Source organism: Spinacia oleracea, chromosome 3 (genome assembly GCF_020520425.1).
Source record: "Spinacia oleracea cultivar Varoflay chromosome 3, BTI_SOV_V1, whole genome shotgun sequence".
Taxonomy (NCBI): domain Eukaryota; kingdom Viridiplantae; phylum Streptophyta; class Magnoliopsida; order Caryophyllales; family Amaranthaceae; genus Spinacia; species Spinacia oleracea.
The window spans coordinates 35,642,662-35,786,840 of record NC_079489.1 but is presented as its reverse complement, the minus strand read 5'-3'; the positions used below and the strand labels follow the sequence as shown (position 1 = coordinate 35,786,840).

Below are 144,179 nucleotides of genomic sequence, written 5' to 3'. Positions count from 1 at the left end.
ATATGACTCAGAAATTCTGACCACCATTATTGAGGCGGCAGAAAGTGTTAGGTTATGATACATATGACAATTCATAAATCATGCGGAAAAACCATAAACCCAGGAAAACATATTATTTACACATAATCATTTAGCATAGATTAGATGCATACTCTTTGTTGCGTGCCTTCCCTAGCTGCGCCCGAACCGAACAAGAACAAGTCTTTAGGACTCCAAGTGTCGTCCCTCCGTAGATAGTCCACAGCACGTCCGGATCCGCCTTAAGATTGACCAACTAGAATCGCCCTTAAGGTACTATTATTTTCGGCACTTTATAGGCAAATGTGTGACTGAATTTTTCTCTCAAAAACTCACTTTGAATACTTTGAAACTTGTGTTATAAATTGTGAGCCCTAGCCTCATATTTATAGCGGTATGGAAAGGGAATCGAAATCCTATTCAGATACAAATTAATCAAACCTAGAATCCTACAAGAACTCTAATTTAATTAATTTATCAAATAGAATTAGGAATTTAATCATTAACCGAACTCTGCATGTTTTAGGAAACGTGCACGAACACAAACACTTGCACACACACGCACGGCAGCCAGATGGGCCCCATGCGTGCGCGCGAGCAGCAGCCCACTCAGCGCCCGCGCGCGCTGCGCGCTGCGCGTGCTGTGCGCGCTGTGCGCGCTGCGCGCTGCGCGTGCTGTGCGCGCTGTGCGCGCTGCGCGCTGCGCGTGCTGTGCGCGCTGTGCGCGCTGCGCGCTGCGCGCAGCCTGCTGGGCCTGGCCTTGCGCTGGGCCTGGTGTTGCTGTTTGTGCGGCGCGCTTGGCTTGCTGGGCGATGGCCTGGCTTCGTGCTGGGCCTCGTCCGGCAGGCCTCGTCCGATGCTTATTCGTACGATGCGCTTCCGATTAAATTTTCCGATTCCGGAATTCATTTCCGATACGAACAATATTTAATATTTCCGATTCCGGAATTAATTTCCGTTTCGAACAAATATTTAATATTTCCGTTTCCGGAATTATTTTCCGATTCCGGTAATATTTCCGATTCTGACAATATTTCCATTTCCGGCAATATTTCCGATTCTGGCAATATTTCCATTTCCGATAATATTTTCCGACTCGTACCATGTTTCCGTTTCCGGCAACATCTACGACTTGGATAATATTTATATTTCCGATACGATCCATATTTCCGTTTCCGGCAATATCATCGCTTCCGGAGTATTCATTCCTTGCCTGTGACGATCTTAGCTCCCACTGAAACCAAGATCCGTCGGTTCCGAATATTCATAGATGGAGTATTTAATGCTATTAAATACTTGATCCGTTTACGTACTATTTGTGTGACCCTACGGGTTCAGTCAAGAGTAAGCTGTGGATTAATATCATTAATTCCACTTGAACTAAAGCGGCCTCTAGCTAGGCATTCAGCTCACTTGATCTCACTGAATTATTAACTTGTTAATTAATACTGAACCGCATTTATTAGACTTAACATAGAATGCATACTTGGACCAAGGGCATTATTTCCTTCAGTCTCCCACTTGTCCTTAGGGACAAGTGTGCATTTCCTAATTCCTTTGTCGCTCGATGCTTGCTCTTGAACATAAGGTAAGAGTTGTCATCCTTATTATGTCCAGAGGTGTTCCTCGGTTTCAGAGTTCAACTGATCAAATAAACAGATAATCATAGCCTATGATTCATCCGAGCACGGCCATGCATTTCACAGTTTCTAGCTCTCCGAGTGGCCTTGTACAACTTTTAAGCATCTCATCCCGATTTATGGGAGGACAATCCCAATCTTGCGATCTTGAGATTAGACTTCGTTTGATAGGTGATTACCTGAGCGTTGCCTTTATAGCCTCCTTTTACGGTGCGACGGTTGGTCAACGTCAAAGCAACCAGTTCTCAAACAAGTAATCTCAAATCACTCAGGTATTGAGGATTTAGTGTCTAATAATTTAATGAAATTTACTTATGACAGACTTTCATCTCTTACAGTAAAGTTTCATAGGTCTCGTCCGATACTAGTCTTCCCAAAGTAAGTATCTATGCAAATGATTATGACATTGCCATGTCCACATAGTTCAAGAAACAGAACTACTAGTCATCTTGCATTCTAATCGTCTAACGTTTTCTATGCGTCCAATTTTATAGAAAACTCCGATTAGGGACCATTTTCAACCTTTGACATTCAAGTTCACTTGATAGACATTTCTTAGTCACAGGACTGGTCCTAACAGTCTATCTTGAATATATCGTCAAATTGAAGGGACTCATCATTTAATACTAAACCAAGATTAAATGGAATATGAAAATACATTTCATACATGATAAATGTTCAACCCCAATGTTTTATAACCATGGGCCTCAAACCCATCTTCTAAAACAATTCATGGAATTCAAAGCTATGCTTGATTTCCAGTGCTACAATGTGAGTGTTGCTTCTCACTTGTTGCATAGGTTTAGTTATCATGCTTTGCCAATCTTAATATCCTTTTCATCGAATGTGCTTCGAGATATGATGATAAGATCTTTTCGAGTTTGTTTATTATGTGATCTAGTCTTTCTTACTTCGATGGTGGTTTTACTCATTTTGCAATGAAGAACCATCAAGTTAGCAGACGTTTTTCTTGCTTCAAGAGTGGTTCTACGCATTTTTCAATGAAGAATCATCAAGCCAGCAGATAGGTGATCTACCCAAGTTCAGTGAAGAACTTTAAACAACCCTGTTTTATTGCTTCTTAGGCAATAATTACTTTTACTTCAACTTTATAGGTTGCTAGTGATGCTTTGTTTGGAATTACTTATCCAAGCAGTTCACAGATATGTGGAATACTCTCAACTATATCTTAGAACATAGAAATCATTATTTTAATTTCCCACGCAACAACTCATGGTCTCCAACCCATGTTGCCATTTCAAAACACGATGCTCTATAGCTCGTCCTTGCCAATGGTTAACTCCAAAGGGGTCTTGCTTGATCCTTTGCCAGTGTTTCTGCGTGTAGCATCAATATTTAGCATATCTTTATTTCCTTGAATCAAGAACTATTCCTATGTACCTTTTCAAGTACCATAAGTATTCTTGATCTCAATCTAGTTGATCTTCACTTAGATCAATAGAGATTGGTATATGTTCGTCATGGCTAAAGTCATACGATACGTTTTTGGCGATCCTCATATTATATCATACATGATAAATTCTTTTGCAGAATAATTCCCAATTGAATTCTATTCATGTAACTTTAGCTTATTCAATTTCAGCAGATACTGAATCCAGCTAAATTCTTTGACATATAATATAGGTTAAGAATCTCATTTAGACTCTTTGATGTTTAACTTAGTAAATGCTTATACATAGTTCAAACATCCTTTACTTAGATTTATTCACATGGGTCGAATATCTCCAATGGAGACTTTCGTGTTTGATTTAGTAAATGCCATTACTTAATCCAAAACAATATCATAAGATTTCTGTAAATAGATCTTAATACCCAGTATGTACTAAGTTTCGCCATGGTCCATCATTGATGAATTATTTCAAATCTAAGTCATTAGCATTTGAATGTTATTTCACAATAGAGAGATATGTGTGTAATACACATAGGACCAATTAAGTTTTAAGTACTCCCACTAAACTTCTTATATATCTATAAGAATCATGTACATTTTATGAAACTAAAATACTTATTAGCTTCACTAAAATACATTTCTAATTCCCAATTGCTTGCTTAAATCTGTACTTAGATTTCATAAGCTAGCTTTCTTTTTCAAGCATTTATTTGGATCCACAAATCCTATGACATACCATGTACATAGTTTATTCCAACATTTGATTGAGGAATACGTTTTGTCATCCAATTGCTATATGTACCAATATGCAATCATTGCTTGAATTATAGACTTGAGCATTATGATTATGCATGAGGTTTCAACACAATTCACACCATGAATTTGCTTGTAACCTTTAGCAACTAATCTAGCTTTGTGTGTGAACACAATTCCATGTTTGATGGTTTTTATCCTTAAAACAAACTTGCAACCAATAGGTGTGAAACTATTCTTGCAAATCAACAAAATTTCAATTTTGTCATCAAAACATTGAGTATGTTTTATGGCCTCTAACCATTTAAAACATTTGAGTCTATATATGGCCTCTAACCATTTTAGGGAATCTTGGTTTTGTCATAGCTTTCTTACAGGTCACAAACTCATTAATCTACATGATAATAGTTTGACTGCAAGTTGTAGGTTTCTTCACTATCTAATAGAAGAATCTCATAGTTTCATTGACCAGAACTCTATGTTTCTTTACTATCTAATAGAAGAATCTCATAGTTCCAGTGATTTGAACTCTATGCCTACTTGGGTATAGAACATCAAACGATAGAATATCAATAGCCACTTGAAAGTCCTTTGAATATTCTGTTCTCCTTGAAGCACTTGTAAAGTCTTCTAAGAGATGTCTATTCTTTAAAGGCCACTTCTAAAGTCCTTAAAGAATACGTTCGGTTTTCTGAAGCACTTCGAAAAGCCTCCGGAATCTCCGTTTATGTTTGTTATTCGCCTCGAAGACTTTCGAGGTCTATTTTCTCCCACTTGTCATTTTGGAAATGAATCTCCAAAAGGACATTATTTCGAGCAAACAAACATTATGTTCTCAAAAATTCGTGGTAGAAATCATACCCTTGTGTCTCATTTGAATAAATCACAATGAAACATATATCTAGACTTGGGCCTTAGTTTGTTGAATAACAAACACTAAGCTCCCACTGAGTTTAGCAACTCTTTAGATATATATAATTGAAAAGATATCCTGAAATTACTTTTCAATAGCTTTGACGAATTTGGTTTAGTTTGGTGGTAGTTGAGCATTTTGTTTTAGAAATTATAGGAAAAGTCTTTATGATTCATCATTGATCGAATCAAGTACTAATTGACTTCGATCATTCCAACGTAGATATGCCATATCTTATGGAGCTAGATTGTGAAATTACAACACACAATCATTGATGATCATATTTGGTCTCAAGTAATCATCAACATGATCTAACCTAGATCTTTATGATTTCTTGCCGAGTGGATTTTATACTTCTGAATCTTTGAACTAGCCAAACAGATTCAACTTATATCACATTTGAGTAAATAAACCTATATTCACTCAAATCCATGTGAAATAATAAAGTCATAAAACCTTTCTTTAGCTTTGAACTCTATCGTCTAGGCGTTCTAACAATAGTTCATATTCTTTTGTTACTTTCAACAAGTAAGACTAGCTTGTCTTAAGTTGATCTAGAAATCAACCAACTTTCAAAAGCCCATCAAAATAGAGCTTATGAATGTTAACTTGTTGATATGGTCTAAGCAACAATGCCAAAGATTTAATGGAACTCAAATCAAGGGTTTGATTTGAACCTAGTAAAGTTCTTTAAAGAGTTGTTTGTTTTAATCAAACATATTGACTCAACCAGTAATTGACCATTTCATTCAAATAAACAAACAAACAAGCATTGTTTTTGTTCTTCTGAATGTGAGTCTTTCTGTGTTTGAAGCAGAAATTTAGGTATGCTGATTATGGAACAAAATAGCCATTAAGTTCCAGCCTTTGAAAGGACTTAAAACAAACTAGATGATCCTACAACTAATGTAGCATTGCCATGCTTCATTTCCCACTTGTAGGTCATTAGTGTATCCTAGCTTCCATTTATTTGAGTTATTACCGAAGTAAGAACCTCAAGCGGTATATGATACCAAGGAAGTTTGATTGCTAGGTCACTTCTCTTTAAACATAAATTTATAGGTAGAAACGGAATCGTAAATTCCTTTCATTTGTTCCTCGTTTTCCTATTTCTTGTACCCTTTCTTATAGTCTTAAGAATTGAATTCTTTAGTGTTGACTTTTATACTTTGTTAGACATGTCCAATGTCACCAACAAGGTTCTTTACCATTTTAATTTATGTTGAATATTCTGTTTCAACTAGATGATCTTACCAGAAGCTTCTAAAGTTCTCTAAGCATCGATCTATTCGAATGTCTAGGAACTAGACTCATTCGAGAATTAAATGGAAAAAGGATTTTAGGTTGTTAACCATTGGTAAAGCTAAGCGTTTAAACTCAATGCTTTATGATCTCAAAACCACATTGTATTTTGAATTCACAAGCACCAATCGGTTTGCCATTCGACTTTGATACTCGAAAACAACCATAAAAGTCGATATAAGAAACGTACATTTTAAATTGCTCACTTTCTCTCATTTCCGTGAATCGTTCTTGGATTCACTACCAATCGAGGAAATTTACTGTTACCTTTCTAAAAGGATTTATTGCAGTGCAAGATATTTAATTATAAACAATAATTAAAACATACATTGAAGCATGCAAAGTCTAAACATTTATCATGAATAATAACTTGAAATTAAAGCAACCATGCAATTCAAACAAGTTATTAGCATTTTATTCGATTTTATTGTTCCGGCAGGTGTGAATAAAATGATTCCAAGATCCTAAAATCATTGAAGAATTAAGCACAGTTTGTCGACTTAATCCTAGAACATCTTAGGTAAGCAAAAGCCTTTTGCTAATAGTCTAGAAACTATTCTTGGTTGATAGGTACGTCTAAGAACTTATTAGGTAAACCTATCGAATTTGCCACGACATAAAAGGACTCCTTACTTATATCGTTGAGTTTCACCAAAACTAACATGTACTCACAATTATTTGTGTACCTTGCCCCTTTAGGACCAATAAGTAACACCTCGCTGAGCGAAAACTATTACTAGATTGATGTAAAGGATATCCAAGCAAGTGTATATTTTGGCATGGCACCTTTTAACTCAATTTTTAAGTTTGGAACTTAAGGCTCTTACTATGTTGGTTAGATTTTAAGTGAACTAAAATCCTTAATCATGCAACATAATCAAGCTTTTGATCTCATGCATTTTAAGACATATTTAAAACAATAAATAACTTAAAACATGCATAAGATATTTGTGATCTAGTATGGCCCGACTTCATCTTGAAGCTTTGACTTCAAAGTCCGTCTTGAAAATCTCCGTGGGAGGCACCATTTTCTTCAAATAGGATAAGCTATAACTAATTACAACTATTTGATGGTTCGCAGACCATATTTGAATTGAAAAATAACTTTGGTACTTTAGACCAATTACATTCAAATTAATGGTACGCAGACCATATTTTCTATCCTATTTGGGCCATACTAGTCACTTCATAACCTGCAAAACAGTACATATAAAATATATACCATTCACCCATTCATTATCATGAATGGCCCACATAGCTGGTTAGTAAAACACATTATGCATCACGTAAACATTTGCAGCAATTAATCAAGGGCACCAATAATCTACCAATTATTCAGTCCTTATTAATTCTAATCAAGTTGTTTTAACCTTAAGGATTTGTAGACCTAATCAAGAGTTTATGACTAAAAAGCGCTCCCACTTAAACCAATAAATTCATATGCTTTACCAATTTTAAACATAAAAATGTATTTCTAGTCTAACCGGAAACATACAAATTTAATTAAAATTTAAAGCTCATATAAATTTATAATTGAATCCAAAAAGTTTAATTTAATTTCAGTCGTATTTAAATTAATTCATGATTTTAATTTTAGTAAAATAATTAGAATAAATAACATTTATTATAATTACAATATTCAAAATTAAAATCCAAGAAAATAATTTAAATTATTAATTTTAAAATTAATTAAAATTACGTGAACTGAAATTTTTAAATTAAACATTCAAAACGATCTAATCGTAACGCAAACACCCTACGCATTGCACGCCCATGGGCCGCACGCACACAGCCATCGCTGGCCATGCGCGCGCAGCCCATGCGCTCGTCGCATAGCTGCTGCATCCCTATCGCAAGCCTCCGCACGCATTGGTGCTCGCTGCGCGCGCCAGCGCTCATCGCACGCGGGCTATCGCTCGCTGGGCGCGCGCGACATCGCTCGCTGGGCGCGCGACATCGCTCGCTGGGCGCGCGAGCAATGCTAGGCGCAGCGCTCGTGGCACGCGAGCTTGCGCTCGCTGCGCGCGAGGCTGCGCGCTCTTGTGCGAGGCAGCGCGCGTTGTGGCGCAGCTCGCTTGCTGCCCTCACGCGACTGCCTTGGCTCGCCCTACGCCCATGCCCATTCGTCCATTGGTCGTGGCACACGACACAAGGCAGGGCTGCTGCCTTGTGCTCGTGCACTACGCCCTTGCTCATTGCATTCGTGCCGCACGGGCGACGAGCTCCCTTGCTCGTCGTCGCATGCCCGCATTATACAACACCCCTTAAGGGTAACACGAAGCGTCCATTGCTTCGTGCGTGCAAGTTTTATGAACGAATCGCATAAAAATTTAAAATTTATATTTAAAATTAATGACAAATTAATAAATAATATTAATTTCATAATTTTAGGGCGAAAAAATCGAAAATTTATTATCCAATTGATTTCCGATTGTTATGGATTCAAGTCTAGGTCATAAAAATTTAAAATTTATCATAAATTTACAATTTTTATGGTGGTTTTTAATCATAGGTTTCTAATTAAATTACAATTAATTATGAAAATCAAATTAATTCTAAATTATTCTAATTTTCAACAAATTAATCATAATTACAAATTAGATTGCATAATTAACAAGACTAGGCATTCAAACTTGTTAAACATATGCAGTAGGTCAATCAAAAATTCAAGATTTATCAACAAGAATCGCAAATATTTAATTTAACATCTTAAATTTACGAAATTTTGCATTCGAAAAACTAAAACCTTCGAAAAGTCATAGTTAGGCTTCGAATTTGAGAATTCTGGGTTCGGCAGAAAATTACTATTTTTGTCAAAATTTTAGAATGCCTTTTACATGCGGAATTGACACAAAAATCACTCAATTCGGATGAGTAACGAAGAAACTCCCGAAAAACTGCGTACGTATAATTAAATAAACGCAATTTGCAATTAATTAACAATTACGAAAATTAATCACCCCTTTTAATTCTTGCAAATTTGTAATATTTAACCATGTTCATGCAATTTAGATTATGAAAATAATAAGGGGCTCGTGATACCACTGTTAGGTTATGATACATATGACAATTCATAAATCATGCGGAAAAACCATAAACCCAGGAAAACATATTATTTACACATAATCATTTAGCATAGATTAGATGCATACTCTTTGTTGCGTGCCTTCCCTAGCTGCGCCCGAACCGAACAAGAACAAGTCTTTAGGACTCCAAGTGTCGTCCCTCCGTAGATAGTCCACAACACGTCCGGATCCGCCTTAAGATTGACCAACTAGAATCGCCCTTAAGGTACTATTATTTTCGGCACTTTATAGGCAAATGTGTGACTGAATTTTTCTCTCAAAAACTCACTTTGAATACTTTGAAACTTGTGTTATAAATTGTGAGCCCTAGCCTCATATTTATAGCGGTATGGAAAGGGAATCGAAATCCTATTCAGATACAAATTAATCAAACCTAGAATCCTACAAGAACTCTAATTTAATTAATTTATCAAATAGAATTAGGAATTTAATCATTAACCGAACTCTGCATGTTTTAGGAAACGTGCACGAACACAAACACTTGCACACACACGCACGGCAGCCACGATGGGCCCCATGCGTGCGCGCGAGCAGCAGCCCACTCAGCGCCCGCGCGCGCTGCGCGCTGCGCGTGCTGTGCGCGCTGTGCGCGCTGCGCGCTGTGCGCGCTGTGCGCGCTGCGCGCTGTGCGCGCTGTGCGCGCTGTGCGCGCTGCGCGCTGTGCGCGCTGCGCGCTGCGCGTGCTGTGCGCGCTGTGCGCGCTGCGCGCTGCGCGCAGCCTGCTGGGCCTGGCCTTGCGCTGGGCCTGGTGTTGCTGTTTGTGCGGCGCGCTTGGCTTGCTGGGCGATGGCCTGGCTTCGTGCTGGGCCTCGTCCGGCAGGCCTCGTCCGATGCTTATTCGTACGATGCGCTTCCGATTAAATTTTCCGATTCCGGAATTCATTTCCGATACGAACAATATTTAATATTTCCGATTCCGGAATTAATTTCCGTTTCGAACAAATATTTAATATTTCCGTTTCCGGAATTATTTTCCGATTCCGGTAATATTTCCGATTCTGACAATATTTCCATTTCCGGCAATATTTCCGATTCTGGCAATATTTCCATTTCCGATAATATTTTCCGACTCGTACCATGTTTCCGTTTCCGGCAACATCTACGACTTGGATAATATTTATATTTCCGATACGATCCATATTTCCGTTTCCGGCAATATCATCGCTTCCGGAGTATTCATTCCTTGCCTGTGACGATCTTAGCTCCCACTGAAACCAAGATCCGTCGGTTCCGAATATTCATAGATGGAGTATTTAATGCTATTAAATACTTGATCCGTTTACGTACTATTTGTGTGACCCTACGGGTTCAGTCAAGAGTAAGCTGTGGATTAATATCATTAATTCCACTTGAACTAAAGCGGCCTCTAGCTAGGCATTCAGCTCACTTGATCTCACTGAATTATTAACTTGTTAATTAATACTGAACCGCATTTATTAGACTTAACATAGAATGCATACTTGGACCAAGGGCATTATTTCCTTCAGAAAGTGGGTTTAGAGACGGTAAAATCGTAGGGAGTCATGTTGGAGATGTAGTTACAGAAGAACCTATGGGAGTAAGTGTAAATAATGACCTAGAGGAAAATGATGTAGCTGTGGAGAATGAGAATGTAGGTGTTGAGGCAGAGAATCCTAATCCAGCGGCCCATGAGCCAACCATTGAGATTTCTAGTGATTCAGATGCAGAGCTCGAAAGTGAACAGGAGATTGCAAGTGAGCCTAATCAAGATGAAGACATGGGTGAAGATGCAAACCCTGAGGAAGACCCCGATGAAGACCCTGAAGAAGAGTTCGATGATCTTGAGATCTAAATTTCACTCCGCAAGTTTCAGGAGTAATGGATAGGCAAGAGGCCACAGATATTTTGAAGTCATAAATAATTAATTAGCTCTTTTATGTTTTAAAGAATAAGTAGCAAAGCTACAACTGTTTAAGGTTTAAGTTTATTGAAGTTTGAAATATTCTTTATTATTTTCAAGGATGTAATAAACCTCTATGGAGTTAGCAATAAAAGTTAAAGTTTTTAAGGAATTGTTCTTTATTCTATTTTGAGGATTCCATAATACCCCAACCTCTAGGTAGTACATCGTGGATTAATCTTCCTATTGGTTGCATACTCAGTGTGAATTGTGGATCAATTTAATTGCCACAATAATATTAAATGATTTGAGTACATAAAGGAAGTGAGGGCCAATTTAGACCCTCATGACCAATATGATTCAAAATGTTATGCCTTATGTGCAGTGTGTGAATGTCTTTCGTGAATTATTGAGGATGATTATTTTTCATTGATTATTGCATCTTGTAGACGATCGTTGCACCTTCGTAAACGATTGTCGTGCCTTCGTAAATGATGTGTATTAATGTGAACATTGTTGGTTAAGGCGATCTTTATGGTCAATTCAAGTATTAAATTGTATGGGATAACGTATAGGTGATGTTTCAAACCTAAAGTAGAGTATACTAATTGCAGGTCGCGTTCTAGAATGGCCAACAACAATGATCTAGCCATTGCTATTCGCCTCTTGGCGGAAAAGCTGACTCAGGAAAGAACTGAGCGCCCCAATTCTGCAGGGGAAATGTTTGAAAGACTTTCTAGGGTTAAACCACCATACTTCAAGGGGCAATCAGACCCTACCTTCTTAGAAAATTGGATTAGGGAGTTTGAGAAACTGTTTGAGGCTGTGAGTTGCCCTAGGAGTATGAGAGTAGGTCAAGCTGTCCTTTACCTAAAAGATGAAGCCGATCTGTGGTGGAGAGAGAATGAAACTAGGCTAAGTACTGCCGAGGGATTTAATTGGGACTCATTTGTTGTTGCATTGAGGGAAAAGTTTTATCCTCCTTTTATAACAAAACGAAAAGCGCAGGAATTCATAAACTTTGGGATGGGGAGTATGACCATCGCTGAATATTATAGCAAATTTATAGCGCTGTCGAAGTTTGCACCTGAGGTTGTAGCCACAGAAGAGATAAAGGCTCAGAGGTTTGGGCAAGGGTTGACCGATGAGATCCAGTTGGGATTAGGTGGAGAAACTTTTACATCTTTAGATAATGTGTATGAGAGGACCGCTCATATTTATGGTTTGCAGTCCATAAGGGACGAGAAAAATGTTGTTGGGGAGAAAAGAAAAGAGTTTAATGCCCGGGAAAACCAAGGAAGTTTCAAGAGGAATATGAATGAGAATATGAATGGGAATGGAAATGGAAATTTCCGAGGAGGAAACAGTCAGGGGCACAACAATAGGAGTAAATCCGAGAGAGTGTATCACTGCAAGAGGTGCAACAATAACCACCCTGGGAAGGATTGTAAAGGAAAATTGGTGAATTGCCACTATTGTCAGAAAAGGGGGCATAGAGAGTTTGAGTGCTTCACTAAGCACAAAAAGGAACAAAATAGTAATGGAGGTGGGAACCAAGAGAGGCTTAACCAGTCTGGAGGTCAAAATTCAAAGCTTGGAGGGACACAAAACAATCAAGAGAACTATAACAAGCCTGCAAATGATAACAACAACCAGAATAAGGCTCTGGGCAAACTATTCGTGATGAGTAGAAAAGAAGCTGAATATTCTGCAGACGTAGTTCATGGTACTGTTTCTATTAACCCCGTGCTAGTCAAAACATTATTTGATTCAGTAGCAACTTATTCTTTCGTTTTGTCATTTGTTATTAAGAGTCTGAAATTAGTAGATTTTGAATGATTGACTTACCTGTTATTATGCCCACCGGTGTAACCATAAGGTGTATAAAATTATTTAAGAACTTGCCTTTGAAGACAAAAGGTTGCGTTTTCCCTTCTGACTTGACAAAAGTTTAATTTTAGGGACCTAGATGTAATTCCAGGGATGGATTGACTAAGTTTGTACAAGGTTAAGATAGACTGTGAAATCCATAAAGTAAGTTTAAGGAACCCTATTAGAAAGGTTGACTTCATATCGACGTTTTGAGAAGTCCAATAACCCTTATTTATTTCGGTAATGCAAGTGAGGAAATTTATGAATAAGGAGTGTGAGCTATTTCTCTGTAGTGTGCCAGTTGGGAGTAAATAAGTTGGAGTGAAGATCGAGGTTGTTCCCAGTGTGAATGAATTCATTGATGTGTTTCCGAGTGGAATTGCGAGTATGTCACCAGCTAGAGCATTTGAGTGCACTATAGAGTTAAATCTTGAAGCGATTCCTATATCTGAAACACCGTATAGCATGACACCTCCTGAAATGAGCTAATTAGGACACAGTTGCAAGAGTTGTTTGGTCAAGGAATATATTAGGCCTAGTACATCACCGTGGGGAGCTCCTGTACTGTTTGTTAAGGGGAAAGATAAGAGTATGGAATCATGCATCGCTTTTAGGGAGATAAACACCATCAGGAACAAGTATCCTTTGCCTGGGATAGATGACATATTGGACCAATTGAATTGGGCGAGGGTGTTCTCAAAAATTGATTTAGGTTTAAAGTACCACCGATTGAGAGTAGCTGATAAGAATATACTTAAGACCTCATTAGGATTCGTATTGTCATAAAGGGTTTAGAGTAACGTCTTTTGGGTTACCCATTGCACCTGCATTAACTATGGATTTGATGAATAAAATTTTCTACGAATTCCGAATTAAGTTCGTTATTATGTTATTGATGATATCCCAATTTTTTTCAAGGAATGAAAAAGAGCATGACAAACATTTGAGAATTAGTTGGAGACGCTTAGAAAGAATCTAGTTTTATTAAATGAAGTATACAAATCTTGAAGTCATATGTGTATAAGTGACACCGACGGAAAAGTGAAGAGGACTAAATTGATTGAAAACTACGTTACGTAAGGGAATAAATTTAAGAGAAGATTTGAGTGGTCCAGGATCGTTTGAAATCATTTGTTGTCTTGAAAAGATGGGAATGTATGAATTGGTGAAAGTGCTAAGAGTTAAGCCCAAGAGTTATACATCCATTAAAGGCGTAATGAGGTTCACTAGAAAGGGAAAGCTGAGTAGAAGGAGTTTCTGTAGATCCTACTAAGAATCAAGATGTGAGTGAGTGACATACTCCAAAGGAACGTGTCCAATATCTAAAGTTTTCTAGGCCTAGATACCATTATAAGAGGGTTGTGAGAGATTTCAGGAAAATAGCAAGACCAGTGACCAATCTTGATGAAAAAGGAGTCAAATTCGTTGAAGTGGAAATATCCAAAGTTATTCCCTTAGATGAGTTACGAGGGCGTAACTCGTTTTCTTTAAGGGGGTAGAATGCGATAGAAATTCGCGCTTTTTACCTATTTTATGGTATTTTTATGCATTTTATGCTTATTTTTTTAGCAACCTTTACATGTTGATGCATGTAAATAGATTCTCCGCATAAGAAAATGTGTTCTTGAGTATTACAAGTAACGCTTAGTCCGCAAAAGAGTGCACAAGAGTGGCACAAAGTACTTCTACAATAAGAATAAATTGAAAAGTTTGGAAAGATAGGTGAATTTTCGTGTCAAGTTTCGGGACGAAACTTCTTTTAAGAGGGGTAGATTGTAATCCCCCGTAATTCTATACATTGTTTATATATTTTTTTACGCATATTTAATATATTTAAATACAATTTGCGGATTTTAGAAATGAATATCTAATTAAAATATAATTATTTTATTACATTTTGAATATTTTAATGATTTATGAAATCAAAATTTAATTTTGAATTTTACGCTAAAACGGAATTCGGATTTTGAAATCACGTTCGATTGAAATTAGAAAACAATCCCAACCATTTTGGATTCATCAACCTAAATCCTACTCCTAGCCCAATTGGGCAAAGCCCAAACCAATAAACCCAACACAATACTCCCTTCCCCTTTTTCCTAATTCACGTGAAACTAGAAGAAGAAAAAAAAAAAAAAGAGAACCCTTTCCCCTATTCACGTAACTGCTCCTCCTCAACAATCCCCTCCTTGCCGCCGCCGCTCACACCGCCGGACCCTCCTGCACGTCACCGGAATCTTGTCGACGCCGGTAACTCTCATCCTCTTCTCCGTCGTTCCTTTTTCTTCCTCTGTTTTCGTTCTTTCTCTTCCCCTCTGTTTTTCGTGCTTCCCTTAACCCTTCGCGTGTTGCAGCAACCTGATTCGCGCAGCCACCGCCAAGTCGCGCCACCGTGTGCCGCCGTGCCCAGCCCCTGCCGCGAGCCACCTCCGTCCGCCGGCTCTCTCTCTCCTCCTTCTTGAATTGGTTACTTTCTTAAACCCTAAGTAACTAATTATTTTAAATTAAAGTTTGTTAATTTAGATTATGTTCTTGATATTAAATTTATGATTTTTATGGTTTGAACATGATTTTCAGATTTGGGTTGAGATTAAAAACGAATTAATTTTCAGTTTTGATTAATTAAAATTAAGTTAGGGCTTAATCATGATTTATTAATTTGAATTATGTTTTCTTGAATTAAAGTTATGGGTTTTGTGATTTAAATTATAAATTTAAGATTATATGAATTTTATAATAAAGTTATTAATTTTCAGATTATCTAATTACATTGAAATATTGGTTTTGATTGTTTAAAGTATGAAATTCAAGGTTTTTATGATTATTAATCATGATAGGTTGAGTATGAATTATTGAATTGGTTGTTTTGAGATACTAGGAACGTAGATTTACCTTGGTAAAGCTTTTAAATGAATTTATATTGCTGAAAATTTTAAATACGATGTTTGCAAAAAGTTTTCAACGAATTTCAATCACTAGTTCAATAATTATGATGCTAGGAAAGCAAATGTTTAAGTTTGATATTGGGGAAAGTTCTAAATATGTTTAGGATGCATTTAGAATGCTTTATTATGGTTGCCAATGATTAGAAATTGAGATTACTTGTTGGTTGTTTAGGCGGAGAATTCTCTTTAGGCGACTTTTGAAAGTGTTAAAGTGGCCTATCAGTTTGTTTACACGAGGTACGTACATACCTGTGTGCTTGGAATGTGTGCTAATTGTTGAAACCATGTTGAATTGTTGATGAACTTGGTTATGTTGATATCGTTGATGAATTTAGTCAGGTTGAATATTGCATGTTTAATACTGTTGGTTAGACATATTGAACCTATATTGCATTTTGAGGATTATAACATGTTAGTATGGATGATTGATACAAACATGTTTGATTGGGAACACTAGATTACTTTGTATATAATTCAGATCAGTGGATTGTTGTTCCCTTTTAGTTTTTCACTACTTTATGAGGGCCGAGGACCTCATTTGGTAAGTTGAAACCTTATACCCATATACAGGGTTGATCAGTATTAAAGGAAAGATTGGAGTTAATTGGAATGAGTCTTGTTTGATGCCTTTGTGATCACTTACTTAATTCCAAGATAAAAACAGTTGTAAATGTGGATTGTATGCCTTATGTGATTGTTGAGTCATAACAGGGTGTCAATTTGTAAATCATGTAAAGTGAAACTGAGTAGCAATAGCTTTAGACTGTGCACGTCTAAAGTGACGGACAAACATGAGTTGGGGTTCATGGTGGTAGCCCATGGCCTTTAATTCGGACCGGATTGATCACCGTGTCCTATTTTTATTCAAACGTTCCTCGATATGGCAGGTCACTGAGGTTACGGAGTCGCGCCCGTACCTCGTCTTCCTTAGTGAAGCCTCTAGCTAGAAAACTCGGTCCATTGTCTATTTCAACTAAAATAATATTATTGTTATAAGTCTAGCCTAGTCTAGTCAAGTATGGTCGTCAAATTATCATGTTTGTCTGCCCTTATTTATGTTCATTAGTATCATGTTAGGATGGTTCGTTTGATAGTATCATGTTAGGATTATTATTGCTTTTAGTATGTAGTACTCAGCTTTGCTGATTACGTGCTTTGTTTGTGTGTGTTGATCATGGCTATGCCTTATTGATCCTGTGATGACCCATCTTTGGTGAGCAGTCTCTAAGGATCAATAAGCGTTGTCCATCTACAGGTTTGAAGATGATGCATCATTGGGATCGGGATTAGAGAGCTTGTAGTTATATTTATTTTATTAAGTGATTTGGGTTGTTAACTTGGATTTGAAAGTTATCGTACTATTCGTATTTCCTTATTTCCGTTAATTGGTTTTGGACTTAATATGTAATCGATTATTTATGAACCTAAAAGTTAGTTTTATGTTTTCCGCTGCAAAATTCTGAATAAGCCGTTACGTTTTCACACGGGCGATAATACTTTGACAATTCTCTATAATTATATTTATAAAAGGGTTTTTTAGAAAAAGGGAATTGTCGGGGTGTTACATACGTGGTTTGCGCCGTAGACCCCGCCGGCTGAAGATGGCGAGCTTGTTTCATTTTGAATTTTGAAAATTTCATTTTTGGAAAACTGAGGACCCGCGCGGCTAGTGACGCAGACCCCGCCCGCTGAAGGTGGGCGAGCCCTGTCCGCTAAGGGTGGACATCCCTGAATTCGTTTTTTCCTTGATTTGGAACTTGCGTGGTTCGCGGCGCGATCTTGCCTGATTGAGGTGGGCAAGTTTCCTATTTTTCATCGTGATTTCTTTTGTTCCTTCTTACAAGAGCGAATTCTTTCGAGGGATGCTCGAATTTAGTTGTGACCTGAACGTGGGTTGACAACGGGTTTAGACGGACCTTTGTCTCGCGACCATCTGCTTTCGTGGTTTGGAGCTAGTCTTTACGGCTCGATTTTTGCCACTACTTGGTCTTTGATCAGAGGACCATGTACAAATGTCAATGACGACCCTTTTCTGAGGTCGAACCTGTTCTTTTGAGATCATCCAAACATGGGACGGCGTATAGCGTAGCCCGGGAATGTGATTTTGATTGCGCGCTCTCTGTTGGAGTATACTTTTTGCGAGCCCCCAAGCACTCGGGCTTTGGTGGTCATTTTTCGCATACTTCATAACGTCTTTTAATCATGTTTGGGGTCGAGCTCGTATGTGCGGGCAACCTTTCATAGTGGTGTGCTACTTTGGCGAAGTCATGGGGTGCGACTTCAGTCTTCGAGCGACAAGGTTTAATATCATTCGGTTTAGCTTGACCCGATTTAATCTTTTGACAGACAAACATTTTTATTTGAGAAACCAACGACTTAACAACATTTTTTGGTGTTTCGAAAAATGACCTTGATATTTCATATTTGTTTTAAAAAGTGTACATGTATGTTTCTTGAGATAAGTCTAAGTTTCGACCAAGTTTTACCATTCATTTTTGCTATTTGGGAGCTTAAAGGTGCTTTTGGGCTTGATCTTAATTGCAACAGGGCCTCGTGTCTAGCAACGCGGTTTTAAGTCTTTTCCTGTTCCGCGTTTTGTGAAATCTGGGCCTTGGGCTGCATTTTCGGCGCCCAAGGCTGGGCGTTAATTATTTCGGCGCCCAGATTCGGGCGCTGAAAGTCCTTTCCTGGCGAATTTTGACTTTCGAATTTCTTAACGCGTTTCCGAATGGGATCGGGATGTCACTTGATGCGTTCAGCTATATATAGGGGATAGATACGTCCCTATTTTCCATCACTCTCAATCTCCTTCTTTCTTTGCTGTGTTTTAGTTACCCTTGCTTTCGTCATGTCGATTCCTACTTTCTCACTCCAGCGGGCTGTTAGGCGTTGGCTACGGGCCCTTAATCCTACAGAAAAGGCTTTGTTGAAAGAATACCACTTAGAGGCACTTTTAGGCTTACAACAAATTAACATTGACTATAATTTTCTGCACGCAGCCCTAAGCTTTTGGGATTCCGATCATCATGTTTTTGTCTTTCGGGGCAACGAAATATGTCCTTTGCCAGATGAATTTGCTGCGATCCTTGGTTATCCTACTAATGCTATTCCTGGCACTATTGAAGAGAGTAAAACAACCATAGGGGCTTTCCTAGGACTAGATGCTAACATGCTTGTTGAAGTTGTTGTAGGTGATGAGGTTAATTTGGCAAAACTTGTAAAATATCACTTTAGGCCTAGTAAGAATATGACCGAACAGAAATTGAATATTCGAGCCTTTGTATTTTGCTTGTTGAATCATTATTTGCTGTCGAATAACAATGGTGAGTTCGGTGACATAAGGTTGATCCCCTTGATTAGCCAGATGGAAAGTTTCTATTCTATTATGTCGTTGGTGGTTGCCGAGACTTTGCTGAGTGCGGATGAGTTGAAGAAGGACGCCAAATCTGAATATTTTAAGGGAAGCCCCTTATTACTGCAGGTAATCGATTTTTTTTCTTTGCGCATGTATACGTTTTTTTTCGGATATATATTTTTTATTCGTCTTGCCTTGGGGCTGAGTTTCAGCGCCCAGGGCTGGGCGCTGGTATTTTCGGCGCCTGGTCCTGGGCGTTGAAACTGCGACCCAGGAACCGTTTTCTTTTTATTATTATTTTTTGATCGTACCCGTTTTTTGCAGATTTGGCTCGTGGAACGGCTTAGGCTCTTGGAAACTCCTGCCGATCCTAAACATTATCGCCCTATAGCCTTGGGTAACCGAAAATATTTGCACCGAGGCCAGGACGAGGCCGAGTGGGCCTCCTTTTTTTACTCACGGTATCTGTTCTATTAAGTGGGTGGTACCATGGTGGGGTTTGACTACTATGACGGGGGGTTCTGATGTATCGGTTTATGTTTCTTTGTTGGGGCTATCTCGGCCCACTTATATTTTCCCTTACCGAGTCATGCGTCAATACGGTTTAAGGCAGACTATCCCCTTTTCTGATACGGTACCACCTAAAGTAGCGGCCTTTTCACAAGCACGGGTTCTAGCGTGGGCTAAGTATTATGATGGTCTCCCGCGTTGGGCCGTAGCTACAAATGGCTTTGTGGGTCTTTCTGAAAACTACAAGTTGTGGATGAGCTCCGATTATAAAGCTGTGAGGACCGAGGCTCGAAATGGGGAGCCGGCTGAGCTTTTGATACCTCGTATTCGTGTTAAGTATGAGGGTCCTGATTCTGCCAAACCTCGTACCCATGGTATTAAGACTGTGAAAGCTCGTCATGATCGAAAGCGAAAGGAAGTTCCTCCACGTTCCAGTTTCAGGCCTAAAAAGATGCCTAACATGAAGGGGCCTGCTGTTGTTAAAAGAAATGCAAGCTCTCGCGGAGATCGTCGCCGGAACAATGTATGGGTTAGGAAGGCTCAGCCGCCTGTAGAAACAGTGACTAGTCTAGTTGATGATAATAATCCTTCTCCCACCATTGTCTGTGCCCTTGAGGCTGAGCGGGCTATAACTGAGAATGTTTCTGAAGCCTTGGCATCTTTGGAAGTTAGTGTCCCGGAGCCGGTTCTTATGGAGATTGATATAGGGGCAGCGCAGAAGACTGTGGGGGTGGATCCTGCGAACATTGCCCTCTACAAGACTTTATTTGATGATCCGGAAGAACTAGAGTAGTGTAGTTCTTGCTAGGGTGTAGGTGCCCTTTATCTATTTCAGTTGTGTTTGTTTTTTCATTTCTTAGCACTTTGTTTTCCTTCTTATTATTTTTCTGTAATACCCCGAATTCTTAAACTTGATTAATTATGCTTAATTATTTTTATTTAGCTTAAAATCGTTTTAAATCTAAAATTCGAACTTTATTTTTAATTAACGAAGTTTTATTTCGCTTGAATTTTTAAATATTGTTACACTATTTATTAATTTTCAGATTCTATGATTTAATTTCAAATTAACGAGTTTAAGCTACTTTTTAAATATTAGTTATTTCGTAATTGATTTCGGATTTTTAATAATTTCAAAACGTTCTTATTTATTCGGAAACTAAATTCATTTTTCGTTAACGATATTTTTATAAAGGATTATTTTAAAACTTAATTTTAATTAAATATTTCTATTCAAATTAATTTTCTAAAAATAGAAACCAATTTTCAGAAATCTTGCCTAACTAAGTGAAATGACCAAAATGCCCCTAAGGAACAAATTGGCATCTTTCTCTTCCTTGCTCTCCACGTACAAAGTAAGGAGGAAATTTCATTCCTTCCTTCTTCCCTCATTTCAGTCTCCATTCATAGCAAATTACAAATTTGCTTCCTCCACTTCTTCAGCTACATATTCAACATCCCACAATTTTAATTTCAAAGATCAAAAACCACAAAACCAATTTCAATTCACCCTTCCCTTGTTCCTCTGATTCGGACCATCACCCATCACGACCACAACAACCACCGTGGCCACCACTGATTACCACCACTGCCCCCACTGTCTACCTCCGTCCCACACCTCTCGACCACCGTCCACCACCTATCACCCCACCGTCTCCCTTGCTCCCTCCCCGCTTCGCACTCCCCTGCCTCTCCCTCTTTTCTCTTCGTTGTACCACACCCGCAGCCACCAGCGTCGCACCACCGCTCCCAGCCACCCTCTCCACTATGTGAACCCACCTCCGTCCCCAATAACCGGCGAGACGCCGCCCTGAACCGCCCAGAAACACCCCCAACCTCCCCTGCTTTTCCGTTCGACCTCCCTCACTTTCCTCGTGGCTCTTCCGCCGCGAACCCCACCCCACTACCGTCGACCTAGCCGGCGAAATTCGGCAGCTCTGGTCCACCCAGTCGCCGCCGTCCTTTCCTCCTCCTCCGTGCCCTGCTTTCCCCTGTTTCGTGCTTCCCCTGTTTCTCACCCTCCTCTCTCTCTTTTGGTCGACCTCCAAAAACCAAAAACCAAATACAGACTTTGTTTTATTGCTTTAACCAAACCCATATTTTAATTGGGCCACTCTAATTTGGGCTTTGGTAAGAAACTAGTTTGCTATTTCAGATTTTGTAACTTATTAATCTCCATGTTTTAAACATTTTTTTAATAATATAATTATTATTATTTACTAATAAATTTTTTATTATTTTCAGGTTTAATTATTGATTTTCCTAAAATAAGTTACTAGCTTTATTTATCGAATATGAAATTTAAATAATATTTTCATGAAAATCGATTTATGAAATATATAAATATATTTCGATTAAAATTTCGTTTAATAATATTTTCATTAAATTATGAAATTATATTTTTATTAAAATACGTTATTTATAAATTCATTATTTATAAACTAATATTTATAAAATATCGATTTTATAATTATTTGTCGATTTAATACTAACTCGATAATTTAATATTTTGAAAGAAATTGAACTCGGGGCTCAGGAAGGACGATCCATCGGACAGGGAATATAAAAACTACGGTTGAGGTAACGGTTATTGCTAGTACCCGCATTCCCTTCGAAATGTATTTATGAATGATGTTATGAATGATTGATGTTTTATAATGATGTTTTATGAATTGCGGGATTACAAGTATGATTTGATTGAATTGTTTTACGATAATGCAGCTTTATGCAAAGTATTGATTTAATGAATTATTATTATTCCTGAAAGAAATGATTTTATGAAATAACAAGATTTAATGGTTTATCGAACCACCCTGAATGATTGAGATTTTCCTGATTAATGTTCGATTAAAAGAAATGTAAACATGATAAATGAAAGTGTAAGAACTGGTCAAGTTCCCCTGATATGGAGCCCAGGCTCCCCCTGATAAGAAGCACTGGCTTCCCCTGATATGGAACCAAGGTTCCCCCTGATAAGAAGCACTGGCTTCCCCTGATATGGAACCAAGGTTCCCCCTGATAAGAAGCACTGGCTTCCCCTGATATGGAACCAAGGTTCCCCCTGAAATGAAGCACTGGCTTCCCCTATTATGGAGCATTGACTCCCCCTGTTATGAAGCACTGGCTTCCCCTGTTCGTAGGAGACGTCCTACCATGTTTTCCTATAAAATCATGACGACCAGAATAATACTGTTAAAAGGAAAAAGATTAATGAAATGACGTTCCTGAAATTAATGTTCCTGAAATGATGTTTTTTTTGAAATGATGCTTCTGAAATATTGATTTATTAAATGTTTTACTCTATTCTATTCTCCCTGTTTATTAAATAAAATGAATTGAAATGATGTTACGATGCTAGGGTAACTTGTTACTGAGTGTAGACACCTACTTTTGTCCCCGTTCCCGCAAGGGAAAGGTTCGATGATGAAAGCATAAAAACTCCACTTGACAACGCATCTCCTATAAAATAAACTAATCTCGATTCCCCATTCATTTCACCCGAAACCTGCTATTTATGGAAACATGCTAAAAATAGTAACTGCCGTAAAAGGTAGCTTCTAAAAGTGGCAAATCATAAAGGATAGAAACCTGTCAGAATTAGGTGTTGCATTCCAACATAAATCCTAAATGAGATAGAAAACTGCGAGAATCCTATTCCTAATATGATTCGGAAATAAGAGTTACGTATTAATTAAAATCCTAACGAGCCTAGAGTTCGTAACGGGCCCAGACGCATTCCGTCATAAAATTGATACGCGCTAAAAGACTCGATTAAGTCTCAAACTCTACGGATTTCAGGAATCCGAATCTGACCAAAGAATTCTGCCAGACCCTATTTTCAACGCCCAGCCCTGGGCGCCGAAAATTCCAGCGCCCAGAGCTGGGCGCCGAAAGTACCTGGGAAGGATTCTTTTCCTAATCCGTTTCGTATTCAAATTCCTGAAAAACTATCTTTCTACGCCACTTTTTCCTATAAATAGACCCCTAGTTTCGACGTGAAAGAACAGACAACAACACATAATATATTCTGAGTATTGACTCTAAACCCCTTAGCCTAAGCCTCTCGCTGCGAAACTGTTCACGCGTTCTGTCGCAATCGATCCATAAATCGAACAGAACGTATCCTGTCCCATAATTGAGATTCGTTAAATAAAAAGGAGAAATAGCAAAGTCAAAGTGGTTAGTTTTCTGAGAACCATGACGCACCTCTCAAGGGTGCGTCGTAATGTGTCCCTTTTCGATGATTTAACTGCTTTCCTCGCCCTTTTTATGAACTGTTAAACTAACCTAATATGATTGTTCTATCACGCCTAAAAAATATAATATTTTTGGGAAATCGGATTATCATGCTAGGTCCCTTAATGCTATTTAAATCAAATAATCACGATCAAATTAGTATTATATGTTGCATATTGCTAAAATCAATTCAGATTAGTTTAATAGTTAACGCATGTCCATTCAATTATTTATGCTGAGCTAGTAAGGATATCCTGCCTCTGGAGTTATCGACGAGCGAATTACTCCTCTCGGTAGTTACAGTCCCCCGAACCCTCAATATTTACCTTGCGGGTGTATATTGAGAGATCCCCACACCAGGGATCACAAGGGAACCTACGACCGTCATGGTCAAACATAATTGCACTCCCTTTATGTCACGATAACCGGGTTTTGTCAATTTTTCTCATTGTCGTTAAAAACTGAATGGCGACTCCTATATTACTAGTCAATTGGGTGTATACTCACAGGAAATCCAATTACACTTGATTGAATAAAAAGAATCGTCACACCCACGAGGGACAAGGTCACGCATTAGCCTCGCGCTTTTTCGACCCCCTCACACTGAGTCTTCGGCTCACCGTTTTGTTTTCCGTTTTAGGTACTGCTGGGGACCACAGAAACGAGTAGTGGCGAGGATTTCACTATTACCAAGTTCACCTAAGTTAATGTTAAGTTGTAACAAGTTTAAGTAAAGATTCCTGATTAAGTTTCGTACTTTTATTAAGGAATTGAGAAGGATGATTATGTTAATTTTGGAGTTTCATAGCATATGATGGATAGTTGCCTTGTAATTCCCAAGAGGGAGTTACGGCGGGTAATGTCCCGACCAAATTAGGTTAATTCCGCTGCTAATTATGCTTTAAAAAGTGATCTAGAGGTCGGGGCGTTACATTTTCAATAAAGGCGTATTTTATTTTTCATTTTTTGTTTCTCCTTTTTTTTTATATTTTTATATGTCTAACACTTTTTGCACATTTTATATATGTTTTTTTTTATTGGACCGAATCCTTGGTAAGGATTGCCTACGTATCTTGCCAGAATCAGGTCGCGCGTAGTTCTAGATAGAATAAGTTCTAGGATGCGAATTTTAATGGATATGCCCTGGGGTGGTAGCATATTACTTAATCGGTCAAATGAGTGAAGTATTATCATTATTTTCGCCTCGTCTACCGTTTTTTGCCGTAAGTATTATGTAAAAATGAAATTCGACTTTTTTGTATGGCTATATTTTTTGGTAAGCCTGTTTGGATACGTGCTGTATCCCCCAAGTGTTCGTTGTTTTCCGTTATGTGCGGATAAAATGACGAGCACTTCTAAAAATTAGGCAGGCAGAGAGTTTCAACGCCCAGGCTGGGGCGTCAAAGATTTCGGCGCCCAGCCCTAGGCGCTGAAAATGATTTGGGCGGTCAATTTTGACGCTTTGCTTCACGTGTTCTTGCATTTCTTTTTTCTCTCTTTTTTTTGTTTTAGTGCTTTGATTTTTGCTCGTATTTAAAATAAATTTTGAGGCTACTTCGGAGACTTTTTTTGACTGTTAGCGTGAGATGCATTTTTGTCCGGATTATTTTTTTCTATCCGTGACTCGAAACGGCTTTGAAAATGGAGTTAGGGTGTGGAAGATATGAAGATCTTTGTGTAGGCTTTTGAGGTGGGTTGAGGTGCGTGCCGTTTTTGAAGGATATGGCGGGGTTACATTTTATTAATTCCCTTTTTAAGCAACATTTGCTTTTGTTTCGGATTTTGATTTCTTCGATTTCTTTGGGTTGCATGGATTGACTTTTATGATGACACTGGTTGACCTTTATGTTTTGGGGATATGAAGGGGATGGTGCGGTTTATTTTGTGGGTTTCGGGAGTTGGTTCCCATGGCACTATTTCAAGACCGAGTGGGCCTCGTTTGTTGGGCCTAGAGTGGGCCGCCTCTTTATTTTCGTATTTTGCAAGTACATTTGGTGCTTACTTAGTGTTAGAATAAAATTTTAGGAGGAATATTACGCCTTTATTAATTTGGAAAGTAAGGAAAACACACTGAAATAAACTTGACCTATATTCTAAGGGGTCTTAGGGCCATCTAAAGTCTTTATTATTTTTCTACCAATCTAAAGAACTACTAGGCGCTTTTTATCAAGGTGCTCTATGTGGCTCAAGCCTTGGGTTTAGTCTCGTAAAACTTTGGTCCTTCACCGGTACTCATCTTGAATTCTATTCCTTTTGCATTGACCCACTGATATGTCTTCACCCATCCGTTCTCGATCTCTTCTAGTGTTGATGCAGGAGCGATTAACCGGGTTGGATCGAAACCTTCATCTTGTAAAGCTAGGGTAGTCATCACAGTCTCGTCCTCCATAGGCCTCGATTCGTTAAACAATGTCCATAGAGACTGGTTGTCCAATATTTTAGCTGTTTTAGTCTTGGTGGGGTGGGGTGCCTCATCCAAGGTGTGGCAGTCATGGAAGATTTCAAATCCTGGTTTTAGCAAGCCATCCTGAACGAAGGGTTCAGGGAAATCACAGCATGGGTGGCCTTCTCCTTCCCGAACGAACATCCCGTTAAGGGTTCTTTGATATGGGGGAAGGAGGGTGGTTTGTTTGGCCTTGTTAAGGCGTAGCCCAGACAGGCGGTCAGCAATATCTTCCTCCGTTGGTTCATAGCCTAAGCCAAAGGGAGTAGATTTGTTGGGTAAAGGATGGAATGTGCATTCCTTCTTCCTTATGCCCAATGGGGTTCCAGGGAAATAACCTTGAGCTAACAGCATTCTAGGGATGAATCGGGATGCGTGCGGGTCTAGGAATGCTGGATCATAATCTTCGATGAACTGGATTGTTTCTTCCATTTGAAACCCGTAAAGGTCGTCTGCAGTTTCGGCCGTTCCAACCATAGTACAACTGACGTCGAGAGGAGGGGCGCGGATTTCTAGTATTACCCCGTTATGGTTAAGTTTAACCATTTGGTGCAAGGTAGAAGCCACACCTCCTAAGTCATGGAGCCAAGGTCGCCCCAAGAGGAGGTTGAAAGTGGGCTTGATGTCGATTATTTGAAACTCCGTGGTGCGTGCCACAGGCCCGGTTTGTATGGTAAGGTTGATTTTTCCCAATACAGGCCTTCGGGAGTTATCATAAGCTCGTACCCCTTGCGTGGAGGCTTGGAAGTCATCGTTTCCTAGCCCCAAGCAATGGGCGGTTCGCAATGGGCAAACATTAACCGCCGAACCGTTATCTACGAGCACTAGGGGGATGTTTTGTCCTTTGCATCCAACCACTAGATAAAGGGCTTTATTGTTAACCGTTATCTACCGGTCGGGGTAGTGCTTTCAACAGACGAATTTCGTCCCAGAAGGCCAACCCGCAAGTGCAAGCCAAGGGGGCATGCAGGCGAGAGGGACCTAGTGGGCGAGCGATTGGGTTTGGGACGTGTGTACTACTAGCGAAAGTGCCGAGTGGACAACATTCGAAGCGTATGCACCCCCCGGTTGGCAATGGGTATCCTTAGTCCCAACTCCCGAGATGAAACACCAAGGGAGCCAAGATTCTTTATGCGGTTCTGCCCGTTCACATTAATATGCTGATTTTCTGGTCGTCCCAACTTGATGGGGAAATAAACGCGGGGTAGGATCGTTTCACCCTTCGGCTATTTTGATTACCTACAAGCACGAGTATTTCCTTCACTATCCCCAGTGGAGTCGCCACTGTGAGGGGGTCGAAAAAGCACGAGGCTAATGCGTGACCTCGTCCCTCGTGGGTGTGACGCTTCTTTTTGTCAAATCAAGTGTAATTGGATTTCCTGTGAGTTTACACCCAATTGACTAGTAATATAGGAGTCGCCATTCAGTTTTTAACGACAATGAGAAAAACTGACAAAACCTGGTTATCGTGACATAAAGGGAGTGCAATTATGTTTGACCATGACGGCCATAGGTTCCCTTGTGATCCCTGGTGGTGGGGATCGCTCAACGTACACCCGCAGGGTAGAGATTGAGGGTTCGGGGGACTGTAACTACCGAGAGGAGAACTCGCTCTTCGATAACTCCAGAGGCAGGATATCCTTACTAGCTCAGCATAAATAATTGAAGGGACATGCGTTAACTATTAAACTAATCTGAGTTGATTTTAACAATATGCAACATATAGTACTAGATCGAGCGCGATTATCTGATTTAGATTGTTTTAAGGGACCTAGCATGATAATCCAATTTCCCAAAAATATCATATTTATTAAGCGTGATCGAACAATCAGATTTAGTTAGTTTAACAGTTCATAAAAGGGCGAGGAAAGCAATTAAACCATGGAAAAGGGACACATTACGACGCACCCTTGAGAGGTGCGTCACGGTTCTCAGAAAACTAACCACTTTGACTTTGCTATTTCTCCTTTTATTTAACGAATCTCAAATTATGGGACAGGATACGTTCTGTTCGATTTATGGATCGATTGCGACAGAACGCGTGATCGGTTTTGCAGCGTGAGGCTTAGGCTTAGGGGTTCAGAGTCAATACTCAGAAATATAATTGTGTGTTGTTCCTTTTTTCACGTCGAACTTAAGGCCCTATTTATAGAAAAGAGTTCGTGGAAAGATAGAATTGTAGAACTCTAATCCACGAGGAATTAGGAAAAAACACGTACCAGGTATTTTCAGCGCCCAGGCTTGGGCGCCGAAGATTTCGGCGCCCAGAGCCAGGCGTTGAAAATAGGATCTGGGCTGTTCTTCTTAGTCAGATTCGGATTCCTAGAATCCGGAGTATTTGAGATTTAATTGAGTGTTTTAGTGCGTATTAACCTTGTGACGGGATGTGTCTGGGCCCGTTACGAACTCTAGGCTTGTTAGGATTTTAATTAATACGTGACTCTTATTTTCGAATCATATTAGGAATTGGATTCTCTCGCAATTTCTATCTCATTTAGGATTTATGTTGGGGTGCAACACCTAATTCGGACAGGTTTCTATCTTTTATGACTTGCCACTTTTAACAACTACCCATTACGGCAGTTACTATTTTTAGCAGGTTTCCATAAATAGCAGGTTTCTATAAATAGCAGGTTTCGGGTGAAATAAAAAGGGGAATTGAGATTCGTTATTTTATAGGAGATGCGTTGTCAAGTGGAGATTTACGCTTTCATCATCGAACCTTCCCTTTAGGGAATGGGGACAAAAGTAGGTGTCTACACACATGTCCCTTACTGATGCAATTTTTTCCTGCCAAAAATGTTTTCCTAAAATATATCTACTTTATTTTTTTCCTATTATTTTTATAAATGGTTTATGTATGGAAAAGAAATATTGGATTACAAAATATGACAATTATAGATATCACATAATAATAATTTGCTCATGCCAACCAAACAACCTATTTTCTATTTACTTCCTAGGAAATGAAACTTCTCATACATTAGAATATCAACCAAACTAACCCCTAGTTTTTAATATTTGCAAGTTAGTCCCTATTTCCAACCATTGAGCTTTTTTCCCTATAATTTTTTTTCCCTGTTTTTTCATGAAATGCCCCTGGGGTTTAACGAAATCCACCACATACACCTGCGTGTTTCAAATCACATAATATACCCCTATTTAAACTTATTTTGCACCAAACTCTAATTTTGACCTTCCGTTAGTCCTCCGTTAAGTCATGTTTATAATTCACCAAATACACCTAATTATGAACCTATTGCACAATATACACCTATTATTAAATTATTTGCACCAAATACCCAAACTGCTTTGAATTTTGGCATCTTAGCCGTTATTTCTTCCTCAAGCTCAGCAAAGCTCTTGCAAATTCACAATGTAGTCAGTGAGTAAGCCAATAATAATACCCTTGCAATGAACATTTACAATCACTCTTATACTACAAGGCATTGCCCTACTTACATAAGATATAACCTTCGTGGGATTTGTCACAATAAAAATAATCATTCTTACAAATTTAGTGTTCACGTTGAACCAACTGCGTATGCTATCTGTAATTTTAGTTTTACATCAAAATCTAAAAATGCATGAAAAATGTCAGTTACTTGGCTTGCCTTAGGCCCAAGAGACATAGAGCAACAAATTGAACTGGTGTAACATGAGCTTGTGGAGAAGTTGGTTGGCACCAAGAAGTTCAATAGCAACACCAAGATCAGATGCCCCTAATAAAACGACAAAACCAGAGATCATCAGATTGGGTGCTGCTCTATACCAATTGTTTCATCATCCTTGGAACACATATACAAATGGCAAACGAGTGTGTAACACCCCGTATTTTAAGCCTCTTTTATTAATCGGTAATTACGATTATTCACGTAATTACGTCCTAATTTTTTTTTCCGAGCTATTTTAATTCTCTTATTATGTCTACCATTTTATTGTGACATAATATCATTATTGAAGCCTAATTTTATTTTCCACCTAAAGCAAGACTATCATTTTGTTTGTTTTTCCAGTCAAGCTAAAGTCAAATTCTTATTCATCATTCATTATTTCTACACGTGTACTTGGAGCTTGGAAAAATATAAGCTAATTTGTTGACTTTTCTTCTTCCCTAAAAGCATGTCAAAATTCATGGAAAAAAAAAAAAAAAACTCAAACTCATTTTCCACCTTTTTCTTTTATACATGTAAGCAAGAAGTATTCACAGCCATTATAACTTTCCAAATGTTGATATTTCTCTATTTTCTTTGACTTTCAAGTTCATAGCAAAGATGATTCTTCCTTCTCCTCTGCGTGTCAAGCATGTTAAGAGCCAGATGTCTGAAACTTTTATGTAATTTCATGACTCATCATGTCACATAAACTCTATAAATAGCCATTAAAATCCAGTCATCTTCAAGCTCAAAAATCCATCTCCATTTATGAATTTGTTGGGTAAATTAACATTGTTTCTTCTTTCCTTATTTCGTGGGTTATGGCTGCCATAGCCAAACAATTCAAGCTCCATATCTCACCAATAATAACCACAAGAACACCAATTCAAGCCCAGAAATTTGTAAACCCAAAACATATTACCATTTTTCGGACATTTTCTCTCTCCTCTGTTTCACCACCGTGGCACCACCTTCTGACCACCGGCGCCACTTCCATCCCCGACCCTGCGCCACCTCTCTCTGTCGCCGAGTCTAGCACGCCGTCGTGGCCCCCGCTGCTATGGTGCGTTGTTTTGTGAAGTTGCTGCAATTGCCCCTGCTTCTTTGGTTTCCCAAATGGTTCAAAGAACCAAATTTTACTCCGTATGTTACTGCTCCTTTCTTTAATTGAGGTTGGTAGACAAAGTAAACTTGCATTTAAGTGGGCCTTGATGGAACATCTATTATTATGGGCTGATAAAAGACAGTAAGTATTAACATACTTTTAGCTTTATAAACATTATTTTGGTAATAACTTATTTCTAATTTTTGAAGATCTTATGTTATAATATTGGACAATAAGGTATAAACGCAACTAATGAGGAATATACGGTGAATTTGAGATCTATAGGGTGATGATAAATAAGGATTAAGCAGATTGGATTTTCGAACGAGGTAATTATTATGTCTAGCATTTTATCTTATATGCCCGTATATGTTATGTAATTTTTATGTTCAGCATTTAAGCTTTATATGCCCGTATATAACATGTGTGACTATTATGTGATTATATGTTTATTATGTGTTTTATGTGATAAATGATGATATATGTTTATGATTATGATCATGACGATATGTTAAAGTATTTTATTATTTTATGATGTTAAAGACGTTGTTCGGAAATAATTATGATATTTATAAAGTTATTTTAAAGAAAGACGATGTTGCTTTTGTCGGCATGGAAAAGTGAACTGAACTAGTAAATGGGCAAGTTACAGGTAGAGGCAAGTTAAAGTTTGGGAAACAGTTCCCCCCTGAAAAGATGTAAGAAAAGTCCCGCCAAAGCCTGTACTTGCCAATGAGCTGTAAAGGAAATGATTCCTTGCCGGCACAGTTTTCAAGATAACGAGATTAAATTAGTTATTTCCGAACAATAAATGCTAATGATTGATATGTGCCAAATGATTTTCAAAATAAAACCGTTTTGACGGGCTGGAGTAATATTACTGAGTTTTCCACTCATTTTTGTATTTTCTGTGTTTTTCCTGTTTTCTATTTTTATGATGATGCACATGTTCGATTAAGGAGCTCAAGTTGCGCAAACGATAGTTATTACTGGAGTTGGTTATTTATTATGGAGATATCGAGATGGGAAGTATTTATAATGGGAATCCTGTTATTGAGATTTAATTATGAGAATACTGTTTATATTTATTTTTGGGAAAATTTGTATTATTTAAGAAATGTTATTTGAGGATTATTTTATTTGTGGGCCCATACCCACAGGTCCCAGGGTTAATTAAGCCTAATTGCGCTGGCAATGATCAGTTAAGTACGGTTTATTACCGATAATTAAGGAGCCGAAAAGTCGGGGCGTTACAGTATGGTATCAGAGCGGAGCCCAGCCGGAAGTGCTCTGCACTGCCTGGGTATGATCTTTGGGATATGAGAAAGTTTTGAGGTTTTAACGGCTATTTGGGTTACTAGATGATAAGTTATGAGAATAAGAGTTTTAAGAGAAGTGAAAAACTATTTGGGTTGTTAAAAGAGTATGTCAAAGTATGAGTTTAGACTACCCTTAAGTTTTGAGATATCAAGTTTCGAGGACGAAACTTTTTCTAAGGGGGTAAGGATGTAACACCCCGTATTTTAAGCCTCTTTTATTAATCGGTAATTACGATTATTCACGTAATTACGTCCTAATTTTTTTTTTCCGAGCTATTTTAATTCTCTTATAATATCATTATTGAAGCCTAATTTTATTTTCCACCTAAAGCAAGACTATCATTTTGTTTGTTTTTCCAGTCAAGCTAAAGTCAAATTCTTATTCATCATTCATTATTTCTACACGTGTACTTGGAGCTTGGAAAAATATAAGCTAATTTGTTGACTTTTCTTCTTCCCTAAAAGCATGTCAAAATTCATGGAAAAAAAAAAAAAAAACTCAAACTCATTTTCCACCTTTTTCTTTTATACATGTAAGCAAGAAGTATTCACAGCCATTATAACTTTCCAAATGTTGATATTTCTCTATTTTCTTTGACTTTCAAGTTCATAGCAAAGATGATTCTTCCTTCTCCTCTGCGTGTCAAGCATGTTAAGAGCCAGATGTCTGAAACTTTTATGTAATTTCATGACTCATCATGTCACATAAACTCTATAAATAGCCATTAAAATCCAGTCATCTTCAAGCTCAAAAATCCATCTCCATTTATGAATTTGTTGTGTAAATTAACATTGTTTCTTCTTTCCTTATTTCGTGGGTTATGGCTGCCATAGCCAAACAATTCAAGCTCCATATCTCACCAATAATAACCACAAGAACACCAATTCAAGCCCAGAAATTTGTAAACCCAAAACATATTACCATTTTTCGGACATTTTCTCTCTCCTCTGTTTCACCACCGTGGCACCACCTTCTGACCACCGGCGCCACTTCCATCCCCGACCCTGCGCCACCTCTCTCTGTCGCCGAGTCTAGCACGCCGTCGTGGCCCCCGCTGCTATGGTGCGTTGTTTTGTGAAGTTGCTGCAATTGCCCCTGCTTCTTTGGTTTCCCAAATGGTTCAAAGAACCAAATTTTACTCCGTATGTTACTGCTCCTTTCTTTAATTGAGGTTGGTAGACAAAGTAAACTTGCATTTAAGTGGGCCTTGATGGAACATCTATTATTATGGGCTGATAAAAGACAGTAAGTATTAACATACTTTTAGCTTTATAAACATTATTTTGGTAATAACTTATTTCTAATTTTTGAAGATCTTATGTTATAATATTGGACAATAAGGTATAAACGCAACTAATGAGGAATATACGGTGAATTTGAGATCTATAGGGTGATGATAAATAAGGATTAAGCAGATTGGATTTTCGAACGAGGTAATTATTATGTCTAGCATTTTATCTTATATGCCCGTATATGTTATGTAATTTTTATGTTCAGCATTTAAGCTTTATATGCCCGTATATAACATGTGTGACTATTATGTGATTATATGTTTATTATGTGTTTTATGTGATAAATGATGATATATGTTTATGATTATGATCATGACGATATGTTAAAGTATTTTATTATTTTATGATGTTAAAGACGTTGTTCGGAAATAATTATGATATTTATAAAGTTATTTTAAAGAAAGACGATGTTGCTTTTGTCGGCATGGAAAAGTGAACTGAACTAGTAAATGGGCAAGTTACAGGTAGAGGCAAGTTAAAGTTTGGGAAACAGTTCCCCCCTGAAAAGATGTAAGGAAAGTCCCGCCAAAGCCTGTACTTGCCAATGAGCTGTAAAGGAAATGATTCCTTGCCGGCACAGTTTTCAAGATAACGAGATTAAATTAGTTATTTCCGAACAATAAATGCTAATGATTGATATGTGCCAAATGATTTTCAAAATAAAACCGTTTTGACGGGCTGGAGTAATATTACTGAGTTTTCCACTCATTTTTGTATTTTCTGTGTTTTTCCTGTTTTCTATTTTTATGATGATGCACAGGTTCGATTAAGGAGCTCAAGTTGCGCAAACGATAGTTATTACTGGAGTTGGTTATTTATTATGGAGATATCGAGATGGGAAGTATTTATAATGGGAATCCTGTTATTGAGATTTAATTATGAGAATACTGTTTATATTTATTTTTGGGAAAATTTGTATTATTTAAGAAATGTTATTTGAGGATTATTTTATTTGTGGGCCCATACCCACAGGTCCCAGGGTTAATTAAGCCTAATTGCGCTGGCAATGATCAGTTAAGTACGGTTTATTACCGATAATTAAGGAGCCGAAAAGTCGGGGCGTTACAGTATGGTATCAGAGCGGAGCCCAGCCGGAAGTGCTCTGCACTGCCTGGGTATGATCTTTGGGATATGAGAAAGTTTTGAGGTTTTAACGGCTATTTGGGTTACTAGATGATAAGTTATGAGAATAAGAGTTTTAAGAGAAGTGAAAAACTATTTGGGTTGTTAAAAGAGTATGTCAAAGTATGAGTTTAGACTACCCTTAAGTTTTGAGATATCAAGTTTCGAGGACGAAACTTTTTCTAAGGGGGTAAGGATGTAACACCCCGTATTTTAAGCCTCTTTTATTAATCGGTAATTACGATTATTCACGTAATTACGTCCTAATTTTTTTTTTCCGAGCTATTTTAATTCTCTTATAATATCATTATTGAAGCCTAATTTTATTTTCCACCTAAAGCAAGACTATCATTTTGTTTGTTTTTCCAGTCAAGCTAAAGTCAAATTCTTATTCATCATTCATTATTTCTACACGTGTACTTGGAGCTTGGAAAAATATAAGCTAATTTGTTGACTTTTCTTCTTCCCTAAAAGCATGTCAAAATTCATGGAAAAAAAAAAAAAAAAACTCAAACTCATTTTCCACCTTTTTCTTTTATACATGTAAGCAAGAAGTATTCACAGCCATTATAACTTTCCAAATGTTGATATTTCTCTATTTTCTTTGACTTTCAAGTTCATAGCAAAGATGATTCTTCCTTCTCCTCTGCGTGTCAAGCATGTTAAGAGCCAGATGTCTGAAACTTTTATGTAATTTCATGACTCATCATGTCACATAAACTCTATAAATAGCCATTAAAATCCAGTCATCTTCAAGCTCAAAAATCCATCTCCATTTATGAATTTGTTGTGTAAATTAACATTGTTTCTTCTTTCCTTATTTCGTGGGTTATGGCTGCCATAGCCAAACAATTCAAGCTCCATATCTCACCAATAATAACCACAAGAACACCAATTCAAGCCCAGAAATTTGTAAACCCAAAACATATTACCATTTTTCGGACATTTTCTCTCTCCTCTGTTTCACCACCGTGGCACCACCTTCTGACCACCGGCGCCACTTCCATCCCCGACCCTGCGCCACCTCTCTCTGTCGCCGAGTCTAGCACGCCGTCGTGGCCCCCGCTGCTATGGTGCGTTGTTTTGTGAAGTTGCTGCAATTGCCCCTGCTTCTTTGGTTTCCCAAATGGTTCAAAGAACCAAATTTTACTCCGTATGTTACTGCTCCTTTCTTTAATTGAGGTTGGTAGACAAAGTAAACTTGCATTTAAGTGGGCCTTGATGGAACATCTATTATTATGGGCTGATAAAAGACAGTAAGTATTAACATACTTTTAGCTTTATAAACATTATTTTGGTAATAACTTATTTCTAATTTTTGAAGATCTTATGTTATAATATTGGACAATAAGGTATAAACGCAACTAATGAGGAATATACGGTGAATTTGAGATCTATAGGGTGATGATAAATAAGGATTAAGCAGATTGGATTTTCGAACGAGGTAATTATTATGTCTAGCATTTTATCTTATATGCCCGTATATGTTATGTAATTTTTATGTTCAGCATTTAAGCTTTATATGCCCGTATATAACATGTGTGACTATTATGTGATTATATGTTTATTATGTGTTTTATGTGATAAATGATGATATATGTTTATGATTATGATCATGACGATATGTTAAAGTATTTTATTATTTTATGATGTTAAAGACGTTGTTCGGAAATAATTATGATATTTATAAAGTTATTTTAAAGAAAGACGATGTTGCTTTTGTCGGCATGGAAAAGTGAACTGAACTAGTAAATGGGCAAGTTACAGGTAGAGGCAAGTTAAAGTTTGGGAAACAGTTCCCCCCTGAAAAGATGTAAGAAAAGTCCCGCCAAAGCCTGTACTTGCCAATGAGCTGTAAAGGAAATGATTCCTTGCCGGCACAGTTTTCAAGATAACGAGATTAAATTAGTTATTTCCGAACAATAAATGCTAATGATTGATATGTGCCAAATGATTTTCAAAATAAAACCGTTTTGACGGGCTGGAGTAATATTACTGAGTTTTCCACTCATTTTTGTATTTTCTGTGTTTTTCCTGTTTTCTATTTTTATGATGATGCACAGGTTCGATTAAGGAGCTCAAGTTGCGCAAACGATAGTTATTACTGGAGTTGGTTATTTATTATGGAGATATCGAGATGGGAAGTATTTATAATGGGAATCCTGTTATTGAGATTTAATTATGAGAATACTGTTTATATTTATTTTTGGGAAAATTTGTATTATTTAAGAAATGTTATTTGAGGATTATTTTATTTGTGGGCCCATACCCACAGGTCCCAGGGTTAATTAAGCCTAATTGCGCTGGCAATGATCAGTTAAGTACGGTTTATTACCGATAATTAAGGAGCCGAAAAGTCGGGGCGTTACAGAGTGACTATAAAAGAGAATAGGCAAGCAGCTTTTGAGACATGATTTTGTGATCCTATCATTGAAATCAAGCTACCAAGTATTTTCAATTCACAAAAAATCATCAAAATTCCGAACTTAACATAAATTAATCAAGAGAAGAAATACTGACTCTTTGATGCTTCCCCGAGGAGTGCCTTTCCTATTGATATCAAAACCAAACAAATTGCGACGAATTACGTAACGAGAAGCGACGAGAAATCAATTTTAGGGAGAACATAAATCCAGCGAAGCTGAGCGCGACATTGATGAGGATGGATCGCTTGAGTTGGCCGTCGATTTGGAAATGGATCAACAAAAGGTAAGCGTATGGGAGCAACAATAAGCAGGAGATCATCTTCTTTGTTTCTCCGGTAAATACTCGCCCCTCCTCCTCCTCCTCCTCTTCTTCTTCTTCTTCTTCTTCTTCTTCTTCTTCTTCGTTTCTCTTCTCTCGCCACCGTCTTCTTCTTCCTTCGCTGCCGCCGCACTTAATCCTTTCCTCTCAATGAATTTCTCCGGTAAAATGGATTCGTCGGACTTCCTCTCCTCTCGCCTCCAACCTTCAACCTTCGTTGGCGACAATGTTGGATTCGCTGGACTTCCCACCACCTGCACCACCAAATCACCGGAAGAAGAGACTTGTATTTGTGGGTAATTTGAGGTGAATGAATGGTTGTTGATGAATTGAGAATGAGATCGAAGATGGGTTAGAAACAACAGAGGAGATGAGAGGAGAGAGAAGAAATGAGATTTAAAAAAAAAAGTTAAACTGTAGAATATTGGGTGAATAAGGGTATAAACGTAAAATAACACTAATGGAGCACTAATGGCCGTTAAATTCAAGGGTATTTGGTGGAAAATAAGTTTAAATAGGGATATATTAGGTGATTTGAAACACGCAGGTGTATTTAATGCATTTTGTTAAACATAACTGCATAAGTGATATTTCATGAAAAAAATCATAACGTATTTATGAAAATAGAGAGAAAGGGAGAGAGGGGAAGAGAGAAACATGCGGTTATGATCTTATTCCAATCGCCATAATATGTACACATACATATATTATGTAAGATAAGGATGTTAGGGGTATAATGAGCTTCCACACTACTCCCTCTGTATTTATTTAAGAGATACACTTGCCTTTTCCGGCCGTATTTATTTAAGAGATACACTTGTCATTTTTAGCAACTTATCAACCCCACCATCTAATTAAATAATCTATCTACACCACACTCCCACCCCCATCCCCTAAAATCACATGTCCCCACTTATTTTACTTATTAAAATATCTACACAACCCCACATGTTTTATTACTTTATTTCATTCAATTATTTTTCTTAATACCCGTGCCCGGCCAAGTGTATCTCTTAAATAAATACGGAAGGAGTACAATATATTTATAACAGTTTAGTTTTTCTAATTTTTAAAGAAAACAATAAAAAGGTGTTTTACGAATATATTGGGGGTTCTTGTATTAGAAAAACACACTTTGTAAACAACAAAGCTCGCAACTTGCAAAACAAGGGTTTTCAGGTAAACCCCTTTTCTCAGGTTCATATTTTATCTCTCCAACCCAGCCGCCGATCCACCGGATCTTATTCCGTTCATTTTGTGTTCTTGATTAAAAACGGGAGCCTTTTAATCTCTCTTTCAATTCACAAACCCAGTTTTTTTTTTAAAAATTGAAAAAAAATCAGATTTTTATTCCCAGCTATTTTTAATTCTAACCCTTTTTAATTTAATTGGTGCAGGATTTTTGTTAATTGAAGAAATCATGGCTACCGAGGATAACATCGCTGAATTGAAAGAAGAAATTCCTGATGTGGGTATTTCTTTTTATTTTATTTTTCAGTAATTTGCAGCATTTTTATTCCAATTTAATTTAATTATTTAGCCTTTTGTGGGTGAAAAAGAATCTGTTTTTTAGGTAATTTAATTTATATGAATTTATTTAGGGTTTGCCAGATTAATTTACATGGTGTTACGGAAAGATTTTATCTTTTTTTTTCATTAACATTTGTACAAAACCCCTAATCCCCGAAAGACAAGAATTTATCTCAAAGTGGTCGTCCACATCAAATTTTGATGGATATATGATGTTGATATGAAGTGTTCAGTGGGTACAAGTTGTAAAAGTTCTCTATGTTTGGTTGTTAGAAAATTTATCAAGTATTTTGTTATCAGAAAACAAATTATATTTTTGTATACAGGGGTAATTAATTAGTAATGGAATAGGAAATGCCTAAGGACTTTACAGAAAACATGCTCGAGTAGCAATGTAAATGCAATAAAACTAAAATGGTGTCGCCTCATATGGTTAGCTGTCGAATTTTGAGAATTTAGAATCCCTTGCTCGAGGATAAATAAGGGGTAAGGAAAATAGTGGGTTGGAATTATGGGAATCTTGGAAGAAGCCGAGGGAGACTGAAAGACGATGTGGATGGAAGGAGTTAAGAATTATAGAAGGGAGTGGAGGTAGAGGATCATGGTTGACGATCACATGAGAAAAAAAATATTTGTTCGTGTAGCTGAGCTCATTATTGGCAATAAGGCTGTGATATTGTTGTTGTTGTTGTTGTTGTAGCATGACGAGCTTGTAGAGAAGATGCCAATGTTGGTGACATGTAGGAGCTTGGGTTAGTTAGAGATATGCAAATTGTGAACTAGTGCGAAAATAACTTATGTAGCGAAGACCTCTAAGCACCTTATGACTTTTTGGTTTTGTATAGTTTGTAGAGGACTTGATTATCACAATGAAGCTTTTAAGTGATCTACCATCAGTACCATGGAGGTTTGGCTTTTTAATTTAGAAACTTAAAAGAGAGTCATGAGCTTAGTATTGAATCCCTGCCTTTGAAATGCATCCCCAAAAAGTGCCTTTTGTTTTCGAAGAAATATCAATATTCAAACTTAGATTTTTAAGTTACTTTGTAAACTTATTTGGTAGGAATAGCCTTCTTGCTAGGTGGGAGATCAGTCATTTACTCACTTCCCAAGTTCTCATGTTTGATTGGCTTTGAAGCCTCATTCCCTGTACTTACATCGGTCTCTGATTCGGATAATTTGAGGCCTCTTTTTTAAGTTGGTGGTTTAGCCAAGGAACAAAGATATGAGGTATGATCTTAATGTGTAACAGGTAGGTGGTCTAAAGAGATTGGACCAATAACTGCTCACCAATATAATGGATTATTGGCAACAAAGTTAGCTCATATGTAAGTAATGTAACCTTGAAGATAGGCTGTCATACTTAACATTTTCCAGGCATGCAGAAGAAGCTTGAAAGAGGAAGTTATGACAAGAGGAGGGAGGAAGGTGATGAAATAAGAGAAGGGGTGAGGCTAGGAGATGGGGAAAGAGATATCGAAATAGTGTAAGAATGATCATGAATGTAACATAGAAGGGTATTTTGGGTAAACGTTCGGAAAAACATGGTTTCTGGTATGAACAATTTACTCGTGTTTCTGATTCATGAACAATTGAACACTGCATCCCATTTTTTTCCATTTGGGTATGGGAGGAATACTACAGCTGGTTCTGCTGTCAACCCTGTCTGTTTCTCATTAATACAGCCACGAAACCAGACAACCAAAGGTCCTTAAATGTTTATTAGTCGTATGGAATATTTGCTTTTGGGGTGGTAAACATACAACACCCTTAGTTTTAAAAAGCGCGAAGCGCACCGAAGCGCACAAGGGCCCTGTGGCTTAAGCGCAAAGCGAAAGCGCACGCTTTTCATAGGCGAAGCGCACCTTAAGTGCTAAAAACCTATAAAATCATTTCTAGAACATATTTTGTACTTAAAACAACATGATACTTACATTATAAATGCATAAATTAACAAAGGGAAGCATAATTCATTACTAGACACCAAATTGGAATACCTCCAAGAGGGTAAAGTATTAACCAAAGACTTAGAGTAAGTCACAGGCTAACAAAAATCACAACCAGCATAAAACAAATAAGTAGAAAGACAGGAAAAAAAGTGTAAAAAATAAAATAAAAAAGAATTAAAAAACAGAATTAAAAAAACACAATAAACAAATAGAATAAAAAAGAGAGTAAAAGACTAGGAGAAAAAACTAAATAAAAAAACTAAATGTCAAGAAAGCAGAATAAAACTTATCCTAAAAAATACAGTACAATTTAAAATATTGAATAAAAAAAACTAAATAAAAAACTAAATGTCAAGAAAGCATAATAAAACTTATCCTAAAAAGGCAGAATTAAAAAAAGTGAATAAAAAAGGATAAATAAAAAAGCCAGAAACTCACAATCCCTTAAACGCATAACTCCTCAGTCTAAAACAGAATAAAACTTATCTTAAACTAAAACAGTACTTAAACGCATAGCCCCAAAAATAAAATAAATAAACGAATCTGGAGAGGCGAAAAAACAGAGTGAAGAAGAGGAAGATCAGATATGAGAAAAATCGAAAAAAAGAAAGATAGAGAAGATCAGAGAATGTGAGGAACCGAAAAAGAAGATAGAGAAGAAGAATGAAAAATGGGAAAAGAGGGGGGAAAAGAAGAAGAGAAATCAAAATAGCAATTAATCGTACCTGGAAATTCTGAAATTTCCGGCGAGGAAGGTGGCTTGATGTCTGGAGAAATCCACCAGCAAGGTGGCTGGACAGCTAGGGTTTCTCCCCAAAATCAAAGGTAGGGCTTTCTCTCTCCTAAACCCAGTTGCAAAACCCACTAAAAATAGGTCACGTGATACTCACGTGGTAATTTATTTATTTCAAAACAGGTGGTTTTCTTCTTCTGCGCCCAGAACACAAGAAGCGTGCGCTTCTAAAGAAGCGCGCTTCCACAAAAAGGCGCACAAAGCGCGCGCTCCCTGTACCTCGCTACGCTTTTCCTTCGCGGTGCGATTCCAGCTGCGCCCCCAGTCTCCCCACGCTTTTAAGCGCGCTTTTTAAAACTAAGACAACACCATAAGGCAATAAGGAGTTTCGTATTTGAGGGATCAGAATCTGTTGATGTAGGTAGCAGCCGAATGCATTTTAACTAACCTTAACAAATGTAAAATCGATTAGAAAAACAAAGTTCTGACAATTTCTATGAGATGCCTATTTTTCTCTACAACAACAACAACAAAGCTTTAGTCCAAAAATAGTCAACGTGGAATCTTGAATTGAGGATGTCAACAAAGCGTATTTTTTTCTCAGTAGTTCTATTTTTGTTGAGGAATTAATGCAAGGAATCTGGTTAATAATTCCCTTGGATGCATAAAATGCGAGGCATGACGATACTGAATCCAAAACCATCCAACGCTACTTGCTTATGAATTTGTGCTCCAATGAGACTGGCTGAGGGTTTAAAAATAGGGAAAGCATTGCTCTTATGGGAAATAGTCAATGTGACTCTTGAATTGTCGTCTACTATGAAGGGAGATAACTTACGGAAGCAAAATCTTAATTGCTTGGAGCGCAAGGCTGTAGAAAATATATCTTTGTTTTCAGTCTGAATTTGCATCAACAGAATGATTTTGGTCTGACCAACTTCTTCATATACATATTCTGAGTTTGCAACATAAATAAAACTAAAACTAAGATGGCACCAACAAAATATAACCTAAAAATATTTTCATCGTAGTCTTTTAACCACAGAAATTGGTGGTTAAACTGCATTAAGGTGAGATTTTAATGAAATACCATTAATGCTTAACCTAGGCTATCTAGACTATTAACTTTGACGAAAGTTGCTATCTATTTTGTTTAGGTTATACTAACACCTTGCCTGTTTTTACCCAAATGATGGACCCTTCAGAAGAACAAGTTTATTCTTTTGGGTTGTTATGTAGTAGGGTCATTAACTTTGACAAAATTTGCTATCTGTCTTGTTTAGGTTAAAGACTAACCTTGCCTGTTATTACCCAAATGATGGACTCTTCACAAGAACAAGTTCTCTCTTTTGGGTTGTTATGTAGGGTCGAAACTTTAATTTCTCTGCCTTCTCTGTTGCCAGGATGGAAATTTAACACATCTTTTTCTTTATTTCTAGATAGTACCATTTGACCCCACTAAGAAGAAAAAGAAGAAGAAGGTTGTCATTCAAGATCCTGCTGATGAATCTGTGGATAAATTGGCTGAGAAAACAGAGAATTTATCAGGTATGTGTTTCTATGCTTTTCTCGTTTAAGATGTTGCAGTATTTGCCTTTTCTTTTTCTATTTGGGATGCATTGGCTAAAGTTTGGATTTTATAAGGCACTGAATTTAGCCTCATCATTCTCCAGTTAGCTACTGTAACATGGAATGACAAGCATTTGAGTTTTTTCGATTCCCTACCCATAAATAGACTTCACTCTTATTTATTTTGGGATGTCACATTGTCCCAAAGATAAACTTCCTTTTTCTCTCTCCATGCCATCAATCTTTTTCTCTCTTTCCCAGTACTTCCTATATTCTTTACTCTGTTTTTAATATAAATTTAATCTCCATGCCCAAGTCAAATGTGAATTTCATTATAGGGAATGAAGTCCCCAACTTTATAATTATATATTCGTCTGTTACAGGAGAACTGAAGATAGGGTTTTTGCTGGGGGTTTTGCCCTGTAATTATGGTAGAACAAAACATTCAGAAATCCTCACAATCTTCAAATGTCTCCAATTTTCTTCAATTTTCTGAGTAAATTTCATCAAAATTTCAGTAATAATGGAAGCATTGAAGAGTGCAAAGGCTAATTTGAGTGTGTATCTTCACCCCTCACAAACTAAAGACGTTATTCAATCGGTTAATCGGGAGCTTAGCTCTCTACTTTTCAAGTAATCCCTCTTTTTCTCTGTGTTTTTTTTTATAATTGCTAATTTGTGTATTCATTATCGGTTTAGTTTCTTAGTTTAGGTGATTTTCAATGGAATTGAGCATACTTTCATTGAATTTAAGACACTTTTCAATTTCTTGCTTTTATGGGTTTGAACATTGCTAATCTAAACTAGTAGAGTACCTGTTGAACAATGCTCAAGTATTATAATTTGCGTAATTGATGTGAGATTCAAATAATTCTTAGGGTTTAGGGTTTTGATTTTGTCGGTTGTGAGATGGGAATTTTTTGGTGTTTGCTAATTTTTGATAAATTTTCGAATTGATTTGATGCCATCTGTATGTGATTGTGATTACCAACTATAACAAGTTGACGTTTCTGAGGTCTGATTTTATTAATATAGTAGGGAAGTTTGTAGTTGCTCAGGTTTTGTTATTTGATTAATGTTGGTAAAATTGGTTGGGTTTCCCTGCTAAAAATATGCTCTTACTTCACTAATTTTCTTAAATTAGGTTATTCTCGCTTGTCCGGTTGCATGTTGTATAGAATCATCTGTTGTTTGCTGGTTGTACTTGTTAGTGTGATTCTGGGATTGTGTTTTGGATGGAAACTGCCCTCGGTAATGAACGGGATGGGCAAGATGTAGTGTGGAATTGAAGATGATTATATGTAATTATGTATGATAACTTCTAATAATATAGTAAAACTTACTTAAAATAGGATCAATTATTTGGCCCCTAGTTTGAGAAATCTTGAGCTCTATGTGGAGTACAACTGTACAAGCCATAGTTAAATAAAATGCCGTTTTTCTATTATCCTAAAACCCAAACAAGATATCTGAAATGTATAACCAAAATGGTATAACCTGGAGAAAGTTTAAGTTTCCATGCTACACTGGGTGTAATAAGTAATGAAAAGAATGAGAGTTGTTGTAGTATGAAGATGCCCCTAGGTCAGCGTCACGTAGTTTATCCCTGTGGATGTCTCAGTCAAGATCTAGATGACCGTTCTACTCTCACATGAGGAATGTTTTAGTTTCTTCAAGCTAGTGGGTACCTTAGAAGCTCAAATTGGCTATGACTTGCAGCTAATAAGATTGTTGTCCACCTCAAAGATCCAACCATATAGTGCCAGCGGAATGCACCCGTCATATATTGAGATCATCCTACCTTGGTGGGCTGTCAAGTGTTGCTTAGCCAGTCTACACCTTGGACTTCTTTAAGAATTCAGTGAAGGAGATACTGTCAGCAAAATTCATTTCTTCCGAAAGTAGGAAGGTCACTAAATGAGCCGAGCTTGATTGGATAGGGTAGAACTCAACAAAGCCAACGTTCATGTGCCAAGGTCCGCTAGCTGAAATCTGATTGACTAGCCAATCATAGTTTTAGCATCTAGGATTTCGGAGAGCCTCAATTCCTAGATTGCCTAGTATGAATATTTTAATTATGATACCATCGTAGATCAGAGTCCAAATGTCAAATCATTATTTCAAACATTCCCTATTCTTTCTCGTTCTGGAGTCCTCTGAACACTCATTGACTTGAGTGGCAGTGTGGCACAGGGAGAAGCTCAGGTGTGGGAATACTGGCTGCCCGCCGGTCTGCTTACTGTTTGTTAACGTCTGAGGTTAAAACAAGATCATATGTGGCATGTCCTCTGTAGACCTTCCTAATTAACTTCCATGAACTCCTGTGCCGTATCAATGGTCTTTCCATGTTTTGAGCTAGTATCTCTAATTACCCAAAGTTCGCTGCATTAAGAAGACTGTTTAACAACTGAATGAATATTAATAGAGGACACAACATGTTGAAGGTCCTATTGGTCTGGTTTGCCTGAGAAGTCAGCAATGTGACTAACAAAAGTTATAAAAAAGAGAAATGGAGAGAGCTGTAGCATTCAAGAGCATTCTGATGATTAATCAAGCTAAAAGTATTAAGATCCTGAACCTTGTTATGTTGAGTTAATTGATTTGGCTTGATGCTTATTTTGTTTGAAGAAATGTTGGAAACTTCTGCAGAATCATTTCACCTCTTTTTTTCATTGGGATGTGAGAGAAGTTGTTGCTTGTAATTTTTTATGGAAACATTCTGTTCAATTTGTTTAATTGGTATACAGAGGGAGCTATTCGACTATTTCTTCTCCTTTTTTATATATTTAAATATCAATTTTTTTGTTGCTCATTTCTTGGTAAAGTGAAACCCATTTGGCCAACGGTTACGCAGAATAGCTAGATTTTCATATGAATTATCCGGGTATATCTTGCACATTATCTGTTTTGTTCAAAGAAGGGATTAATCTACTTTTTGGGAAGGTCTTGCAAAAGGGATTCAACAAAATTATCTCTGGCCTCCTAATTTTTTTATATTATGAATTGCTATTAATTGGGATGTTATGGTGGTTGGGGATGTATAGTAGCTTAGAGAAGTCTCTTTAGAATAACCACTTGCTGGCTGTTTTTTTTTCCATGCCAATGTTTTATTTGATGAAAAAAACTGTATGTGTTCACTTTCTCTAAGCTAAATCTGTAGCAGGTTTAGTTCTACCATATTTTGTCACGGATATCATTAATGCCTCAACCCCTAGCTTAGAGAAGTCTCTGTTAGAACAACCCCTTGCTTGCTTTTTTTTCCTTTTCCTTTTTCTGTTTCATTCGGTGAAAAGAACTATATGTGTTAGTTCAATTTTTCTGCAAGATTAAGTAGCTAAATCTGTAGCAGATTCAGTATTTTATCAGATTTTATCAAGGACATCATTAATGCCTCACCCCCCCCCCCCCCCCCCCCCCCCTGCTGTTTTCTGATGTACTAATGCCTCCTCTATCGTTAATTTCATAATTTATGTGACTCAGATTTGACACGTGATTAACAAACCTAGGTTGAACAACGCTTACCAGGGAGTGTTTATATGGGATAATTGATAGAAGTTCAGCTAATTGATGCATTTTGTATCTTTTTGGTTGGGTTGTGTATTAAATAATAATTAGTACTTATTGTCCTGATTGATTGGAATTGTGTTGGTTCTTCATTATGATCGTGATTTCAAATTCTGAATGTGCTTTTTTTTGTCAACAGGTTTAACGAAATTTTTGATGGTGTATTGTTAGCACACGAGGTTATGGATATACCAAGTAGACACGGGGAGATTCTAAATGGTCTCTTTCCTTATGTTGGTGTTAGACTGACAGCGAGACTTTTACTTTTTGCTCCAAAGCCGGATACATATTTAGGTATGCTGATAGCTTCCAACTTTAACTATCCAAGTAATTGTTGTGCTAGTTTAGATGGTTGTGGTGTCTTCTAGCCTTTGCAGCAAATATTGCTCATTGTTTAATTCATCTTATTTCAAATCCTATTTACAATTTATAGGTTTGTTTCCCTCTGTTAGTTTTGTTCTTTGGACATTATGATTGATGAATTCTTAGTTTGAAGCTTTTCCCTTTATTTTTCCCGTCAATTGACTTAATGTTCTTTGTTTGTTTTTGTTTCTTCTAGAAGGTAAAGTTGTGAAGGTTGCCCAAGAGTCTATACATGTTGTTGTTCTTGGATTTTCAGCTGCCATTATAACACATGAAGACATTCGTGATGAGTTTAAATTTAAGATTGTATGTACCAATTGATTGATGGATCTTCTTTGCGTGATTCTTTTTTATTTTACTTTTTTACCTAACTTACAAAAAATTTCTTTCTACTTATTATTTAGTGTATTTTGTTGTAGAAAAGCGGGGAAGAAATATTCCGGAGCTCATCACATAAGAGGCATATAATTAAAGTTGGAACCATGGTACGCTTCTTAGTCAAGAGGTGAGACACATTATTCTTTCGGCCACTCAAAAGATCAACTAGTACTAAAGTGATAACTTGTTTTCAAATCTATACTCGAACATTGTTGTATTGGGAGTCAGATTTTGTGTACATCTAATTAAAGTGGATGAAGGGAGGCCGCTATGTGATGGAAGTTAGTATATTACTGCTACTAAGCAACTGCCTGTATTATACAGAAAAAACGAATGAATGTAGCCGTCTATACTATCTCAAAGTTAAGCAGAATGATATAGTCCATAAACTTCTATCGTTACCTTAATTGTTTCTGAGCTGACCTTTACTGACCTAAAAAGTTAGACTGATACTTATTAAAACGAGTTTGTCCCATGGATGCAAGAAGATGAATTTGGATGCGGGTAATGGTACTACAAAGATTTGGGATCATGACAAATTGCAACCTAAAGATATTGACACATCACACATGCATATTAAGTATATGCAAAACTTAATTTCTTAATCTTGCAGAACAATTTTTAATCCATTACATTGGTGTTCACTGTTAATTCACTTGTGTCCGCTCTTCAATTTATGTAAGATCCCTCTGAAATTTTTAAGGATGTTCAAATTATTGTGCATAACCCGGAATGAGCGATAAAATGCGTATATGTTGGTTGTAAAGGTTGTTCGTTAAACATTTTTTAGTGGATTACGTGTGGTCCGCTATTTTTCTTTGGTGGCTTAGTATTATAGATGGCTAGTGAAGTAGTGAATATCTCAATTCGGTGAATTCTAATGTTAACGTTATTTCTCCTTTTTTGTAGCTTTGATGAAGAAATACTGCACATATCCGGGTCCTTGATTCCACCGAGTACTGGAAGCATTCACTGGCACGCATCTTTAACCAACAGGTATTTAGGCTCAAACTTACTATGAACCCTTGTGTTTTGGTGCATATATTTAATTGTTAGCTGTCTTTTAGTTCCAGGAAGCGGAGAGAAAATGAAGGAATAAAGGAGTTGAGTACTGGAACAATTGATGGAGTTGCAATTTCTAATGATTATCATGTGTTAAAGAAATCAAAGAAACAAAGAGTTCATTAAGGATGCATTAGGGTTTGAAGATTCCAACAAGTTCATGATTGTAACACAGTGATGTATTCCAAATACGCAGGAAACGAGTTCAAGGGTAAAGATGAATCTGACTATATAGTGTTTAGGGCGTCTGACGTTATGGCTGTTCTCTCCTCTTAATCTCCGTTCCTGAAACTATGTAAAAGGAATGTGTTTTAGGTCATTATGATTTTTGTAGCACCATGAGTCTTGGAAGTGTTTGTTCATATAGCTTGCAATTTTGATTGTTGAGATATGTATTCTCGGGCCCAAAAATTGGGTCATTTGAAACACGGAAGACGGGTTCTGAATTTGAGGGCTGGGCTCAAAGTCATGATGAGTAGCCAGTAGTCATGCATTTGTTTAGTATATGGTTGACAGGGAGAAGGAAAATTTGTTCTGAAAATATAGTGTGGAACATGCTTCATTAAATTGGCTCTTTGGAAAATCAGATGATAAAGGCTTTATTACTTCTAGTACTCGTATTTGTTAAATGTTAATGAATAAATCATTGTTTTGGTTTAAATCTGAAGCAATTCTATTAAATCTGACGATATTATATCGGCACATTGATAGTGTGATTTGAACTAGCAAAGCCAAACCGAAGCAGGGTTAGGGCTTAGGTTTATGGAGCCAGCACCTCACCAAAACCAAGACCTGTGAGGCCATGTTTCATGAACTTTGACATGTCCGGGGTAATTTGGGTTGGATTTAAAAATTCTTGTTCAAGGTCCAGAAATTTCGGGCTCGGGTCAAACCAACTTGTGAGATTTAAAATGTAGATTTTCATGGGAGTCTTGTATGTCTTGAGACATTTGTATATTTCACGTCAGCTTTTCATTATTGTTTAATAAATAGTTTTTTGTTAAGACTACTTTTGATTTGAACAAATTTAGTTCTTCACCTTAAAACTCATTTAAGGCATCTACATTATTTTTTTGAGATAATAAGACCTCTACATTTAGATATAAATCATATAATGTAATGAATTTTATTAGTCTAACTACTAGGCTTAGGTATGGAGGTAACGGCTTTAGAACTTGGAACAAGGTGTTTTTTTGGGTGGGTTTGTTACCTGCTACTTTGTTTGATAAAGGCAAATTTGTTAAAAAGGACCTTTTATAACCCAAATTTTACGAGAAAAGACCTTATATAATTTTTTTTGTGAAATCACACCTTAATGTGATTTTTTTTGCGAGAAAGGACCTTATATAATTTTTTTTTTGGTGAAATCACACCTTAATGTAATTTTTTTTGCGAAAGACAATCCAAAAGTAAATTTCCGGCATTGACTTGCACGTGAGAAGCACGTGTGACTTTATTTTGCTAATCACACCCAATTTTCCTCCAAAATTCTTAGCTTTAAAACCTAAAGTTGAAAAAAAAAATCAAGCTTGGAAATTCAAGACTCGGGAAAATCAATGTCTTTAGCCAACGTAAGCCACACATGCTGCTCACGTGCAAGTCAATGGCCTAAAAAGCTCAGTCAATGTCGAAAACTTCCCTTAGGTCCTTTCTCGCAAAAAAAATTATTTTAAGGTGTGTTTTCACACAAAAAATTATATAAGGTCCTTTCTCGCAAAATTTGAGTTATAAAAGGTCCTTTTTGACAAATTTGCCTTTGATAAAATTCAACGAAGTGGTAGCTCTTTTTTACATTTTGTGGATGTTGTAAGGTACATTATGTAGTTTATTAATATATTCTCAACGTTTATGTAATAAGACATTTAGATATAATGTTATTTTATTATTTTATCATTTCGAGTCTTGATTTTTCAAGACTTAATTTAAGATTTTGTCAAGACTTACCACTTCATCGTTGTAAATTATGTTGTCTTGTCTTAAGATTACGCGGGGCATATTTCATATTTTCATGTCAGCAAAATCTTAGTCTTAAGACTTATGGTTGATCTTGCTCCAACATATTTTCATACACATATATTTGGTCAAATTCAACCATTAAATGACGTATAATTCAAATCAAAATCATTTTACATCCAACAAAATAGTAACAACAAGAACGTGTTTAGTGTGTTTAAAATTTCTTATAACTCATTTATGGGTTTTTCTAATGTGTGCCCATGGGCACACATTAAGAAAACAAATTCCCTACTAAATATTTGATTAGAGGAATATTTACTAGTTTAAAAAGGTAGGTTAAATATTTGATTTGTAAAATAATGAAATCTTTCTAAATTTTAACTTTTACCCATTTTATATTTTTTTTTTCCTATTTTTCATGTTGATTTATTTTTGCCAACTTCCCAACATCAATCTAAAAGACAAAATTAATTTGAAAAATAGTACGTACTACGTAGTACGTACCTCATGGTCGTAAATTCAACTCAATGCCCCTAATTAGCTATAGCTCGCTCTGCTAATTAAAATTCACGCTACTGCTCCATGGCGCCAAGCTATGGAATTAGTTTTACCAAATTTGTTTAATTAATGTGCCATATGCAAAAAGTAAATAATTCTCAATCTCAATTAAAATTGTTTGGAAAGTTGGCCAAAATAAGTGAATATTAAATTAGGAAAAAAAATAAAATTGGTAAGAGTTAAAGTTAAGGAAGCTTTTATTATTTCACATACCAAATATTCAACCTATCTTTTTTAAACTAATAGAGATCCCTCAAAATCAAATAATTATTAGGGAATTTGTTTTCTTAATGTGTGCCCATGGGCACACATTAGAAAAACCGCTCATTTATTACTACAAATAAAGATTTTTGATTGGTTGGATCAAAAATATGTTCGGCCGGATTTTGACCCACAGATTGTTCGGATTCCTATTTGAAGCAACTTTTTGTAAGGCTTCCACCATGATAGCCTAATTAAGTTCCATGATTTCAAAGTCGAGGATTTCATCAAGGAGGTCATTCGAATGATCATCCTTTTAGTTTTGGAATGCTGCTACTGCACCATGAACAACACCAACTGCTTCCTTCAATGTCTCCAGATCTTCCATCGAAGCTAATATCGTGTTGTAAACGGGTTTAGCTGGGTTGTAATAGGTTCATATCATATCAGGTCGGGTTTATATCGCGTTAGGTCAATTCGAATGCAAATTATAACACAATATCAGTTATTAGGAAAACCACAATTTTCAATACGTTTATAAATTATAATAGGGATGTCTTAACTAGGAGACAAATGCGGTAATTAAATTTTAAAAGTGTTAAATACTTAAGACCAATAGAGTTAATGAGTATATGGTATAAGACTTAGTTTAATCATCGATAACGATGAACTAATGACTAATGACTAATAGAATTTATCATTTCGTATTCATGAATTAATAACTAATAATTAACGTAGTAATGAATAATCGATAATGATGAACTAATACGTAATGTATTTGTAAAATTTGTAAATACAAGTTTATCATATATTCATATTGGTTTAAACAACAACGAGACTAACATAATCAACAACGAAACGAGACAAATAATTTCAATTAGTTAATGAATTAAGTCGATTCAGTTAGAACAACATAGTTTTTTTTATATTAGTTAGTTGGTTATAACTTATAATAAACTTATAACGTATTGAATTTGATCAATTTAGTTTAGTACTACGTAATTGACTAATAAGTTGAATATGAGTCAATACAAGAGTGCAAGACTAATAAAATAATACAACTTCTTAAGTTTTTATAACATTGTCAAGAATTAAGGAATATAACATTGTACCTTTGGTTAATCTAATAAGCTAATAACTGATGAATTGATGATTATAACTAGATTGAACTAAAACCCTACAAAACTATAACTATATAAGGATATAAATCTATAACGATATAATAGTGTAACTATATAAGTATATAACTTTGTGAGATTATTAGTTTACAACTATCTATTCTATATACTTTTATGAGATTATAAGTTTACAACTATATAACTATGTTTGACGGTAATTATATAACTATATAAATATATTTAATGTTCTATATATGAAAACACTAATTTATAAAAACGTTATAGTACAAAAACTTTTAATTTGAATCAAATAAAATGTGTTACAGTTGTAAATAGTTCGGGAAAAACTGGTTATAAACGTTTTGGATTAAACGGGTTGTAAGTTAACTCAGGCGGGTCGTATGTCAATTATCCCCAACCCACAAACTCACTCATGTTCCACCCAACCCACCACGTTAGCCATCTCCACATAAAATAAACAAATTACCTTAATTAGAGAAACCGAAAAGAAAAATCTTATATATAGAAAAATAAAGAGCTTTATACGGAGTCACAAATTCTTATTTACAAGGGGTGTATAATATTTATTGTACACCGAAGTAAAAGTTAACTAAAAATGCTTAAAAGTTAATCTTATATAGGTAAAAGTTATCTATTTTTTAGTGATTAATTTTTTCATTTTAGTAAAACTTATTTCTTCAAAATCAATAATAATGTATTAAATTAATCATTTAATCCTTTAAAATATTTATCTATTAACTTTTTTTTACTAATATAAAATTAATCAAAACTAGGTTAAAGTTATACAAAAATGGGTAAAAGTTATATTGGTGTACAATAAATTTATTATATTGTACACCTTGTACACGCAATACCTTTTGATACGGAGTACTCCGTACTTAACCGGACTATGCAAAAAAATTAAGAATATGCAAATGAAATTAGTTTTACGACATTGGTTTAAAATTATTCCAACTTGAACCACATTACTCCAATGAGCCAATGAGGTGAGACAAGACTCTCCATGAAGTTCCGACCAACACCAAAATTATCTGAATGCTAGTATGCTACTAGTTAATAGTTATGGTAGGATAGGGCTTTTGGGGGGGATCAAGGTCACATCATAAACATTCCGTTATCTGGGGGATCAAGGTCACTTGTTGACTCCTAAAAGCCCTAGAATTAGTTGTCACGTTATTAGTTCAAATTAGCTGCATAACAAACGATCTCTTGGCCGATTTTAACAATTGTGAAAGGATGGGTTTTTGATAAATACAGTTTGAATAAAGCCATTTCCAAAATGTTAGTTGATACTTTTATTATCAATCTTTAGCATAAAACTGACAGAGATGGCAAATTCCCATTCCATACACTTGCAAGTTGCAAGTACCTGATGGGATAGACACCCCTGGAGATCCAGATTTGTTAAGTGCATCCTGGATAATCGATTTGTAGAGCTTAGCCAGAAGCTTTGTTTAGGTTGAAGTGAGCTACAGTTAGACAAATGAGAATCTTGAGAAGTTGGTACATCATTTGCTGTGTTAGGTGATGCTTCTGTAAATAACCTAACTTTGAGTGGCAGAGATGCAGACAATTGAGATGTACATCAAAACCAAACCAAAGCCCTAGTTATCAAGAATACATCAACAATTTCCGAAAGAGAATTAGAACATCTGGTTACACTAAACTCAATGTTTGTTACCACAAAGGTCACTACTGGTGCAAGAGAGAAGTCTGCAGGAATCAGTGGCAAGGAGGAAGGAGGTACATTTGCCCAATCTCCAAAGTTGGATGCTTCAATGGTTGCAGATGGTTTAACTCCAGGGAGATTGGCTTTCTTTATTGTACGGGGTGTCCTACCGGCACCACCTGGTACCGGCAGAACTCCCCGTATGTAAACTTAACCTGCAGGTAATCTGGTCATCTTAGGTAAATATCCTCTACCGGCATTATTTGCAAGACAACCTACCGGCATTATCATGAAGACAACCAACCAAGGGTCACTATCAACAGGTCGCTATCTAACCACAAGGGACCTACCAGATCGTACCCTTGGATTGGTCTATATAAGGAGCACCTCATTTATTGCTATGAGGTACACAAACACTTAAACACACTTCTTTCTTACTCTCTTAATCATCTCTTAATCTCTCAGTAATCTTACTTAGGCATCGGAGGGGGGATCCTCGAACCACCCCCGAGGCTAGTTGATCCATTCTGTTGTGCAGATATCAACCGGCAACCTCGACAGGAATCCAGTATCCCACAGTCAGCTGTTCTCATTCCACACCCGGAACAATTGGCGCTAGAAGGAGGGGACCTTATCCCTTGAAACGGTAGAACAGTCAGCATGGATTTCTCACAGAAAGACGGTAAAAAATCAAAGAAAAGTCAAGAAAAAGCAACAACCCCACAACCGGCGACAACCTCCAAGTTTCAACCCTCACTTCTAAACCCCGTCCATCCGTCACAAGCACAATCAGTTATCAGCCCAATAACAAAAAACACCCCGATACCGGCACAAAGGGAATTTACAGTGGAGAACGACGATGAGTTAGAAATAGAAAGCCCTGCCAGAGAGCAACCGAAAACTCCGCTGGAGCAGACGCTGCAGGAGCGCCTGTCTCCCCTGTCGGAAGTATTCACGGGAGAGCAATTGAAAACACTGTCAGCGGTGATGGCCGCTTTGTCAGAGCTACCAGCCTCGCAGCAGCCAGGGTCAGTCGGCAGTCTAAGAAAGACCAGGTCGGCGGTCCCCCAGTTACCTGTTAGGGATCTCCTAACCGCCCTGAATCAAGAAAACACCCCAGAAAAAAGAAAGCGCTCGGATCCGGCGGAAACAGAATGGCCTGAAACAGAGAAAGTCCCCATCGCGGAATACGAACGAAAAGCGCCGGTTCCACAGATAGCTAGACGGCAGACAATCCAGCCAAAGGATTCTCCCCTGTGCCGAGAAATCCTAGAAGAAAGGATGGAAAGGATAAAAATCCCGACAGGAAGATACGATGGGACGACAGATCCGGAGGATCATTGCACCACATTCGAACAGCACATGATGTTGTACACTGATTCTGATGCCATGTGGTGCAAGGTATTCACATCCACACTCCTAGGAGTTGCAGCAAGCTGGTATAAGGGCATAGAGGCACACTACATATACAGTTTTCGACAGCTGCAGGCGTCGTTTTTGTCACGATTTGTGAGCAAACAGAAGAGAAAGAAATCATCGGGAGGGTTGATGTCGTTCGCTCAAAGAGATAGAGAGCCGTTAAGGGATTATCTTACCCGCTTTAACAACGAGTCAATCACTATTCCCAATTTGCAGCAGGAGGTTGCTGTTCTGGCTCTTATGAGGGGAATGCAAGAGTGCGAATTCAAGAAATATCTCAGCCGGAAGTCATACACCAATCTGGGTGACGTCCTACACAAGGCCAACGAGTACATCAGGGGGGATGAAATGATGAAGATCTCCAATGTGGTAGTGGCAACCGGCGGAAATGTCGGGTACAATCCAGGCTATAACCCACAGACGGGAAAAGGAGGAAACAATTTTCATCAGAGCAATAATCAGCAAGGGGCAGGGCAGAGAAACCAGAATAACAGAAATGCCAATCCACAAGGGCAGAGAAGCCGGCAAGACAAAAGGGAGTCCAGAGGACTCTTTGATAACTACACTCCGCTGAACACACCGCGGACGGCAATTTATAACATAAACAACAAGATGGATGGCTGGAGAAGGCCGCCACCAATGCAGAGTAGGGAAAGGAATGTCAAGAAATTCTGTGACTTCCATAATGAGCACGGCCACCTAACAGAGGACTGCAGAGACCTCAAAGACAACATTGAGGATATGGTCAGAAAGGGGTATTTCTCACAGTATAGGGCAAGGCAGGGAAATGGTAACAACAACTCGGTGGGAGGAAACCCTACCAATTCATACCGGCCACAACAGCAAAATCAACAACAATACCCTAGAATCGAGCAACCATATCAGCCGCCTAGAATCGAGCAAAAACAGCCGGAAACCAGTGCCAGAGCAGAACAGAGGGATGGCGGAAAAAAACCACCCGTGTATGTAATTTCTGGCGGCCCAGTCCACGGAGGGACAATAAGCGGCGCCAGTAGAAGCTTGGAGGAACACAGGCACATGGTAAACTTTCATAACACAAGAGTGTGGCCTAACCCACCCAGCATACCAGTGATGACGTTCTCGGAATCGGATTGCAGAGGCATCATTTTCCCGCATGATGACCCACTAGTTCTTACAATTGATATAGCAAATGCCGATGTGAACAGAGTACTGGTAGACGGCGGCAGCTCAGCAAACATCATCTTCTGGGAAGCTTTCAAACAATTGCACATACCAGAGGATGAACTTCAAAGGGTGAACTACCCAGTAATCGGTTTCTCAGGATCTACAGTGTACCCAGAGGGTAGTATAAGGCTGCCGGTGAAAATCGGAGAAGGATCCGAAATGCGAGATCTCATGGTGGATTTCCTAATCATTAAAGTGCCACCGGCCTACAATGTGATCATCGGTCGCCCATTCATACATGACGTGCAGGCGGTAGTCTCCACCTATCACTTGACAATGATATATATGTCGAACCTGGAAAGGCCGGCAAAGATAAGGGGAAGTCAGTTGGCGGCAAGGTCCTGTTACTTGACTGCTTTGAGAACACCGGGAAGAATGGTCCCAGAAGTGAACCTGACTACTGAGCCGGCAAGGCAAGAGATACACTTGACTACTAAGCCGGCAAGACAAGAACAACTGTAAAAAAGGAAGAGCTGCACAAAAAGGGGTCGAACCGACCTAAACATGGGACACTTTGATGAAAGGCCGATATCAGCACCAAGACCAATGCCAGATGGTCTAACAGAAAATATCGAGCTGGAGGCTGGAAACATGGATAGAACAGTCGTGATCGGTACAGAAATGGGGAGTGACATGAAGGTTAACCTCATAAGCTTGCTGAGAGAGCACGCGGACATCTTCGCATTCTCGGCGGATGAGATGCCTGGTATCGATCCAGAGATAATGGTTCACCGATTAAACGCCGACAGGAATGTTAGGCCTGTACGGCAGAAAAAACGTAATTTCTCCACGGAAAAAATGACAGCAATACAAGAAGAGGTGGATAAACTTCTGGCGGCAGGTTTCATTGAGCCATGTGACTACCCCGAATGGCTGGCAAACGTGGTAATGGTAAAAAAGTCAAGTGGGTCATGGAGAATGTGCGTAGATTTCACCAACCTTAACAGAGCATGTCCGAAAGATTTCTACCCACTGCCACGGATTGATAGGCTGGTAGACTCCACTAGCGGTCATGCAATGCTCAGTTTCCTAGATGCTTTCTCAGGGTATCATCAGGTCAGCCTGCATAAATCAGACAGGAAGAAGGCGGCCTTTATCACAGATGCAGGAGTTTTCTGTTATAAGGCGATGCCGTTCGGGTTGAAAAATGCAGGGGCAACATATCAAAGGCTGGTTGACAAGGTGTTTGCCGACCAAAAAGGCAGAAACGTGGAGGTCTATGTAGATGACTCTATCGTAAAAAGCCGGAAGGAGGAGGATCATGTTAGCGACCTCCGAGAAACTTTTGAAACTTTGAGAAAATACAGGATGAAATTAAACCCAAAAAAATGCGTCTTCGGAGTAAGGTCGGGAAAATTCCTGGGTTTCTTGGTCAGCGAGCGTGGCATAGACGCTAACCCTGAAAAAGTAGAAGCAATCATCAGTCTGCCGCAACCCAAGAGCGTAAAAGACATACAGCGGCTGACAGGAAAAATGGCCGCCTTAAACAGATTTGTGAGCAAGTCGGCAGATAAGCAAATGCCCTTCTTCACAACCCTGAGGCAAAACAAGAAGTTCAAATGGGGGCCGGCAGAGCAAGAGGCCTTGGAAGCTCTAAAAAGTCACTTAAAGAACCTGCCAACAATAGCAAGGGCAAAAGAGGGCGGCAAATTACAACTGTACATATCGGCGTCGCCAAAGACAGTTGCAGCAGTACTGGTAGCCGAAACAGAGAACAAAGGGCAGCAGCCGGTATATTTTGTGAGCCATGTGCTAAACGGCCCAGAAACAAGGTACACGTTGGTGGAAAAAATGGCATATGCAGTCCTCATCGCGGCTAGAAAGTTAAGACCATACTTTGATGCGCATACAATCGAAGTGCTAACAAACTTTCCTCTCGAAAAAGCCATCAGCAAGCTAGATACATCAGGCCGGTTGCTAAAATGGGCAATAGAGTTGTCCGAGTTTGACTTGGAATTCCGGCCAAGAACTGCAATCAAAGCCCAGGCATTGGCGGACTTCATAGTTGAAGCGTCATACCAAGAAGATGAAGTACAAGCTGAAGTATGGGATGTGTCAGTGGATGGTTCAGCTGCACAGACAGGCAGTGGGGCTGGAATAATCATGAAATCGCCAGCAGGAGACATTTTTGAGTATGCTATAAAGGTTACGTTCAACGCGTCAAATAACGAGGCAGCAATTGCCGGCATCCAAATGTGCCTCGCAGCAGATGCCAAAAGAGTAATACTGACAACAGACTCCCAGCTGGTAGCAAGTCAATTCAGCGGAGAATATGAGGCCAAAGAACCTTCGATGGTCAAATACCTGGAGAAGTTGAGGTCGGTGTCGGCTCAGCTAGAGAAATTCAGCATTAATCTGGTACCCCGAGCAGAGAACACACTGGCAGACGCCCTATCAAAGTTAGCAAGTTCAAATGTCGCCGACTTGAAAAGAACAGTCATGATGGAAGTCATGAATAAGCGAAGTACGGAGTCGGAGATAATACGGGTCATGGCCATCACAACTACCTCAGAATGGTACGATAATATCCAAACATACATACAGACCGGAGCCCTACCAGCAGATTTTGCTGAGGCCAAAAAGACAAGAAGGGACTCGGTTTGGTACATCATCATGTGGGGACGGTTGTACAAAAAGTCATTTAGCCTGCCATTCTTAAGGTGCCTGACAGCATTCGAGTCAGCAAGGCTGATCGAAGAGATGCACGAAGGAACATGTGGGAACCATGCCGGTGGAAAACCCCTTGCCATCATCTGTCAAAGGCAAGGCTATTACTGGCCAACAATGTTAGAAGATTGTCGAGCTTATGTAAAAAAGTGCGAGAAATGTCAAAAGTTTTCAGCTGTGATAAACTTACCGGCCAATGATTTGATGCCCATTCTGAACCCAATCCCATTCGCACAATGGGGAATGGATATTGTTGGACCATTCCCAATGGCGGCTGGAGGGCGCAAGTTCTTAATAGTAGCAGTGGACTACTTCACCAAGTGGATAGAAGCAGAGCCGGTAGCAAAAATAACGGCAAACCAGGTGAAAAAATTCATATGGAAAAATATAATAACAAGATTCGGGCTGCCGCAGGCAATAGTTTTTGATCATGGATCACAGTTTGATTGTGCACCCATACAATGCTTCCTGGGATTATACAGAGTAAAGTTAGCTCACTCATCAGTATGTCACCCACAGAGCAATGGTCAAGCAGAGGCGGCGAATAAGCAAATCCTGGCTGCACTGAAAAAGAAGCTAGAAGACTGTAAAGGCAAATGGGCAGATCTTATGCCAGAAATTCTGTGGTGCAACAGAACTGCTATCAAGGAGGCTACCGGCGAGAGTCCGTTCAAATTGAGCTTCGGGTCTGAGGCTGTCATACCGGCAGAAATGGCTCTGCCAACCATGCGAATCCAGCATTACGATGAGGAGAGAAACGATCAGCTGCTGCGACACCAGTTGGATTTCATGCCAGAAATCCGCATGAAAGCAGAAGTAAGTTCGGCAGCATACAAAAGCAGAATGAGCAGAGCATACAACAAGAAAGTGAAGCATCGGCCTCTAGGAGTGGGAGACCTGGTACTGCGGAGAACGGCGGCAACAGGAAAAGGAAATGCTCAAGGAAAGCTGACAGCCAATTGGGAAGGACCATACCAGATATGGGAGGAAATAGTTCCTGGATCATACCGGTTAATGCAAATGGATGGTACCGCACTCAAAAACTCCTGGAACGCCAGTACTCTGAGAAAGTACTATGTTTGAAAAACTATAATGATTATGTATGAGCAGACTGATTGCAATAGCAGTCTGCATTTTGCTGTTATGTATAATTAGGGCGGTCCTCAAATTGGCCAGTCCATAAATGAAGGAAGAAAAAAGCAAAAAACAAACGCGGCACAAGTCAACACGCAAAGGTAATGTATGGATGTGATCAGTAACAGTAAAGAAAATAAATGCCGTTTGGGCACTTTACTGTGAAGCGTAGCAGTCCATAATAAAGTTGTTGTGATTAGTAACTTTGGAGAAAATAAATGCCGTTAAGGGGCACTCCATTGTGAAGCGTAGCATTCAACGAAGTGTATGGATGTGATCAGTAGCAGTAAAGAAAATAAATGCCGTTTGGGCACTTTACTGTGAAGCGTAGCAGTCCATAATAAAGTTGTTGTGATTAGTAACTTTGGAGAAAATAAATGCCGTTAAGGGGCACTCCATTGTGAAGCGTAGCATTCAACGAAGTGTATGGATGTGATCAGTAGCAGTAAAGAAAATAAATGCCGTTTGGGCACTTTACTGTGAAGCGTAGCAGTCCATAATAAAGTTGTTGTGATTAGTAGCTTTGGAGAAAATAAATGCCGTTAAGGGGCACTCCATTGCGAAGCGTAGCATTCAACGAAGTGTATGGATGTGATCAGTAACAGTAAAGAAAATAAATGCCGTTTGGGCACTTTACTGTGAAGCGTAGCAGTCCATAATAAAGTTGTTGTGATTAGTAGCTTTGGAGAAAATAAATGCCGTTAAGGGGCACTCCATTGCGAAGCGTAGCATTCAACGAAGTGTACGGATGTGATCAGTAACAGTAAAGAAAATAAATGCCGTTTGGGCACTTTACTGCGAAGCGTAGCAGTCCATAATAAAGTTGTTGTGATTAGTAGCTTTGGAGAAAATAAATGCCGTTAAGGGGCACTCCATTGCGAAGCGTAGCATTCAACGAAGTGTATGGATGTGATCAGTAACAGTAAAGAAAATAAATGCCGTTTGGGCACTTTACTGCGAAGCGTAGCAGTCCATAATAAAGTTGTTGTGATTAGTAGCTTTGGAGAAAATAAATGCCGTTAAGGGGCACTCCATTGCGAAGCGTAGCATTCAACGAAGTGTATGGATGTGATCAGTAACAGTAAAGAAAATAAATGCCGTTTGGGCACTTTACTGCGAAGCGTAGCAGTCCATAATAAAGTTGTTGTGATTAGTAGCTTTGGAGAAAATAAATGCCGTTAAGGGGCACTCCATTGTGAAGCGTAGCATTCAACGAAGTGTATGGATGTGATCAGTAACAGTAAAGAAAATAAATGCCGTATGGACACTTTTACTGTGAAGCGTAGCAATCCATAATAAATTGTTGTAATTAAAAGTGTTAGAGAAAATAAACGCTGTTAAGATGCACTCCATTTCGAAATATAACAATCATTTCGAAGTGTATCATTTTAACAAGTTAACAATATAGAAAGGCCGTCAACAAATAAGAGTTCATGCTAATAAAATGGAAGTATCATACGCAAAACGAAGTAAACATACAATCAAAAACTACTTGTTATAAATGCATGATTACAACAGAAAAAACACTAAAAACCGACAGCCATCACCAAAAAATCTTGCGAAGTGATTAGCTGATCACAAGGCACAAAAGATGTCGGTTAAAAACCGACACCCCTACAATAAAACGATGTTCTAAGATATGTTACATCAACAATAAGTGCCCTAACAGCATCTGGCAAAAAGTCAAAAGCCAACCGCCTAAACTAAAAAACCCTAACATGTATGAGGCCGGCTGGGAAAAGTAGAGGATCCGCAAGAAGAGGAGGGTGATGACTGCCAAGACCGTCAAACGGCACGCTCATCACCAGACCAGTAGGCATCTTCTGGAACTTGCAAGGGGGGCAAGGTTCTTTGATTGGCATTGCAAATCACAGCCTCGGGTAGCTCCTGAGGCTCAAAGCCGGTAGCAACCTTGTACAGCTCCTTCTCCTCATACCCAGCCTCAAATTCTTGCCACCCATCCTCATCCAGCTTCTTCACATGGAAAACAACCCGATGAGCAGCGCACCAACCACCGTTATGGCGCAGAGTAAGAATATCATTAAACCAGTCAGACTGGAGAAGCTTATCAACAGCTCTCTTGGCGGCAGTCTTCTTCACCACAGGCAAACTCTGGTTAAGATCAGTCAGCTCCTCAGTCAGACCGTCTGCCCTCTCAGTTTCAGCCTTCAGCTTCGGCTCAACCTCTTCCAGCCTTCGGTTCGCCGCCTCCAAATTCGAAGAAGCACTCTCCAACTTCTTCTCATTAATCTTCAAAGCAGATTCAGCCGCCTCAGCCCGCTTCTTCAGCTCGGCAATATCAATGCTATTCTGCGTCAGCTGCATCTGGTTCCAACGATAGACATAGTACAAATCCATGCTGGATTGAACAGCCTAAGAAACAAAACAAAAAAAAAATCGTTGTACAAATGAGTAATAAAAAATAGCCGGATAGAAAGTTGTAGCAAACTAAGCAAGAAATACCTTGTACAAATCGTTGAAATGCTGAGCAGCAGGGGCGTCAATCTGACCCTGTGGCCTGTCAGCAGGAGTAATCAGATCCCGAAAAGCACGGTAGCCCAAATCCCCACCGTCCTTAGCAGAATCCGTCGCCACCGACTCCCCACACAGCAGATCAATGTTTGGGTAGAACTGATCGGTGGGTTCGCCGCCAGAAGACCCGAACCATGATTTCATTGCTTCCGGGATCTTAAAGGGGGTATCCTCAATCCAACCGCCGGTACGAAGCGACAGATGATAATTCAGTCGAGAATCACCAGACTTGTTCTCGCTGCGACTGACGGGAGGCATACTAGAATTACCACCGGTAACAGCAGCAGAAGTAGCTTGCCGGTGGAAGTCCTCAATAAAACCGCCGACAAGACCCTCGTCCAAAATCTCAATAGAAGCTGGTGGAGACGGCTGCGCCTGAAGGGCGGTATCAGTAGTTTTCTTGGCGGCAGACTCCAAGACCGGCTCATTTGCCTCGTGATCGGCGTAAGCATCATCCTCACCAGTGGCCCTTGCCCTCTTAGTCGGATTAGACCGACTGGAATTAAGAGACGACCTTTTTCGGCGGGTTCCACCTCGGCCTGTTGGATTGGATTGCATTGTGGATGAAGGCGGAGCTTGAGAAACAACGACAGAGGAGGATTTGGATTTGCAGGCGGCACTCACACGATTCTTTGCAACAGTGGCAGTAGAGCGACGAGAGGAAGCTCGGGTCGAATACGTTGATATGGTGTCGTACTTTCCCTTAGGCGGCGGAGGCTGCATACACACAGGTCTCCAATTCTCGTCAAATCCGAGAATTTCTCTATCCAATGTTCTAGTACCTGCAAAGACAACGGCTCAGTTAAAACCGGCAAAAAGCTTATGCAATACACAAAGCTATAAATAGCAATAATAAGTACATCCCATTCGGCTGAAAATATGTTTACCAAAGCAGTGGGTGTTGCAAAGGCCGACAGCGGACAAGGGCTGATTACCCAAAATATAATAACATTTATCATGTTTAGATTAACAACAAAAACACTGAGTACATCAAATTCTAAATCTGCTTTAATTCAATTAATAGCATTTACATAGCCATATCTATCACAAGTGATAAAACTACAAGGGTTGACATGAAGTTCACACACCACCCCCTTTCCTTTGTCAGTAACTACTACAGTACAAAACTATATATCTTCTATTACAACATACACTAGCTTTACAGAAAGGTTGCCTAAAAACAATTAAACCTGGTCCATACTTTCCTATAAGGCTATAACCTAAGGACCCATAATTTTACTTCCTTCCCCTAGCTCAATATAGAGGTTGGAGTATATAAAAAAAGTGGGAGTATGAGCTCAATCTATAGCTCAAAAATGAGTCATGTATCTAAGTTACATTGATGTTTTCAGGTTATTATGGGTATTGAATATTGTTGTATCTTCTGGTTGATGACACTGACCATTTTGCCCGTGTTCCAACCCAACAATAACCGAAGAAGATTTCACAAGCAGTTTTAACGGTTGAATGAGGCAGCAGAATGGTCATCATATCCTCTCCACGCATTGTCACTGTCAGCACCACTAGACGCTTGATTCGGGATTGGTCCACTACCCAAATCTCCGTCCAAACTCATTTGTTGCACTTCAACTGATGACAATATCTTTATGCTTAGAACACAGTTCACAAATTCACTGCCATTCAACAAAACAGAATGAAGTTTAGGGCAAGGAACTGGAATTAGCACAATAACAAATTCTTAAAAAAAAATATCACGATATACTTAGGCCTTGTTCTTTTGAGCTTAACTGAATTCTACTGAACTGAACTGAATAATAAAATAATAAATTCTTAAAAAAAATGTCACGGTATACTTACTCCCATGGATCATCTCCCACGAGTAGAATGTTATTTTCATGATCTACGTAGACCAGTTTCCAATCTGTTCCTTTGAGGATCTTCCAATTGTCCTTCAATGCCAAACATCCGAGCAAGATCAAGCCTGAGCTCATCGTATCCCTTGTAACGGGTAACATCAATGGATCTACCAACTGACCCACGCTTTTGTACCTTTTTTGTTAAACAGGAAACACAAATAAGTAGATGAACTCCCAACACAACGGCTATATACAAATCTTGAACTAGAAAAAGTGATGACATGAGAACAATGTTAAAATGTGTTGATCATGAATCACATTGAACAAAGGAAACAAAAAATATGTAACTTAAAAATAACAATAGTGTGTTTAGTATATATAAGCAGGTAATTATTGCTTTCTCATTTTCATATTCAATTCACAAACAACAAATTATCACAAAGTACAAATTAAATATAAGCGGGACAACCAACCTTTGTATATGTCCTTATACGTGGAGCCTGACTTGGCCAAATCCCACCAACCAAACCAGCAGGGTTATTAATTGCTGCTACATCATTTGAGCAACCCGACTTGAAAGGTATATTTGGAACCCCAAATGATTGTGGGCTCATACCAGCAGCAGATAATTCTGTTTCAATATCTCTAGGAGTAGGAGCACCATTGTAACTAGAAAGCAAGTTGTGGAGCTCCTTCCCTGAATCAAAACCCCTTGACAAAAAGCTATCAGTTGTCAAATCATCCATGGCGGTTTAAATAGGAAGACTGTTATGCCTTAGAAGGGACTGAACATCACCATCCAACCCAAAACTTGGAAGTGATAGATTCTGGTGAAGTCCACTAGCATCCAACCCATATGAAGTAACAGAAGAGGAAGCTTCCAACGGATCAGTGATGATGCCACCGTTAATTCTAGGTGGTTCTATTACTTTTGAGGTTGAAATTTCATTCTTGATTCTCATATCAGACTTCTCTTGTTGAAGATCCTGTACCATATTACTACTAGGCTCAGTAATTGAATGCTCGACTAGCATGTTCCGCGCTTGCTGGTTCCGATTCAAGAAGTTTGAATGGGGAATCTGGCAATTGTTTGTAGAAGGTGAAGTTGAACACGAAGGAGCATCTCCATCAGTTGGGCCAGATAATGATCTTACAATCCCCCCTATTTTCTGCATTCCCTGAAGTTGGACTGCTGAAACTGCTGGAGAACTCATAAGCGGAGATGTGATAGAGCTTACACCCACTCCCATACCCATACCCACACCCAATTGTTGTGTTGGCTGATATTGAGACGAGGGACGCTGCTGCAAATGTTGGTTTGGTTGAGCAGCATGTTGTGTTGTTACTTGAGGATTACTATGAGAGCTAATAGGAGACATCATAGGGTGTGACTGCTGTGAATGTTGTTGATGTTGCTGCTGCTGTGAATGCTGTTGAGGTTGCTGCTGTAATTTTTGCAGCAGCTGAAGTTGAAGCTGATGCTCTGAGAGGCTCTGTAAGGCAGGTGATGGCCTATGTGATAAGCTCTCTTGAAGTAACTGTTGGGAGGACTGTTGCATTTGTGCTTGTTGCTGCTGCTGCTGCTGAAGCCTCTGTAGAACATTACTTTGTTGTTCTGTTTGCTGCTGAAACTGCATATCTGGAGTTAAAGATGTTAAATGAAGAGAATCTTTGTTAGATGGAAGGTTTGGTGGGCCCTGGGTATTTCCACCTAGCAGTTGCTGGTGATGAAGCTGAGAGAACATTGGAGACTGCGGCAAATTCTGATTTATGTTCTGGTTAGGAGAAATGAGGCCACTATTTACAAATGTTGACTGAGGTATTTGTTGCTTTTGTGGTGCAGGATGTGATGCTGGCTGTGCTTGCTGCTGTTGGTGTTGTTGTTGTTGCTGCTGATGTTGCTGATGTTGTTGTTGCTGCTGATGCTGATGTTGTTGCTGCTGCTGTAACTGTTGCTGATGCTGTTGTTGCTGCTGTAACTGTTCCTGTTGCTGTTGTTGTTGCTGCTGCTGCTGTAACTGTTGTTGATGATGTTGCTGATGTTGTTGCTGCTGCTGTATTTGTTGTTTTTGCAGCTGTTGTTGCAGAGATTGTTGCTGTTGCGGCTGCTGTTGTTGCTGCTGCTGTTGTGAGTTAAGAGGATTCTGCAACAATTGCTGGAGCTGTTGCTGTTGCTGTTGAGACCAATTCGCAGATTGTTGCTGCAATTAACCAACTTGATTATGTTGGATAGCTTTGCTGAACTGGAGATTTGGCATAGACATATTCGGGGCTTGGAAGTTCAACACCTTGGATGGATCATCAGTACCAAGGCCACCATTCATGGCAGATGCTGTTAGCATAGATGGAAAAATCCCAGTTTGTGCACCAGGAACTTGATTATTGTGTTGCATGTTCATCCACTGGAAGAAACTCAAACCAGGAAATATTGAGCTAGGAACATCTTTCATGCCATATTCATCGCCAAGCCAGGGCATGCCTCTCTTGAATATGCTGCCCATATCAGAGTCGTCATCTGCATATTAACACAACCAGTTATGATATGAACAAAATCGAAAGAAACAATACACCGGAACCATGTTTACCAACCAGGAAACCACTTTATGCAATTAACGGTTAATGGTTAGTATAAAGCTACAACTTTAGATTGAGATTAACTAAGCTTCCATGGTAAAATTAAATCTAGTAGCATACCTGGCATTCCTGATTGCTTAGGGAACACTCGACTTGGTCGATCACCAGCGGTAGATTCATCCCAGCCAACCTATTAACACAGCGGGTCAGCATATTGAGCAATGAGGCCCATGACGGCTGCGCAAAAAAAAAAAAAGAAGGAAATACTCCCCCCATCCCGTGCCACGCTTCTCATTTATAGCTGTCCGATTTAAGTGCTATATTTCCATATTCAGATAGTGGACCCCATATAAAATCACATATACACCCCTGCTAATTACACATACCTACAGGTCTAACCCCACAACCACTTTCAATTAACAATTAAAAAAAAATCCATAATACAAATGCCTTTTGTACTTGTCCTTTGGAGGTTGTTTTAATGGAAAAAGGGTCATTTGCATCGCACTTTTAAGCACATTTGCGTCGCATATCGTGCGTGGCAAAAGCTCTCGACGCAAATGACTAAAAGTCATTTGCGTCGCACATTTGTGCGACGCAAATGAACCTTATTTGCGTCGCACATTTAGCTAATGTGCGACGCAAATAACTTTTCAGGCATGGTGCTGAAAAGTCATTTGCAACGCACATTAGCTAAATGTGCGTTGCAAATGACTTTTCAGCACCATGCCTGAAAAGTTATTTGCGTCGCACATTAGCTAAATGTGCGTTGCAAATGACTTTTCAGCACCATGCCTGAAAAGTTATTTGCGTCGCACATTAGCTAAATGTGCGACGCAAATGACTTTTAGGCGCAAAAAAAAAAAGTCATTTGCCACGCACAATAGCTTAATGTGCGACGCAAATGACAATTTTAGTGCCAAAAAATTAAGTCATTTGCCTCGCACATTGAGCTAACGTGCGTTGCAAATGACTTATTTTTTTTTAAAAAAATATTCGTTTTTTAATATTTTAGTTGGAAATTCCGACATGATCGTCTTTGAAATTAGACGCTTCATTCCCAATACCGGGAATACATTTATAATTAATACCTGTCACTAAAGTTTACAACGTAATTAACGTTCCCAATAAAAGGCAATTAAATTCGTCATAGATCGATCAACCAACATGTTACAACAAACATAAAATTATTACAACAAAGGTACGTAGCTAGCTAGAGATCAAGTTCATATTACAAATTTCAAATCTTCAATGAGTGGCTCTAGATACACATCTATGTCATTTCCGGGTTGTTTAGGCCCAGAGATTAAGAGCGACAACATGATGTATCTACGCTTCATGCATAACCAAGGAGGCAAATTGTATATGGTGAGAAGAACCGGCCAAGTGCTATATTGGGTACTAAGTGTCCCAAATGGGTTCATTCCATCCGTGCAAAGACCAAGCCTGAGATTCCGAACTTCTTCCCTAAAGACCTTGTACTTTCGATCAATGTTCCTCCATTGTGGAGAATCAGCAGGATGCCTCATTAACCCATCTTTCTTCCTCCCTTCGGCATGCCACCTCAAGAGTTTTGCAGTTTTCTCTTCTGAGAAAAGGCGCTTAAATCTTGGTATAATTGGAAGATACCAAAGCACCTTAGCCGGAGAAGGTTTCTTCTTAGTTGATGTTGCATCATTCTCCACGATCTTGTAACGGGACAATCCGCATCTTGGACACTCATGCAGATTTGCATACTGCTTTCGATACAACACGCAATCATTTGGACACGCGTGTATCTTCTCATAATCCATACCCAAAGGACACATAAGCTTCTGGGCCTCATAGTTAGACCTTGGAAGTTTGTTTCCTTCAGGAAGATTACCAGACGTGGCCTCCAAAAACTGTGAAAAACTCTTGTTGGTCCAACCGTTTTCCACCTTTAAGTTGAAATATTCGATGACGGCACCAAGTACAGTTTGTGTAGAACCAGGATATAATGGTGTTGCGGAAGCTTTGATTATACTATCATACATATGGGGACGCTCAACGAAATGATGGTCTTCCACATCATGCATCATATCATCTATCCTATCTTTCTCCTCTTCTTCCTCACTTTCAACACCAATATCATCCTCAATTTCATTATCATCACCATTATCACAATGATTATGCTGACTCGAGCTCGGCATACTAGAACTTGCCCCATGATCTATGCTCTCACCATGCCATGTCCATGTCGTGTAGTTACCCTTAAAACCGCGACGAACTATGTGATCAACAATATCATCAATATCCCGATACCCCCTTGAATTATTGCAATCACAACAAGGACACAGAATTAAACTTGATTCATGTTCTGATTGATGTTTCAAGGCAACCTTAATGAACTCTTGAATCCCTTGTAAGAACCTTGTAGAAAATCGTTTACTACCATACATCCAACTCCGATCCATTTTCAACCACTAAAGATAAAACAATATGACCAAATTTTGTCAAAGGTTAGAATATAAACTAGGCTATTCATATCATTATAAATCCATGGCTTCCAACAAAACCTACCATAACTAATAACAAGTTCCCATAGTACAATTCATTTCACATCACAAATTCACAAACCCGAATTTCATTTCATAACCTTAATTCAATAAAACCTAAATGTAATAAACAAATAAATCCAACAAAACCAACTATTATAATAACCTATTACAATTCATCAAAAACTACAATTAAAATTCAACAAAACCTAATCTTAAATGTGCACAATTAAAATTCAATTAAATAATATCCACAATCATAATATATTCAATCTTAAAATTCAACTAAAATGTACAATTAAAATTCCAATCAAAATATCCAGAATTATAATTAAAATGCACAATTAAAATTCAATTAAAATTCAATTAAAATTCAATCTTAAATGTAAATCATACCTAATTAATTATTGAAGAGAGGAGAGATGTGAGAGCAACGGGACGTGCAGGGGGCGGTGGTGCAGGGGGCGGTGGTAGTATGGGAAGTGTGCAGGGGCGGCTGTGCCGCGGCAACACTGTGCAGGGGGCGACGGAAACAGCAGCCGCGGCGGCAGTTTGTGACAGCGACAGAGAAGAGGGAGCAGGAGGACTTCCTTGGCCGTGAAGCAACGACGACGGCAGTGAAGCACCGACGACGGCAGTGAAGCACCGACGACGGCAGTGCAGGGAGCAGGTGTTGGTTTCGTTTGGGAGGGAAGCAGTGTCGAGCAATATTAACCTAAGTCAGAATGTTCCTAAGCAATTAAGCTGAGCGCGAATTCGAAAAAAAAAAATCAAAACACATTTGCGTCGCAGCTTTGTTAAACTGCGACGCAAATGACTCTAGGATGCCCCCCAGAGTCATTTGCGTCGCAGATTAGTAAATCTGCGACGCACTTGATTGAGTTAATAGCGTGCAGCTTTGTTAATCTGCGACGCAAATGACTCTGGGGGGCATCCTAGAGTCATTTGCGTCGCAGTTTAACAAAGCTGCGACGCAAATGACTAAATTTTATGCTAAAATTTGTCATTTGCGTCACATGTTCAGAATGGCGTGGCAAATGCGGGGATGCAAATAAGCCTTTTTCCACTAGTGTTTTTCGGATATCAGATATGTGTGGCAACACACATATCAGCTAAAAGACAAATAGCTAAAAGACAAAAAAGGAAGTACCATTTATGTTAAAAAAGTACCATTCTGTAAAAAAAAGTACCATTCAGTTAAAAAAAGTACCATTTTTGTTTAAAAAAGTACCATTTAATTTCTTTTTTATCATTTTTCTTATTTTGTCTTTTACTATGATATGTATTTGCCCACACATATCTGATATCCGAAAATACTTCCTCTGTCCTTTGTGCCAAAAAATCAGTGCCAAACTCATTTGCCGCACCTTAAATGGGACGAAGGGAGCATAAAAAGTTAATGAATAGACAACGAGAAGCCGGACAACATAAACGGTAAGAAACGTGATTACATGAGAGGTATGGTGAGTCTCCAACATAATACATTTCCTCAAGAATAGACAATGAAAACGTACGTGTAGCAATAAATTGCATGGAAAAAGATATGGAAGATAATTAGATGGGAGAGAAGGACAAATTATTTATGAATAAAGCTACAAATAGATATAGATATGCCAGAATTGCGCACATCAAGCATATGTATCTCAGGAAGGTAAATAAATAAATTAAAAATTTAAAAACGTAACTTCACTCGCTTTTGATAGCTTTATTTTTAAAAGAAAACAATGTTCTTTGAGAAATTAAGAATAAGACTTTAGGGAGTGGAGCAGTACCTGGAGGTTACGCCACTAAGAGTTTTTCCATCGCGCCGAATCAAGGTCATTGATCCCTGTTATAGTACCCATATATGATATATCTACGTACACCACACTCCTCAGTTTCAAACATGCATCATCCTAAAGCGCATGCCAATTAAGAGAAACTTGGGTGTACATAGCTTTATTATACTTAGCCAAGGGAACTACAAACTCAGCTGGACTAGCCCTGTCATTATCAAGTTCAGTTCAGTTTCAGAGGATGCTAGTCAGACACAATTTAATGAATGATGAATATAATAATTCAAGCTGTATATAAAGTAAAGTTAACTACCTTGGATTATAAAAGATGGTAAATGGACTGTTATTAGTAGCAGCATGAGCTGCAGCAGCAAGAATTCCAATATGCATGCTGTCACTGGAAATAACAGACGACGCCAGGGCCGGCTGCTGTCTGTTTGCTCTCCGTATACCTAATAGAAGATGTGATTTCTCGTCTCTACACGCAATAAGTTATAAGTGAGGAGTCCTTGAATCAACCAAGAGCCTATATATGACACTAGTTCTACCAAATTACCCAAAGAAAAAACGTCTTCATCTTGAATAAATGTATAACAGTAGATACCTTATAAATAGAACAGGATCACCAGCAAATAATCTTTTTGAGCTAACAAAAACACTCCAACCGGTAGTCAGCAAGTGTCTTTTTATGTGCAGTGATGGAGACACAACCCAATTAATTTCATTTCTATCAAATACAAGACATTAACAACACTGTTCTTGATACATTTTACGCAAGTTCAAGAACCTAATTCAACTGCAAATGAAAGTTCGGAGAAACTCACAACAGTCTGGGTTAATTGTAAGTGTTAGCTTTTTTTTGCACTTTAAGAATCAAAGTATATTGAACAGTCAGTCAGATCCAACAACATGAGTGTCCGGCAACAAAGGCTCATTTTGTACATAAAACAGCATGGAGGTAGGGAAGGAGATTGGTGGGTATTGATATCTTAAGGCGTTTGTATGGTATTTAACTATTTACTTTTTCTAGATGTTTAAATCCGAAACTATTTCAGACCAGTCAACATATGAAAATAAAGCTTCTGGTTAAACAAGGATATTTGGCAGCCTGCAACGTCAGAGGCCTTAGGCCATACAGAAAAGTACACGTCGGGAGTAGACCTGTTCATTGAGTCGGGTTATGGTTGGGCCGGGCCTAAGTTACTTGGGCTGGGCCCAATAAAAGTCTGTAACCGAAGGAACACATCGAAAACTAAATGACAGATGTATAACGCAGACATGAGATGGAATTTTCAGAGTGGAGCATACCTCGATAAATATGTCTGAAGGTGCATGTTTGATTATGTAAATCTTTAGCCATCAACTCTTGACAAGGAGGTTGCATAGAAAAATCCTATCAAATGTCTTCCAGGTAAGCACAATAATAAATAAGGTAGGGAAAAAATGACAAACAAAATTAAAACGGGATTTGTTGGAATTTTTTCAACTCACTAGAGGTGGGAAAATCTTTTCAGCCCGACGAGGTACAGAGAATCCCCCGTGTGTGCTAGTGTCACTAGCTGTGAGAGTTTTGCAGAAGAACTCTGCAGGCTGCCTATTATAGACACATATTTTTGTCCCCATTCACGAAAGGGAAGGTTCGATGATGAAAACACAAATCTCCACTTGGCAACGCATCTCCTATAAAATAACGAATCTCAATCACCCTTTTTATTTCAGCCAAAACTGCTATTTATGGAAACCTGCTAAAGATAGTAACTGCCGTAAAAGGTAGTTGTTAAAAGTGGCAAAGTCATAAAAGATAGAAACCTGTCAGAATTAGGTGTTGCACTCCAACATAAATCCTAAAAGAGATAGAATTTGCAAAAGGAATTCTATTCATGGTATAATTCGAAAGTAAGAGTTACCTATTGATTAAAATCCTAACGAACCTAGAGTTCGTAACGGGCACAGACGCATTCCGTCATAAAGTTAATACGCACTAAAAGACTCGGATAAGTCTCAAAAGCTCCGCGTTCTAAGAGTCCAAATCTGACAAAGAACTCGGCCCAGATCCCATTTTCAACGCCTGGATCTGGGCGCCGAAATCTTCGGCGCCTAGCCCTGGGCGCTGAAAATGCCTGGGGCCGTGTCGTCTCCGAATTCTTTTTGGATTCGTATTCTAAAAATCTATCTTTCCACAAACCCTTTCCCTATAAATACAGCCTCAAAACCGATGTGAAAAGGACACAATTCCATAACATGAGTATTGACTCTAGTCTTAAGCCTAGCCTCACGCTGTGAAATTGATCCGGCGTTCTGTCGCAATCGACCCAAAATTCGAACAGAACGCGTCCTGCCCCTTGTAGCTGATGAATTTAGCCTAAATACTGGAACATTGCTTGGAAACCCGAGATTCGTTAAATAAAAGGAGAAATAGCAAAGCCAAGTGGTTAGTTTTCTGAGAACCGTAACGCACCTCTCAAGGGTGCGTTGTAATGTGTCACTCATATGATTTAATCTCTTTCATCACCCTTTTATAAAATTTTCAAACTATTAACTTGATTGATCGATCACGCCTAATAAGATAATACCTTGGACAATTGAATTATCATGCTAGGCACCTTAAATCAATCTAAATAAGATAATCACGATCGATTTAGTGTTATGTGTTGCATATTGCTAAAATCAATTCAGAATAGTTTAATAGTTTAACGCATGTCCCTTCAATTATTTATGCTGAGCTAGTAAGGATAACCTGCCTCTGGAGTTATCGATGAGCACTCCTCTCGGTAGTTACAGTCCCCCGAACTCTCAATCTCTGCCCTGCGAGTGTACGTTGAGCGATCCCCACACCAGGGATCACAAGGGAACCTATGGCCGTCGTGGTCGAACATAATTGCACTCCCTTTATGTCACGATAACCGGGTTTTGTCAGTTTTTCTCATTGTCGTTAAAAACTGAATGGCGACTCCTATATTACTAGTCGATTGGGTGTAAACTCACAGGAAATCCAATTACACTTGATCTGACAACGTCACGCCCACGAGGGACGAGGTCACGCATTAGCCTCGTGCTTTTTCGACCCCCTCACAGTGGAGACTCCGCTGGGGAACGTTAATGAAATACTCGTGCTCGTAGGTAATCAAAATAGCCGAAGGGTGAAACGATCCTACTCCGCGTTTATTTCCTTATCAAGTTGGGACGACCTGAAAATCAGCATATTAATGTGAACGGACAGAACCGCATAACGGATCTTGGCTCCCTTGGTGTGTTTCATCTCGGGAGTTGGGACTAAGGATACCCATCGCCACTCGGGGGGTGCATACGCTTCGAATATTGTCCACTCGGCACTTTCGCTAGTAGTACACCTGTCCCAAACCCAATCGCTCGCCCACTAGGTCCCTCTCATTGGTGCATTCCCCCTTGGCTTACATCGTGATTGGCCTCTTGGGACGAAATTCGTCTTTTGAATGCACTACCTCGACCGGGGCACGTGTTGGATCTACGATAGAAGCGGTACCAAGCCGGCGCAAATATTACCCATAGAAGCCTATCATAAACTACGTGACATATTATTCTAGCTTCATGTTGTAATGCTAGTTATGTGTAGCGAATTACGTGATTGTGTTGAGATTGTGTGTGACAAATAATACCGGAAAACCAACGACCCTAAAAGTTGCCCAAACATTCATAAACACCGATTGGCCAGAGAGTTATGCCAAAATACGTGTTCCGCAACCCCGGGCGATCGCCACAAAAATAAGCGACGCCTAGGACGGCCTGTAACGGATCCCACACGCTGCACAACGCGTAAAGGATGTTATTAGGCAAGCACGCAAAATTAAGTCGTACGAAAAAAGGATAGACGAACAGAATACGAGTACCAGTCAGGGACGCATTTTCAACGCCCCTGGCTGGGCGCCAATTATTTTCAACGCCTCTGCCGGACGCTGAAGTTGCTGCCTGGCCTTTTGGTCAGGCACAACAGCCTTGGTGTCCCGGGCGTAAAATATACGTAGCAATAAAAAAAAATTCGCAACAAATTTGCTACGAGGACGTATGAAAAAAGGCACTCGATTCTAAGGACGACTTATAAAATAAATAACTCCTTGTGTCGTTGTTAGGCTTCCCATAACGACAATGTTCGGCACCAAAACCGAGCATGCTAATTAAAATAACCTTGAATGTCACACGGGCAAATGTTTCGAAAATCCAAAGAATGACCAATAGAAGAGCCAAAAGTGTACCAACAAAAGCGAGAATAGAAAACCAATAGGAAGAGTCGGAAGTCTAGACTAAGTAATGCTTAACTTTGGGCCTAAACTTTAGCTTGTCTTATGCATAGGGCTGGTTCTGCCACTTGGCGTCGATCTAAAAATCAAAGGTTAGTGCGTCTCGAAGCTACATCACCAACACAAGGTTTAGTAACTCCAAGCTCCATCCTTCATTCCCCCTTTCAAGAATCTCCGCTTCGCCAACCTCGATTCGCACCCTCAAACACGTCCATGGAAGAATTACGAGACCAGATGGTCCAAATGACCCAACTTATGAATCAACTGAAAATGGAAAACGAATCCTTAGCAGCTGCGCAAGCCAAAAATGACCTCGATAACGAGAAGAAGATCGAAAAAATGGTTCTGCAGCAAACCATGGGGAGCAAGTATTTCTCCCTCGATCCTAAACCTTTTCCCGGCAAACTACCAGAAAAGTTCAGTTCATCTGACTTACCAAAGTTCAAAGCCACGGACAATCCCCGTGATCATCTCTTGAGCTTCGTGAATGCCATGAACTTGAAAGGTGTGGACAAGTCCATGTATTTGCCTGCCTTTCCTCTGTCCTTGGAACCTGTGCCACTCAAATGGTATTACCACCAGGACCCTAAGCTCCTCCCCACTTGGGAGGACTTTGTCAATGTCTTCGTCAAGCGATTCTCGTCGAACATGGATTTTCAAGCCACCATGCGCGAGCTGGAAGTCCTCTCCCAAAAGAAAAATGAAGGTTTCACGACCTACTTTGCTAGATGGAGAGACCAATCGGCCCAACTAATCAATAGGCCTCCTGAAACTGAATTGGTCCAAAAATTCATTGACAACCTAGACCCGGCTTATAAACAACACCTTAGGTACTTGGGCCTTGATACCTTCAAAAGGGTTTATGACGTAGGAATAAAGATCGAGGATGACCTTGCAAAAACAGTACAAAGCAAGCCTGCATACAAAAGTAACACCTACAACAGGGGCCACGCGCCTCAAGCCCAAGAGGTCCACGCCTTAGAGGAAACCCCAACCCGAAGGAGCCCTGGAAGGTGGACCCGAGATCGAAAGTTTGTTCCACTCGGGTCGACTCTGGTACAAGCCTTCCAAAGACTAACCAATCAAGGAAAGCTAAGGCCCATAGGCCCCACACCCGACCCTCCATTCAAAAACAAATATTGGGTCGAGGGCACCTATTGCAAATTCCATCAAGGAAATGGGCACGATACTGAAAACTGCTGGAATCTAAAAAACACGATCCAAGATATGATAGAGGACGAAGTAATACCTCTCCCTAACGTTGGCAAACCCAACAACAACAAGAGCCCACTCGGTTCTTGTCACATCTCTCTCGATCAACCAGAAAATAAAAACTTTGACCCTACGGTGTACATTACGCCTCAAGGTGCGCCACTCGCCATGGTCCCTATGGAACAAATCGAGAGAGAAGTGTGCGGTGTGTGGGATGATGATGCGGAAGATGTCTACCTGTCTCAAGTATCGGATCAGGACCTCTTTACTGAAACTTGGCCCGGGCATGCTCCCATTGACACCACCCCTCAAGAGCCCGAAGTTGACAACCTCACTCGGTCCGGAAGGGTATACCAACAGGATATTCGCCCACCTCCCGGGGACGACATTTCAGTCAGACAGACTCATGAAAACGTACGGCACACCACTGTCGCAGAAGTCATCGAAAATCCTCTCTTGAAGTAACTAAAAAGAACTAAAGCTGAGATTACCATCTGGGATCTCATGTGCACTTCAAAGGAACACCGTGAAAAACTTATTCGCTCACTTGACCTCATCTCAGTCCCTACGGATATCACACCTGACTCGTTGGTTAACCACGTCACAAGAGATGTTGAGGAAAAAGCAATAGTTTTTACTGACAAAGACTTACCTAAAGAAGGAGGCGCCCACAACAAGGCCCTCTATCTAGTGGTTGGATGCAAAGGACAAAACATCCCCCTAGCACTCGTAGATAACGGTTCAGCGGTAAACGTTTGCCCATTGCGAACCGCCCATTGCTTGGGGCTAGGAAGCGATGACTTCCAAACCTCCACGCAAGGAGTACGAGCTTATGATACCTCTCGAAGGCCTGTGTTGGGAAAAATCAACCTCACCATACCAACCGGGCCCGTGGCACGTACCACGGAGTTTCAAATAATCGACATCAAGCCCACTTTCAACCTCCTCTTAGGACGCCCTTGGCTCCATGACTTAGGAGGTGTGGCTTCTACCCTGCATCAAATGGTTAAGCTTAACCATAACGGGGTAATTCTGGAAATACGCGCCCCTCCTCTTGACGTCAGCTGTACTATGGTTGGAACGGCCGACACTGCGGAAGACCTTTACGGTTTTCAAGTGGATGAAGCCATCCAATTCATTGAGGACTATAATTTAGCATTTCTAGATCCGCGTGCACCCCGGGTCATCCCTAAAATATTGCTAGCTCAGGGCTATTTCCTGGGAACTCCATTGGGCATAAGGAAGAAGAACTACATGTTCCATCCCCCACCCAACAAATCTACTCCCTTTGGCCTAGGTTATGAACCAACGGAGGAAGATATTGCTGATCACTTGTCTAGGCTACTCCTTAAGCCAGCCAAGACAAAACGAGCCACCCTCCTTTCCCCATATCAAAGAACCCTTAACGGTATGTTTGTCCGGGAAGGAGAAGAACACCCATGCTGTGACTTCCCTGAACCCTTCGTTCAGAATGGCCTGCTAAAGCCCGGATTCGAAATTTTCCATGACTGTCATACTTTGGATGAGGCACCCCACCTCACCAAAACTGAAACCACTGAAATATTGGACAACCAAGCTCTATGGACATTGTTTAACGAATCGAAGCCTATGGAGGACGAGACTGTGATGACTACCCTAGCTCTACAAGATGAAAGTTTCGATCCAACTCGGTTAATCACTCCTACATCAACACTAGAAGAGGCCGAGTACGGATGGGTGAAGACATGTCAGTGGGTCAACGCAAAGGGAATAGAGTTTAAGATGAGTACAGGCGAAGGACCAAAGTTCTACGAGACTAAACCCAAGGCTTGAGCCGTAGAGAGCACTTTAGCAAAACGCCTATTAGTTCTTTAGATGATAGAAAGAATAAAGCCCCAGATATGGTCCCCTAGAATATTGATTAATTTATTTCAGTGTGTTTTCCTTACTTTCCAAATTAATAAAGGCGTAAGATTTCTCCTAAAATATTGTTCTAACACTAAACAAGCACTAATCATATTCGCAAATATAAAATCAAAAAATATAAGGAAGCGGCCCACTTTAGGCCCAATAGCAAGGCCCACTCGGTTTTGAATCGTGACATCAAAACCAATTCTCGAAATCCACAAAATAAACCGTACCATCCCCTTCACATCTCCAAGACATAAAAGTCAACCCATGCAATCCAAAGAAGTCAAAGGAAATCAAATCCAAAACAAATGCAAATGTTGCTTAAAAAGAAAATTAATAAAACGTAACCCCACCATACCCTTCATTAACAACACGCACCTCAACCCACCCAAAAAACCTACGCAAAGATCTTCATATCTTCTGCACTCTAACTCCATTTTCAAAGCCGTTTCGAGTCACGAATAGAATAAATTAATCCGGACGAAAATGCGTCTAACGCTAACAGTCCAAAAAGCTTCCAAAATAGCGTCAAAATTGATTCCTGACGAACAAAGAGTAAAACAAAACAAATAAAAAGAAATAAATGCAAGAACATGTCAAGGAAAAGAAGTAACGCGCCAAGAAACTTGCCCCAGAATCATTTTCAGCGCCCAGGGCTGGGCGCCGAAATCTTTAACGCCCCAACCTGAGCGCTGAATCTCTCTGCTTGCCGACTTTTCCCAGAAGTGCTCATCATTTTATCCGCACATACACGGAAAATTAACGAACACTTGGGGGGGTACAGCACGTATACGTACCACAAAAAAAACACATGAAAAAATGATGCGCAAAATACGTATACTCAAAAATAAAATGCACTCAAAAAATAAAAACAATTTTTTGTTTTTCGGCAAAGCAACAGATTAAAAATAAATAATAAACTTCACTTATTCTACCTTTTCAAATAATATGTTTCCATCTCAGAACATACTTATCGAATTCGGCATCCTAGAATCTATTTTAGCTAGAACTACGCACGACCTGATTCTAAGTTAAAGTAATTTAACAAGGATACGTAGGCAATCCTGTTTATGGATTCGGTCCAATCAAATAAAAAAATATAACGTGCATAAGTGCTAGAAATGAGCAAATAAAAAAGAGAAACAAAAGGAAAACAAGAAAAATAAAATCACGCCTTTATTAATATTTAAAAATAAATAAGAAGGAAAACAAAAGTGCTAAGGAATGAAAAACAAACACAACCGAAATAAATAAAGGGCACCTACACCCTAACAAGAACTACACTACTCGAGTTTTTCCGGATCATCAAACAAAGTCTTGTAGAGGGCAATGTTCGCAGGGTCCACCTCCACAGGCTTCTGCGCTACCCCTATATCAATCTCCATAAGAACAGGCTCCTTGACACTAACTTCCAAGGATGCCAAGGCCTCAGAAACATTTTCGGTTTGAACAGCTATAGCCCGCTCAGCCTCAACGGCACAAACAATGGGAGGGGAAGGATTATCAACATCAATTGGATTAGCCACTGGTTCTACTAGGGGCTGAACTTTCCTAACCCATACATTATTCCGGCGACGATCTCCGCGAGAGTTTGCATTTCTTTTGTGAACAGCAGGCCCCTTCATGTTAGGCACATTTTTAGGCCTAGAACTGGAACGGGGAGGAACTTCCTTTCGCTTTCGATCAGGACGAGCTTTTACAGTCTTAATACCATGGTCACGAGGATTAGCAGCATCACGGCTCTCATACTTAGCCCTACCTCGAGGTATCAAAAGCTCAGCCGGCTCTTCATTTCGAGCTTTAATTCTCACAGCCTTATCATCGGAACTCATCCACAACTTGTAGTTTTCAGAAAGACCCCCAAAGCCATCGGTGGCCACGGTCCAACGCGGGAGGCCACCATAATACTTAGCCCACGCTTGAACCCGCGCTTCGGAAAAGACCGCTACTTTAGGTGGTACCGTATCGGAAAACGGGATAGTCTGCCTTAAGTCGTACTGTCGCATGAGTCGGTAAGGAAAGATGTAAATGGGTCGAGATAACCCCAACAAAGAAACATAAACTAATGCCTCGGAACCCCCCGTCATATTAGTCAAACCCCACCACGGTACCACCCACTTAATAGAGCATATTCCATGAGTAAAATAGGAGGCCCACTCGGCCTCGTTCTAGCCTTGGTGCAAATATTTTCGGTTACCCAAGGCTATATGGCGATAACGTTTAGGATCGGCGGGAGCTTCTAAAAGCCTGAGCCGTTCCATGAGCCAAATCTGCAAAAAAACGGGTACGATCAGAAAAATAATAATGCCTGGGACGCACTTTCAACGCCCAGGACCAGGCGCCAGAATATACGACGCCCAGCCCTGGGCGCTGATACTCAGCTCCAGGCAGGGGTAAACAAAAAAAATAAAAAATAAATATATGTGCGCATATAAACGATCGATTACCTGCAGCAATAGGGGGCTCCCCTTAAAAATTTCAGACTTGGCATGCTTCTTTAATTCATCCGCACTCAGCAAGGTCTCGGCAACAACCAACGGCATAATGGAATAACAACTCTCCATCTGGCTGATCAAGGGGAACAACCTTATGTCACCAAACTCGCCATTATTATTCGACAGTAAATAGTGGTTCAACAAGCAGAATACAAATGCTCGAATATTCAATTTCTGTTCGGTCATATTCTTACTAGGTCTAAAATGGTGTTTCACAAGCTTTGCCAAATTAACCTTATCACCCACAACGATCTCAGCAAGCATGTTAGCATCTAGTCCTAGGAAAGCCCCTATGGTTGTTTTACCCTCTTCAACAGTGCCAGGGGTAGCAGGAGTAGCATTGCTAGGATAACCAAGGATCGCGGCAAACTCATCTGGCAGTGGGCATACTTCACTGCCCCGAAAAACAAAAACATGGTGATCAGAATCCCAAAAGTCTAGGGCCGCATACAGAAATTTATAATCAATATTAATTTGTTGTAAGCCTAAGAATGCCTCTAAGTGGTATCCTTTCAACAAAGCCTTTTCTGTGGGATTAAGGGCTCTTAGCCAACGCCTAACAACTCGTTGGAGGGAGAAAGGAGGAATCAACATGGCAAGAATAGGAAAGAGTAAAAGCTAGGCAATTGTGAGAGAAAGGAAGATGGAGAGTGGTGAAAAAGAAAGACGTACTTGACCCCTATATATACACGAAAGCATCAAGTGACATCCTGATCCCATTCGGAAACGTGTTAAGAAATCCGGAATTAAGAAAAGAAAACTGTCGAAATAGCATTTCCAGCGCCCAAGGCTGGGCGCCGAAATTATTAACGCCTTGCCAGGGGCGCCGGAAATCTAGTCCAAGACCCGGACCCTTCAAAACGCGGAGTAGGAAAGGACTTAAAATCGTACGAGGCCCTGCTGTAATCAAGATCAAGCCCAAAGCACTTTTAGAGCCCGGATAATGAAAACAAATGTAAAAACTTGTCGAGACTTAGACTCATCTCAAGGAAAAAATATGTGTACATTTTTTAAAGGCAATATAGAAAAAATGAAAAAATCAAGGTCATTCTTCGAAACGAAAAAAAATCAAAATTAAAAAAAATCAAGTCGTTGGTTTCTCAAATTAAAAAGCGTTTATTTGTCAAAAGATCAATCCGGGCCAAAGTAAGCTCGATGTATTAATTATTGAAAAAATGAAGCAAACTCCGTCGCCCGGAAAATGAAGTCGCACTCCACGACTTCATCAAAGTAGCATACCACTACAAAGATTGCTCGCACTTACGAGCACGATCCCAAACACGATCAAGAACATTACAAAACGCGTATCCCCAAGGAACCTCTTTGACAAGAAATGACCGTAAAGCACAAATTCTTGGGGGCTCGAAAGAAAATAAACATTTCAAAAGGGAGTATGCAAAGTTAAAACAACATTCCCAGACTACGCTGTACGAAGTCCCGTGTTTGGATAATCTCAAAAGATAAAAAAGGATTACGACCTCAAGACAATGGTCCGTCTAAGCACGTTGTCAACCCACGTTCAGGTTAAAACTAAATCCGAGCATCCCTCGAAAGAATTTCGCTACACATAACTAACATTACATCATGAGGCAAGATAATAATATGTCATGTAGTTTATGATAGGCTTCTATGGGTAGTATTTACGCCGGCTTGGTACCGCTTCTATCGCAGATCCAACACATGTCCCGGTCGAGGTAGTGCCTTCAACAGACGAATTTCGCCCAAGAGGCCAATCACGATGTAAGCCAAGGGGGCATGCACCCATGAGAGGGACCTAGTGGGAGAGCGATTGGGTTTGGGACGGGTGTACTACTAGCGAAAGTGCCGAGTGGACAACATTCGAAGAGTATGCACCCCCGGTTGGCGATGGGTATCCTTAGTCCCAACTCCCGAGATGAAACATCCCAAGGGAGCCAAGATTCGTTATGCGGTTCTGTCCGTTCACATTAATATGCTGATTTTCAGGTCGTCCCAACTTGATGGGGAAATAAACGCGGGGTAGGATCGTTTCACCCTTCGGCTATTTTGATTACCTACGAGCACGAGTATTTCCTTCACTATCCCCAGTGGAGTCGCCACTGTGAGGGGGTCAAAAAAGCACGAGGCTAATGCGTGACCTCGTCCCTCGTGGGTGTGACGTTTCTTTTTGTCAAATCAAGTGTAATTGGATTTCCTGTGAGTTTACACCCAATTGACTAGTAATATAGGAGTCGCCATTCAGTTTTTAACGACAATGAGAAAAACTGACAAAACCCGGTTATCGTGACATAAAGGGAGTGCAATTATGTTTGACCACGACGGCCATAGGTTCCCTTGTGATCCCTGGTGTGGGGATCTCTCAACATACACCCGCAAGGTAGAGATTGAGGGTTCGGGGGACTGTAACTACCGAGAGGAGTAATCGCTCTTCGATAACTCCAAAGGCAGGATATCCTTACTAGCTCAGCATAAATAATTGAAGGGACATGCGTTAACTATTAAACTAATCTGAGTTGATTTTAACAATATGCAACACATAATACTAGATCGATCGCGATTATCTGATTTAGATTGTTTTAAGGGACCTAGCATGATAATCCAATTTCCTAAAATATTATCTTTATTAGGCGTGATATAACAATCAGATTAAATTAGTTTAACAGTTTATAAAAGGGCTAGGAAAGCAATTAAATCATGCGAAGGTACACATTACGACGCACCCTTGAGAGGTGTGTCACGGTTCTCAGAAAACTAACCACTTTGACTTTGCTATTTCTCCTTTTATTTAACGAATCTCAAATTACGGGACAGGATACGTTCTGTTCGATTTTTGGATCGATTGCGACAGAACGCGTGATCAATTTCGCAGCGTGAGGCTTAGGCTTAGGGGTTGGAGTCAATACTCAGAATATGAATTGTGTGTTGTGTTCACGTCGAATTTGGGGCTGTATTTATAGGGAAGAGTTCGTGGAAAGATAGAATTGTAGAGCTCTAATCCAAGAAGAATTAGGAGAGAACACGTCCCAGGTATTTTCAGCGCCCAGGGCTGGGCGTTAAAGATTTCGGCGCCCAACTCTGGGCGTTGAAAATGGGATCTAGGCAATTTCAGCGCCCAGGGCTGGGCGTTGAAAATGATGTTTGGGCCGAGTTCTTTGTCAGATTTGGACTCTTAGAATCCGGAGTGTTTGAGACTTATCCGAGTCTTTTAGTGCGCATTAACTTTATGACGGAATGCGTCTGGGCCCGTTACGAACTCTAGGTTTGTTAGGATTTTAATTAATACGTAACTCTTATTTTCGAATTATACTAGGAACATGATTCCTCTTGCAAATTCTATCTCTTTTAGGATTTATGTTGGAGTGCAACACCTAATTCTGACAGGTTTCTATCTTTTATGACTTGCCACTTTTAACAACTACCTATTATGGCAGTTACTATTTTTAGCAGGTTTCTATAAATAGCAGTCTTGGTCGAAATGAAAAGGGTGATTGAGATTCGTTATTTTATAGGAGATGCGTTGCCAAGTGGAGATTTATGTTCTCATCATCGAACCTTCCCTTTCGGGAATGGGGACAAAAGTAGGTGTCTACAGTTAGCCCCCACTTAGACTGAATCTCGGGATGAGACGATGGTCAAAGTACTGGACGGAGTGCGTCACAAAAGCCATAGTGTATGTGACTTATTTTGCGAGGGTCTCACGAGCCCCCGAGTGATAACTTTTGACTTAAGGGTCATCAGTTGAAGTGTCGACATATCCCTCACGTGTCATTGGGATTTGTCACCGGATAGTATAGAAACTCCCTCGCTTTGTCATTGGAAGTATCTAAAGAGGCGTAGAAACTCCCTCACTTTGTCATTGGGAGTAGCTATAGATGTTTTCGAAATCAAAGCTATAAAGTGTAATTGGGCCTGGCCAAGCCCAATCACGAGGTAAAAATGTTTTTAAAGATTCTCATTTTCAGGGTTAGCTAAACGAGAAAACCCCCTTGTTTTTATGGGACGTAAAACAAAGGAAAATCCAGCACATCGTTCTTTTTTGGAAAAAAACGGAAAACCAATCCTTTAATTTTTGGAAAAAGGAAAACTACTCACATCGTTCTTTTTTGGAAAAACGGAAAACCAATCCTTTAATTTTTGGAAAAAAGGAAAACTACTCACATCATTCTTTTTTGGAAAAACAGAAAACCAATCCTTTAATTTTTGGAAAAAAGGAAAACTACTCACATCGTTCTTTTTTGGAAAAACGGAAAACCAGAAAAAGTTATCGCTGCAGCGACTAAGGACCTGCGCGGTTAGTGGCGCAGACCCCGCCGGCTAAAGATGGCGAGCCTGTCCGCTAAGGGTGGACGCCCCGTCCGATAGAAGTGGACGAATCTGTTTTGAAGTTTGTTTGTTTTTTTTGAAAATAAGGACCTACGCGGTTTGTGACGTAGACCCCGCCGGCTAAAGATGGCGAGCCTATTTTGAATTTGAATATTTTATTTTTCGAAAACTGAGGACCTGCGCGGCTAGTGACGCAGACCCCACCCGCTGAAGGTGGGCGAGCCCTGTCCGCTGAGGGTGGACGTCCCTGAATTCGTTTTTTTGATTTGGAACTCGCGTGGTTCGTGGCGTGATCTTGCCTGATTGAGGTGGGCAAGTTCCCATTTCTTTTGTTCATCGTGATTTCTTTTGAGAATTTTTTTTTTTTTTATTCATTCTCGCAGGAGCGAATTCTTTCGAGGGATGCTCGGACTTAGTTGCAACCTGAATGTGGGTTGACAACGGGCTTAGACGGACCATTGTCTTGTGGTCATCATCTTTCATGGTTTTGAGCTAGTCTTTACGGCTCAATTTTTCCACTACTTGGGTCCTTGATTAGGGGACTATGTATAAGTATCAACGGCGACCTTTGTCTTGAGGTCGTAATCCGGTTTTATCTTTTGAGGTTATACAAACACGGGACTTCGTACAGCGTAGTCTGGGAATATTGTTTTAACTTTGCATACTCTCTTTTGAAATATGTATTTTCTTTCGGGCCCCCAAGCATTCGTGCTTGATGGTTGTAGACACCTACTTTTGTCCCCATTCCCGAAAGGGAAGGTTCGATGATGAAAGCATAAAATCTCCACTTGACAACGCATCTCCTATAAAATAACGAATCTCAATTCCCCTTTTCATTTCACCCGAAACCTGCTATTTATAGAAACCTGCTAAAAATAGTAACTGCCGTAATGGGCAGCTGTTAAAAGTGGCAAGTCATAAAAGATAGAAACCTGTCAGAATTAGGTGTTGCACTCCAACATAAATCCTAAATGAGATAGAAACTGCGAGAGAATCCTATTCCTAATACGATTCGAAAATAAGAGTTACGTATTAATTAAACTCATAACGAACCTAGAGTTCGTAAAGGGCCCAGACGCATTCCGTCGTAAATTGATACGCACCAAATAACTCGGATTAAGTCTCTTAATGAACTCCGTACTCTAGAGTCCAATCTGACAAAGAATTCTGCTAGACCCTATTTTCAACGCCCAGCCCTGGGCGCCGAAATCTTTGACGCCTAGAGCTGGGCGCCGAAAATACCTGGTACGGATTCTTTTCCTAATCCGTTTCGTATTCAAATTCCTGAAAATCTATCTTTTTACGCCACTCTTTCCTATAAATAGACCCCTAAAGCCGATGTGAAGAGGGGACACACAACACACAATTATATTCTGAGTATTGACTCCAACCCTTAGCCTAAGCCTCACGCTACGAAATTGTTCACGCGTTCTGTCGCAATCGATCCATAAATCGAACAGAACGTATCCTGTCCCATAATTGAGATTCGTTAAATAAAAAGGAGGAATAGCAAAGTCAAAGTGGTTAGTTTTCTGAGAACCGTGACGCACCTCTCAAGGGTGCGTCGTAATGTGCCCCTTTTCAATGATTTAACTGCTTTCCTCGCCCTTTTTATGAACTGTTAAACTAACTAAATCTGATTGTTCTATCACGCCTAACAAATATAATATTTTTGGGAAATTGGATTATCATGCTAGGTCCCTTAATGCTATCTAAATCAGATAATCGCGATCGATCTAGTATTATATGTTGCATATTGCTAAAATCAATTCAGATTAGTTTAATAGTTAACGCATGTCCCTTCAATTATTTATGCTGAGCTAGTAAGGATATCCTGCCTCTGGAGTTATCGACGAGCGAAGTACTCATCTCGGTAGTTACAGTCCCCCGAACCCTCAATCTCTACCTTGCGGGTGTATATTGAGAGATCCCCACACCAGGGATCACAAGGGAACCTACGGCCGTCGTGGTCAAACATAATTGCACTCCCTTTATGTCAGGATAACCGGGTTTTGTCAGTTTTTCTCATTGTCGTTAAAAACTGAATGTCGACTCCTATATTACTAGTCAATTGGGTGTAAACTCACATGAAATCCAATTACACTTGATTGAATAAAAAGAATCGTCACACCCATGAGGGACGAGGTGACGCATCAGCCTCGCGCTTTTTCGACCCCCTCACAGTGGCGACTCCACTGGGGATAGTGAAGGAAATACTCGTGCTTGTAGGTAATCAAAATAGCCGAAGGGTGAAACGATCCTACCCCGCGTTTATTTCCCCATCAAGTTGGAACGACCTGAAAATCAGCGTTTTAATGTGAACGGGCAGAACCGCATAACGAATCTCGGCTCCCTCGGGAGTTGGGACTAAGGATACCTTTTTCCGCCAATAGGGGGGTGCATACGCCGCGCATGTTGCCCACTCGGTACTTGTGCAGGTAGTACACCTATCCCGAACCCAATTGCTCGCTCATTAGGTCCCTCTCGCCTGCATGCCCCCTTGGCTTGCACTTGCGGGTTGGCCTCTTGAGCGAAATTCGTCTGTTGAAGATACTACCTCGACCGGGGCATGTGTTGGATCTACGATAGAAGCGGTACCAAGCTAGGCGCAAATAAACTACCCATAGAAGCCTATCATAAACTATGTGACATATTTAATTTTCAAATTCATGTTTGTAATGTAGTTATGTGTAGCGAAATATGTGATTGTGTGTGACTAACTATCCTGGAAAACCAACGACCTTAAAAATTGCCCAAACATTCATAGACTAATTTTCCGAAGAGTTATACCGAAACACGTGTTCCGCAAACCCGAGTGATCGCCACAAAAATAAGCGACGCTCGGGATGGCCTGTAACGAATCCCACAAACGCTGCACAACGCGTAAAGGACGTTATTAGGCAAGCACGTCAAATCGAAGTCGCATAAACAAAAGTAGACGCAAACAGAAAACGAGAACCAGCCAGGGACGTATTTTCAACGCCCCTGGCTGGGCGCCAAAATTTCTCACGCCCACTGCTGGGCGCTGAAGTTGCTGCCTGGCCTTTTGGTCAGGCACAGCAGCCTCGGTGCCCGCGCATAAAAAATATACGTAGCAAAAAATAAACTTTTCGTAAAAATTGCTGCAAGGGTGTATGAAAAAGGCACTCGATTCTAAAAGCGACTAAAAAAATAAATAACTCTTTGTGTCGTTGTTAGGCCTCCTACGACGACAATGCTCGGCACCGAAACCGAACATGCTAATTAAAACGACCTTGAATGTCACATGGGCAAAATATTCAAAAAATAATGTCCGAATAAAGTCTTCAAGAAAAAATAATGTTCAAATAAAAAAAATAAATCCGAGTCTAGACTAGGCTATGCCAAGGTACAATCTAAATCCTAAGTCTTAGTTGTCTTATCCATAGAATCGGTCCTAATACTTGGTGTCGTTCTGCAAACTAAAAGGTTAAACCATATTGAGTCTCCCTTCCTAACATTTAAATCAATAAGCACCCATATGAAATTGTCATCCCTTGCTAAGAATCCACGGCCTTAATACTCTCTCTCACCAATAAAAAGAGTATATTATAGTATTTGCAAAATGGAAACAGTCACATTCTAAAAATCAATTCCCCATAGTCGCACAACCCCCAAAGTGAACCTAGGGTGTCAATACCACTAGCACAAAATTAATGGCCTCAAGGCTTATGATCACATTGGGTCACGACTATCATAGTCCTCTAGAGCCACTCGCTCCTTGAAGTACCCCTAAGTATGGACTAAAAAGATTTTCCATGAATACAACATGACAAACCATGAAAATTCCCAAATCGGCATGCCATAAGGCTACCATTGGGGTAAGGCAATACACGCTAAGAGAGAAGTCGCACTAATGATTCTAGTCTTGCAAAAATAAAAATTCGATCTCCCCAATTAACTACCTTGCCAACATTAAGCAAAATGGCGCATGACAAATGAACACCCAAGGGTTAAAATCTAAAGTGTCAACCAACGAAAGTTATGGTCCAATTAGCCTAAGTCTGAGAGTCGCTTAGTCAAGTATTATAGGCTTACGCCACGTCCTCATTTTGAGTCTAGGCCACCTCCTTATATTCATACCCGGGTTATAATCAGAAAGATTAATAAAAGTTTGAGTCTAAATCACAACTTCCAATTAAATCCCGAAAACTGGAATATGAAAAGAAGCAAAAAATTATTTTCGATGTAATTCTTTCGTTAAATTTCAATAAGGTAAAAATAACATTTTGAATCTACGCTATTTGCACATTTTAAGAAACGACTAAATACGCTTGCAAAGTAAGAAAATTTAAAAGGTCCACCCTAGGCCTACTAAAATTAAAGGTCCACCCTAGGCCTACTAAAATTAAAGGTCCACCCTAGGCCCACTAAAATTAAAGGTCCACTATAGGCCTACCAAACGAGGCTCACTCAGTCTCACCTCGTGACTCAAAGACCACAACCATCTACCTTTTAGCCCAAATAAAAAAGTTTTGAAGGATTTATGTTGGGGAGAAATCCCAAGCAAAAAGAGTAAATAGAAAGAGAAAATAGAAAGAGAAAAGGGGAGAGCAAAAAGAGCGAGCCATGAAGTACTTAGCCCGTACCTCCCAAAGTGCGAAATTTACCCAAGTAAACGAAGAAAAGAATTGAGTCAACCAATCCAAATCATGAAATTCTACGATGTCTACCCTTTCCAATCCTTATGCTCTTAGACGCCTTCGCTCTGAGGTCCCTGTTCAGCTCATTTAACCCATCCATGTTCTCATTGCCATAACCCAAGAAACCATTACCTCAACTCTTGTTTTTGAACTTGTTATCAACCGCAAACCACGCACGGCCATTGACACGTGCGTCATGCCCATCATTTCCAAAGTCCAAACCTGCTCTTACACCATCATTAGCATAATGACCATATAACTTGTTTGGATACGTCCTGCTGATATACCCTTGAGCCATCCCTATGCTACTCATTGGCCTTGATTGATGTAAACTCGTGACACTAGCCTGAGGCCGTAAAAAATGAATCCTAACAGATGTAATCCTTATGCTTGACCAATACCTATACAAATTACCCTATCTCATTCAACCCATCTTTCAAGCCGTCTTGAGTCACAAATAAAGAAAACAAATGAAAAGAACATTCTACGCTTAACATAAAAAAATATATAAAAAATGTGAATAAAAAAAAGAACTTTGCAAAGCGCCTCTAAAGTTAGTCTAAAAAGAAAAAGAAGCATTTAGCGCACCAAAAAAGAACCGCCCAGGAAACATTTCCAGCGCCCACACCTGGGCGCCGAAAACTTTGACGCCCCAGCCTGGGCGCTGAATCTCTCTGCTTGCTAAAATTTTGTCCAGAAGTGCTCGTCATTTTATCCGCACATGCACGGAAAAATAACGAACACTTGGAGGGGTACAGCACGTATTCAGATATACGTACCACCAAAAAATACATGTACTCAGAAAAAATATAAAACAAATTTTTGGCAGCAGATTTAAATAATAATAAACTTCACTTATTCTACCATTTCAAATAATATGTTTCCACCTCGGAACATACTTGTTTAAAATCGGCATTCTAAGAAACCATTTTCTAGGCTAAGAACTACGCAAGACCTGATTCCAAATTAAATTTATTTAAAGCGGATACGTAGGCAATCCATGATTCGGTCCAACCAATTTGCAAAAATATTAAAGCCTATAGAAAAACAAGAATAAAAATAGAAGTCCCTTATTGAAATTTAATTACTTGCAACCCAAGTCGAAAGAAAAATTTAAGTCAAAGGAAAAATCCAAGTCATCAAGGTGCCAAAATTAATGAGCACACATCGAAAAATAATAAGGGCACGTACCCTTGCCAGAAGGAGCACTCACACTCCTAGGCACTTAGCCAAGACTCAATAGATCGCTTTGCCTCAATTGAATGGGGGCTAGTGCAAGCGTCCATGACCTCTAAAGTACTCAACTTGACCCTCCCTAAAAGCGAATTAACTCACTTAAAGACTTTCTTTCACCACTAGACATAGTCGTTCGCTTAAAGACCTCCTTTCACCACTAGACACAGTCATAATCGCCAATAAGTAATAAAGGCAGTAAGCTTGCAATAAAGAGGATTGTTCTACGGCGTCGCCCCATCGTTCCTTCGGACTCAGGGCACCCGTTCATGGTAATTCAAATGCTTGCTAATCCCCTTTGAAAAAAAATCAGACATTGTCAATAGGACTTGGCACTTAACCAAGGCTCACCCTACTCAGACATATGACACGGGCATCTAAAAATCGAAATCTGAAAGCATCATTGATGGGAAGACATAACAACAACTGGGGGCTAAAAATTGAAGTGAAAGAGCTAGGGAAAGAACTAAGTATACCTTGACCTTTTGTACGGACATACACCAACTAAATCTAAGTCAATTTGACAACGGTTTATATTCCCCCAATTCTGGAAAAGATGGCCCTAAAAGCCTAAAGCATATGCCAAACGGGCACAAGTAATATCTTGACGCCTGCACCCTGGCTTCCAGCAAATCCTTAGACAGCATTCCAAAAATTGTAACAGTATTTTGATTCACTCATGTAATCCTGTACGAACCCTTCTATAAGTCAACCTACTTAGGACACCTCGGATTGTACATTGTAGGACTCGGATTTTAAATAATTTTCAAATGATTTTCAAAGACTTCTTCGAACATAATAAAGTGTCGTTGGTTTAAGCTAAGTATAAAGGCACACTTCAACATGCGACTACTTTGACCATGGGAATGTCGCACAATACGACATTCAGAAGAGAAGTAGCAAAATCACTACTCGAACGTACCTCGCACTAAACGAGTCTGGTTCAAACTATTCATGATCCATGTCACCATGAATGCATAAAAACGTATGCCAAGCATTATAGCACCAAGCCAAATCCCGTAGCTACAGTTGGAGGCTTGAGAAAAACACTCTAAAAATGCTCGAAATGACGATTTTATCGCAAATTCTCGACGCTAATGCTATACATACATCATAGGGGCACAATCCTAAGCTTTAATCGTGTAAAACGAACCTTAGAATGGTTACAACCCCTCCCAAATTCTAAGCACTACTTAGAGTATATAAAGTCACCCCACTAACAAGGGTAACTGAAAATCGCGAGTCACCAAAACTCCGATCAAACTACTGCACATAACGCTCGCCCCACAAGCGCCCGTTACACAGTCTACCTCGTTCCAAAGCAAAAGCGAAAGAAAAAAATTAAGGATAAGAACTGTCAAAATATACCCAGAGATAATTTTCAACGCCCAGAGCTGGGCGCCGATATCTTTAACGCCCCAGCCTGGACGCTGAATCTTTCTGCTAGCCAAGTTTTGCCCAGATATAAAATAAGAAAGAAACACCTATGAATCCTCGCATCGAACGAAGTAATAAGCCGTGCAAACCCACGCAGAAGGTGCTACACTTGTTCGAGCACCTGAACGAGGCGTGATGAAGTACTCCAATGCAAAAAATAAGAATGATATCCCAACACCTGGAGAAATGTTCTAATACATGCGGTTAGGCCACACAAGCCTACGTCGCACCATAAATTCAGCTATCCCACGGTACAAGTCTAAAAAAGAGAGTAAGGCATATTGCGCTAATGCGGGCACGACCAAAGAGCATGTGTAAAAGAGGCAAAGACTACTTATCGCCCAAATTCAAAATGCAAGCCACACGACTTCTGCATTAAGGATTAAAGGTAGCAAAACATTACCTACCACGGAAGGGATAGCTCGCACCTACACGAGCGGAACCCCAAGGCATCTTTCTCAAAAGAACCTACAAAAATCGTACGCCAAAAGGAAGCATCCCAATGTGCATACTTGGGGGCTCCAAGCTACGAAACGACCATAGCAAAATAAAAAAATCTCGAAGAAAATGTTTGAACGATCGAAAGGGCACGATGCTTGAGCCCACCTCGTGAATGGGCCTGAACCCTACCAAAACTTCTAAGCAAACTATTCAAAATCAGTCATTGCTCAAAAAAAATGGTTCAAGCAAACTGATTAATGGACCTTACGCAACGGCCATTCTGTGAACGCTCGTTCGCACATACATATCATCATTCTAAGTATCGAACATTCACGAACGCGTTCAAAAGGAAAAAATATACAACAACAAGAGCGGTCAAAGTCTTACGCCTCAAGGTATGTTCCTCGGGCCATATAGACTCGCCCAACTATCACAATAACTGTACGCCTTAAGAGCAACAGTTCCTTAAAATAATCGCCCCAAACCGACAAGCACCGTAGTCCACCAATCGGCTACGGCTTCTCAAGAAAATCATCACGTTCTAAAAACAAAGAAAAAACAAAAGAAAAGAGAATACATAGAACTTCCAAGTGAAATAAACGAATGAACAAAAGGCCAACTGTGTCATCAAAAGACCAGCCCAAACAACACTTTCAACGCCTCACCTGGGCGTGAATTATTTCAATGCCCAGGCCTGGGAGCCGAATATGTACCCAGGCTCAAAAAAAAAGGCCCTAACTTCTAGTGGGCCTTGCCATACTCATTCGACTTGAAAATTGCCGAAAGTCGCACCTCACGACTTTGTCAAAGTAGCACACCACTACAAAGATCGCTCACACTTACGAGCACGATCCCAAACACGATCAAAGATATTACAAAATGCGTAGGAACCTCTTTGACTAAAAATGACCGTCAAGCACGAGTGCTTGGGGGCTCGAAAGAAAATATATATTTAAAAAGAAAGTGTGCAAAGTTAAAACGGTATTCCCAGACTACACTGTACGAAGTCCCGTGTTTGGATAACCTCAAAAGATAAACCGGATTACGACCTCAAGATAAAGGTCGCCGTTGATACTTATACATAGTCCCCTAATCAAGGACCCAGGTAATGGCAAAATTGAGCCATAAAGACTAGCTCAAAACCATGAAAGAAGATGACCACAAGACAATGGTCCGTCTAAGCACGTTGTCAACCCACATTCAGGTTGCAACTAAATCCGAGCATCCCTCGAAAGAATTCGCTCCTGCAAGAATGAATGAAAAGAAATTCTTAAGAGAAATCACAAGAAAAAAAATGAAATAGGGACTTGTCCACCTCAATCAGGCAAGACCACGGCACGCGAATCCTAAATCAAAAAGACGAATTTAGGTTCGCTCACCTCCAGCGAGCGGGGCAAAGTGAGGAAGTTTCTATACTATCAGTTGACAAATCCCAATGACACGTGAGGGATATGTCGACACTTCAAGTGATGACCCTTAAGTCAAATGTTATCACTCGGGGGCTCGTGAGACCCTCGCAAAAAACAGGTCACCCTGGCTTGTGTGACGCACTCCGTCTAAAACTTTGACCATCGTCTTACTCCAAGACTCAGTCAAAGTGGGGGCTAACTGTAGACACCTACTTTTGTCCCCATTCCCGAAAGGGAAGGTTCGATGATGAAAGCATAAAATCTCCACTTGACAACGCATCTCCTATAAAATAACGAATCTCAATTCCCCTTTTCGTTTCACCCGAAACCTGCTATTTATAGAAACCTGCTAAAAATAGTAACTGCCGTAATGGGCAGCTGTTAAAAGTGGCAAGTCATAAAAGATAGAAACTTGTCAGAATTAGGTGTTGCACTCCAACATAAATCCTAAATGAGATAGAAACTGCGAGAGAATCCTATTCCTAATACGATTCGAAAATAAGAGTTACGTATTAATTAAACTCATAACGAACCTAGAGTTCGTAAAGGGCCCAGACGCATTCCGTCGTAAATTGATACGCACCAAATAACTCGGATTAAGTCTCTTAATGAACTCCATACTCTAGAGTCCAATCTGACAAAGAATTCTGCCAGACCCTATTTTCAACGCCCAGCCCTTGGCGCCGAAATCTTTGACGCCCAGAGCTGGGCGCCGAAAATACCTGGTACGGATTCTTTTCCTAATCCGTTTCGTATTCAAATTCCTGAAAATCTATCTTTTTACGCCACTCTTTCCTATAAATAGACCCCTAAAGCCGACGTGAAGAGGGGACACACAACACACAATTATATTCTGAGTATTGACTCCAACCCTTAGCCTAAGCCTCACGCTGCGAAATTGTTCACGCGTTCTGTCGCAATCGATCCATAAATCGAACAGAACGTATCCTGTCCCATAATTGAGATTCGTTAAATAAAAAGGAGATATAGCAAAGTCAAAGTGGTTAGTTTTCTGAGAACCGTGACGCACCTCTCAAGGGTGCGTCGTAATGTGCCCCTTTTCAATGATTTAAATGCTTTCCTCGCCCTTTTTATGAACTGTTAAACTAACTAAATCTGATTGTTCTATCACGCCTAACAAATATAATATTTTTGGGAAATTGGATTATCATGCTAGTCCTTAATGCTATCTAAATCAGATAATCGCGATCGATCTAGTATTATATGTTGCATATTGCTAAAATCAATTCAGATTAGTTTAGTAGTTAACGCATGTCCCTTCAATTATTTATGCTGAGCTAGTAAGGATATCCTGCCTCTAGAGTTATCGACGAGCGAAGTACTCCTCTCGGTAGTTACAGTCCCCTGAACCCTCAATCTCTACCTTGCGGGTGTATATTGAGAGATCCCCACACCAGGGATCACAAGGGAACCTACGGCCGTCGTGGTCAAACATAATTGCACTCCCTTTATGTCACGATAACCGGGTTTTGTCAGTTTTTCTCATTGTCGTTAAAAACTGAATGGCGACTCCTATATTACTAGTCAATTGGGTGTAAACTCACAGGAAATCCAATTACACTTGATTGAATAAAAAGAATCGTCACACCCACGAGGGACGAGGTCACGCATCAGCCTCGCGCTTTTTCGACCCCCTCACAATCGTCATTTCTTGTCAAAGAGATTCCTTGGGGATACGCATTTTGTGATGTCCTTGATCATGTTTGGGATTGTGCTCGTAAGTGCGAGCGATCTTTGTACTTGTGTGCTACTTTTAACCAAGCCGTGAGGTGCGACTTTCAGTAAATAAATCGGCAATTTTCGGGTCGAATGGATACGGCAGGACCCTATAGAAATCCGGGGCCTTTTTTGGGTCTGGGATCATTATCGGCGCCCGTGCCTGGGCGTTAAAGATTTCGGCGCCCAGCTCTGGGCGCTGAAAATGATTTCTGGCGAGGTTTCTTGATGACACAGTTGGCCTCTTGTTCGTTCGTTCGTTTACTTTACTTGGAAATTCTACGTATTCTCTTCTTTTTTGTTTTTTCTTTATTTTTTTTTTGGAACGTAGAATTTTATTTGAGATCACAATGAGTTGAGTGATCGTGATGATTTCTCAAAAAGCCGTAGCCGATTTTGTGGACTACGGTGTTTGTCGCTTTGGGGCGATTATTTAAAGGAACTGTTGCTCTTGAGGCGTACAGTTATTGCAATAGTCGGGCGAGTCTATATGGCCCGAGGAACATACCTCGAGGCGTATATTTTTTATCGCTCTTATATTTTTTTTTCTTTTCAACGTGTTCGTGAATGTTCGATAATTAGAATGATGATGTGTACGTGCGAACGAGCGTTCATAGAATGGCCATTGCGTGCGGTCCATTAATCAGTTTACTTGAATCATTTTTTCATTTTTTATTTTTTTGGAGCAATGACTGATGTTGAATAGTTTGCTTAGAAGCTTGATAGGGTTCAGGCCCATTCATGAAGTGGGCTCAAGCATCGTGCCTTTTTTCGATCGTTTAAACATTTGCTTCGAGATTTTTATTTTGCTATGGTCGTTTCGTGGCTTGGAGCCCCCAAGCATGCATGTTGGGATGCTTCCTTTTGGCGTACGATTTTTGTAGGTTCTTTCGAGAAAGATGCCTTGGGGTTCCGCTCGTGTAGGTGCGAGCTATCCCTTCCGTGGTAGGTAATATTTTTCTACCTTTAATCCTTAATGTAGGAGTCGTGTGGCTTGCATTTCGAATTTGGGCGATAAGTAGTCTTTGCCTCTTTTACACATGCTCTTTAGTCGTGCCCGCATCAGTGCAATATGCCTTACTCTTTTTTTTAGACTTGTACCGTGGGATGGTTGAACCAATGGTGCGACGTAGGCTTGTGTGGCCTAACGGCGTGTCTTAGAACATTCCTCCAAGTGTTGGGATATCATTATTTTTTTTGCATTGGAGTACTTCATCATGCCTCGTTCAGGTGCTCGAACAAGTGACGCACCTTCTGCGTGGGTGTGCACGGCTTATTACTTCGTTCGATGCGAGGATTCATAGATGTTTCTTTCTTGTTTTTATATCCGGGAAAATTTGGCAAGCAGAGATATTCAGCGCCCAGGCTGGGGCGTTAAAGATATCGGCGCCCAGCCCTGGGCGTCGAAAATGATTTCTGGGCGGAATTTGACAGTTTTTACCCTTGATTTTTCTTTCTCTTTTTCTTTGGAACGACGTAGACTGTGTAACGGGCGCTTGTAGGGCGATCGTTATGTGCAGTAGTTGGATCGGAGTTTTGGTGACTCGCGATTTTCAGTTACCCTTGTTAGTGAGCTGACTTTGTATATCCTAAGTAGTGCTTAGAATTTGGGAGGGGTTGTAGCCATTCTAAGGTTCGTTTTACACGATTGGCCTCAAGATTGTGCCCCTATGACGTGTGTATAGCATTAGCGTCGAGAATTTGCGATAAAATCGTCATTTCGAGCATTTTTAGAGTGTTTTTCTCAACCCCCCCAATTGTAGCTACGGGATTGGCTTGGTGCTATAATGCTTTGGCACACGTTTTTATGCATTCATGGTGACACGGATCATGAATAGTTTGAACCAGACTCGTTTAGTGCGAGGTATGTTCGAGTAGTGATTTGCTACTTCTCTTGTAAATGTCGTATTGTGCGACATTGCCATGGTCAAGGTAGTAACATGTTGAAGTGTGCCTTGACCAAAAGCTAGGTGCCTTTCTTTACCCATAACCATATTTAGAAATCTTTTGACTCACTTGCAACATCGAGATAAACGCATACTTAGCTTAAACCAACGACACTTTATTATGTTCGAAGAAGTCTTTGAAATTTATTTGAAGTCCGAGTCCTACTGTGTACAATCCGAGGTGTCCTAAGTAAGTTGACTTTAGAAGGATTCGTACAGGATTACATGAGTGAATCAAAATACTGTTACGATTTTTGGAATGCTGTCTAAGGATTTGCTGGAAGCCAGGGTGCAGGCGTCAAGATATTACTTGTGCCCGTGTGGCACATGCTTTGGACTTTTAGGGTCATCTTTTCCGGAATTGCGGGAATATAATCCGTTTGCAAATTGACTTAGATTTACTTGGTGTATGTCTGCACAAAAGGTCAAGGTATACTTAGTTCTTTCCCTAGCTCTTTCATTTCAATTTTTATCCCCCAGTTGCTGTTATGTCTTCTCATTAATGATGCTTTCTGATTTCGATTTTAGATGCCCGTGTCATATGTCTAAGTAGGGTGAGCCTTGGTTAAGTGCCAAGTCCTATTGACAATGTCTAATTTTTTCAAAGGGGATTCGCAAGCATTTGAATTACCATGAACGGGTGCCCTGAGTTCGAAGGAACGATGGGGCGATGCCGTAGAACAATCCTCTTTATTGCAAGCTTACTGCCTTTACTACTTGTTGGCGATCATGACTGTGTCTAGTGGTGAAAGAAGGTCTTTAAGCGAACGACCATGTCTAGTGGTGAAAGAAGTTTTTTAAGTGAGTTAGTTCGCTTTAGGGAGGGTCAAGTCGAGTACTTTAGAGGTCATGGACGCTTGCGCTAGCCCCCATTCAATCGAGGTAAAGCGATCTTTTGAGTCTTGGCTAAGTGCCTAGGAGTGTGAGTGCTCCTTCTGGCAAGGGTACGTGCCCTTATTATTTTTCGATGTGTGCTCGTTTTGGCCTCTTGATGACTTTGATTCTTCCTTTGACTTAAATTTTTCTTTCGACTTGGATTGCAAGTAATTAAATTTCAATAAGGGACTCTATTTTTTATTCTTGTTATTCTATAGGCTCTAACATCTTTGCAATTTGGTTGGACCGAATCATGGATTGCCTACGTATCCGCCTTAAATAGATTTAATTTGGAATCAGGTCTTGCGTAGTTCTTAGCTAGAAAATGGTTTCTTAGAATGCCGATTTTAAACAAGTACGTTCAAGTGGAATCATAATGTTTGAAATAGGGTGAAATAAGTGTACGAAAATTTTGGAGCGCGCGGATTTTGCGTATTTTGCGATCTTCTACCCCCCAAGTGTTCGTTATTCTTCCGCATGCATATAGGAAAATATACGAACACTTTTAGGAATTGGGAGTTGAAAGCAAGAACGGCGCCCAGGGCTGGGCGCTATTATTTTCGGCGCCCAGGTCTGGGCGTTGAAAGCGTGTTCTTGGCTGCCTTTTTTGCGCTGCTCCTTCTCGTTTTGTGCCAAACATTTGTGAATCTTTTTTGTGCGCTAAATTCTTCTTTTCCTTTTTTAAATGCTTCTTTTCTTTTCTTTTTTTGTGCGCTTTGCAAAGTTTTTTTATTATTATTTTATTTTTTATTTTTTTTACGTTTAAGCGTAGAACGTACTTTTCATTTGTTTTTTTTTATTCGTGACTCAAGACGGCAGACGGGTCGAATGAGATAGGATAATTTGTATAGGTATTAGTCAAGCATGAGGATTACATCTGTTAGGACTCACAATTTGCATCCTCGTGCTAGTGTCGTGAGTTTACATCAACCAAGGCCAATGAGTAGCATGGGGATAACTCAAGGGTATATCAACAAGATGTATCCAAACAAGTTATATGGTCATTAAGATAATGGTGGTGTAAGAGCAGGTTTGGGCTTTGGAAATAATGGGTATGACGCACATGTCAATGGCCGTACGTGGTTTGCAGTTGATAACAAGTTCGAGAACAAGAGTCGAGGTGATGGTTTCTTGGGTTATGGCAATGAGAACATGGATGGATTAAATGAGCTGAACAGGGGCCCCAGAGCGAAGGCGTCTAAGAACATAAGGATTGGAAAGGGTAGACATCGTAGAACTTTATGTGGTTTTTGTGGCATGATTTGGATTGGTTGACTCAATTCTTTTCCTTCGTTTACTTGGGTAAATTTCGTACTTTGGGAGGTACGGGCTAAGTATTTCATGGATCGTTCTTTTCGCTCTCCCTTTTCTCTTTCTCTTTAAGTATTTCATGGCTCTTTTCGCTCTTCCCTTTTCTCTTTCTCTTTAAGTATTTCATGGCTCTTTTCGCTCTCCCTTTTCTCCTTCTCTCTCTTTTTTTTTTGCTTGGGATTTCTCCCCAACATAAATTCTTAATTTTTTTTTTATTTGGGCTAAAAGGTAGATGGTTGTGGTCTTTGAGTCACGAGGCGAGACTGAGTGAGCCTCGTTTGGTAGGCCTATAGTGGACCTTTAACTTTAGTAGGCCTAGAGTGGACCTTTAATTTTAGTAGGCCTAGGGTGGACCTTTAAATTGTCTTACTTTGCAAGCGTATTTAGTCGTTTCTTAAAATGTGCAAATAGCGTAGATTCAAAATGTTGTTTTTACTTTATTGAAATTTAACGAAAGAATTACATCGAAAATAATTTCTTGCTTCTTTTCAGATTCCAGTTTACGGGATTTAATTGGAAGTTGTGATTTAGACTCGAACTTTCATTAATCTTTCTGATTATAACCCGTGTATGAATACAAGGAGGTGGCCTAGACTCAAAATAATGACGTGGCATAAGCCTATAATACTTGACCAAGCAACTTTCAGACTTAGGCTAATTGGACCATAACTTTCGTTGATTGACACTTTAGATTTTAACCCTTGGGTGTTCATTTGTCATGCGCCATTTTGTTTAATGTTGGCAAGGTAGTTAGTTGGGGAGATCGAATTTTCATTTTTGCAAGACTAGAGTCATTAGTGCGGCTTCCCTCTTAGCGTGTATCGCTTTACCCCAATGGTAGCCTTATGGCATGCCGATTTGGGTACTTTCATGGTTCGTCATGTTGCATTCATGGAAAATCTTTTAGTCCGTACTTAGGAGTATTTCAAGGAGCGAGTGGCTCGAGAGGACTATGATAGTCGTGACCCAATGTGATCATAAGCCTTGAGGCCATTAATTTTTGCTAATGGTATTGACACCTTAGGTTCACTTTGGGGGTTGTGCGACTATGGAGGAATGATTTTCAGAATGTGATTGTTTCCATTTTGCAAATACTTGAATTACATAATATATTCTTTTTATTGGTAAGAGAGTATTGAGGCCGTAGATTCTTAGCAATGGATGACAATTACACATGGGTGCTTATTGATTTCTTTTAAATGTTAGGAAAGGAGACTCAATATGGTTTAACCTTTTAACTTGCAGAACGACACCAAGCATTAGGACCGATTCTATGTATAAGACAACTAAGACTTAGGATTTAGATTGTATTTTGGCATAGTCTAGTCTAGACTCGGATTTATTTATTTTTTATTCGAACATTTATTTTTCCTTGAAAACTTCATTTGAACATTATTTTTTGAATATTTTGCCCATTGCGACATTCAAGGTTATTTTAATTAGCATGCTCGGTTTTGGTGTCGAACATTGTCGTCATAGGAGGCTTAATGACGACACAAAGAGTTGTTTATTTTATAAGTCGTTCTTAGAATCGAGTGCCTTTTCTCATACGCCCTCGCAGCAATTTTCGCGAATTTTTTTTTACTGCTACGTATTTTTTATGCGCGGGCACCGAGGCTGCTGTGCCTGACCAAGAGGCCAGGCAGCAACTTCAGCGCCCAGCGAAGGGCGTTAGAAGAACTGGCGCCCAGCCAGGGGCGTTGAAAATGCGTCCCTGACTGGTGCTCGTTTTCTGTTTGCGTATATTTCTTTTTTATGCGACTTTGATTTTGCGTGCTTGCCTAATAACGTCCTTTACGCGTTGTGCAGCGTTTGTGGGATTCGTTACGGGCCATCTCGAGCGTCGCTTATTTTTGTGGCGATCGTTCGGGTTTGCGGAACACGTATTTTGGTATAACTCTTTGGCCAATTGGTTTATGAATGTTTGGGAAATTTTTAAGGTCGTTGGTTTTCTAGCATTATTTGTCACACACAATCACATATTTCGCTACACATAACTAACATTACATCATGAGGCAAGATAATAATATGTCATGTAGTTTATGATAGGCTTCTATGGGTAGTATTTACGCCGGCTTGGTACCGCTTCTATCGCAGATCCAACACATGCCCCGGTCAAGGTAGTGCCTTCAACAGACGAATTTCGCCCAAGAGGCCAATCACGATGTAAGCCAAGGGGGCATGCACCAATGAGAGGGACCTAGTGGGCGAGCGATTGGGTTTGGGACGGGTGTACTACTAGCGAAAGTGCCGAGTAGACAACATTCGAAGAGTATGCACCCCCCCGGTTGGCGATGGGTATTCTTAGTCCCAACTCCCGAGATGAAACATCCCAAGGGAGCCAAGATTCGTTATGCGGTTCTGTACGTTCACATTAATATGCTGATTTTCAGGTCGTCCCAACTCGATGGGGAAATAAACGCGGGGTAGGATCGTTCCACCCTTCGGCTATTTTGATTACCTACGAGCACGAGTATTTCCTTCACTATCCCCAGTGGAGTCGCCACTGTGAGGGGGTCGAAAAAGCACGAGGCTAATGCGTGACCTCGTCCCTCGTGGGTGTGACGTTTCTTTTTGTCAAATCAAGTGTAATTGGATTTCCTGTGAGTTTACACCCAATTGAGTAGTAATATAGGAGTCGCCATTCTGTTTTTAACGACAATGAGAAAAACTGACAAAACCCGGTTATCGTGACATAAAGGGAGTGCAATTATGTTTGACCACGACGGCCATAGGTTCCCTTGTGATCTCTCAACATACACCCGCAAGGTAGAGATTGAGGGTTCGGGGGACTGTAACTACCGAGAGGAGTACTCTCTCTTCGATAACTCCAGAGGCAGAATATCCTTACTAGCTCAGCATAAATAATTGAAGGGACATGCGTTAACTATTAAACTAATATGAGTTGATTTTAACAATATGCAACACATAATACTAGATCGATCGCGATTATCTGATTTAGATTGTTTTAAGGGACCTAGCATGATAATCCAATTTCCCAAAATATTATCTTTATTAGGCGTGATAGAACAATCAGATTTAATTAGTTTAACAGTTTATAAAAGGGCGAGGAAAGCAATTAAATCATGCGAAGGGACACATTACGACGCACCCTTGAGAGGTGCGTCACGGTTCTCAGAAAACTAACCACTTTGACTTTGCTATTTCTCCTTTTATTTAACGAATCTCAAATTACGGGACGGGATACGTTCTGTTCGATTTTTGGGTCGATTGCGACAGAACGCGTGATCAATTTTGCAGCGTGAGGCTTAGGCTTAGGGGTTGGAGTCAATACTCAGAATATGAATTGTGTGTTGTGTTCACGTTGAATTTGGGGCTGTATTTATAGGGAAGAGTTCGTGGAAAGATAGAATTGTAGAGCTCTAATCCAAGAAGAATTAGGAGAGAACACGTCCCAGGTATTTTCAGCGCCCAGGGCTGGGCGTTAAAGATTTCGGCGCCCAGCTCTGGGCGTTGAAAATGGGATCCAGGCAATTTCAGCGCCCAGGGCTGTGCGTTGTAAATGATGTTTGGGCCGAGTTCTTTGTCATATTTGGACTCTTAGAATCCGGAGTGTTTGAGACTTATCCGAGTCTTTTAGTGCGCATTAACTTTATGACGGAATGCGTCTGGGCCCGTTACGAACTCTAGGTTCGTTAGGATTTTAATTAATACGTAACTCTTATTTTCGAATTATACTAGGAACATGATTCCTCTTGCAAATTCTATCTCTTTTAGGATTTATGTTGGAGTGCAACACCTAATTCTGACAGGTTTCTATCTTTTATGACTTGCCACTTTTAACAACTACCTATTATGGCAGTTACTATTTTTAGCAGGTTTCTATAAATAGCAGTCTTGGTCGAAATGAAAAGGTCGATTGAGATTCGTTATTTTATAGGAGATGCGTTGCCAAGTGGAGATTTATGTTCTCATCATCGAACCTTCCCTTTCGGGAATGGGGACAAAAGTAGGTGTCTATTGACCTACGAGAGACGAGGTCACGCATTAGCCTCGTGCTTTTTCGACCCCTCACACCTATTTTGTTTCAGGGCCATCTCTGATGCAAGCAACGCATCTCTGTTATACTGTGAGATTGACAAATCACAATAAAGAAGCAAGATTACACACCGACAAATAGAATCATTAACTTGATCTTATTAGATTCTAATTAAAGGATGGCTTACCTTATTAACAGGTTGAAGGGTCATTTGTGCGTACACCTCATCAGTTTCAGGGTCAGCCTGATTTAACATGAAAAACACAGCATAAATCATGAGGTAATAAACATGTAAATGGGAAAATGACATCAATATAACATATACTGCAGCATTCTGTTCCATTCCAAGAATATTGTGTACGGCGATGTTTGGTTGCATGTAAATGGAGGGGGAAGTGTGAGTTCCTAGGAAGTGTATACCTAGCTACTTGTTTGGTTGGCATGTAATGGGGGAATTAGAACTTCCTTGGGAAGTTGAAGTGGCTTATCTATCCTCCCCTTGGTAAGTCGTACTTCCCATGTCAATTCCCATCTATTATAAATTCTCAAGTTCACCAAACATAATCAAACTATTTCCTAGGAAAGTAACAAGGGAATTAACTTCCTATGGAATGGAACTTCCCGTGAAAAGTTACTACCCAAGTGAACCAAACAAGCACCAAATTCCATACATCTAATTGGATCAACGTAAAGCCGTGCTAAATTTATTTTATCCAAAGTAATTAGGCAAAGATCAATCTAGTCCAAACCCTAAACGGGGGAATATGATCACTTTCAGTATCGTCAGAGTCATAGTAGACATACATGTAGTGTGACACTATGGAGCGCACAAATCAACTTGGACGGAAGATTCGGATAGCTCGGGATTCCATCAGTCTCCTTTTGCATAGAGGCTGCTACCTGCAAAAAGATCAAGATTATTGTAGTTCACTCCATTAGAAGAAAGAACTTCACATTCATTGACATCAAATCTTGCATAAACGGAAAACGACATACTTGCTCACTGTGGCCTTGTGGGAAGTAAACCACAAGGCTTCCAACAGGAGGCACAGCAACCAGTGGTCCAGCACAAGCATGCCACAACTCTGAATTAATGGCCCTTCCTTCTGTCAGATTCCAAATAAAATTAGTTCAAAAAAACATTTGCACAAATATAAGAGAAACATTCAATCTTTAGATCATTCTATGAAATTTTCATAGTAAACTCTTAACCCTGGCCAACTCGGGTTTACCTAGCTCTAGATATGAATTAAGGCAACTAATCTGACTCAAGAAGAGCATTTCAGACAACCCAGAAAAACAAATTCAGGTTAAACAGTTATAGTATTTAATTTTACAAAAAAAGGAAGGAATTATATAACCTAACTAATTAAGTATAAACCAGAAGTGTTGATGAACATATTTACTTAAACTATTGCAGCACATAATAAATGGCAGGAGCATTGAAAAAGAATATATGAATGCAGGAGTTTCAGAGCTGTATTGAAGCTGCCAGGGGAAGATAAATGTCAACTTCAATCATTTTCCTGTTGTTCATTGTTTTCCTTTTTTTTGGATTGATTATGTTTCCTTCTTCAGGTATGTGGATTATATGCAAACAACAAAACAATCCTGAAATCAAAAAATTTATTGCCAAATACCTCAAAAACTTTGCTAATCAAATATTTAAAGCAGCTTAAGTTGGATAGAAACTTCCAGATCATCATTGAAATTCCCATAAATCGTTGCATATCATATCATAGTTACTATGTTATTTTTTCATATTTAAATGTTAAATTATTAACTTAGTTTAAATATTATTGATTCAGAAATACAAAGATGATGCACCCAAAATTGAAATCGTGCAAAGAATTAATTCTGCAAGGAAAATAAAAGCAAGAGGAGAAGAAGAAAATCCCGACAACAATGGAAACCAAGAACGTGGTAGAGGAAGGACATGATGTGTTGGTGGAAAAAAGAGACGTGGTCCACGTGGACGTGTCGATTAGTATTTTTTAGTTCAAAAAACATTTGAGTTTAACATGGTTTATTTAATAGATGCAAAGAATTAGAACGTCGTAGCTAAAACAACGAACCAAGTAGTTAATGTTTTCTTTATTATTGTTCAAGAGTTATAATTACTGTTACTTTTGATATAGTTACTCTTTTATATTTCAGTAATTATGTGATATATAATAGAAAAAATTACTATATGACCTCTAAACCATCTATATCATATTGTTTATTTTTATAATATAGTAATTGTTTTACAGCTACAGTTATTTTTCTATATAATATAGTTAATCTTTGGATAGAATAATTGTTCTCATCGAAATTACTATATTATTATTATTATTTATTTCATAGTTACTATTCTGAAAATATAGTTACTTTACAGAACCTATAGTTTCTATAATTTACTCTTTTTGTCTGCAAGAATAAATATATAATAGTAATTGTTTTACAGTTAAAATTACTTTTCTATATGATATAGTTACTCTTTGGATAGAATAGTTATTCTTATCATTATTATGTTCATAGTTATTATTCTGGAGATATAGTTACTTTACAGAACCTACCGTTTCTATAATTTACTCACTGTTAAAATTACCTAATTACCCTGGTCCACGGTAATCTTATGGTGGACCGGGTCCATGCAAGTGGAATTGCATATTGATCACCTTATATACAAAGTATATTTGAAGCTATCAAGTATAAAACTCCAAGTAATAAGCATCATCAATAAGACTAAAACCAGCACAATGATACAGTACAATAGCCATTTCAACATTTCATGTGGTCAGTCGCACGGTCCCCCAAGATATGCAATTTTTACTCTTAATTATTAAATTTCAAGCATTCTATAGATATGCAATATTAATCGTATCAAAAACTAGAGCTAGATAGCTGGTTGAATTACTAGATGGGACATGGATGTCAAAAATCATTTGTATAGATACTTATTGGATTTTGTATCGGATTGACCATGAGAACACTTTAAGAAATTAAAGTCATGTCATAACTCGTTCTCATTAATGGTGATTGGAACCTATTCCTCAAAACCTGAGTAGTTATGGCTACTTGTTTGAGAATTAGTTCGCTTTGATGCTCGCTAAACGTCGCACCGTAAAAGGAGACTATGAAAGAAGTATTCGGGCTAGCTATGAATCAAAGTAAATTGTTCATAAGTTACAAGAAGGATTGTCTTCCTCTCTTTGATATGATATGGTGTTGCATGTTGTTGTACAAGGCCTCTCAAAGAGTTAGATACTGTGAAAATGCATGGTCGTGCTCAGAATGGTTAAGGCTTAACATTCTGTAAAAGTTTAACAATTGAACTCAGTAATTCGAGAAACACTTTTGGACCTAATAAGGATGGCTTTGATCTTACCTTATGTTCAGTAAGTAACACTAACAGACAGTGGAATTGGAATGCACACTTGTCTAAAGGACAAGTGGGAGACTGAAGGAAATGTGTCCTTCACCCAATGTGCATTAGTCAATACCAAGGTTCAGATTAATTACGAATAATTAATTCAGCATGATCAAGTGATCGGAACAGCTAGCTGGAGAAATGTTTCCGATCAGTGAGTTCTAATCCTTATTAGGCTCACAGCTTACGCTTGACTGAACCTATAAGGTCACACCAATGACATAAAACATATCGTCGGATTAGATGAATAGGAAATTCATTTAATGGTTTTCAAAAATTAGTTCGGAAAACATAATATACGATATGACGTTGGATCGGAATCGTATATCGTATTATTCGTCAGCTAGGAGAAACGAATAATCATATCGTACAAAGTTGGTTCGTACCTTACTATACGATAAATAAATTATCGTAAGATAATTAAGTCGCAACACGAAAGCAACCCGCGAGCCGGAGCGCACAAGCGCAAGACCCATGGGCGCATCGCGCAAGGCAGCAGCGTTGGCCCATAGCCTGCTTCTGTGGCGCGCATGGAAAAGCAACAAGGCAGCAACAGCAGCGCTGGCCAGGGCGCGGCCCACGGCCCAACGTGTTGCGTGTGTGATGTTGTGCCTTGTGGGCTTTGTGGCCGGCCAAAGGCCATTGGCCTTGGTCAGTCGGCTTGCTTATGTTTATTAGGTTATTTTAATAACCTATACACATGTTTTCCATACTACACTCATTACACTAACCCTAGGAATCTAAGTGAGAACCCTAATTCTCTCCTTGCCACCAAGCTGTTCTTCCCTAAAAGTCAAAATACCTTGATCACGATCTAAGGTATGAATCATCAAGGCGGATCTACACTGTAGGTGAACCAAGTAGAGGAACTACAATTGGGGTTCTCGTTCGTGTTCGTAGAATTTAAGGGAATAAACGCTACAAATGTATGTTATGCTTAATCTATACTTTTCTATGGATTGTGGGTTAGGGATTATTTCCGCTATTTGTTAATTAGATTAACTGTAAATCCAAATACCCGCAACCTTACGTTTAAACAATGGAGTTTTCACCATTGAGCTATACCATATTACATGATATCGTTGTAAATAAAATACTAATAAATGTAATAAAAAGGGAATTGGTTAAAAAACATTTTCAAATAAGAATAACATGAATGTTACTAATGCAGTAACCCGGGGCGTAGCCCATGCCTAAAAACTAGTTATAACATCATATTCCGTAACTATTATCTATATATTATACTAAAGAAAAGTTTTTGTCCCCGCCAAAATCTTTCATGTTCTTTTTCGTTTTTTTAATATTTTAATTTAATGCTATTTTAGAAATTAAGTAAATTCACTCATTTATATTTCTTGGAAACAATAATGATTGTAAAATATTACATGTATTGTAAATTACGAGGTGACTCCCTTTTATTTATGGTATCTAAATTCAACTCCTTCTTTTAGTCGTTGGCATTAAAAATTAAAACTATTTAATAATGTCCACTTAGCTAGAAATTCCTCATTGCCACTCGTATTAATACAATGTTTGAATAAACTAATTGTTAAAATTTTCAATATTGCACGGGTGCTAACTAGTTATATATATATAAGTTTAAGTTTCCGTATTAGGATAACTTGTATTGTAGACCAAGCATCATTTAGATCCAAAACCTAAATTCTAATCTAAGAATCTTAATGTTTTTTATTTTTATGCTGAAGAATTATGATTTGGAGGTGAGTTTTGTCTTTTATACTATCAAGGAATACTTTTAATTCCTTCTCCACGCCGATTCATATGAATTGCATTGGATTTACTGTTTCCTTCTTTGATTTAATTTGGTTGGCATTCACTTAATTAATCCAAATTTAAAAGTCATACTTTCTTGTTCATCCATGGAGTCCTTGCAAGCATAGGTATTTATGCCTCCGATGCAACACCGAAGTCTGATCATTGCTTCGCCTTCCTCGCCTCTAGTTCGGAGCCACTTCCCACCAACGTGGAGAGCATCATCATGGGATTTCCAATAACTTCTTGATTTTAGATTATTTTCATGTTTTTTTAAGGAAAAAAAATATATATATTTAAGCTCCTAAAATTTTGAAACTCAAACATTATTTTGATTAACGTTTTAAAATCAGTCAATTTACCCACCTTAAATTTTATTTCAGCTTCCTACCAAACAATCATATATATCATTTAAAGTGACTTATGTTATTAGCAACTACTCCCTCCGTCTCTTTTTGTTCTTTACGTTTTCCTTTTTGGGTATCCAAAATGTTCTTTACATTTTCTTTTATATTATCACATAAATGCCTTAATGTTCTATCAAAATTTGTGTCTAATGATTATTCTAACCAATTAAATTCATTGGGTCACCATTGAGACGTTAAATCTTTCTCATTTCCCTATATCAGAATTTTGATAAAAGAGAAAATATTATACCCGTAAAAATGTGTAATTTTGCCTTGTTTAAATAAACAAATAGAGAATCTTAATGCACATTAATTAGTCGTTAAAACGCGTGTAAAATACAAACGTTTAGAACAATAAGATACAGAGGGAATAATTATTTAAGGGGCCTACAAATATTTTTCAAACATGCCTAATTTTTTTTGAGTTGACTTTATTCTGATTAAGTTTTAAACGTTTTGAGTTGACTTTATTGTGATTATGAATTTATGTTAAAAAAAATGGAATTCTTCGGATTGTCACAAGTTTTCACTTTTCTCTAGAGTCGACTCGACTTTCCCTTTATTTATGATCACTAGTTGTTGGCCCGCGCGCTATCGCGCGCGGTCCCCCAAGATAGCCAAATCCAATTAGAGAAATTAATAGCTTAATTACTTTAACTAAAGTATCTCAATTGTAATTAGTTAATGTAATTCTAGTTTCATTTTGAAAGTAAATAATACAAGCATTAGTCTTATTTGTTCCTGTAAAATAGTCGTGTGATGTTTGCTAAACATATAGAATAATATAAGTACTTTATTAAAGTCTGCATATTCTTTTTAAAATATATTTATTAAAAAAAAACCCTTCGTACCATATAATTGCGCTTAGCTATAATTACAGTAATCCGATTTACAAGAGATGTTTTCATTCTAGTCAGTCCTTTACAAAGAGTTTAATAACCATTAGTCATTGTTGACAAGCAAGAGTTTGATAACCATTAGTCATTGTTGACAAGCAAGAGCATAGAGGTAAAACTTAACCTAAAAGGCTAAAACAACTATTTGTATGCCCAAAGTGGCAGAAAGCTATCCAATAATACATAATCCATCTCTGATAAACTCAACAAACCTTTTCATCACTGTCCGATTTGAGTGGTAGGAACGGCCAATACTAATAGCAAAGGCAAAGACTCTTCTCTGTAAGGAAACTGAAAGGAAGAACTGATCTTATTACAACTACAAATTTCAAAGAAAAACACTCTCTGAATCTAGAGAGCCATACAACAGAAGCTGTAAATTTGACGAGGAATACAAGTAGCAAAGCAGACTACAAATTTGTTGCCAGAATTTAATCTTCAAGTTACAGTAAACGCAGCTGTCTAATGCCAGTAATGCAACTCCAGCACGATGCTCCATAACAGTGCAAGAAACAACAACCAACCAAATATCAGAACACAAAATAAAAGGTAACACACAGGCAGAATATGATAGACATCTAAGTAAAAGGTCAATCTGGTTTTCAGTCACCACGCGATTTCAATTTTGATTCATGAAATGCAATCACAATCACAAACAACTCCAGGATTCTCACCAGCCGGTTTTCTAGCTAAACAAGCCCAAAAAGACCTCGAAGAACACAACAACCCTAGATACAACAATAACATCTACTTCGTTATATAGGAGAAACAAATTACATCTAAATATCATATTACATCTAAACACAATTACATATATTACAAAAAAGTGAAAAAGTGAAAAAGGTGGACTTTCAAAGATAAATTACGCAATGTGACCGAACTAACAAAAAGGCTAAATGAAATAAGAAGTCATCCGTATGATTTCACATAAGGTAGGTACTGAAACTACAGTAAGCCTCATCGGCATATTGGTAGTTCCGTTACAATTAGCATCTCCAAAAAGAGAAATTTTCTAATTAGATGTATCTAACTATAAGCATGGACTTCCTCAAACAACAAATGCCATAGTCAGACGAATATAGACTGGAGTGAATTTGAGTGTTAGATACTCAATTCCGCAAGCATTCATCGTAGAACCCATAAACTTGAGTAATCTGTCCATATCACCACCAAAGAATATCATTATAACACAAGAAATCAGAAATGTATAGCGAGTAATCATTGGGCTTGAAATCAGAAATGTACAACCTCCAACAGTGAACAAACAATTCAAAATATCAACACACAATGATATTAAGACTTTTACCTGACGACTTTCATGATGCCCTATAAGAATAGTGATCCTCTAGGAATAGCGGACTTTAAGTGCAACCAGGAGCTGAATAAGAAAAACAATGTCCAAAAAGAATCAATTTCCAGCCCTACTGATTATCAATTATCATCACAAAACACCCTTACATAATTTATAGAGTAAATTATAAATATTATCCTAGGGACCTAGACAGGAAACCAATATCTGCGACAGGAGCAAATATGTCTAATCACCTAGGCAGAAGGAAAGTTCCCAACCCTACAATCACTGTTTTATTTTATTTTTATAAGAATCCCATAATCCCGATCAGTATTAACCATGTTACGCTAGCAAAGATGATACAAGAATAACGACCAGTATAGTCTGCTCTCCCATCAATTAAGAGAAGGAACAGTGATCCCATTTTTTTTTTCACTCACCACCTACCAAGAAAATCGCTTATAACTTAACTCTCACCATAAACATTGAGGAAGGTTATTCCACTTGTTCCCAATCCCATTTATCCCACCCCAATCCTAAAATGCATGAACCTTCAATTGTCTCTCATTAATCTTGTACTTCGTAATTATTTGGCAACCAAGTGTAGCCTCTGAGCTCTAACCTTCCATACCCAGTGGAAAGGAAGGAGACTATATTCCCCGATAAATCTATGATAATGTATCCCAAAAGCATTATGAGTTTACGACACAATTTCGACCACCAACCAGTTTTGTAGAATCGGGAGCTAGAGCTCCGAAGTTGAAGCAACGTTAATTATCATGTACACGTATAAGCATGACTTCTCTTAGAGTAAAGAAATAAATAGAACTCCTATTTGCACAATGGCATAGAGTCCTCCGGTTGAATATTGTTTCGGAGATCCAAATAAGCTGCCAGCTGTCATCCTCGCTAACATAAGCATGATATACAATAGAATGTCTTCCTGACTCATTATTATTTATTAATTTACTTTCACAAATAAAAAATTTGATGATACTCACCGTCACAGTCTCCACTGAATAATATCCTCGGTCAACATAATCACCCATAAATAAGTAATTTGTATCTGGACACTACAATCAAAAGGCAAAGTCCAAAATCAGTAACAACGGCAAAAATGCAATAGAAATGTAAGACCACGAAATATAATGAATACAGTTCAATTAATACGAATAAACTCACACCTATTTGTGGATTTAGATTACATTACATATAACATAATTTCCTCTGCTAGTTCAAAAGCACCTTCTGATTTGTTCACAATAAAAACTAATGACTCCAAGTGATAAAAGATGTCTTTGACCAGAAGTTTGTATCAGTGTATGTGAAAAGGCAGGTGAAGAACGGATTGGTGTTCAAAAACAAATTCCAACCCTACCACCTATGGATAAGCTATACAAACCAAACTATCTCCTTGCTTTTATAGCCTGAATTGTATCAATTGAATGCATGACACAGATAAAGTAACGGCCATTAGAAATACAGTCACATGAGGATGCATACCTTCCCACCAATACGAAAAAGCTCCGCAAGATCATGAAACTGCCCATGGATGTCACCGCAAAATCGCAAATAGTCACTGGACTTTTCACAGACTATATTCAGACAATAAACAATGAGGTGTAAAACAATATAATGGCCATGACCATAATCTAATCAATAATAGCTTTTCATAAGTTAAAACCAGTTCACAATTAAGAGAGCCAATAGAGAAAGACAATATCCAAGACTATATATAAGTAATTCTATCCAAAAAGCACAAGGAAAAAAAAAACAGAAATCCACTATAAGGTGTAACAAGCAACTAAGGCGTCATCCATGATTGTCGTTAGAGAAAAAAAATTGAAAGGAATTTGGGTAGAATACTTAGAACTTAGAAGTTTTAACTTGCCCTGGTAAGAGCAGCATTTGTTCTATGACAATTTGAAACTAATCCAACTGATCCATTTACATTGCTCCAAACAGTTGAGAATATTATGTGTCTTCCTCACCACCTTGGAATCCATCAACATAGCGAATGTTGATGCAAAAGTTATCCTTGTGTTTGGTATTTTTCTTCTCTAATTTTTCTTGCAGCAAACCTACTTGACCCTTATAAGGTGAAATTTCTCCTACACCCACCACTGTTTCTCGACACAATAATAATCTGCATATATTGGCAGATCAAACTAATTAAAATCAAAATATAAATACTTACACCTAAAAAATTTAGAATTTGGGAGAAGATAAGACTTTAAACACCATAAACCCCTAAACCCCCTAAAACTCGAAATATAAATACCTGCACCTAGAAATTTCAGAAATCGATATAAGATAGGAAAACGCGAAAAAGCCCTAAAATCAAATTTTAACTACCAAGACCTTCGAAAATTCAGAAATTAATAGAATATAAGAATCTGAAACAAAAACCCCAAAAGTATCGAATATTGAGGAGGTTAACCATACCACGATGTGTCAAAAACGCAGTCATCAAGCCACCAGGGGTGAGAACAATGTTTGATATACAGGAACACATATGCTACACTTGCAGGAAGAACAAGCTGTTGAAGACACTCAGACCACCCATGTTTAATTGCATCAATACCTAAACTGTAAACAACAGATAAACATTCAGCTAATGTTATTGTAACACCCTGACCTTTAATTCAAGTATTAAAGAATAATTAGCAGCGGAATTAACCTAATTTGGTCGGGACATTACCTACCGTAACCCCCTCTTGGGAATTACAAGGCAACTATCATAACATAAGCTATTAAAACCCAAATTAATATAATAATCCTTTATATTCCCAAAATAAAAGTACATAACTTACTAAGAGTCTTTAATTAAACTATTAAAAAATTAAGCATAAGCTAGATGATTAATACTAAGGTGAAATTCCTCGCCACAATCGATTCCATCGTTCCCCGCAGTACCTAAAACAGAAAACAAAACGGTGAGCCGAAGACTCAGTAATGACTACCCTAGCAACGTAAATTCATTTCAATTCACTTTATTTAATAACACAGGGAGAATAGAATAAGTAAAACATTTAATAAAATATCATATTAATTCATTCATAAACTTTGCAATTTGACATGCTAGTTGTCGGCAAGTACGAACCGTGAAGGAATTCTCCACTGGGCCTGGGCCCATAAGAGCCTGGGCTCATCATCGTAACATGAGCCTGGGCCCTGAGCCTGGGCTCATAACCATGGGATCCTGGGCTCGTAATCCATGGGTGGACAGGTGTCCGTGGTGCATGCATGACCGATAGATAGGAAGATAGTAGTTTATATAATGCCAGACAAACCAGGTCTTTCACTTTTCATTTATCATGTTTTATATATTTTTACTAAGCCTTAGCTTGTATTTCAGTTGAAATAACATAACTCTTTATATCATAAATCATCATTTTGATCCTGGGATCAATAAAATATCAATTTCATAGCATTGCATAAACATCATTTTATGAGAAAACTCAATCAAATCATAGGAAACAATTCAATCAAATCATATTTCATCCCACAATCCATAAAACACATCAAAATATTTAATTCATAAACTCAATCATAACGTCATAATTTCATAAATCATATTTATAAGAGGATTGCGGGTACTAGCAATAGCCGTTACCTCAACCAAAGTTTTATACTTCCCGTCTGATGGATTGTTCTTCCTGAGCTCCAAGTCCGATTTCTTTCAGAACATTAAATTATTGAATTAGTTATTAAACGATAAATATTCGAAAATCAATATTTCATAATTAAGTTTATAAATAATGAATTTTCAAACAACGAACTTTAATAGAATTATAATTTCATAAATTTAACGAAAAATTATTGTTAATCGAAATTTCAAAAATATAAATTTATAACTCATATATAGCTTTACATGAAAATTACTTAAATTCCCTTTTTGTTAACTCAAGCTAGTAACTTAATTTTAGTAAAACCGAAAATTTAATATATTTTCCTACCTGAAATAATAAACAATTTTATTAGTAATTATTTATATAAATATATATTAAAATACTTTATCAAATTTATTTAGAAAAACATGGAAGGTAAATTCATAAATCTGAAAATAACAATAGGAAATGAGCTTACCAAAACCCAAATATTAAAATTGGGCCCAACCCTTTTGTTTTGGATTTGCTAAAACAAAAACGTATTTTTGGTTTCTGGTTCCTGGAAGTCGACCAAATAGGGGAGGGAGTGCGAAACAGGGGAGCACGAAGGGGAGGAGGAGAGGAGAGGTGAGTTGGGCGGCGCAGAAGCACAAACCCGCGCCGGAGGCGACAATGATGGTGGTGGTTCTGCGGCGGTTCACGACGGAGTAGTGAGGGGAGAGTGGTGAGTTGTGCGAGAAAATGGGGAAGTTTGTGTGTGTTTTTGGTCGGTGGTTCCGGGTTTCGGTTCAACGGCGACGGTTGGTAGTGTTTATGTGGTGGCGGAACAACAAGGGGAGGGTGGTGATTGGTGGTCGTGGCTGCAGGTTGCACGGGTGAGGGCGGAAAGCAGGGGAGTGAAGACGAGGAGGCTCTGCGGCCCGGTTTGGTCGAAGGAAAGGGGAAGGGAGTTGTGGTGGTGGTATTCGGTAGAAAAATCCGGTGGTGAGGGTGGGTGTGATGGACGGTGGTGGAACGTGACGGTGGTGGTGCAGCGAGGCAGAGAAAGGGAAAGAGACAGGGGAAGGGCAGGGGAGTTGCAACGGGGGAAGGAGAGGATGGTGAGGGGAGTGGGGTGCGTGTGGTGGTGGATGGTGGCCGAGGCAACAGGTGGTGGGTCTGGGCAGTGGCAGGTGATGGTCGTTGGTGGTGGTGGTGGTGGTGGTTTGAATCACAGAAACAAAGAGAATGAGATTTTCAGTTTTGGTAATTGATTTTGGTTTGGGGAAATTGGTGCAATTATGTCTGATTATAGGGTGAAGAAGAAGAAAATTTTGTTTGGGGTCCAAGGAGTGTATTTGGACTGAATTTGAGGGAAGGAAGAAATCCCTTCCTGGTTTATACGTGGAGAGCAAGGGAAGAGAAGAAAAATGAAATTTTGCTCTTGAGGGGTAATTTAGTAATTTCACAATATTAGGCAAAAATTAAAAAATTGTTGTTATTTTCAGAAATATATAAAAATTGAAATTCTTAACTAAATTAATATTTCGTAAAATATTGTTAACGAAAAATAAATAAATTTAGTTTTCGAATAAAGATAAGAACGTTTCGAAATTATTAAAAATCCGAAATAAATTACAAAATAACTAATATTTAAAAAGTAGCTTAAGCTCGTAAATATAAAAAAAAAATTAAATTATAAAATCCGAAAAGTAAATCATGTAACAATCTTAAAATTTCAAGAGAAATAAAACTTCGTTAATTAAAAAAACAAATAAAGTTCGAAATTAAGATTTAAAACGATATTAAGCTAAATAAAAATAATTAAGTATAATTAATCGGGTTTTAAAAATTCAGGGTATTACAGTTATGTTGAAAAACCAATCCTAAAAATGTCAAAATAGAACTATAAAATGTTGTGAGAGATCAAGCAGGTTCACCTATATTCTTATTATTCTCTTGGGTCAATTTAGCAGGACTTTCAGAACAGGTATGTGAACACTTTACACGGTCAAGAACACCAGTTTAAACCATGTTGGTTAACCAAGTGAGAGCAACCTAAACAAAAATAAGCGTGCATACAGAGAGAGCAGAGGTCAACACATGTGGTAAAACAGCCAAGCATTATACAGATTGCAGAGGAATGGAATCATGGATAACTTACCGCAAGCAATAAACCCCATATCATAAACCCAGCTGCGAATTTCACACAGGTCACAGGGTCATATTTGGACAAAAGAATACCAAATAGTGATGCTCCTGCAATCTGCAAATATGCATAAGCCTGTAAAATCCGCAAAGATGTTCAGGATTTGTGATATGTATGTGTGGGAGAATGATAGCAGAAACTAAATGCAAAAAAGTATACAGGCAACTCAGCTGCTTAAAAATCATGGTTGGGTGAACGCCACAAAGAGTATAGCTAAGTACAAAAGAAACACAACTTATTACCTCACATAGAATATCAATTCGATTGATAGCAGCATTAGCCTGAGCAAGTGCAATAGGTCGGATGGTCTCAGGTACCTGTGCATGACATGATGCCTGTATTAGAGAATTGAATTCCTAGGGGGAAAAAAATTTAATTTCTAGGGGAAAATAGACAACAAGAGAATCTAGGATGGAACATAAAACAACATTACTGGTACAAGCCAGTAACGCTCCATGGCTAGTTGGCTACGCCCAAATCTAACCCACACATTCCCTCAATTGTACTTGCTAAAACAAGAATAATAAACTACGGGTGAAGTAGAACAGATGACACAGTAACAAGACCGTACTTGATGAGCATGAATAATCATTGTCACCGACATCAGCTGGGAAATTGCCCAAGTTATGCAGTGAATCTTATAAAAGATGAGAAAGAGATACAAAATAACATATTGAATGAAATAAGATTATAAGAGGATTACCTGGACCAAGCTTAGAAAATTAAATGCATGTACTCTGGGGTTTTCCAACCAATGGCCCTCCAAGAATAACGGCAACCTGTCCATTTGAACAACTTAGGAGTTAGAACTACATTCATAACAAAGTTGGATTTGACTGAGTAATTGTTTTATGTGGAGATGTTAGTTGGGTTATATATAGGGTTTTGAAAGCATCGACTTTTGGCCGAACTAGTAGAAAAAACCCCTGTTGCAGCCCCCTTGTTGCAGCGTACATGTATTAATACGCTTCAACAACCAGTCGGTCAACGCGGGTCAAACCTTTTAAAGGGTTGTTGCAGCGTACAAATTACTTGCTCCCTGCAAAAGAGTTTATTGCAGCGTACATAATAAAAGCCCCCTGCAATAGACCTTCCATTTTGCAGTGTACATGGTAAAAGCCCCCTGCAATTATTATTTTTATTTTTTTCGCTGCAAAGGTAGGTAGTTCTATTCAGACCCATTTCGTCTCAAACCTCGAGCAAAATAGAAATCTAAAATCCCGCGCTCACTCCTTCTTCTACCCGAGCATTCTTCTATTTGGATTTTGGAGAGAGAAATCGTTGTTAATTTCATGAAATCAGGGTTCGAATTCGTTTGTTGAAGAGGAGGAAAAAGGAAAATCGATTTTTTTTTTAGTTTCGTTTTACATGCCCTAAAAAACCCTAGTTTCGGAAATTAGGGCAAAGGATTTCAAATTTTGCTTGCTGTTTTGCGACATAGGTTTTGCAATCTAAGGGTTTCGTGTTGCGGGGGTGGTGTGTTTTGCTCAGGTGATCTTCTCGACCTTTAATTTTGACCTAATTTTTATTTTTATTTTCGCAAACCCTAGAATGTCATCAAGTTTGGGAAATTAGGGTTAGGGGGAATGAAATTGTGTTCGTTTTGTTTTGATTTTCGACCTACTAGGTCAATTGATGAGTTAGGGGATATTGAAATGTGATTCTGCTTGCATATGCTGCTGAATTGCTGATATTGAAACAAGGGTTTGATTTTTCCTCTTTATTCAAGAAATTGAAATGGTGTTCAGATATAGGCATATCGCTGACATTGTTTTGAATGGCTAGAATCTGATTTCATCTTGTAAGTTCTGAAAGGTGTTTTTCATTAATTAATACCATTAATCTCTCAAGCCTTTTTTGTATGTGTTGAATTAGTAGTTTAATGTTGTATTCCAGATTGAATTTCCTGTAAGTTATTCCAATTGGAAGGCAAAACTAATTTTTTTTCCTCTTCTGCATTTGGGTACATGCTTATCGTTATTTACTTCTGAATGTAAGAGTCTAATTTATGGTTTAGGAATTGAGTTAGGTGTTTAATGTACTAAAATTTGTGTTTGATTCTTTGTTGCTTCGATACTCTAGGTTAGTGTTTGCTTCGATAAAATACGTAGATACTGAAAATGAAATCGTTGTGTTTTAATCGTATATTGTTGCAATTAGGTTTTGATTTGCTTGAATTCATGGTTAATTGAGCAATAACCAGATTATGTGGATTAATTCTTCTGTGTTTGTTTGTGATAAAGCTCACTTCTGTAAACCAGTTGTTCACACAATTTTATGTCAAACCGCTTATCATCCATTACAACTGATTAAAGTTGGAAGTATAGCAATCTCCTACTTCGATCGTTGCCCTGTTGTTTTCGGCGTTTAGTCGGTTGCTAGCTATCTTCTCTGTCGTCGCTAGTAAAGTTGGCAATTTCAGTCTTCCTTCATCTGTAAGTTTGACTGGACTACCTTAATTATTGTTACAATTCAATAATTTTCATCATTTTAAATGAATCGAGTGAAATTCAATAATTTTCTTGATTTTATATGGAATTAAGTGAAATTCTTTTATTGATTAGATATCATTTCACCTAGTTTTGGGTTGTTTTTGTTTTTAATATCTGATATAGTTTAAATAATTTTTAATTTAGCCTTTAGGTTTTCATGAATTTGATCAAATTTCAAAAATTTAATCGTTTGCTTTAGTTGGATTGGAGTGGTTATAGTTTGTAATACGTAAAGGATTGAAGGTTCTAAGTCTCACCATAAACTTAAGTTTGTGGATGTGTCCTGTGTTGACATTAGATTAATAGATCCACCTGTTGCGAGTTTAGCTTTGAAATTTGAGCATCTTTGAGGTAGCCGTCTTACTTAGCATTGTTTGTGGCTGTTGAAATTTCATTTAGTTGATCTAAATGAATAAGTTCTCTCCTAGTTGTGGTTTAATGTAGCTTGATTCGTTTGAATTGCAATCAAGTTTCTACTTACAAGGTTTTTCAACGTTTTTGACCAATTCCTTGTATGATCTTTCTGCAATTGTACGGTTTAGTCTTCATTAAAATTCTACAGATTGAAACTTATTTGCATTTCTATATGCCCAAGTGCTCAATGCTTAGTGAAACGGGTTCTATAGCTTTATGCTGAAAATTTCAGATACAAAGCTTTTCTTTTTCAACTTTTAATAATGATAACAAGTTTTAATATAAATAAATCTACTTGATTGAGTTTGGAATCAATAGTGTCTTGGTAAACAATACTTTGTATAACATATTCTTGTATTTTTTTTAGTAATGGGTGATTTCTCCTTCTAGTATGTCTTTTATTCTTATTTATCTTGGCTTGTATTAAGGCCATATGCCGGTCTTACACTTCTTTGAATAGATTGTAGCGAGCGAGATTTCAAGGTGTTTAACTTTTTTATCTTCTTTATCCTAAAGTGCGCATGTACCGGTACTTGATATTCCGGGATATGAAATAATTAATTGCAAACTAATTAAAGTCCTGCTCAATACTTCACCTATGTGCCTTGGGGAATAATATGGTGAACCTTTAAAAGTGTGTTGGCATGTTTCATGAGTTGGTTATGATCAGATCATATTATTGTTCGTTGTTGCTTAAAGCCTTGGGTACTGGACTACTGGATACGTATCAGTACGTATTCAAATTCATGATAGTAGTTTATTTCCTTGCAGAAAAGATCAATTAATCATTGATTTGAATCAGTAGAACATAATGTACGGTAAGAAGAATTAAGAGTTCAGAGTTCAGAGTCCAGAGTTTGAACCATGCGTTTTAGTGTGATAATCACTCCCCTATTTTTGCTAATTAGATTAAAAAATAAATATATTGTCAACTGAGATGGGTTTTTTTACTAGTATATCATACCAAAATCAGACTATTGATGGTTCGCTTAGGTAGAAAGATTACATGAGTCGTGATAAGCAACACAATATCTGCAATGCCATTCCTAATGTTGATAACCTTTCTTTCGGGAACAGTTTGTTATTTCATGGTTCAGTTGCATCCAGGGTTTGAGCACTATATATTCTTCGTGCTATGTCTTTATGCTAGTGTCACTGTTGTTGAGAGCTTAATGATGGTCATCGCCAGCGTTGTCCCCAATTTCCTCATGGGAATTATTACTGGTGATGGCATACAGGTATATAATTATATATCTAATGAATAATTAAGGCTAAGGGATTTAATTTGTTTCTGATATGTATATTATGTATAATAATTATCAGGGAATATTCATGCTTGTTTCGGGCTTCTTCTGGCTCCCCAAGGACATACCAAAGCCAGTATGGCGTTATCCCATGTCTTACATCAGTTTCCATTTTTGGGCTCTTCAGGTACACTTAACTAATTACTCAACTTCCCCTATAAAAGTAATATATATTACTGATGGATTGGTGGTTGGTTGTACATACAAGGGCAATACCAAAATGACCTAAAGGGAGTGGTGTTTGACAACAGGACACCAGATCTACCAAAGATACCAGGGGAGTACTCTTCTTGTCTTCTTGATGCTGAGTTATGTTTGGTCCTAAAGCTTCTTTGTTCTTGAAATATTTCTACTCATAGAATACGAGTAGCTTCTTTAAAACAAAACTTCTTTGGTGGAAAATACTGCATAGGACGGAGAACCATGATTATCTGTCCATGAAACAAAAATATTTAACAATTTACATTTATGTGAACAATCACCCATAGTTAATCTCTCATAAAATCATCATCGTGAATAAAAAGATTGAAAGGCTCATTGGATCGTTATAGGTCATATTTAGAGCTAAAATGGCATTTCCGCTCCCAACTTTAAACTAAAGAACCTAAGTACTCATTTTATTCTTATTACATGATTAATATGCTTAGTTTGAAGTTTCAAAACTCATTTCAATCTACTTATGCACATTTAAGGCTTGTTTGGTCGTTATAGGTCATATTTAGGCTAAAATGATCATTTTCGCTCCCAAATTTTAGATAAAGAACCTAAGGACTCATTTTAAACTTACTAAATGTTTTATATGCTTAGTTTTGACTTTCTAAGACTCATACCAATCTATTTATGCACATTTAAAGCTCATTGGGTCGTTATAGGTCATATTTAGCATAAAATGACATTTTCGCTCCCAACTTTGAACTAAAGAACTTAAGGACTTATTTTAAACTTATTACATGATTAGTATGTTTAGCTTTAAGTTTCCAAGACTTATTCCAATCTACTTATGCACATTTAAGGATTGTTTGGTCGTTATAGGTCATATTTAGGCTTAAATGAGACATTTTCGCTCCCGAATTTGAACTAAAGAACCTAAGAACTCATTTTATACTTATTATACATTTAATATGCATAGTTTTAACTTTCTAAGACTCATTCAAATCTATTAATGCACATTTAAGGCTAATTGGTTCGTTATAGGTCATATTTAGGCTAAAATGATATTTTCGCTCCCAAATTTGAACTAAAGAACCTAAGCACTTATTTTAAATCTTTTACATGATTAATATGCTTAGTTTGGAGTTTCCAAGACTTATTCCAATCTATTTATGCACATTTAAGGTTTGTTTGGTCGTTATTAGCCATATTTAGGCTAAAATGAGCATTTTCTCTCCCAAATTTGAAATAAAGAACCTAAGGACTCATTTTAAAATTATTAATGTTTTACATGCTTAGGTATAACTTTCTATGACTCATTCCAATCTATTTATGCACATTTAAGGCTCATTGGGTCGTTATAGGTCATATTTAGACTAAAATGACATTTTCGCTCCCAACTTTGAACTAAAGAACCTAAGGACTCATTTTAAACTTAGTACATGGTTATTATGTTTATTTTTAAGTTTCCAAGACTTATTCCAATAAACTTATACATATCAAATTTTTGTTTTTGTAAGGTCTATACTCCGAGGACTGCGCCTTATGCTAGTGAGGAAATTGATGTGGTTCGTGAGCAATGGGCGAAGTTTTTTACCAGCAAGTATTTATTATTGACCTGAGGGAGCTTGATCGAGTTGGTTTAGATGTATAGAACAATATTTTATGTTAAAATGCATGCGTACGTTGAAATTGGAATGTATGTATATTTAAATGTATTAGTACGTGCACTTTGGTTTTGGAATATATACAAAACTACTGTTATTGTTTATATATTTGTTATACAGGTTGCGATATTCTATTATTGTTATGACAGGTTTCTATATTTGGTGCAAAATCCCTAAACAAAATTAGAATTTTCGCGCCAAAAGTGCTTTGTTGCAGCGTACATATATATGTGTACGCTGTAACAAGGGTGTAAATTTTGGCAAATTTTCAGACTTGTTGCAGCGTACATATAGATGTACCCTGCAACAAGTGGAGTTTTTTGAAGCATACACTTCTTTGTACGCTGCAACAAGTCAATATTTTTTCCAAAATTTTGACACTTGTTGCAACGTACATGCATATGTACGCTGCAAAAAAGTACTTTTTGCAGCGAACATTGTACGCCGCAACAAGTCTAAACTTGTTGCAGGCCCCCCAGTTGCAGCATACGATGTACGCTGCAACAGGGGTCTAAAAGCCCGCTGCAATAAGGGTTTTTTCTACTAGTGAAAGCTGAATCTCATGCCTTTCTCCAAGCTACTGCATTTGAAGCATACGACCTAACTTTTATCCTTCAGTTACTTTAGACATTGCTAGAAATCGAGAAAAGAGAAATGAAGTGAAATCACCTGTCATATTCGATTAGATGGCCAGACTATCCCATTAAACCCTTTGTCGCTTAAATCAAGAACATTCATCTCTCTTAATTCCCTAACATTGCTTGAGCCTGTCAAAGTGCTCTTGGACAAATTCAAGAACTCCATGCTGCTAAAATTACCAAGTGATGATGGAATTGCCCCGGTCAACACATTATGGGACAAATCCAACACCTCAAGGCTTTGATGTGAGACTTTTTCAGCTGAGGTGAGTGAATCACCTAGGGTTCCACTTATTTTATTTTCTGAGAGCGGGATTTCCTGCAAATCACCTTAAAAATCAGGTAGATCACTAGTTTTTAGGGGCAACCTGGCAAATCAAGGGTGCTGATAGATAAGCCCATGTTTAGGGGTTACATGCTTTGTTTTCAAAGCTCTGAAAAGAGCCCTTTCTGCCCCAAGAATTTGTACTGTGCTTCCAGAAGATTTATCAAGCTACCACTATATATGATCAATAAGATGAGCACCAACAAGCTCACCAACAAGAGAAGTCATATTTGGAGCAATTGTGTTCATTCTGCTTTTCAGATAATCATATAGTTGAGCTTGTATTCAGCTAAAGACAAAACTTGGTCGCGGAGTTTCGAGATATTTGTTAGATCAAGATCGCTGACTTCAGTTCCCATGGAAATCATGGAAGCCTCTTTGAGTGTTGTCTCAACCTCCTCAGGCAAGATCTGTAACAAAAAAAAGACAGAAGTTGAATTATTACCATATGACAAAATTATCCTAGGACCGTCAAAACTCCGAAAACAATTTGACATATTAAAAACACAAATTGAATACAGGAAGAAATCATAACTAACAAGACTCGGGAATAAATAAAAAACTCGAAAATGAAATTCTGCAAAGAAAACCCAGCTATCCAGAGTTTATCTGTCAAAATTTCTATATACTTTAAACATTCCCACTACAGTCAGATGTTGATGAGAGTTACAATAAGTATATGTGTAGCATAGATAGTTAACATTTGACAAATTAACACTAATACTCGACTAATGAAAGAAAACTAAAATGAGAAAATTAAAACGAAACCCATAAACAACAAAGAAAGGAATTAACACTTTCAATACATAAATCATGGAAATAAATCAATCAAAGAGAATAGATGAAATCTAATTTGGACTGCAGAAGGATCAGTCAGAAATTTTTTGGTAAGAACATATGCAAAAAAGAGAGGATGTGGCAGAGCTGAAGAAACCAGAGAAAACTCAGGAATCAAAACAAAGAAAACTCGAAAACCAATACATCATCCACATCCACCAAATCAAGCATTCCCACTAAGTTGCAAACAAATGGGATATAAAATAAAAGCCTAACATCAGTCATGCATAACTTTATTTCCGACGCAACAAGCTGAAGTGAACTTTTATTGGACTGAGTTTTTTCAGCTGAAAGTTTGCTTTTTTCTGCGAAATTACATGATTTAAGGAAGTGGGTATTGCTTTAAATTTGATTGATTTGAAGAAATAGTTTGTTAATCTATGTGATATCTGAGGCGAAATCCCAGTTTTTATCGACGCATTTCTAGGTTTGTTTATGAAGGAATTGAACTGTTAATGGCGGTTCATTTTGAGCACGATTGTTTGGGAAAATTCTGGGTTTGTTTTGAAGGAATTGAGCTGTGAAAATGGTGGTATAATTTGAATATTTTGAGCAAGATTATTGTTGCTGGAATTTGATTTCTGGGCTGATTTGGTAAATGTGGGTGTAGTGATATGAAGGCAATGTTGAAGATGCTTGTTCTGGGTTTGAAGTTGTAGTAAAGAGCAAACAAAAATTTGTGGATTTTTTTTTGTTGGGAATTATTAATTGGGTTTGATTGTCAAAAAAAGGAGGGTTTTGATAATCATGAAAGCTCCTTCAAATGGTCTCATGGCTAATCCCGGAGAAGGTGATGATTTTTCCTAATTCTTCTTTTTTGGTTGGTTAATTGAAAAAATAGTTAATTTCTAGATTTCCAAAAGAAAAAAACAATCCTTCCAAATTTGATGTTTGGTTAAATTTATGCAATTTCACTTGTATGGACTAGGTATTAGTGTGGACCAGGGTATTTTAGGTATTTTACAGCTTTTAAGGATGATATAGACAAGCAATGTTTGCGTGATCCAAAAAACCCGCGGCCTATATAGTAACTCTTACGTTGACATAGTTTACTTATATGCAATATAGTTACTCTACTAGTCATACAGTAAATTTTAACAATATAATTATTAATATATGTGACATAGTTACTGCAAAGATCATACAGCAAGTGTTAAGTTGATATAGTTGTACTTGTATGTAATATAATTACTCTAATAGTCATACAATAACTTGTTTATGTCATTTTGATAAGAATTCAATTACTTAATAATGTTTACACAAAGATATTGACTACTTTATATCATATAGTAAATATTTCTATCGTATAGAAATAGTTACTCTTCTATATCATATAGTAACTCTTTCTATTCTATAGTTACTATTAACTCTTTCAAAAAATATAGTAGCACGTCATCTCCTTCCACGTCCGGGTCCTCTCATTCCTCTACCACGTCCTTGGTTTTCATTGTTGTCAGAATTTTCTTCTTCTTCTTCTTCTTCTCCTGCTTTTGTTTTCCTTGCAGAAGTTATTCTTCGCACGACTTCAATTCTAGATGAATCTTCTTTGTATTTCTGAATTAATAATATATAAAATAAGTTAATAATTTAACATTTAAGTGTGAAAAAATGACATAGTAACTATGTAAAACATATAGTTTCTATTATGCATCATACAGTAACTCTTAGAATTAATGATGGTAAGATATTTGCAGAAATGCAAATATAGTTATTGTTATAGTCATATAGTTACAGTCATAATAATATAGTCACTCTTATTACTAATAACATAGAGACAAAAAAAAGAACATAAAAAGAACAAAATGATAACATAGTAACTATTACAAACATATAGTTACTATTATACATGATATAGTATATTTTAATATTAATGATAGTCATATATTAGCAGAGTTGCATATATAGTTATTGTTATGATCATATAGTTAATGTGATCATAACATAGTAACTCTTATTAATAATAACATAGAGGACAACAAAGAACATAAAAAGAACATTATAATATACATAATAACTATATCAAACATATAGTTACTATTATACAAGATATAATACCTATAAATATTATTGATGGTCATTTAGTCACATAGTTGTAGACATAGTTGGTGTGATAATAATATAGTAACTCTATCACTAAAAATATAGAATAACATCAAAAACATGCACAAAACATAATAAATTAAAATAGTACTATTTCAAACATATAGTAACTATATAAAACATACAAATACTGTTGAAGAAAATAAACATATGGTAACTAATCATGATAAAATAAACATAATACCTATTTCAAACATATAGTAACTATATAAACAATATAGTAACTATTGATGAAAATAAACATATGGTAACAAATCATGATAAAATAAACATAGTACCTAGCTATTTCAAAAATATAGTAACTATATAAAACATATAGTAACTATATAAACATATAGTAACTATATAAACATATACGGACTATTATTATAATATAGTAACTATTGTACACATATAGTAACCATTATAATCATATAGCCACTATCTAAAAAGCGGACAAAAATATACTCTAAATAACATAGTACATAATGTAATCGTATAGTAACTATTATTTATCAAAAAGTCGCTATAAATTGTTCATAACATAATAACTATCTTAAGCACATAGTTACTGTTTTAAACTTATAATAACTTTCTAAAAAACATAATGACTATTTTAAACACATAGTTATTGTTTTAAAGTTACTATAGTAACTTTTTAAAAAATATAGTTACTCTAAAAACTACTACTAACATAAACACAACGAACATTCCAGTGACTATTTAAAACACTATTTCGCAACATAAATTAAAGGTAACTATATGATTTATATACTAACTATGTGAAACACTAACCCTAATTTCAACAAAACAACAAACATTTCAAATCACTCAACAAAATAATAACTATTGTATACATATAGTAACTATTGTACACATATAGTAACCATTAAAATAATATAGTAACTATTGTACACATATATTAACCATTAAAATTACATAGTACCTCTTTAAACTATATAGTTACTGTACTACTCATACAATTACTATTTAAAATCGTAAAGTCACTGATCGAATTCGCGAAGTGAAAACGTTATTTCGGCAAAACAAAAACATTAATTTCTCCAAAACAACAAATATTTTCAATTTAAATAAAAATAGACTTAAAATTCTTTAAAAAACAACAAACCGATATGTGATCTCTAAAAATTTTTGCGAAGATTTGTAGACGAGCGCAAATTCTTCGATTCGGTTTCGGCAACGACGAACCTCCTTCTTGATCTACTACTTCCTCCAATTTTTCCTCACCTAATAGATCAAATTATAAGAATTATAAGATAATTACGAAGAAAATCGAACAAAACCTAGAAATTTGGGCTAAATTTTGAAAAGCATAGAGAGAAAATGAAGAGAGAGAAATGAAAGAGAAATGACCAGAATGCAGATCTGAAATTTTGAAAAATAAAATTTTTTAAAACGTATATAAAGTGGGCTAGACAAAAATCGCATTGAAACTCTACAAAACACATAGTAACTCTTTAAAACACATAGTTACTGTAATACGCATATAGTTACTATTTAAAACCACAAAATAACTGTCACATGACGTACATTTATACATATTGCCCATACAAATTACTCAGTTGCCCTGGTCCACGCTAAGTTAGCATGGACCAGGTTTATATTAGTGTAAATAATCAATATGAGAAACTTTTGTGTAAGACCGCCTCACAGGAAAGACCGCCTTGTTGGCAGTCTTGCTGGCAGCCCAGTTGGCAGCCATGTTGGCGCATGTGATGACGTCATGCTGACGTCAGCATATTTTTTTTTTTTGAATTTTTTTTTTTTAAATTTTTTTTTAAATTTTTTTTTTTAGGAAAAAAAAAATTTAGATTTTTTTTTCAGGCTTAACTAATTGGAATTCAGACTTAACTAATTGGAGTTCAAACTTAACTAGTTGGATTTCAGGCTTAACTAATTGAATTTCAGCCTTAAACTTTTTCTTTTTTTTCCCGATTCGAAATTTTTTTTTTTGAAATTAAAATTTTCAATTTTTTTTTTGGTACTAACTAAACTAGTGTAAAACATAACTAAAAGTAATAAAATCATAACTAATTGAATAACAAAATAGTTAAACTTATGAGTCAAATAGTTATTAAATTAAACAAACATTTTATTAACTAAAACTCATAAAATCTTAACTAATTAGTTGCAATGCTTAACTAATTGATACCATTGCTTAACTAATTGGTTTCAGTACTTAACTAATTGGTTTCAGTACTTAACTAATTGGTTCATTGCTTAACTAATTGGTTTCATTGTATAACTAATTAGTTTCGTTGCTTAACTAATTGAATCTCAAACTTAACTAATTAGTTCCACTGGTTAACTTAATTAAATCCAGTGCATCACTAATTGCTTCCAGTGCTTCACTAATTGATTTCAATGCTTCACTAATTGGTTGCATGGTTTAACTAATATGTTACATTGCTTAACTAATTTATTACACTAATTGATTCTGAAGCTTAACTTAATAGTTTAATTTTTTAACTAATTGATTCAATTGCTTAACTAATTGGTTTCAATGCTTACAATTTTATATCTTAACTAAAACTCTGAAATTCGTTATCCAAAACTCAAAAATACATAACTAAAACTCAAAAAATCTTAACTAAAACCAAGAAAATCGTAACTTAAACTCGTGAAACTCAAAAAATCGAAACTAAAGCCCTGAATTGAAACTAAAAAATACGTAACTAAAACTCAAAAAACTTTCACTAAAACCAAGAAAATCGTAACTAAAACTTATAAATTCATAACTAAAACATAGAAAATCAGAATTTTTAAATTAAACTCGAAAATTCGTAACTAAAATTAGAAAATATTAACTAAATTTCAGAAAATCTTAACTAAAACTCATAAATTTAATCTTAACTAAACAAGATTATTCTTAACTAAAATGAAACAATTCTTAACTAAAATGAAATTATTGTAACTAAAACAACAATATTCGTAACTAAAACAAAATAAATTATAACTAAAAGAAGCACTTGAAATGAAATTAACTAAACCATCAACATACTTAACTAAACCAGCAACATTCTTGACTAAAAGAACCATATTCTTAACTGAAACAAAAGACCTAAAACTAATTAAATAACAGTAATCAATTGTTCATTCGCGACAACGCAAGTCTTAGCAGCCACCGCAAGGCTTCCTTTCTGCATCAATTGGTCCGATTACCACACCAACAACATGAGCAACACCGAGCACCAACAAGCCTGAGCACCGCAACTTCCAGCACCAGAGTGGCGGCTGTAGCCTCCACGGCAACCACCAGAAGCAACCACCAGTGGCAAATCCTCCTCCTGTCAGAAATCCACCAGTCGCAGCGTTGTGGAGAGCCAACAACAGCCCTGTTTCTTCACAGACACCAAGCATGCATAGTACCACAGACCTGTACAACAAAACCTAATTAAATTCAATCTAATTGACATAAAAACCTAATTAAATTCAATCTAATTGACATGAAAACCAAATCGAATTCAATCAAATTGACATAAAAACCTAATCGAATACCGAAAAACCTAATCGAAATCATCACCAGATCGATCAAACTAGCATCAACAGATCGAGGTGAATATATCTCCGACAAGTCAACCTACGAATCAAAAGTAGGTCCAACAACAAAATCGGCAACGGAACATAGCTTCAACCATCAAAATCGACAACAATAAAAAACGAATTACATACCTTGAAGATTTAGTTAGAGCGAGAGAGAAGCCGGAAATTTATAGGTTGCGCGAAGGAGTTGGATTTCCGACAACCTTCGATGGCGACGGCGGCAAGGCGGCGACGCCGGATTCTCCTTCCTCTCTTTCCTTCGCCGCTCTGGTTCTCGCTTCCCTATCCCGCCGGCCACCAGGATCTCCCGATGCTAAACGCCGCAATCGACTTCGCTGGTCGCCGTCGCGTCATTCACGTTCGCAACCACCACCACGAGCCACAATAAACCAGTAGATCTCGTTTCATCACCACCGCTCGCCTCCTTGCACGATACCAGTAGCTCGTAGCCGCTCACCGCCATCGCACCCCCTTCGTGGACCACCTCTTGGTGGTGGTGGCCATGGAATTAGTTTTGAGTTTTGAGGAGAGAGAAAGAGGCAGGTGTTTTGAGGAGAGAGAGTTTTGAGGAGAGAGAGAGAAACCGAGAGTTGTGAGGAGAGAGAAATGAAAATTGGTATTATATATTTTCAGAAAATAAAATAAAAATAAAGTTGATATTATGTTGATATCAATAATGACGTGGCAATAAGATGACAACAAGGCGGTCTTTCCTGTAAGACCGTCTTTTCTAAAAGTTTGTAAATCAATATGCATCCTATTTGGATGTATGTTGTTCCCTTAATTAGTTATCTTCTCCCGTATCTTTGATAAGTTCAATTCCGATGGAGAAAGAACAATAAGAGACAAGAGATTGGTTGAACCATATGATATTATGCATGCCTTCCTTTATCTCTCATTTCCTTTTTCATCCCTCATATTGTGTTTTACACACTCTAAAGAAACACTTGTTTTTTAAAGTCTGTTTAGCTAAAGAAACTAAATTATAAAGCGATCAATAGGTGTTTAGGAATCAAGTGTGTTTGCTAACAGAATATATATGTTTTCTGTTGATTGATATTTGTGTTTCGTATTTTGTCTGATCAGGGGATACACCATATGCTTAAAAGTGATGGGCAGTGAAAAAACATACTTCGTATAATTGTTTGGGTACATTCCGCTGATGTTTCAAGGTTTGCCCTTTTTATGCCAAATTTTATTAGTTTCATCATTGTTTTCTTCGAATTGGGATTAGGTTTAAGAATCGATTTAGTATTTATGCAAAGTTTTTGAAAGTTAGGGTTTGGATTTGGAGTTTAACTAAAGGAATGGAATTCGAGAAGTTCATTGATGTGATCTTATTATTTAGTTCTCCGATGACATCGTTAGGATCTGATTGCTCTTATTTGTTGAGTTTCGGAACATTTTTTGAATAATTCTAATGTTTTGGTTTTAAGCTATAAATTTATGGAAAATTTTTCACGAGTTTTGATATTTAAATATTTGTTCATGTAAAGATGATACCAGAGATGCTGGATCATGAAGCCAGAGGGAGATCCTAATGTGACAATCAGTTGGGAGCTTCATATTCAGTGTAGGTATGCTTGCTTCTGATTTACGTACCTATCTTCTCTATTTATTGGTAATGACTTTTGGATGATGATAAACCAATTATCACAGTTTCTACAAGTTCTTTATAAGTATCCTGCCTCCAACTATCCAATTAAATATATAAAATTTATTTGCTAATTATTATAATTTTCATTAATTTGGTTTTTTTTTGTTTCTTTGAATGTTTATGCATTCCTGAAGTATAAAACTCCATATGATGAATTCACAGGTGCCCCCGGTATCTCAAGCTTCTTTTTTACGGGTATGAAACTCCATTTCGCTTTAATTGCAGAAATATGAAGTTCCATTTCCTGTCAATTAATTTGTTTCTACAATGATTTTGAATGAAATGAGGTTTTATTTTGTTGGGGTAGAGGGAGCAAATTCAATCATGTTCGAATAAACTCATACATGGTACAGGTTAAATTCATATCAATAATCTTTGGCATTAAGATGTTCACTACTTCAGTTCATTCGGTTAAAACTGAAATCGTGCTCCTCGTTTCACATGGGGTAATGTTCATTGATCAATATTTCATTTGATTGAGTTTCTTGTACGGTGGTAGTCATTTATACCCAACAATTAATTTAAAGGCCTAAGCCATTTTCCTTTGTTCAACAGTATGACCTGGTGCTTTGTGCTAGGTGTTATGTTCCCGGAAACTACCAGGTTGGTGTTACTGCTTCAGAATTCAGGCGGGTTGAGATTAGTGAACCAGTGAAGGCAGGTTGGACTGAAAAGGAAACTTTGCAACTTCTGGAAGCCGTTATGCATTATCGCGATGACTGGAAGCGTGTGGCTGAACAGGTTGGTGGTAGAACTGATACTAGCATCATACACCACTCGATGATACTAGCAACCCAATTATGGCTCAGGTATTAATTGCTATGTGTTTTGATCTTTCAGTTAGTTGCTCATCGAGTTACCAGTGTTCTATTGAGTACAATTACCATAAAGATTTTCCAGGAAATAATCTTTCTAATTGTAGTCTTTTTAATTGAATATGGATATGTTTTTTTCCTTCTTTTATATGTTTTAGCTGCATTTTTGTCAGTTTTGGCTGTTATTATGGTTTCACAAGCTGCTGCTAGAGCAGTAGTGTCAACTGTATATGACATGGATGGTCTTACAAGCAGTGACAGACCCAGGAATTCAGAAACGGGGGTCCAATTTTTATTTTTTTTATTTGCTTGTGCAATCCTTCTATTTTACCCCTCTTATCTAGGGGAAATAGCAATAAGAATACATATATTAGTCTTAATTACAAAAATAATTTACATCGATTTATTTAAATGAAAAATATTACCACATATACGACGACTTTTTATACGGTAAAAGAAATTTGACTCATTACAATTACACTTGAAAAATAGCAAAAAGAATGACAAAATTACACTACGGAGTATTCTTTTTTTAAAATGTTTATGGGCTATTATGTTATTATATAATTAAACCCCTAAAAAATTCAATAAAATAAAAAATTACTAAATATATAACATCTTTGCAAATAGAAAAACAAAAAAGTGCAAGGAAGAAATCATGAAGACATCAAAAAATAAAGACAAACATTTTAGAGTATCAGAACCATGAAGATTGAATGGTCACCGATAAAGAAAAAAAATGAAATAATCCAACTTTGACTAGTGCAGAGTGTAATGCTGTCAGGATTCGAACTCATCTCCACGCTGCATGCCTTAAGGTTTGGGCAAGTACGCTAACCATTGAGCTACAGAAATTCGTTGTTGCTCTAAACAGAAATTAATCATTAATATATAATTTTACAGTTTTTTTTCCAGAAAATGAGGATCCCTTTGGTCCCCTTGAGGACCATGTAGGTCCGCCCCTGCTTACAAGTAGGGGCAATGGATATTTGAATGTATTTGTTGTGACGGGGAGAATCGTGGCGGTTAATTAGGTCTTGCAAATTGATTTGAATGATGGTTTCATGTTATAATTTGGTGAAAAATGGATATATTGGTTGGAGTTTAGTTTTAATGAACCCAGAAAAGTTAAATTGGTGAGAAATTGTTATAATCTTTTTGTTTCTTGTATGCAGAGGATAACATTTACAAGTTTGCAAAGAAGGGATATGCTAGATTGATTCTCAACACAAACACTCAGAATATGGCTACATGATTATGCTTCGTATTTTTAATTTGGTGAGAATAGTATATATGAGAGTTTTTGGTCCTAGGGTTGAATAATCAAACTGCAAAACGCCTCAGTTTTTTTTCCAATTCCCTAAACCCCTCATAAACAGGTTGCAAATCCTGTATTTAGGTACCGAAAGCCAATACAACTCATGGACCTCTTAAATAATAGTAGTCTATGTCTTAAAAAGCTAAGAAGCAGACCAAGGCAACCCTTTCTTGTGTTGATACTGAGTATTTAGTGATGAGATGGTGACAAACTGATAATGAAGCAATGGAGCTTGTACGGGTTACCAGGTTGTTAGATAAGTTAGCAGTGGAAAAAAGTTCCAATTCTTCTGAAATGTGATTGTTAAGCCTCCTTCTGTATTTCAAAAAGTCCGGTTTCTCCTTGCGTACGTCTCTTATTAATGAGGCTAGCAAACATACACATTCTCCACAAGTCGTATTATCCAGATGAAGCTAATTGAGCCTAATCTCATATTGAATAATATTTAACTCAGCTCTTTGTTGGTTAATTTATCAAAGATTGTTGAGAAAAGGTCGGGATGGGGTTCTTTTTGAAATATGAAGTACCCCGACGACAGTGCATAAGTTGGATTAACTTATGATGGGAGTTAGAGAATCCTCTGAATTTCCCTTTCTGTCCTGTCTTGATCATATTTTCGCATTCACCTAAGTATTGGCAATTAAAAAATTTCCCATTTATCTTCCTTAATTCGCTGCTACTGTCTGATTAGTTATCATTTTTTCTTCTTCTTAGATCTATTTAGCATATTGACTGTTTTAGTTGAAATTAAATACTTCTGCATTGTAATGGTAGTGCAACTCCTATCAAATCTTGTCATTTTCAGGATACATTTATGTAGTTTTAATTACTTGTGCCATCTACATTTTAGTTGTATTCACATTCAGGGGTGAAGCATACTGGTTGTGATTTCTATGTGAACCTTTTATTCTGTCAAGTTATTTTGTTCTAGACAGTTTAAGATTTCTGTTTTTGATTTGGAATTAAAGCACAGTGTGTGAGCTGTAGAATTCCTATTGGCTGATTCTATTCATGATCGTTGTATGACAGAGAAGCAACATTAACTCTGACTACAGAGCTACCATCTATGAGGTATTCTAAGGATTTTGAGAATTTAGAGTCTACATATGAGCGTTTTGGAAAAGCCAATTTTTTGAAAAATTCTTTTGTTATTGAAAGACAAGCTCTGTTTGGGGGTTGACCAACACCTGAAAGAAAAGTGGTATCTTCGCTGTATGACAAGGTATGTGAAGATGAAAAGGGACCAAATATACTTGATGAAGATGGGAAAGGGTTACTACATCTTGTTGCAGCGCTTGGTTTCGATTGCTGTTGGAGTTAGTGAGAATTTCTGAGACATAAATGGATGGACCACATTCTATTGTAGTATTAATTCTATGTATTGTGGTTGGTATATTTTCTTAGGAAAGTTTGAATTTCATGTTCCTAGGAAATACCCGTACGCATTATGGCTTGGGCTTGTTATTGTGACTTCGAACAATTAATATCACCTACATTGTATACGTATTCTTGGTTTTATATTGTCTATGACATGCAAATTGAACATGAGCACAGTTTTGCTATATGTACCAGAAGTTTGTAAATGCTCGTCTTTTAGTTACTATTTTTACAAAAAAAAATTGCATATCTTGGGGGACCGTGCGCGCTAGTCCCCCAAGATAAGAAGTAATTACACCTTTGTTGCTAGTCCTTCTTCTCGCAGGGTTTCAATTACAAGCATCAAAGGTATTTGACATATGAAGATGTTATTCACTCAAACCGAGTCCCACCATTTTGCATCTAGCGGTTTTGACAGTCTTGGTCTTTGGCTTCCATCCTCCTATAACTTCTGGTTGGTTATCCATGCACCCCCTTTTAAGAGAGTTGTAAAGGTTTTGGCACATGTTCCATATCTTTGAGAGAGATAATATAGGCTTCTTGTTGCATGTGTTGTTACAATTATGGTTTTATTGCAACTACAATGTCCTTAAAAGTTATTTTTCTATATTTCTAGGTAACTACTATAACTTACACCTTACAAAAATAAAATCATGCATCTCCCTGATTACTAAGAACACAGTGTGTTATGTTACCTTCCTGTTAAAAAAAAAGGAACTTCTACAGCTTTATATCCACTTTAATAGCATCTAACTTCATGTACATTAAGCTTGGTCTTGTTAGATTTCAAGATTTTACACCTCTATACGGCTAAGTGGGCATATTCTACCAAAACTCATCTTTTATCCACTATCAGATACAGTACTCACCATCTCTTGTTTACAACACTTAACATCTTATATATACACGCCTTTCATGGACCCTTATACTGCCTTTTCCCCCTGCTTTGTTTAGCTGCTGATGTTGTTGGCGTCGTTCTGTACGTTGAAGAAGAGGCACGGGAGATTAACACAGCTCGGGACCGCCTAGCACTGGTCCGTGAAATTGTTATTGCTGACCACACGTATAGAAAAGCAACCACAGAGCATCGTTTGTTTCGGGGGACCGTGCGAGCTAGCCCCCCAAGGTAAGAAGCAAAAACCAAATAGTGTGCTCCTGTAACAGGGGGGTTTAGGTCTTAGGGTCGTTTTTTCTGTATCTCTTTCATTTGATTCTTTGCATTGGTCTCTAATGCATGATTTTTGGTAAGATATCAGCTCATTCCTAATTTCCTATATATCTTTAGCTAATTCTATGTTACTTTTGTTGTTGCTGTAGTATGGAATTCATGTTTGAGATTTTATATTTGACAGATGTGAGAGGATAAAGTTCTGGCTTTTAAGCTGCATCTTGATATTGCAATAGACATTGCACTTAGCGTATTTTCATCTATGTTAAGGTAAACAACACTCTATTTGTAACTTGTAAGTCTTGTTCTGCTTTCATATTCCTGGAGATGCACCAAAAGAACTTAATAGTTAGCATGGGGACTTGTTTTCTAGATTGGGAGCGAACTGTCAGAAAATATTATTCTAGGTTGTGCTCATGGACATGCAATTAAGAATCAGATTGTTCTGCATCGTAATAATGTGTTTTGCACTCGAAATTTGACAAATTCCATTGGTTCTTATTGGAGCATTATCTGATTGGGGATCTAGAGATGGTTAAGTGTCTTTTGGATGTTGTACTGCAATGTGGATATCGGATTGTTGTTGTCAGCGGCGGATCTAGAACTTTGATATTGAGAGGGCCAAAACTAAATATTTCGTACTCTGTATCTTTATAAAAAAAAAAAATTATTTTAAATAAATATATTTGAAAGTACGTCTTATTAATTAATATTACACTACTTCACAATATGTGCACATTCAATAAACAGAATGGTGAAGGACATACTAGATAAAGTTGTTTTTTCTGTTAAATTAGCTTATAAATAAGCTCACTATTCTTTTTCCTCTAACAAGTATTATACCATCTAAGACATCATGAACACTTGTTATATTGACTATAGCGGCAAGCATAGGGATCGTCCAAGAGAATGAATATGTTTGACTTTTAAATCTAACGTGTTCAAAAGCTAATTCGAATGAAAAATTGTTAGGTTATGATACATATGACAAAACATAAATCATGCGGAAAACCTTAATGCCAGGAAACATATTATTTACACATAATCAGTTAGCATAATTTAGGTGCATACACTTTGTAGCGCGCCCTGCCTAGCTGCGCCCGAACCGAACAAGAACAAGTCTTTCGGACTCCAAGTGTCGTCCCTCCATAGATAGTCCACAGCACGTCCGGATCCGCCTTAAGATTGACCAACTAGAATTGCCCTTAAGGTACTATAATTTTCGGCTAATATGGGCAAGTAATATGACTGATTTTTCTGCTCAAAAATCACTGCTTTAATTGTATGAATACTTGTTAAAAAACTCGTGTATAAATTTATGACCCTAGGCATATATTTATAGAACCATGGAAAGGATTTCGAATCCTGTTAGAATACTAATTAATTAATTAGAATCTTTTTAGAACTCTAAATAATTAATTTAATCTTTTAGGATTAGGATTTAATCAATGCACGAATTCCGATAGCTTTAGGATTCGTATAGCACGCACACGAGCACCGCACGAGCACCGCACAGCCCGCGCGCATGCCTCGCCGCCCACGCGAGCTGCACGGCGCCGAGGCCCATGCTCGCAACCCATTCGTTGATCCGTGCTCGCGCGCCAAGCGTTGGCTGGGCCTGGCCTTGCGCTGGGCTTGGTCGAGGCCTTTGGCGTGTTTGTTTGATGCGTGTGGCTTGCTGGGCGACGGCCTGGCTTCGTGCCGGGCCTTCGTCTAGCAGCCTCGTCCGATGCTAATTTGTAAGATACGCTTCCGATTAAATTCCCGATTCCGGAATTCATTTCCGATACGAACAATATTTAACATTTCCGATTCCGGAATTAATTTCCGTTTCGAACAAATATTTAATATTTCCGTTTCCGGAATTATTTTCCGATTCCGACAATATTTCCGATTCAGACAATATTTCCGTTTCCGGCAATATTTCCGATTCCGGTAATATTTCCATTTCCGATAATATTTTCCGATACGTACCATGTTTCCGTTTCCGGCAACATCTACGACTTGGATAATATTTATATTTCCGATACGATCCATATTTCTGTTTCCGGCAATATCATCGTTTCCGGAGCTCCCACTGAAACCAAGATCCGTCGATTCCGAATATCCATAGATGGAGTATTTAATGCCATTAAATACTTGATCCGTTTACGTACTATTTGTGTGACCCTACGGGTTCAGTCAAGAGTAAGTCGTGGGTTAATATCATTAATTCCACTTGAACTGAAGCGGCCTCTAGCTAGGCATTCAGCTCACTTGATCTCACTGAATTATTAACTTGTTAATTAATACTGAACCACATTTATTAGACTTATCATTAAATGCATACTTGGACCAAGGGCATTATTTCCTTCAGTCTCCCACTTGTCCTTAGGGACAAGTGTGCATTTCCTAATTCCTTTGTCGCTCGATGCTTGCTCTTGAACATAAGGTAAGAGTTGTTATCCTTATTATGTCCATAGGTGTTTCTCGGTTTCAGAGTTCAACTGATCAAATAAACAGATAATCATAGCCTATGATTCATCTGAGCACGGCCATGCATTTTACAGTTTCTAGCTCTCCGAGTGGCCTTGTACAACTTTCAGCATCTCATCCCGATTTATGGGAGGACAATCCCAATCTTGCGATCTTGAGATTAGACTTCGTTTGATAGGTGATTACCTGAGCGTTGCTTTTATAGCCTCCTTTTACGGTGCGACGGTTGACAACGTCAAAGTAAGCAGTTCTCAAACAAGTAATCTCAAATCACTCAGGTATTGAGGATTAGTGTCTAATAATTTGAATGAAATTTACTTATGACAGATTTTCATCTCTTACAGTAAAGTTTCATAGGTCTGTCCGATACTAGTCTTCCCAAAGTAAGTATCTATGCAAATGATTACGACATTGCCATGTCCACATAGTTCAAGAAACAGAATTACTAGTCATCTTGCATTCTAGTCGTCTAACGTTTTCTATGCGTCCATCTTTATAGAAAACTTCGACAAGGGACCTTTTTCAACTTTTGACATTCAAGTTCACTTGATAGACATTTCTTAGTCACAAGACTGGTCCTGACAGTCTATCTTGAATATTTCGTCAAATTGAAGGGACTCATCATTTAATAAACCACAAATTAAATGGAAAAATGAATTCTATTCATTTATTGTGAATGATTAACCAATAATGTTTTACATAGTATTAAACTCTAAAACTTTAAAACATTAAACAAGGACATCAAAGCCATTCTACAATATGCTTGATTCCCATAGCTGCAGTGTGCGAGTTGTGCTTCGCCTGCGGCAGAGGTTTAGTCAATGGATCTGAGATGTTGTCATCGGTTCCAATCTTGCTTATCTCGACTTCTTTTCTTTCAACGAATTCTCGTAGAAGGTGAAATCTACGAAGTACATGCTTTACTCTTTGGTGGTGTCTAGGCTCCTTTGCCTGTGCAATAGCTCCGTTATTATCACAATATAGGGCTATTGGTCCTTTAATGGAGGGGACTACACCAAGTTTACCTATGAACTTCCTTAGCCATATAGCTTCCTTTGCTGCTTCATGTGCAGCAATGCACTCCGCTTTAGTTGTAGAATCCGCAATGGTGTTTTGCTTAGCACTTTTCCAGCTTACTGCACCTCCGTTGAGGCAGAAGACAAACCCAGACTGTGATCCGAAATCATCCTTGTCGGTTTGGAAACTTGCGTTCGTATAGCCTTTAACAATTAATTCATCATCTCCACCATAGAACAGGAAATCATCTTTTTGCCTTTTCAGGTACTTCAGAATACTCTTGGCAGCAGTCCAATGTGCCTCTCCTGGGTCTGACTGGTATCTGCTCGTAGCACTGAGTGCATACGCAACATCCGGGCGTGTACATATCATAGCATACATTATTGAACCAATCAATGATGCGTATGGAATCCCACTCATTCGTCTACGCTCATCAAGTGTTTTTGGGCACTGAGTCTTGCTTAGAGTCATTCCATGAGACATGGGTAGGTAGCCTCGCTTGGAGTCTTCCATCTTGAACCTTTCAAGCACCTTATTGATATAAGTGCTTTGACTAAGTCCAATCATCTTTTTAGATCTATCTCTGTAAATCTTGATGCCCAGTATGTACTGTGCTTCTCCTAGATCCTTCATCGAAAAACATTTCCCAAGCCAAATCTTGACAGAGTCCAACATAGGAATGTCATTTCCGATAAGTAATATGTCGTCGACATATAATACTAGAAAAGCAATTTTGCTCCCACTAACCTTCTTGTATGCACAAGATTCGTCTGCGTTCTTGATGAAACCAAAGTCACTGACTGCTTCATCAAAACGTATATTCCAGCTCCTGGATGCTTGCTTCAATCCGTAGATTAATTTCTTAAGCTTGCATACCTTTTTAGCATTCTTTGGATCCTCAACACCCTCAGGCTGTGTCATAAACACAGTTTCTGTTAAAACGCCGTTTAAGAAAGCGGTTTTGACATCCATCTGCCATATTTCATAATCGTAATATGCAGCGATTGCTAACATTATCCGAATAGACTTTAACATTGTAACTAGTGAAAAGGTTTCATCGTAATCCACACCGTTGACTTGCCTGTAACCTTTTGCAACCAATCTAGCTTTGAAAACTTCAAGTTTTCCATCCTTGTCTTTTTTCAGTTTGAAAACCCATTTGCTTCCTATGGCTTGGTAGCCATCTGGTAAATCGAACAAATCCCACACTTGGTTTTCTGACATGGAGTCTAATTTAGATTGCATGGCTTCTTGCCAGCTTGGAGCTAGCTAGGGCTCGTCATAGCTTGTTTGTAAGTCGCAGGTTCATCACTTTCAAGTAATAGAACGCCATAGCTCTCGTTCGTCAAAATACCTAAGTACCTTTCCGGTTGAGATCTATATCTTTGCGATCTACGCGGGGTTACATTTTTAGATTGTCCATGATTCTCACCAGATACTTCTAAAGATCTCTGAGTTTCATCCTGAATGTCATCTTGAGCATTCTCTAGAGTTTGTTGTTCGACTCGAATTTCTTCGAGGTCTACTTTTCTCCCACTTGTCATTTTGGAAATGTGATCCTTTTCCAAAAAGATACCATCTCGAGCAACAAACACCTTGTTCTCAGATGTATTGTAGAAGTAGTACCCCTTTGTTTCCTTTAGGTAGCCCACAAGGATACATTTGTCAGATTTTGGATGAAGTTTGTCTGAAATTAATCGTTTGACGTATACTTCACATCCCCAAATCTTAAGAAAAGACACTTTTGGAGGCTTTCCAAACCATAACTCATATGGAATCTTTTCAACAGCTTTAGACGGAGCTCTATTTATAGGGAGTGCAGCTGTATTTAGTGCATGTCCCCAAAATTCTATTGGAAGTTCGGCCTGACCCATCATTGATCTAACCATGTCTAGCAAGGTTCTGTTCCTCCGTTCCGACACACCGTTCAATTGTGGTGTTCCAGGAGGAGTCAATTCTGATAGAATTCCACATTCTTTCAGATGGTCATCAAATTCATAGCTCAGATATTCACAGCCTTTATCAGACCGCAGTACCTTAATCTTCTTGCCTAATTGATTCTCTACTTCACTCTGAAATTCCTTGAATTTGTCAAAGGATTCAGACTTATGCTTCATTAGGTAGACATAACCATATCTACTGAAGTCATCAGTGAAAGTGATAAAGTAGCTAACACCACCTCTA

The 144,179-nt window shown here is 38.2% G+C and overlaps 4 protein-coding genes, 3 long non-coding RNA genes and 1 pseudogene across 27 annotated transcripts; 5 read left to right on the top strand and 3 right to left on the bottom strand.

The window, feature by feature from the left end:
* The first annotated feature begins 30,199 nt into the window (after nt 1-30,199).
* LOC130470291 (uncharacterized) lies at nt 30,200-34,756 on the top strand. The gene is made up of 2 exons (XR_008930324.1): nt 30,200-31,977; nt 33,860-34,756. It is a non-coding gene; the product is annotated as an uncharacterized lncRNA (long non-coding RNA).
* Nucleotides 34,757-35,641: 885 nt separating this feature from the next.
* LOC130468941 (uncharacterized) lies at nt 35,642-37,181 on the top strand. Its single transcript, XR_008929319.1, has 2 exons — nt 35,642-36,096; nt 36,193-37,181. It is a non-coding gene; the product is annotated as an uncharacterized lncRNA (long non-coding RNA).
* Nucleotides 37,182-38,640: 1,459 nt separating this feature from the next.
* Nucleotides 38,641-49,120, top strand: LOC110797863 (uncharacterized). Of its 3 annotated transcripts, none has more exons than XM_056840143.1 (10): nt 38,641-38,764; nt 38,983-39,053; nt 43,237-43,345; nt 43,750-43,797; nt 43,885-43,999; nt 47,070-47,224; nt 47,490-47,599; nt 47,713-47,798; nt 48,581-48,667; nt 48,739-49,120. In XM_056840143.1, the coding sequence occupies exons 2-10, from the start codon at nt 39,006-39,008 to the stop codon at nt 48,857-48,859; spliced, it is 879 nt and encodes a 292-aa protein (XP_056696121.1). In that variant the 5' UTR covers nt 38,641-38,764; nt 38,983-39,005; the 3' UTR covers nt 48,860-49,120. The 3 variants fall into 3 exon arrangements, with proteins under 3 accessions (XP_056696121.1, XP_056696123.1, XP_056696122.1); XM_056840144.1 differs by having other exon boundaries at nt 38,730-38,782; XM_056840145.1 differs by lacking the exon at nt 43,750-43,797.
* A 5,796-nt stretch (nt 49,121-54,916) lies between these two features.
* On the top strand, nt 54,917-57,343 carry LOC110797853 (uncharacterized). Its single transcript, XM_022002978.2, has one exon. It carries the CDS (start codon nt 54,917-54,919, stop codon nt 57,341-57,343), a length of 2,427 nt encoding a protein of 808 aa, XP_021858670.1.
* Nucleotides 57,344-62,192: 4,849 nt separating this feature from the next.
* On the bottom strand, nt 62,193-64,081 carry LOC130469628 (uncharacterized). The gene is made up of 3 exons (XM_056839023.1): nt 64,075-64,081; nt 63,146-63,996; nt 62,193-63,055 (listed from the first exon to the last, which is right to left on the bottom strand). Exons 1-3 carry the CDS (start codon nt 64,079-64,081, stop codon nt 62,468-62,470), a joined length of 1,446 nt encoding a protein of 481 aa, XP_056695001.1. The 3' UTR covers nt 62,193-62,467.
* A 173-nt stretch (nt 64,082-64,254) lies between these two features.
* On the bottom strand, nt 64,255-106,401 carry LOC110797852 (auxin response factor 7-like; annotated as a pseudogene).
* Nucleotides 106,402-112,363: 5,962 nt separating this feature from the next.
* LOC110797846 (uncharacterized) lies at nt 112,364-127,397 on the bottom strand. Of its 13 annotated transcripts, none has more exons than XR_008930321.1 (12): nt 125,779-127,397; nt 125,395-125,682; nt 119,402-119,477; nt 118,941-119,015; nt 118,654-118,773; nt 118,430-118,547; nt 116,516-116,578; nt 115,345-115,815; nt 114,403-114,494; nt 113,901-113,972; nt 112,915-112,986; nt 112,364-112,762 (listed from the first exon to the last, which is right to left on the bottom strand). It is a non-coding gene; the product is annotated as an uncharacterized lncRNA (long non-coding RNA). The 13 variants fall into 13 exon arrangements; XR_008930323.1 differs by having other exon boundaries at nt 125,901-127,397; XR_008930316.1 differs by having other exon boundaries at nt 115,345-115,488; nt 115,713-115,815; nt 125,395-127,394.
* A 5,562-nt stretch (nt 127,398-132,959) lies between these two features.
* Nucleotides 132,960-137,503, top strand: LOC110797862 (SWI/SNF complex subunit SWI3C homolog). Of its 7 annotated transcripts, XR_008930311.1 has the most exons (8): nt 132,960-133,340; nt 133,665-133,745; nt 133,960-134,020; nt 134,179-134,271; nt 134,381-134,634; nt 135,816-135,918; nt 136,988-137,029; nt 137,117-137,503. XR_008930311.1 is itself a non-coding variant. In XM_022002987.2 (7 exons), the coding sequence occupies exons 2-7, from the start codon at nt 133,687-133,689 to the stop codon at nt 137,136-137,138; spliced, it is 531 nt and encodes a 176-aa protein (XP_021858679.1). In that variant the 5' UTR covers nt 132,961-133,340; nt 133,665-133,686; the 3' UTR covers nt 137,139-137,503. The 7 variants fall into 7 exon arrangements, 6 of the variants coding, with proteins under 6 accessions (XP_021858679.1, XP_021858676.1, XP_021858680.1 ...); XM_022002987.2 differs by lacking the exon at nt 135,816-135,918 and having other exon boundaries at nt 132,961-133,340; XM_022002984.2 differs by lacking the exon at nt 135,816-135,918 and having other exon boundaries at nt 132,968-133,340; nt 136,988-137,503.
* The last annotated feature ends 6,676 nt before the right edge of the window (nt 137,504-144,179 follow it).

Coding starts and splice junctions, on each gene's coding strand:
- LOC110797863 (XM_056840143.1), top strand. CDS start 39,006: ATGGCTACCGAGGATAACATCGCTGAATTGAAAGAAGAAATTCCTGAT. Junction 39,054..43,236: donor TGAAAGAAGAAATTCCTGAT/GTGGGTATTTCT, acceptor CTTTATTTCTAG/ATAGTACCATTTGACCCCAC. Junction 47,799..48,580: donor GTACGCTTCTTAGTCAAGAG/GTGAGACACATT, acceptor CCTTTTTTGTAG/CTTTGATGAAGAAATACTGC.
- LOC110797853 (XM_022002978.2), top strand. CDS start 54,917: ATGGATTTCTCACAGAAAGACGGTAAAAAATCAAAGAAAAGTCAAGAA.
- LOC130469628 (XM_056839023.1), bottom strand. Junction 63,056..63,145: donor ATTTCAACGATTTGTACAAG/GTATTTCTTGCT, acceptor TTTGTTTCTTAG/GCTGTTCAATCCAGCATGGA.
- LOC110797862 (XM_022002984.2), top strand. CDS start 133,687: ATGAAGCCAGAGGGAGATCCTAATGTGACAATCAGTTGGGAGCTTCAT. Junction 133,746..133,959: donor GAGCTTCATATTCAGTGTAG/GTATGCTTGCTT, acceptor GCATTCCTGAAG/TATAAAACTCCATATGATGA. Junction 134,021..134,178: donor CTCAAGCTTCTTTTTTACGG/GTATGAAACTCC, acceptor TACATGGTACAG/GTTAAATTCATATCAATAAT.